This window comes from Corvus hawaiiensis, chromosome 2 (assembly GCF_020740725.1).
Source record: "Corvus hawaiiensis isolate bCorHaw1 chromosome 2, bCorHaw1.pri.cur, whole genome shotgun sequence".
Classification (NCBI taxonomy): Eukaryota; Metazoa; Chordata; class Aves; order Passeriformes; family Corvidae; genus Corvus; species Corvus hawaiiensis.
In genome coordinates, this window is record NC_063214.1 from 119092023 (window position 1) to 119235835 (window position 143813).

General features: G+C 43.9%; 2 protein-coding genes and 1 long non-coding RNA gene across 9 annotated transcripts; 1 reads left to right on the forward strand and 2 right to left on the reverse strand.

Annotated features, from left to right (window-relative positions):
• Positions 1-16205: 16205 nt before the first annotated feature.
• FAM3B (FAM3 metabolism regulating signaling molecule B) lies at positions 16206-31755 on the reverse strand. 4 transcript variants are annotated; one of them, XM_048290666.1, is made up of 9 exons: positions 31722-31755; positions 26981-27010; positions 22411-22548; positions 21508-21631; positions 20757-20815; positions 19205-19255; positions 18462-18549; positions 17607-17739; positions 16206-16337 (listed from the first exon to the last, which is right to left on the reverse strand). In XM_048290666.1, exons 2-9 carry the CDS (start codon positions 26997-26999, stop codon positions 16248-16250), a joined length of 702 nt encoding a protein of 233 aa, XP_048146623.1. In that variant the 5' UTR covers positions 27000-27010; positions 31722-31755; the 3' UTR covers positions 16206-16247. The 4 variants fall into 4 exon arrangements, with proteins under 4 accessions (XP_048146623.1, XP_048146633.1, XP_048146642.1 ...); XM_048290676.1 differs by having other exon boundaries at positions 26981-27019; positions 31722-31729; XM_048290685.1 differs by lacking the exon at positions 31722-31755 and adding an exon at positions 26269-26386 and having other exon boundaries at positions 26981-27005.
• A 129-nt stretch (positions 31756-31884) lies between these two features.
• Positions 31885-86428, reverse strand: BACE2 (beta-secretase 2). 2 transcript variants are annotated; one of them, XR_007200750.1, is made up of 10 exons: positions 86027-86428; positions 63665-63753; positions 54149-54365; positions 52515-52643; positions 51161-51295; positions 48344-48445; positions 44830-44979; positions 43433-43601; positions 37303-38307; positions 31885-36652 (listed from the first exon to the last, which is right to left on the reverse strand). XR_007200750.1 is itself a non-coding variant. In XM_048290699.1 (9 exons), the coding sequence occupies exons 1-9, from the start codon at positions 86336-86338 to the stop codon at positions 38054-38056; spliced, it is 1557 nt and encodes a 518-aa protein (XP_048146656.1). In that variant the 5' UTR covers positions 86339-86428; the 3' UTR covers positions 31885-38053. The 2 variants fall into 2 exon arrangements, 1 of the variants encoding a protein (XP_048146656.1); XM_048290699.1 differs by having other exon boundaries at positions 31885-38307.
• LOC125319487 lies at positions 85828-89162 on the forward strand. Of its 3 annotated transcripts, none has more exons than XR_007200756.1 (3): positions 85828-86059; positions 86968-87460; positions 88626-89162. It is a non-coding gene; the product is annotated as an uncharacterized LOC125319487 (long non-coding RNA). The 3 variants fall into 3 exon arrangements; XR_007200751.1 differs by lacking the exon at positions 85828-86059 and adding an exon at positions 86523-86840; XR_007200752.1 differs by lacking the exon at positions 85828-86059 and adding an exon at positions 86523-86679.
• Positions 89163-143813: the final 54651 nt, after the last annotated feature.

Here is a 143813-nt window from a genome sequence, read left to right on the forward strand (position 1 = left end):
TTGGAAATAACTGCCTTTGAGCAAAAACGTACCTTTCCTCCCCCACAAAAAGGCATCTCAGTGAGTCAGTTCACTCATGCCTGGGGCAGAACCTGCTGGTTCAAGCTGCTGTGCCCCACTCTCGCCTGCTGGGGATGCTGGTCCTGTGCCATCCAGGGGCCCTTTCAGCGTCCTCATCCCTCCATGCAAAAAGCACATGGGTGAGGGCCCCCTCCACACGAGAGGGATGTTTTTTCCACCTCCCAGTGAGACTTTCCAGCCCAGCCAGGGTGGGCAACCATGCCACCATTCACCTGGGCTGTGCCTTGGCTGCCAGAGGCTGCAGGGTATGGCTGAGGTTGTTGGATGTGGGTGACAAGAAAGCTGACACACAGTGTGATTTGTCTCTGTTATGCACTGCTTCAGGACAGTTCCAAGTTGTTTCTCATGACCTTGTGGTATTTCCTCAACATCACTGGGTCAGGATGCTTCCTCTTCTGCTGCCTTTGCTTTCCTGTCCTCATTTTTTTGTGTTTTGGGATTTTTTCTTTGTTGTTAATAGGCTCTAAGCTGTTAAGCAACATCAGTATTCTTTGTTCAGTCAGGGGTTTTGCAAGTTGGATGCAGGATCACCCCTTAGTTCTCACTTCCTCCGGTTTTGTCCATAACCTCGAGTGATCTGCTGTTCTTGATTCCTGGCTGTTTTGGTGGGTTTCAAACTGCCTTACTCAGGTCCATGGGTCTGACTGCACAGCCGTCACACTTGTCTAGACCCAGCCCTTTTCCCTCATTCCTCACCTGGCAGTGATTCAGACAGGGCCTGTTCCCAAGCTCTGGCTGTGGGTGGCAGGATGTGACACACAGCCAGGCTGGGCACAGGCTGCAGCAGGACACCACAGCTCTAAGCTCTCCTGGCCTCTTTCATCACCTTATACTTGCACTTAATTGTACAGGAGAGCACTCTGAATGACATTCTAAGTCGTACTCTTGTCCCGAAATGGCTTTTTTAGTCCTGTGTGCAGGAGGCTGATCCACACACAGAGTTGAGGTATTTGGTTTATTTACAGCTCTGCACAGAAGGAAGTGCTGGGTGGCAAATCCACAAAGCCAGCACAGCGACTACCAAAACTTTTCACTATTTATACACAAAGGCATTTATGTTCACTGGCTACAAGTCACAGAGTTCTCTTCTTAACTAGTATTTTATCTTCTACTGATTAAATGATTCTCTCACTTCTTTTGCTAATTAGTCCTCATGCTCAGTCTTTTTCCTCTTTTGAATCAGTGAGTTTTTTGGGTAGGTGGGTGGTGAGTCAGTGGTTGTGATCTCCCCTTGCCAAAATTACCCATTCCCGATTTAATGAGCTGGCCTTGCTTTGGTCCTTGCTATCTGGCATTATCTTAGTTTATTCACCAAATGTCCTTGGGTTTTGGTTCAGCAGTGAGCTCTGTCTGGCTGCAGTTGATACATTAGCTCAAGTTTCTTCTATTCTTTTTTTTCTACGGCTGCTGCAATTACTGAGACACACTAAACATAATTTATCTTTTAGGGAGTTGTTCATCATTTCCTCCAGTTGAGGTTATGAAGCCACAACAGCACTCAAAAGCCTCACTTTTTATGAACATCACACATTTTCCTGAAATTAATCACAGGGATGACTGGCAAGTTAATTGCTTCAGGATTTTTCAAATGCAAATATTCAGTGCTGCAATTAAGACAAAGCATAATAGGGTTAGCATTAAGAGAGCAACAACAGGGTGAAGCATCTTACTGAAAATCCCTGTAAGCAGTTGGTGACCATCCAAAAACAGTGTCCCACCATTGATGTTCTGCAGGAATAGCTGCACCTTTCTTTCTGTTGTCAGATTTCCCCCCTCAGCACAAAGTCTGGCTCTGCTCATCCTCCAGAATGCAAAAAAAAAGCATCTTTTAAATCCAAAGCAGTCAAATAATTATTTGTCCATGATTGTTTTACTGCTCTTAAATCCTGTACCAGCCTATACTGCTGAGAACGAGGCTTCTTTTCTGGGATCTGATTCAGACTGACCTTCTCCAAGCAGTATTCAGGATGCCATTCTCAGGTTCCTCTGAGCTCTGGTTCATTATTAAATGGATTCAAGCCTCCCGTGCCTTTTCTTGTGAAATACATAGAGGTTTTCTGAAAAAGGTTTTCAAGCATTTAACTTGCAGAGTACATCTTGTCCTAACAATTAGGGGACATCCTGGCATACAGAAACTCGTCAGTTAGTTTAGTGTCTCCAGCTGTGCATTCCATGGGTTGTAAGAATGGCTGTGAAGCTCATTTTCCCATTACCCTAACAACCAGAATTTTAACTCAGCAGGCCCTTGCAGAGAGTTATTACTGATTGTCTGGCTCTGCTATCCACCAGAAATGCCTGGTTTCAGCTGATGTATTATCTTAAATTTCTGTCTTCTACTCTTTGTTTTCTATAGCTGATGCAATTACTGAGACACGTTAAACATAATTGCTCTATTTGAGATCCGTACATCAATACAAGTGATTAACTTATGAATTTTCAGCAGTGCCTTTGTTATGTGATCAGTTTTGTTTAATCACAGGACTATGTTTCAAAAAAAGGAGGAACTCTGAGCAGTATCACTTGCTGTGAAGGGTGAAATCAGGGTTCTCCTTTCTCGACACATCAAGTACTTTGGTTCTCATATTTTGTCCTGAAACAGCAACATAAAAACTTGAGCCCCTTAGTGGGAAATGTTTTAGTGTAAGGCACTGAAAACAGTTTTCATGTTTATGTAATGATTTATAACAGCTTGTTTCACTGGCAATACAGTTCTACAGATTAACACAACACAACAGGGATGTTTAAAATAGACTAAGCAAAATTTAATTTCAAATCTGAGAGCAGAGAGTATGTTTTGAAATAATTTTAATGAACAGAAAAAATGGGGCATGATGCAAAAGATGAATGACCAAGCATTTTTCAAAGCCATTTCACACCATAATTTAAAAAGAAATCAAAATATAGTGTAAATGCAGTAGTTGGCAGGATCCTTATGTGACAGAAACAACTAGGCAAAATCCTTACCCATAAAATTATGCAGGTATTATACAGGATGTTGTCTAGTCAAACCTTATAAATCAAAGTGGTTCAGACCATGTTGCCTCAGGCTTTATCCCAGTGAGTCTTGAAAACCCTCAGGTATAGAAATTCCACAGCCTCACAGTGATATTCATTCAAATGACTGACTAATAACTTTTTTCCCTTCTTCAGATCCAGTTGGATGTACTCCCCATGTTCCTACCCCGTCTCTCATTCCCCCACTGAGCATCTCTGCACAGATCCCAGTGCCACCCCATCAGACAGGGGTGCTGGGGGGCTGCTACAGCCCCACCCCCAGAACCACCCCTTCCCCAGTGTCCTGAATATGGCTGGGACAGAGTTAATTTTCTTCCTGGTAGCTGGTGCAGAGCTGTGTTTGGAGAATAGTGTTGATACCACACAGATGTTTCATTGTTGCTAACTACTGTTTACCCTCAGTCAAAGACATTTCAGTTTCCAGTGCTCTGCCAGTGAGGAGAGGCACAAAAATCCAGGAGGGAGCAGAGCTGGAATGGCCAAAGGGATATTCCATACCATGGAATGCCATGCTCAGTGTTTAAATGGGTAGAGTTAGCAGAGGGGTCCTACTGCTGATCAGGGACAGGCTGGGCATCGATCATGGGTGGTGAACAACTCTACTGTGCATCACTTGGGCTTTATTTCTTTAAATTTCAATTAGTAATTATTACGATAATATTTTACTTGTTCCAATTATTCAAGTGTTCTGATCCCAACTCACAAGGGTTTTTTGTGATTCTCTTCCCCATCCCACTGTGGGGGGATAGATGAGGGAGTTACAGCTCCTGCAGAAGCTTTGCAGCTCCAGTGCAAAGCTGGTTCAGCGCAAGCAAAAAGCAGCATGTCCCACGTGGTGGGAAGGAGTGGGTGGGGATTTGAAAGGCTTTAAAATAAACAGAGGAATGGAAAGATCAGAGAGAAAATATAACTGGCAGAGGGTGCATTCTTGGGGGGGGGGTGTGTGCATGAAAGGGTCTGAAAAATACATCAGTGGGTAGAATGCTCTCCCTGGTTTGGAGCAGAGAGAAACACTTAAACCTGAGGCATTCTCTTTAGTTACGTGTTCCTGAGCCTTGTTCTTCTCTAGTAAGGGATGAGCTATAGGGAATTGGGTGATTTGCTGTGTATGAACTCTTCCACCTCTTCCTGCAAATGTCTCAAGTGTATTTGTCTGCTGTTTGACTTGGCTGAAGTTTGGGTCACAGTGTTTGACATGCAGGTTTCATCCTTACAATGAGAAGGACAATTCTGAAGAGTGTGAAGGGTGGGATGAAACCAGTCCTCATTCATGTGAGAATCCATCCCTGTGTGGCTTCCTGTTAGTCACAGAGAGGGAGCCAAGAGTGTCTTTGTCTGAGTGTGGTTTGGTGGGGCCTGATTGCCTTATGTAAATTGGATATTGTAATTAAGGGGATCTTTTTCCAGTACAAAAATACCTGAAATTTGAGAGATCCAAATTACTTGAAGCAGTCAGAGCTGCTGACATCACTAATACCAGGGTAATCCCATGTGCATTGGACTATCCAGGTAATGAGTTTTCTGCAGTCTCAGGTCCTTCCTACCATCGCCTTGTGGGCTGTGTTCTCTTCAGCTGCGTGCAGAGACTTACGGCTCCCATTACCTATTCACTGTCTGGGGGCTTTCCCTTCTTCCAGCTTTCCTGCACATTTGTTAGGCATTTCTGGGCAGAGGGGGTGGTTCAAACTGTGCAGGGCAGACAGGGGAAGTTCAGGTTAGACATCGAGAAGAATTTCTTCACTGAAAGGGTTGTTAAGCATTGGGAGGGACTGCCCAGGGAGGTGATAGTGGTGTTCAAGAGACAACTGGATGTGGCACTCAGTGCTGTGGTTTAGTTGATATTATGGTGTGTGGTCAAAGGTTGGACTTGATCTTGGAGGTCTTTTCCAACCTAATTGATTCTGTGATTCTGTGATTTGTTAGACTTCAAGCTTTCTGGGCAGAGGGGGTGGTTCAGACTGTGCAGGGCAGATAGTATCTCTCCTGTTTTTACTGCAGTGATCCTTCCTTCCACCTGCCCTCCCTTCTGCCCCCCTCCTCTCTTCCTCTTTCTCTTGTGTAATCCTTGCATGGCTCCCCCCACTTGGAACTTTCCACCCTGTGGCATGCTAGCTACTATCAAGGCAGACAAAGAATGCCACAACAACGAGTTTTGATGTAAAAAGTCGTTGTCTTCGTCTGGCTTTATTGCAGCATCAGCTACATTTATACTGGTTCAATATACATACTGTTCTAAAAATAGCATAGTCTTATTTCCAAACATGGCATAACAATAACTCATTAATTAATTTCAGCTTCTTACACAGTTGTCAGTTCTAACATCCTATCTTATCGTTTGCATCCTGTCCACAGCAACTATCCAACAGTCGACCTCCCTGCTTCTCTTGGCTTGCTTCTGCTTTCTAGTTCCTCCTCACGTCTCAGGGGTAGATGATGATTGGTTTGTGGTCAGAGGACAACTCTGCAAGGTCATCAAGCCAGCTGACGGCCTTCATACCACTCCACCATGGAGCCAGGCACATGGAGCTCATCATCCTGGAGACCCTGACCCGTGATCACCAGCGGGGATCTGCAGGGAGCAAAGGGACCAGACCCAGATGTCACCCCCAAGGTTGGTATATGAGGACTCCAGTGGCTTCTGTGGTGGACAGAAGTGATTCCTATGTTTGAGTGTTGAGCAGTGGTTTATTCTATATGAACAGGACAGTTTGAAGAACATGTGGATCTTCCTGGGGTCCTTTACTACAAATTCTGTGGTCATCGGAAGTGATTGTGGTAGTGGGTAAAGCAAAGTGAAATTCAGATGTTCTGCTTGAGAGGCATGGAAGAGACTGTGGTTTCAGTTGATGCTTTAGCAGAATGTTGAGTAAATATACAAATCTAATGATGTAGAAACTTGGGTTCAACTTTTAAACATAGAGATTTATGTTTCCTTTCTGCTTTAAACAAAATATTTCTTTATTTCTCATAAATATTTATGGAGAGTCCTGTAGCTAGTCCCAACTCCATGTGAATTCCCAGGCTGGTTACTCTCAGCCAGAGCTGGATTCATCAACCAGAGCAATGATTTCACCTGAAAATGCTGTAACTGTTGGCTCTGTTTACAAATTGTCTGTGCTGGTGCATTTGCCAAAGCCATTTTGCTTGCCAGGACACTGAATATTGACCTAGGGCTTTTCTTTTTTACACTATGAAAACCTCCACTCCTGGCCCAGAAGTAGCTTAAAAAGAGAGTCTGAAGTCAGTCCAGGAACTAACATCTGAACTCCCTCTTTGTTGTCCAGGCTCCTGAACTTGTTTTCAATTACATGTTGCATTTTTTTATCTCTTTCGAAAATGATGAAATTTCCTATTGTACAGGGAGTATATGGTACAAACTTCACTGAATAAAGGAGTAAAGATTTGCTGAGAAGCAACAAAGAGCCTAACCCACCAACAGCTGATAAGGTGATGTATTTTTCTGTCTTCAAATTGCAAGGTAATCAGAAGTAAAAACTGAACTAATGTATCAAAAAAGAAAGAAGAGCTTTAACTGTGCAGTGGATTGGACACTCCCCCAAAGCAAACTCTACACAGCAAGTCCCAAAATTAATTAAATAACCCCAATGAGTAGAAGCTATCAAAAATGGGGAAGAGGAAAAAATGAAGAAAAATATCCCCCCTCCAAGACAGGGACCATTTCTTCAATTTATATAGGACAGTGTGACTAAGAATTAAAACTTTGTTATCTAGAATATTAAACCTATTTGTTCAAGGGTTATTGAAATCTGTTAATGATCATTATGATGACGGTATTTAAACAGTTGCCACCGGGACATTTACAAGTGGTGATATTTTTCTCTAACCATTTTTCTACTTTCCTGGTTTCTGATAATAAAATAGGAATAGAAGAGTGCCATCTGTTACCGATAAGGCAAATAAAGGCAGTTCCTCACAGCTGTTTAGCATTAAAATATTACAATTTGGGTGGGGCAGGGAGAGTCTGAAACCTAAAACACAGCACGTGGTGTGTTTGATTGTCCGTGAACTGCTCAGGTGCAACTGGCTTTGCATCACCTTCCTCCTGCCGGTCCCTTTAATCTTGTTACATTAAAAATTACAGAGATGAGCTCCTCCATTCATGTAAAATACTACTGCTAACAGGAAATTAAATGGTAGCAAAGGATCCAGCAGAACAATGTTGGGAGACTTTTGTATCCCTCGAGGTGGATTAAGCATGTTTGTGCTTAAATGCAAAAACATTTAATGAACAATGTCCAGAGCAGAGTCCTACTGCCATAACTGGTTCTACAAGGACAGTGCAAAGATGTGGCATGGGCTGATTCCTTACATTTGCCCTGGAATCCATCGTGTCAGTGCTGGCACAGGGCACCTCATCCCTGTGGTCCAGTCCCCAGCACCAGCTCTGCTTCCCAAAAGTGGCTCCTGAGTGCCCCCATTGCACCACTGCTACCAAAATGCTGCAGCATTTCTTATCTCATCACCCAGTGGAAACTGCCTCCCTCCCTCACAGGGAGCAGCCCTGGCTCTGGCATCCCTGCCTCCAGCCAGGGTAACCCTTTCTTGCCCTCATTCTGTCCACGCCAGAACATTCCTTGGTCAGGAATGACCATTGCTAGGCAGTTACAATTTGAATTATCCCTTCTATGCCATACAAGAAAACATGTTATGGACTTAATTGATGCTCACTCTTTGCTATGAAATACGTCGGTATTTCACTGACATATTCACTTCACTGCAGTAAAACACAAATAGAGGTGCAGACACCAAGCAGTGGACTGTGAGAGAAGGAAAATGCTTTCCCCACACCACAGAGTTGAGGAATACAATCAGTGCAGGTGGCTCAGGATGCACCTGCAGGAGCTGCAGGTTGAGCTCTGGTGGGTGGGAGCCCCAGGCAAGAACTGGCACTGACCCTTTGCCCCTCAAAGGTCACAGGAACCTGTGGCACCAGCAAGGGGAATAAATTGCTTTAAGGATCCAGATGCCTGAGACTCTGCTATGGGAAACCTGGGCTTGAGCTGCCAAGTCCACAAGGAAGCCATGTTATCTCAGGAATAAACATGGGAAAACAGCATCATGAAATGTGCAGGGTCATATCTGAATTGCACCAGTTGTGCCTTATAAACGTTCAAGAACACCAGAAACAGTCTTTTTCCAAGGAACAACGTGATCCCTGACTGATCACATACACGTTCCACTGATGTTTTCTGGCTAAATTACATATATATGAAACAAACCCTGTAAAACTCTAAATGCAAATTTCTCTGTGGGAAATCCCTGGGATGTTAGACATCAATATCAGCAGCATTAGAAAATGATGATCATAGTGAAATATGCATAAACAAGGAGTATTTATGCTCTTCTGAGCAGGGTGAGGAAGCCTTCCTTTCATTAGTTTTACTGCATCCCTAATGGAGTTAGAGCCAGCCCAGATAGGTAAGGGATATGTTGCATTCCTGTTGAGGTGCTGTGCAACAAAAACTGTGGGAAATTATATCTTAGGAAACTCTTGAGCCCTCATTTCTAGTACAGTGCTATGAAAGTTTTAAGATAACAACAACAAAATAAAACCTCCCCTTTTTTGCCCATGGGATTGTTAGGCAAGGGATCAGAGGAGTGTACCATTGGACTGGGGTCCTATCTGACTGGAATGTTACATAATCCAGAAGGGAAGAGCTGGGAAATTTACTTTGTTGAAGTTCCCCGGGGTTTTTAGGAAAGTCCTTGGAGCTGTACATCGACATGGGGTTTGTGACAGGGAAGCCATGAACTTTCTGTGATCCTGGCCCATTTCCTGAAATGACACAAAAAAGCCCTCACAGTTCATCCATATGAGCTCTGAGAAGTGGGACTCAGTAAAGAAGAAGAGATTGCTCTAAATCAGTTGCTGGTTATGTGCAGAGCTGCTCTCAGGCCAGTGCTACAGTCGAAGTGAACAGGGATGCAGGGGCGTTCTGGTGAACCCTGAGCTCCACACATTTTACATATCACTAACAATCATCAGTTGTTTATTTGTGCAGGAGCTGTAGCTGTGTCCCCCAATCCTGTCTGTCAAGCTAAGCAAACAGTTCCTAAACCAGGTCTAACTATAATATACTTGGACATGCACATATATGATGAGTTGTAAGTGAAGGAAATGAAAAGCTTGATCAGGAGATTCTCCATGTCAGGAGAAAGCAAGCACCACAATAAATGTCAATTCCCTGTTCTTTAATATTGGGCAACTGCAGAACAATTATGGGGTGTGTCTTAAAAAGATGAAAGATTTGTGATGAGTCACACAGCAGTGATCTCTGAAGGGCAGGTGAACATTTGTTTTTCATTCATCTGTAAAAAGGGGTTGCTTTCATTTTCCTTTTAACACATCAGCTCCTGCAGCACAGTGAGGGAGAACTGATTTTCTGTTCTGATTTATTTTTGTAGCTCCTCTGAATAAATATTCCTGTAGATAGAGTGAGTATTTGGCCTCCTGTCTCTAGACCAGGATTTAATGGTTGCTAGTGGAAGGGCCTTAAAGATCATCTAGTCCCAACTGATTATCTTCTGCTCTGTCTCTGAGACCTCTTTCCTATTTCTTTCTATCTCTCTACCTCCCCTTTCTTGGTAAATAAAATCCATATTAAATAAAATCCCTATGTTGTCCTCATATGGTCTCCTTTGCACTTTCATTCGGGCAGAGGCATCTCTCCCTCATGGGATCCTAACACCTGCGCAGGGTCCCTTCCAGCCACAAGCATTCCCGGGTTCTGCCAGCTCCTCGCTTCCCTTTTCTTCTTCCCTCTGCTTCGAGCTGGGGCTGTGCTTGGGAATGTCCAGCAAAGAAGCCTTTGCTGTTTGCTCTGGGAGCCCACTCAGCTTCGGGACCTTGTCACCTGAACGTGTCTCTGTCACACCAGAACGCCTCTCCTGGCCTACTCTCCCTAAGGAAAGTGCCCCTTTTTGCCCATCCTTGGCAGCGCTCTTCTCGTCCCATTCTGCCCGTTCTGGATGGTGGGGCAGAGCCTGCCTTCAGCGAGTTTGCTGGTGACACAAAACTGGGAGGTGTGGCTGACACGCCAGAGGGTCGTGCTGCCATCCTGAGGGATGGGGACAGGCTGGAGAAATGGGCTGAACCTGGCAAAGTTCCACACGACAAAGTGCCAAGTCCTGCACCCGGGCAGGAACAACTGCAGGCACCGGCACATGCTGGGAGCAGCTGGCTGCAAAGGAGTTTTGTGGAAAGGACCTGGGGGTCTTGGTCCACAGCAAATTTCATACGAGCCAACAACATCTCCTTGCAGCAAAGAAGGCTAAGGGCAGCCTGGACTGTATTAGGAGCGTTGCTGGCAGGCTGAGGGAAGGAGCCCTTGCCCTCTTCTCAGCAATGGTGAGGCCACTCCTGAAGTGCTGTGTCTCCACTGGAGAGGGGCCACTGAAAGGCCATGAAGATGAATCATGAAGATGATTCACAGAAGATGATTCAGAGGAAGAAAGGCTGAGGGAACTGGGGAGGAGAGGCTACAGAAGTCCACGGGGGTGTAATAAATGAATTGGTTTCAGGGTGTTGGTTATTCTGTTTAGATGAGATATAAAAGAGGGGAGTTGAGGGTGGAATAGATGGACATGTTAATTGAAGGGAAGTTGCGAGACTGTACGGGTGTAATGCTGGAATGTAACCACTGGAAGGGGATATAACAAGGACCCAATGGGTTTAATGGAAGGAACTTTCTAGTACATTGCTTCGTAGGGTACAAGGGATGCGGACGATGCCCTGGACTGGGATTGGAGAACGAGCCAACCAATGAAGAGAACTCATTTGAAAATGATTGGTGAGGGATGCACGGAGGAATGGACCAACCAGCAAGCAGGAAAGGGACCAATCAGCACGAGGATTGAGAAATGCACCAATCCGGTGGCACCAAAGGCTTTAAAAGCTACCAGGTGCTCCGCGTCTGGTCCTCCTGCGGAACTTGGAGTCCAAGGCAGCACCTAGTGGATCTCACTGTCCTCTCTTTGTGTATTGTTTTACTCTGGTTTGTCATGTGGAGCCTGGGCTTATCCTGGGTTCCCGCTCTCAGCAGTTAATAAATAAACGAGTTGACTTTTCTTCTCAAAAGTCTCAGCCTTGTTTCACAACAGGGGGGCTTGATCAGGGTATAGAAATGCCTGAAGGGAGGGTGCCAAGAGGACAGAGCCAGGCTCTTGGCACTGGTGCCTAAGCGACAGAACAAGACACAAAGGGCACAAACTGAAACGCAGGAGGTTCCCTCTGAGCAGGAGGAAAAGTGTCAAGGCCCTGCAGGTGGCGGCCGGCCCGGAGCCTGCCCGGCGTCCTGAGGGAGCCACACGGGCTGCCTTTGATGTCCAGGTGTCAGGGACATCAGTTCCTTGTCGGGAGAATCTCCTGGCTGAGGCTTAGGGCTTGACAGGCACCAGTGGTGTCAGAGCTAAGGGCAGGTGCCCAAAGCCTGGGGAGAGGGAGCTCCTGCTCAGAGGGGACACCAAGGATGCAGGAGGGACAGGCCACAAGGACATTCGGCAGAACTTCCCAGATGAGGAAGAAACTCATAAAGCCAACTCAGCAGCTGTGCTGAAATCAGCTCTGACTGGGGATAAAAGTGCTTCAGGCACGGGGAGACGGCGACCACCGACCCCCAGCTCAGTGACCCCAGAAACCCAGCGAGAACAAAGGAAACTCTTCAAAAGAAGAGACAGACTGAGCACAGAGAAGGACTAGTTAGCATAAGAAGCGGGGAAACCTTCTAGCCAACAGAAAAATAGTAAGAAATTAATATTAAGATATTGATACTACTAAGGTATCAGTAAGTTATTGCAATTTGATATTAGTAAGAGAAAGCATTAATTTAATATTCAATAAACAGCAAAACTGGCTAAAGGGTCTATGTTCTCATCTTCTGAAGGAGCTGCTAGTGTAAAGCCTGTATTTTTGAGAAGCTACATTTCCTATGCTGCTAAAAACGTCTCCCAGAAAGAAAAACAAGACAAAAAACCAAACCAAAACAACCAAACAAAAAACCAAAGCAAAACAAAAAACCCAAATCTAAAGCAAAACAAAAACACAGCACAAAGAAAACCCCAAAAACAGAGCAGAGAATTGAAATCAAAACTTGAGTCCCCAGAAATGACGAACTGCTGTCACTCAAATGTTATTAAAACCACCCATCTCAATCCCCTGAATTCTAGTCATTGTTCAGCATTTCACTGCAGCTAAGAAGAGATCACATAAATCACAGTCATATATTACTTCCCTCCCTCCAGGCACTATGTTTAAGTAAAAGCATCAGCTTCTCTTTGCTTGTCTGGGTGGATTGCACTTGGTCAGAGTCTTCCTTTAAGCACAGCCTGCCTCAAAATGAGCATCTTTCACCTTTCTTTCCTTTCTTGTATTTTGCTTTTAAATATAGTGGAAACTTTCCACTTTGAGTTAGGTAACACTACACAAAGAACATGAAGAAATGATTGCCACTGAGAAACTGAAAATGTTACCTATTATTTGATCAATATTTCCTACGGCTGCCATTGAATTGGACCGCCAGGGATCCATGGAATTTTAAGAGACATGTCAGAACCCTGAAACTCTTCTCATGCTCTTAAATGGAGAAATAAAAAAGGAACTCTGTCCGGGTACTTTGTTCTTTATAGGACTGGTTGTTATGTTAACATAGGAGATAAAAATGGGAGCATCTAAATGTGTTTCTACATGGTCAGGGGGTACGAGGGACCTCTTCCTGTGGAATGCTCTGCTAGGGATATTTGAAATGGGAGCCTGCCCCTGGCAAAGTGTAGGAAAAGAAGGTCTGGCACATTAGGGACAAAGCTGCTGGTGTCCATCCAAGGTGACCACCACCCATGTCTGTGGCTTCCATTGTCTGCCCAGGACAGGAAAGCCCCTAAAGGTTGGGTATTTCTAGAGATGTAGACGATCTGGAAGCCACTGCTGCCACTTGCTGTGCCATCCCATCTTTAAATCCACAAACCCACGCCTTGAGTAGTGCCACAGCCTAAAGCTCATGGCTACCCATGGGATTTACCTACTGGGGTTAGAAAAAGATGGATTGCTGTGCAGGCTTTGTATGGTGGTGACCCCACGTGTGTAATAAGCACCCAGAGGTATTACTGCAGGCCTGGTTCCTACGGTATATCACCGTGTCCCGCAGCCATAGGGGAGGAGGAGGAGGAGAAGATCCAGCAGGCAGGAATTGTGCAGCAAGATTGATTTATTTAATTATTTTACAAACTCTTTATAGACTTTTTTCTTCATAGTCTAATTGGACAAAGGACCCGCCACCCCTTGGGGGTGATTGGCCAAAATCCTAAAACATCCATTGTCAAAATATTTTTCTACTATACCATAAACAAGACTTTTCAAGGTTGCAGGTGGCTTGGTTGTTTACATTCCCTGCTACCTCTTCTGTGAGAGAAAAATCTCTCATGGACTTAGAAAATAGCAAGAAAATCCTTGCTATAGCAGCATTTTTGTACCTACACAGAGGTGTTTCCCAGCCCTTTCCCAGCTCAGGAGAACACAGGAAATCACTTCCTACCTGCTGCCTGTGGTTGGAAGCGTCACCTGGCATGGAGAACATTGACCTCCACCACTGCAGCTGTTTTTTTCCCCCAGATTAGTTTTTCAGAATTAGGATTCCATGAAAAAGCTTTTCACTTCTTCCTAGGAGGCAGTTCCCTTGAAAGTGTTCAAGTTGTAGGTGCCAAGTCAAAATCCCACTTTCAAAGCAACTCTGCAAGATTGCTTCTAATCTGAAAAGTGACTGAAAAAGTGGCAAGTGGTCACTTTCCCATGATTTCTTCAGATCAGAGGGTTGCCAAAGTATTTGAGGGTCCTCTGCCTGCCATATTTAAGTACTGTGTCATGAACAAATGAAAACAAAGCTGATGATGGCTATTCAGCCCTGCAGATTATCAACACACTTCAGTCCAGTCCAGGCGACTCAGCTTCATCTCTGAAAAAGTGAAAACCCCATGGAGTTAAAGACCATTTTTCAGGAGTTTGTGCTGTGAAAGGTTCTCGGGGTGGTTCGATCTTTGATTCAGATGACTTGGATGATGATTGCTTTTACTGTTGCAAAGAGTGGAACACTTGCACAGAGCATGAAGAACAGAGCAAATGTAAAGCCATAAGAATGTTGTACTTCATGGTAACTGCTAAACAGAAAGTGAAGTAAAATTTAATTGTAATTGATGCGAGATTAATTGTGGCCTGGAGCAGAAGGCAGTGACTGCCAGACTGCACAAAGCTCGAGGGCTGTCTCAGAGCTTGGCACTCTGAGGACTGCCAGCCATTAGCACTGCAATTATGTTATTTTTACAATTCAGGCATGTAGCAGAGGGTGACTGTGATGAAAAGGAATAAACGTCCTGCCAGTAACACAATCACCACCAAAAGAATTATTATTATTAAGAAGAATTACTTAATGTGGAAAAACATTGAAACAGCTATTGAAGTGCTCAGTTTGTATCCACCTCATCAGCAGCAAGGTGCTAAGGAGCAACCACTGAGTCTGCCAAAGTCAAATTGAGTCAAACTAAGTGTTTTTTTGGTAGTGCCCCTGGGCTATGGAGCAGTTTGCCAACCAGTAGCAGGAAACTTCAGGGACTGGTGAGGGACACACCACCAGAAAGCTGCTGGGAACACAGCAGTGACCACAAGTGGCAGCCATGGTTGGAAACTTGAAGCTTTCAAGCTTCATTTGACGTTTCAAAGGCGGCTTCAAGCAGAAACCACAGAACTAATGTTTTAATGGTGAGAAAAATGTAAAGAAAGATTAAAACAGGTGGGTTCAGTCTAAGGAGGAGAGAGTAGATGAGGACAATCATCAGACACATAATGGACCGGTATAAAAAGAATAGTGATGAGTTATTCTCCTTGCAATTGGCTTGGTCCTTTTTGGCTAATTCCATATATGGAATGCTGCAGGAAGCAACTTAAGTTAGGGAATCAGCTATATGGGAGACTTCTGAACAACAGGGGGACACCACTTACAGCCAGTCCAGACACTTTCTGTGCTTCAAAAAAAGGGAAATTGAATAAATGGTCCTACAGCTTCCTTTCAGTCATGTGCTTGATTCTATAGTTAACATGAACAACACTTAAGCTTGCATGAAGTCACTGCAGTTTTTAAAGTAAGTTAAACTTACAGGAAGAAAAAATAATTACATCAAACTGTGTAGACTTGCAGCTTAAATTTGGCAAAATAATTCAGGTAACTGGATCTTTACATGTTAGCATTGCTGTTCTGTGTTGTCAGCGTCACTAAAATCAGCTCAACAGATATAACTGCTCTTGCCATACTTTCTCCAAAGAGATGTTATTAATAAACTGACATCAAAGTAATTTGCTGTATTGCTAGTGTTTTTATATTACAACTTACATTAAGTTCCATTTGCATATTAGTATTTAAAGGGAACCAAAAGAAAAGACATCCTAAAAAGAAACAAGTAAAACCAACCCCCTAAAAGTATTAATGATAATGTACACTCACTTTCAAAAATCCCACCATTTTATGACTAACTTCCTGAACATAGTAATTCCAAACCAGTCTATTCCAATTCCAGACTATTTTATTTCCACTTACCAAAATACCTATTTGTTTTCAGATTAGAATAAAACCACAGAGGGGAAAGAAAGGTTAAAAACTGTGCATTTGACCTGTTTTATAAAACTTTTATATACTAAAAAGCTAGGAGCAGAGGAATTTTCCAGCTGCTGCAGCATCCTGTGAAGTTCTTCTTTCTCATGCAAGCTAACTGAGAAACAGTTTGAGGTTTTTGTAAACCAAGGCTTTATCTCACAGGTGCTAACTTGTTATGCACAGTCTTGTTATGGTACACTGAAGAAAATATTTTGAAATGGGTGTCAGAGCGTTCCACCAATTACCCTGAGAGGTGGATGGTCAAGCAACCAATGGTGTTATGCCACCCTTGCAAACAAAGCTATATAAACTGATTTCTATAATTAAATATAGCCACTTATCCTGAAACTGGACTCACGTTGTCTTTTCACTGTTCTCGGTACAACAGCGACAGTTTTACCATTGGTGTTTGGATGCTTACTGAGTTCTGGAGGCAATTTAATAGAGCCATAGATATAAAAATATAGAATTGTCTTTATTAATGAGGTATGCATTTGTTCAGATCAGGTTTCTTGGGATACAGCCTTCTATTTGGATTTCGGCTGGCCAGCCATTGTATCTGTTCTTCTTCTGGTCAGAGTGGTTTATCTGTAAAAATAAAATAGTTTTTTTTAAAAAAAAAATCAATATTTAGTTTTTTCTATTTACATACCAGTTTGTCAAACCTCATACAAGAGGAGGGGGTACTGAAGGAGGACTGGGAAGCTGAGGAGAATGTTGCACATCTTGCTTAATATAATGGGTGAAGATTCTGCCAGTTTGTCTCTTACACAGAGTGCTTTATTTATTTCCCAGATGGCTGTCATGATATACACTAAAATGAATTATCTTTGTCCAGCAGAAGCTCTGGAATGTGAAGAATATTGCAACAATATTCTGCACCAGCACAAGCTGGGGGTGACCTGCTGGGGAAAAGCTCTGTGGAGAAGCACCTGGGGGTCCTGGTGGACAATGAGCTGTGCCTGACCAGCAGAGTGCAGAAGGCCAGTGGTGTCCTGGGGTGCAGTGGGAAGAGCATTCCCAGCAGGTCAGGGTTATCCTGCCCCTGTGCCCAGCCCTGGAGGCACCTCTGGGGCGCCGTGCCCAGCTCTGGCTCCTCAGCCCAGCAGGGCCAGGGAGCTCCTGGAGCGGGGCCGGCGGAGGCTGCGCAGCTGAGGAAGGGCCTGGAGCAGCTCCGTGCCCAGCACAGGCTGAGGGAGCCGGGGCTGCTCAGCCTCGAGAGGAGCCCCAGCTGAGAGGGGCCCTCAGCCCTGGCTGTCCCTGGCTGCAGGGAGGGCTCAGGGCAGGGCCCGGGCTCTGCTCCGGGGCCCGGCAGCGGCACCAGAGCCACGGGCAGGGCCTGAGCCCGGCAATTGCCCTGCACAGGAGGCAGAACTGCTGCCCTGGGCAGGGCCAGCCCTGAGCAGATTGGCCACAGAGGCTCTGGGGTCTCCTCCCTGGGGATATTCCAGAGCCATCTGGACACAGCCCTGTGCTCTGGAATGGCCGTGCTGGAGCCACCATGGGAGGTGGAACCAGAAGACCCAGCATGGTCCCTTCCAGCCTGACCCATTCTATGAGTCTGTGATATTCTGGGAAAAGAGCCCCATTGTGGAAGATTGACATGACTGTGGAGGGAATCAGCATCATCCGTGGACCTGACCTGTGTGTTGGGTTTTCTCGTTTGTGTCTGCCTCAGCCACACAGATGAACATGACCGGGCTTACAGAAAGTGAACACAACAAGGGCACAGATGGAAACAGAAATCTCTGTGAAAAACAGTATCTTTAGTCCTCCTGAAACCTGCAGGCAAGTTATTCCTAAAGTTTTTGTTTCTGTATGCACACAAATAGGAAGTGAAAATAAACCAAATCTGACCTTTTCTTTTTGGAGATTATCTGGCAGCTTGAAGCCTTTGGCAGCTATAAAAACCCAGCTTGACCTGAACTTTATATTCTTTATTTCTGTACTTCCCAGTTCTTCTACTAATTTTTTGGCGTCATCTTTCAACCTAGGAGAACATAGTGAAAAAAATAAGTGTTAAAAATTCAGGATGTGAAAAATGATGAAAAATATCATGGCTGATTCATGCTTTACATTCAGCATTAAGCCTGCAGAAGCAAAAATAAGATTTAAATAGTCCTGAGAGCTGTGGTAGTAGCATGACATTGAATTCAAAGAGAATAGAATTTATCAATGTTTTTCCTTCTCAATAAGTTCCTGATGTTAATACAACAGCATAGTAACAGCATAGCAGAAAGAAAAATGTATCTCAAAAACTATCTGATGTTTCAACAGAACAAAGGACAAGGGCATTAAACATGGATTAAGTCTTTTCCTGGACAATTATCATATCATGAGCTTAGCTAAAAACCCGTGAGATTCACAAGCACCTGAATAATCAGGTTAAATGTAATAAGGAACCTAAACTAGAGACATCATAATTGGGGGTGTGGATAAATAACATTTCAGAATAAAGAAGGTTATAACCCAGAGGTAACAGCAGTGCTCTTTGGGGTGCTTTTAAACAATGTAATTTCTACCCATCCTAGGGAGCACCAACACACAGATATGTGCAATCATGGGAAAAGACATGGAAGTAAAACTTTCAGAGAGGAAATGAGAGAACAACACTGAGTATAGAATGGAATTTACCATTCCTTTACACCAATTCACAACAGTAATTTCCCAGCTTTTAACTGCTCTGCACCTCAGCCTCCATAACCTCCTTACTTGGTGCTTCCATCATCGTGAGTGGCCATCAGAAGGAGGGTCTCTTCTGGTGCATTCCTGACAAAATCCGTCATCTCACTTGAGTGGTCTGTGGAATCAGTCACACAGCTGGTTATTCATGGCACACACACCACACTCCTGTCCATGCACCCATGGTCACGAGCATTTTTAGGGAGTCAGGGAATCAACTTCCAGTGCCTCGGAGCGTTCTGTTTCTCCTCACTAATAGGTGAGGAAACTTACTGTTCAAAGTTTAGAAAATGTGTTAAAAGCTATTCTTTAAGTAGATTATCTTTCCAGATATGTGGAAGGATGTTAAGAGACAGATTAGCAAATTTCCTATGATGATTTTATAGCTATGATGATTTTGTAACTAAACTAGTACAAGATACATCAGGAAAAGGAATTTTGCTGAGTGAAGTATCTGGATGTAGTATCTGGTTAAGTGCTATTCCTACCACAGTGAAATAAAGAAAAAGACAAAACAAAAAAAGGGAAAAGAACAAGATAGTTAATTTTTTAAAAATTATCTCAAACAGAGAGAAATTCAGCTTTTCAGGCAAAATTTGTCATCATAGCTGGCCAGAATATATTTTATGAAGACAGCAGCTGTTTGTTTCTAGCTGATCCCTATTGATAATACAATCAAAGTCAAGCAGGAAAGAGGAGGATAATGATGTGAATGTAAGTCTTTTATTAATACTGAAACACTGACAAAAGCTCTATTACCCTCTTTTCCTTACCTCCTGTCCACATTTCAAAAAATTTTGTCGATATAGCTTTTCCTGTTTTATCTGTAATTAAAAAAAAAAAGTCTAAATATGAGGAAACATTATTTTATTCAATCTGCAAACATAGCATTTTCAGCTAAAGCTAAGCATCTCTACTTTTGTGTATTATTTGGCTTCTTTTGTTTCAGTTCTTAAATTGGAAGAAATACGAAATAGCACAAGTTTAAGATTTGGGGAGAATATATTTTGTTTCATGTAGTCTCCAAATCATCAAATGCAACTACAAAATTTGTATTACTTTTATTTTAAAGAAAAATTCTTTTTTTGATGTGTGCTTCCATGTTTTTATATCTAAATGCACTATCCTAGGTCACAACCATAGACAGGAAAACTGGTTAAGCCAAAGACTATTTGAATGAGCTTAATTCTGTGCAGTGTTTGAGATGTCCAACCTTTCATCCCATTTGAATGCCATAAGACACTTATTGAGAACAGTCATTATCTTGCCTAATGAATTAGTGGACATGTGAAAAAATACGGTTTACTACAGACTGGTGCAGGATAGTGGACAGATTTACCTGCTCCTATTTGCCATCATTTTTCTTGTGCATTCAAGATGAGTATTTCTCCTCTTACTCTCATTTTTAACTCATTTTTATCTGTTATACCTACCCAGTAAAGATTTTATGATTATTGGAAAAAAAGGCAGTAGTTAACTGGGAAAAAATTTGGAACAGATTCTTGTCCATGGTTAATTTAACCTTCAACAAAATCATGCAAGTTTAGAGAAAGCCAAGAGCTTAGCAATAGTGAGACAAAAAAATTGGAATATAAGTATTTTGTAATCAAAGCCAACTTGACTGTGCCTGTGAACTCCCTTTCTTCCTCTTGCCCACAAAATTTAGGGATTCATTCTTCCCTGGATCTGTTGTTGAATACACTGCACTTCATCACCATTCCCATTCATCTAAATCAAAATTTAGGATTTAGGTGCCTCCAAACCTGGAATAAAGTGCACCTGCTGCTTTCCAGTGGCTTTTACTATAAGCAAAGACATGTAACGACAGTTTAATATTAATTAAACTTTGAGTTTGTCTTTCTGTACCCTGACCAAGTCTGGAAAAGGAATTTGTACCATGGCTACACCTTTAGGCAGTACTGCAACTCTCAGTTCCTGCTTCCTCCTTATCAGTGGAGCAGCAGATGTATTTTATCAAGGACTGAAGCTGAAAGTTGAGTTCTGCTGCTGGAGATCACAGATATTCTTGCTGTGCTACAATTCTTTTGTCTAATAAAATACACTTATACCACTTCTGTGGACACGTTTTCTGGTCTGTTTTCCTATACTGATTATGAACATGTTTCTTTTGTTTACCCAGAAGACTGTTTTTATCACACAGATTTGTTTTTCTTACATTAATGTGAATTAAGTTTGCAGTATTTTCCCTTCCATACTAGCTATTAAAAAACCCCACAAACCAAAATATCCAACCCCCCAAGAACATTGGTAATTTATTGCACTACAAAAGTATGTCTTTCTCTAACATTTTTTTCTCGTACTTACAATTCACAATGGCAATGTTTATACCACTTCCAGCATCATCATTCCCTTCACTTACAAGCCTGGAATTGAAATTAACACAATATCAGTAAAATACATCTGTTTGGCAGGGCTGGTGCAAAATTATGTTTACCAGTGCTAAGTAATTTTCTGATATTTATGTTTTCTTCAGTTATTTAATTCAAGAGTTTGTTGTAAACAAGAGCTTAAAAATCTTGCACAATGCATCAGTCAGTTTCCTTCAGTGACTCTTTCAAAATGAGCCATATAAAGAAAATATTCCATACAAGTGCAGCCAGAAAGATAAAGGAGAAAAAAAAACCCAAAACCAAGATAAAGTGGTTTTGTGGCTGTATGCTCTGTGGATTGTGTCTCCAGAAAAGGTCACTGCAAGGTTTTGAAGTTATTCCACCTGTCCAGTAAGAAAAGCCATGAAAGAACCTGACTTTCAGAAGGTGCTGAGCAATCAACCTTCTGTAAATCTGCTATCCTGCACCATGAAAATTAAAAATCCCACTGAAAGCTAACAGTTGTCTGCAGCTTATGTAGAGGAACAAAGAAAATCACTGGAGATTAGGTTAAAAAAAAAAAAGATAGAAGAAGAAGAGTTAAATGTTGTCAGATAAATTCTGATGTTTTCTACCAGAATAGGAGCCCCTGGATGGAGCTCAGTTGCTGCTACTGAACCAAACCCAAACACCTTTCCTCACAGTACAAAGCACTTGCTTAGATGCCAACTTGGAGTGGTACTCACTGCTCATCCTCAAAACAAATTTTAGCCCTCCTCTGTTTGCCACCGCCGCTGAGGATGCGATAGGCAAAGTTCCCAGGCGGGCAGGGAGACCAGTGGTCACACTTCTGCCTTTTGGGGGCTGGGGCTGCAACAGCAAAGATGAAAAAATGTTTTACTGGATCCTGCATGAACAATTTCTACATGGGATCAACCCCCAAAAGTCAAGGTGCTAAACTCAAACATCTAAACACAGAATCCTGACAGTTCTCTGGGATCATGGCAACATTATCACAGGTTTGTTTGGGCTGAAGGTGATCACTGATTATCAAATAGATGTTGGGTCCAAGTGCAAGCTTATCCAGGGAAAAACACCCCATATGGTAGGATTTGGTATGAATACAAGGTAATTATTATCTGTTATTCCATCCACAAGGGCTACAAGGATAAAGGTTTCCTACCCACAGCTTGAAGTGAATAGTTATCATTCTTATTTTAAGCCCTTTTTTTACACAGTAACTTAGTTGTAGAATGACAAAAATATACACATAAGTCACCTGAGCTAAAAAATAATGAGAATTTAATCACAAAGTTTAGTTAGTGGTTCAACTGCTTATCATAAATATAAACTACATGTGATGGAAGATACAGCTTTGCACTTCTATGCCAGCAAACAGATACAGTGTTCTTATATCAGTGTTCAATTAATTACATTTACACACTGTCAGATACAGGCTGACATTGTGTTTCTTCAAAAACAGTGTCTAAGAAAAAGTTTAGCTTTGCTTTAATTAACTTTACAGTCAAATTTTACTCTTACAATAGCACATAAGTAATTTCTTAGCTAACAAGCCATCTGTCATTTAGCACATAAATACACAATATCAGATATAAGAAAAAAAAGAGGAAATAAATACAGCTACACACCCCTCAACACTGGTTTCTTTCCCATCTCTTGAAGTACAGCAATAGATACTGTGTTTTGGGGTACATGAGCAGCAACAAAGTACCCCAAATACCAAGCAGCCAACGATGTCAACAGCAGTCCGAATAATCTCCAAACAGCTGTGAAGGCAAAAATAAAAAAAACAACACCCCACAGACATAAAAATGTTTTCATAGCAACAAAAAAAATCTTGTAATATTTTCTGGATTGCTACCCAAACTGGCTGTTTTCTGTCTGATTCACTGTGCTAACCACAGCCTTCAGAGATGTGGCAAATAGAGTATTTGTGGCATTCCTATCTAGGACAACCCCTTTCATTTCTAAAACTTGATCTTCAAGCAGAAAATTCCCCCCAACACTCCCTTTAATCCACATCTATAATACCCCAAAGAAACAAGAAATTCAACTTAATCCTAGTAGGATTTTGACTCTGAAAAGTAAGTACCAGCTATTACAGAGGTGTTTTGCAGTTACTATTGATTTTTTGAGACAGGCAAACACTCCAGGAATAGTTTTAAATGCTGACCACACAGGGAATTCCCTGCACCCACCCTTGCAACACGCTGGGTTAAAACAGCAGAAGGCCCAAACAACCCCTTTCACACCATGAGCTCTGACTGCATTCAAAGAATCACAGAATAATTTGGATTGGAAGGGACCCTCACAGTTAATCTATTTGACCTCCTTTCAATGAGCAGGGGAATCTTCAACTGCCTCAGGTTGCTCAGAGCCCTGTCCAGCCTGACCTTGGGTATTTCCAGTGATGGGGCAGCCACCACCTCCCTGGAGAACCTGTGGCAGTGTTTTACCACCCTTGTTGTGAAAAGCTCCCTCCTCATATTGAACATCTACTTTTCCTCAACACCAGAAGTGCTAACAGGCTTTCCTGATGAAATACACCACCTAATTTTATGATGCTAAACAAGGAAATATCACACTGCAGTAGTGGAACAGGCTGTTTGAGGCATGAGTCACTTCCTGATGTGTAAAGAAACATGTCCTTGAAAACAAGGGTCTGTTAAGTGGAGAAAAAGAAAATTATTAGTTTTATAGTCCAGAAAACTGAGTTCGACAGGACCAATGTCCAAAAATACCCAGTATGTTCACTTTGCTAGCCTTCTAGAAAATACTGTGTATTATCTAGTCTAAATCTTCCTTTTAACAGTTTACACTCGTAAGATACTTCTTTCCTTTCCTTCTTGGAACTGCCTTCTATAAACATTAAGATTTCTGCCCTACCCTTTCTTTAGAATAAGGCCAAATTTTTCACTTGTCCTTGTCAAGTCCTGTTTTGCTAGTTCTGCCACTTTCCTGTGAATTCTGCCCATCTGGTCTGCATCCAAATTCTGAAAAATTCTGCAGAATGAACACACTGCTCCAACACAGACATTCCTGAGCCTTTGCTTCTGGTTATTCATGCCAGAAGGAACTTTGATTTTTTTTTCCATAAGAGGAGACTTTACTGACTCAGGTTCTGTTGATAATCCACCGTAAAGATTGAATTTTCCCTCTTTAGCTACTCCCTATTTGTATTTGTCCACATGGTTATTCCTGCATTCTACCAGCTTTAAAAATAAAAAGCCCAGCAAAACACTGCAGAACCATTTGTGTGACTGCAGGGAAATATTATGAGAAACTTGCTGTGTTTTCATCAAAGGATTAAGATTGAGAAAGTAATATAATGCATCTTCAGATATTATAAATTTCCCTGAGTATTCCCCATGAGAAATCTCTCATTCCACCACGAGCAGTGGTGCAAACCCACTCTAAAATAATACTGAAGATTACTCTGACACTTCATTTGTGCAGTGATGTGAACACAAACACTGACAAAGCTCACATGCACAAATCAGGAAGCTGCTGGAACCAAGCAGAATGACACCAAACTTTGCTCTTTCCTGAATGTTCAAAAAAATTACCAGATTTATACACAAAATGTATTTAATTCATAAAGGAGGCCAAGTCACAAGTTTCAAAGACAAAATCCAGGAAGAATGACGTGAAAATGACAATTCTATTGAGAGATTTTAGTGACTGTTTTTGGGGAGGGGATGGGGCGTGGTACATTGCAAAGATCTATGAGAGCACGAGTCAGATTTTGTTTTGCTCATTCCATAGTTAGCTTGGCAGGTTTACCCTAACAGTGATTTTGCACTGTTTTTCATCCTTATTATGGAACAACCCTGTTGCAAAACGGGCTCAACAGTGCAGCATTTTACCTAAATAGACGAGAAAGTACAAATGTCTAACTGCTGTTATGCCTGATGTTATTATTCCCTGGTGGCTGGGAAAACCATGGAACAGATCATCCTGAGTGTGATCACATGGCACAAACAGGACAACCAAGGGATCAGCAGCATCCAGCATGGGTTTAGGAAAGGCAAGTCCTGCCTGACCAACCTGATTTCCTTTTATGATCAGATGACCACCCTGGAGGATACGGGGAAGGCTGTGGATGTGTGTACCTGGACTTCAGCAAAGCCTTGGCAGCATCTCCTGGAAAAGCTGCAGCTCAGGGCTTGGACAGGTGCCTGGGTTAAGAACTGTCTTAATGTCCAAGCCCAGAGAGTGCTGGCGAGCAGTGCCACACCCAGCTGGTGTCCAGTCACGAGTGGTGTCCCCCAGGATCACTTCTGGGGCCGTCAGGTTCAATGTCTTTATTGATGATCTGGGTGAGGGGTTTGAGGGCACATTCAGTCAGTTTGCAGACAACACGAAGTTGGGTGGGAGTGTTGATCTGCTATAGGGCAGGAAGGCTCTGCAGAGCCATCTGGGCAGGCTGGATCGATGGACTGAGGTTTGGATCAGGAATAGTGTGGCCACAGGACCAGGACCCACCTGTGCTGGGCACTGGTGGGGCCACACCTCGAATCCTGTGTCCAGTTCTGGGCCCCTTGCTACAAGAAAGACATTGAGGGGCTGGAGCGTGTCCAGAACGGAGCTGGGAATGGAGCACCAGGAGCAGCTGAGGGAGCTGGGAAAGGGGCTCAGGAACAGGAGGAAAGGGAACGGCCCCAGGCTGGGCCAGGGGAGGCTCAGGCTGGACACCAGGAAGAATTTCTTCATGGAAAGGGTGGTCAGACCTTGGAAAGAGCTGCCCAGGGAGGTGGTGGAGTCCCCATCCCTGGAGGAACTCAGGAAACAACTGGATATGGCACTCAGTGCTACTCTCTAGTTCACAGGGTGGTGATAAATCAAAGGTTGGACTCTATGAGCTTGGAGATTTTTTCCAACCTAAATCATTCTATATATATTCTGTATTTTACTTAAAACACAAGCTTCTTAAATATTTTTGAAATATGCCTTTTAAGGCTCATACATTTACCAGCCCTCCCGCACAGTTTGTACTTGGTTCTCAAAACTCATGGAGTATTTTCACTGTCGACCAACTTTTGGTTTTGCTTTTGCGGACTCAGAAGGCACTGAGGGACCTCACTGACCCAAACTGCTGGGTCCAGCTGGCTCTCTTAGGTTTAAATTTACTGCGGTTATTTATCCTGCACACGTACATCATTTTTGGGTTTCTCCATAGATACGTGCAAACCTCTACACAGTAACAGCAAAGCCATAAACTCAGACAAAGTTAACATAGCCAAGAGAGCTTGATATTTGTGATTAAGCAATTAAGAGTTATAAAGCACAAAGTCTAGCCAGCACGCAGGAAAGTCAGACTCTGCTTTTGCTGCTAGTAGAGGCTGTGGCTGCTCAGCAACAAGGAGCAGTGTGGGGACTGTGAGCTGCTTGCTGTGCCTCCCTCGCTCCATTTCTGCCACAGAGGAGCTCCCTGAGAGCTACTGCTCTGTTACTGTCATGAGGCAGAGATACCCAGCAATACTCACAGTACAGGCAGAGAAGGCGGCAGAGAGGAGCCGGGAGGAAGGACAGTCAGGACGGAGGTGTGGCAGGACACATAAAACAGCAGAGCGCAAGGAAAAGATGGCAGAATCACAGAATACCCTGAGTTTAAAGGGAACGACAAGGATCATCCAGTCCAGCTCCTGGCCCAATACAGGACACACCAACAATCCCACCCTGTGCATTCTTGAGAGCGTTGTCCAAACACTTCTTGGCGCTCTGTCAGGTTCGGTGCTCCCCACTTCCCTGGGGAGCCTGTTCCGTGCCCGACCACCCTCTGGGTGAGAAACCTTCCCCTAATACCCAACCTAAACCTCCCCTGAGAGAGCTTCCTGACATTCCCTCCGGGTCCTGTGTCGGCAATCCCACCTTTCAGCAGCTCCCAATTTCCCTTCTCGCTCAGGTGCCCCTTGGCAGCAACTAAATCACCAAATCTAAGCCCAGTATTGGGTTATTTTGTGTTTAGCTGATTCAAAAACCCCACGTAGCCACACCTCGCTAATACACACACCCACCCGCACGCAGCTGGGCTTGAACAGAGGAAAAAAAGCAAAAAAGAGAATATATTTAAGACTCGAGCATGAATTATTCCAGACTAAGAGCTGGGTTTTGAGGCGGGATCCGCCTTCTCGCCCCTTCCCCATGGCGAGGGGGTCTCAGCCCGCCCGGAGCGGCTCCGGGGCGCATCCTACTCACAGTGCCGGATCAACTTCATTATTCCTCGTCCTCGTCCCTCTCGCGGCCTTCCCGTGCCAGCACCGGGAAGGGAGCGGGAAGGGGAGCGGCCGCCTGTCAGCACCGCACCGCCCCGGTTAAAGTTAAATCACTTTAAATTATCTTCCGCAGAAAGCACGCAGCTGGCCGGCGGCACAGAAGGAGGGCTCATATGCCACTCACTCACATGCCCGTTCGGAAAGCTGGACTTTTTCTTTTTTCTTTCTCCCCCTCCCCCTCCCCCCAATGTTAAAATCATACAATCACAGAATGGCTGGGTTGGAAGGGACCTTAAAGATCATCTGGTCCCAGCCCCGCTGCCGTGGGCAGGGAACTTCTTCCCACTAATTACATCAGGTTACTCAGAGCCCCGTCCAACCTGGCTTTGGACACTTCCAGGAATGGGACAGCCACAGCCCCCACTGTTCCAGTGCCCCACCAAGCTCACAGGGGAGAATTCGTTCCTAATATCCGATCTAAACCTTCTCTCTTTGAGTTTGGGTCCATTCTCCAGATGAGCCAGTTATTTCTGAGTTGAACCCAACCCAGGACTTTTTTCCACTGGAGACCCCTCCTCCTTCTTCCACCCCTTGCCACAGCATTGGAATGACACCAGCCCACCCTTGGTTCATCTTTTCTTGTGTGCCAGGCGTTACACACCATCATCTGTAGGTTTCCTTCCTGCTGGGATGGCTGGAATTTTCATTTAGAAAATCGCTCCAACTACACTGTGATTCTGTAGTTGCCCTTAAAACATCTCAGATTTAGTTTCCATTTTCATCCCCTCTGCCTCTAACAATGCACAGGAATTATGTTTAGCTCTGCAAAGAGATGAATAAAATCCTACAGGAGGATCCATACAGGAACAGAGTGGGGCTTTTGCATTCCTCCCAGGACACCCCTTAAAGCTGTAAATGTTTGCAGTCCCTGGAGGAGAGCTGTTTCTTGTCCTTGTCTGTGAGTTGTATGTTATAATATCCCATCAATTGCAGATGAAACCTAAGGGAGTAATTGCTGCTGGTTATTTTCAAATGTACTGGAGCTTGCAAATGAAAAAGCAACGTCGCATAAAAACTGGGAGTGTGAATAATTAGAGAGGTAGCATGGGACAAATAAACTTAAGGAATGAAAAGCATAGGACAGAAAAGAAAAAGAGTTCTAAGAGGGCAGGAGGAAGTTAAGGACAACACTAGTCTGGCATACTTCCAACATATGCAATTATTTCTGCAGGAAGTGTTATCCTGCAAGCTGGCACATCAGAAAATTATGCCTCTGTTAATAAATGATTGAAACTGTTGAAGACTGCAATTCTAGCCCTTAAAGTAACAATAATCCATCTCTAAACCCAAAACCCTGTGTGATAACCAAATGAAAAATTCCTCTATTTTTATTTAAGCCAGGAATATTAACTAAGACTTGGAATAATTTAATTTTGAAATAAATTTCTTGTACGAGCACTGGTGGGTCACAGATTCCATAGAGAAAAATTTTAAGCCTTTAGGAACTTTGTCACCACCTCAATACGGTGAAAAAACCACTTCACTGGCAATCAGTGTCTATTGGAAAACTGCAATTTTACCTGCTTTTACCCACAAGAAAAGTGTAGCAGGTTACTTCCTTTTCATTACTGCCTAAACTACATGGAACTACACCCAGGCATTTGCTACAAATCCTGGTTTGCTGGCCTGCCAAATCCCAGGGATCCAGTGGCTGAGGGGATTTTAGGTGCCTAAGGATGAGGAAACTCTAAAATGTTTTACTTCAGATATCTCAGTTTTGCATCTGCAAAAAACCAAGCGATGCTGTCCTTTCTTTAGTGATTAATAGAAGATGTGGGGTGCAGAACCCTTCTGAAATACCAGTTCTGATTTTATCCTGCAAACATTCATTCTGTCATTTGAAATCTTAGGGGAAAACTTACAAAATATTAATCTTCACTCTCAATTCACGTGAGGCTGTAAGACCCTTTGGTGATAAGCAGGACAGGAAATCTATTCAGGAAACAAATGGCACTGAATGGAGCAGGTGAACGCATCTACAAGGTCTTAGTCTTGTCTTATCATCACAAAATCCAGTCAGCAGAGGAAGTTTATGGGCTAACACAGTTAAAACTACACCAGAGAGCAAGTTCCTGCTTTCCCTTTGAGTCATGGCACCAACAGAGAGCTTTTCTGCAAACACCCCACTTGAATAACAAATGAGCAGAAGTGTCATTGCAGCCCTCATAGGAATTTAATTTACATGTTTTCTGCTTGCCCACAAATGGCCAACAGTGCGTTTTCAATCCTGCTAGGACCAGTTCAAAGAATTTAATGATTTGAAATAGAGGCAGAGTTTGCAAGGCAGGGAGAAAATGCTGGACTAAATCTTTGCTTGTAGAGCTCACAAGAACTTAAAAAACCAGACCTCCTACATAAAGTGTGCAGCTGATGACTAAGTTATTTTACCAAGACTTGGGGCAGACAGGAACATGCACATGGACAGCAGGGGCAGCAATGTGGAAGAGCAGTTATTTAACTCACCCATAATTCGCCATGTGCCTGTGCCATAATTCAGGTAGAAACTCAGCATCCTGTGTGGTGGTGGCATGAAGAGGAATGTGGAGAAATAGAGATGTAAATGTGTATTGTAATACAATTACTGTTTTTTGATTGTTTTTTTTCTGTTCTGGTATACCTTGACTGTCTTTATGAAATCCAGGAGCAAATAATTAAAACAAGATGAGAGCTTTCAGATATTTCTTTTGTGGATATAAAAGATTAAAATCACCTTCCCCAAGATATGCAAAAATGGATCATTTAACAAAGGGAAAAAAGCAACCCTTGATTACTTTCAGCTGATAAGGTGGAAAACCTGTAATGCTTGTGAGCCTGGGACATTGCCGGCCTGCTAACAACACAAAGGTGGGGCTAATTTGTGTGTTTTTCTTCTGCTTTGTTAATTCAGAGGAACAGGTGGAAAATATATGGAATTGCACTTCATCCAGATAGAAGACAGTTACATCAGCAATCAAAAATAAATCAGCAGCTAAAAAATCAATATAAACTACCAGCCTAGAGAATGTTCAAGATGTCCAACAATAAAAAGAATCTCATACAGTAAGAATACAGAAAGTTGAAAGTAATGTTAAATTTACAATTAAAAAGCACTCAAGGGAAAAGTAAATAGTATTCCCACTCATAGTACTTCAGAACAATTCTGTGTGCATGAAAAGAAAGAATGTGAAGAATCACAATACCTTGTTTATTGAGAAAAAGTAGTCTTTTCTAGCTAACAGCTATAAAAATCCAACACTCTAACATTTGTGTAGGTACTGGCAGCACAGATCCTTGCATTCTTTACAACAACCTGCGTTTCTTGGGGTATGCTGTTGAATTCCCTAGACAAACAAATGATGAGTCAAGGTGCAACCAGATGGTATTTGTCAGCCTCTAGAACAAAAAAAAAAAAAGAAAAAAAAAAAAGAAAAAAAAGAACCCACAAGCCATTTATTTTTAAAGAGTTTCTTTTGGTGGAGAAAGGGAAGAATGGTTAACGTTTACTGTTTAAGTAACACATTGTCCTGAAAAATTACACTGAGCACTTGCATCGTCAGCCTTCACATATTTGTCTACACTCCACTGTCATTATCAAAAAAAGCCGTATTCTTGCAATAAATGCTTACTTTTGTGTTTCATACACAAAGTGAAAAGCTGTTTTGTTTAAACAATCCAGTTTTCATGGGCAAAGATGAGCAAGAGAAGTGTGAATCAACAGTTCTGCAGCTTTGGATTCCGTGAGCCTGAAGTCTGGAGGGTGCCCTGAAGATGATGGTAATTTCAAGAGCGTAAGAGAAGTTTAGGCACAAGTAAAAGAATGAAAAGTTGTGAGCAGAGCTGTGTAATAATAGAATCATGGAATGGTTTGGGTTGGAAGGAATTTCAGAGACCATCCACGTAGTCTCAGCTCCCATACCATGGGCAGGGAGGACACCTTCCACTATCCCAGGTTGCTCCAAGCCCCATCCAACCTGGCCTTGGACACTTTCAGGGATGGGGCAGCCACAGCTGCTCTGGGCACCCTGTGCCAGTAATGGAGAGGCTTCACTGAATATCAGGACAGAAATAAGCAAAACCTGCCAGCTTTGAAGGAAAAATATTAAACAGTTGGTGCCACTCCATCGTACTTGACCAACGCCCTTAATTTGCAACATACACAATAAATACACCCTGCTGCCTTTAAAAAGCTCAGGGCTTAAAATAAGCGACTTTCTAAGGAGGCGTTTAGGTGGAGGGAAGAGGGAGATGGTAAACGATCAGAAGACCCAAAGCTAAGGGCCTTTGAGGCCGGATATTTAGAAAAGAAAATGAAAGTACTTTTAATGGGATTCGGGCAAGGAACAGAAACTGCTGGGAGGGTCCCGGAGTTGGGAAACGCCCCTTGGGCTCCACCTGGCGGGGAAAGAGCGCGGAGCAGGGCGGGCTCTGCCATGGGGACAGGGACAGGGACAGGGATAGGGACAGGGACAGGGACAGGGACAGGGATTTGTGTCCCTTCCCCGCCCGCAGTACAGGGCAGCCACAGCCCAGCTATGAGCTGAATCCACCCCAAACCAGCAGCACCTTCTCAGCTTCATGCTTTCTCTGCTCGATGCTGTCCAACACTGACATGAAAAGCTGAAGCAGAAACATCTGTTATTCGGGAATAAGCAGGGAAAAATCACCTCGGAGCTAAACATGGCCACCTCCTCCTCCTCCTGCCAGGGTCAGATGGGACCTAAAGCAGCTCTGCTTTCCCCGCAGAGCTACAGCCAGAAGGTGGAATTGAGAGTCACAGGAGGAATCTGGACCGATAAAATTGATCAGCTTTGAAGTTCATCTTAACAGGATTTAAAAAGACACACAGAATAGGCTGAAAGAATTAATAATTTATTTTACGCAGCATAAAATTTGATTTTTTACATAGTGTTTATCTGAAAATGGCAAGACCTGAAAATACAAAGTATCAATTTTTGAAAAATTGAGTAATGAGGCTTGACAGTAAGTGGGATAGAGATCCTAACATAACCTGAAGATTGAATTAGAAAGACTATACCCCTGTTTTCAAAGTTTTGATCCCATTTTCTTTTCAGTCAATGTTAAAAACACTGTCTAATAAAAAACCAAAACAAAGCAACAGGTGAAGAAATGCCTCTCTAAGTTGGAATAATTTCCTTAAAGGTGAAATCCTTTCCACACTTCCTGAATAACTATCAAACAACAGTTAATGTAGTGTTAAAACCTTAAAAGATCTCTGCATCTCCATATAAAATTTGCAATAAAAAATGTGAACTGCCTGTTTCAGGTAAGTCTTAAACACTGAACTTTGTATAGTTTATGCACACACACAGAGTATTGGCTACCAAAGCGATTTTTTCCCCAGCACATATTGCACTAATCCATGCCTTTGTGCTGTCAAGAAATTGTTAGTTGTCTTTGTATTTCCTCTTCAACATTCTCAAGTCCATTTTTCTTTTACCACAGAATTTTCCAAAGGACAACCATGCTGCAAATAACCATTTAAACATTCAGCTCTATAATCCCTCTCTGAGAACACAGGGATAAACATGCCCTTTGCAGGTTTGACTTGGCCCTGTGAAAATTTCCCTCATCAGAGGGGGATACGATGAGAGCATTGTTACAAACAATGTCATTTGTTCAAGTGTTTTGCCTAAGTACACATTGCTGTAAAATCAGAGCAAACTCAGTTGCTCAGCTGGAGTTGTTTTTAGGACAAAAAATGTCACGGAAGGAGCTCTCACAGCTCCTTGTGGTCCTCCTCTCCACCCTCATATTTCCCAAGGGCAGAGAAAAAGGAGAATGTACAGGACCAGGGAGTTATTTCCACGTGGGAAGTGAAAGAAATCCAGGGAACGTAGTCAAATGCACAAAGGAGTTCTTGGCACACAGTAAAATTCAGGGAGCATTGGCACAGGTAAAGCTTTGGCTCCGATTCTTCTCCTAATGGCACTGCAAGTATTTTCAACCTGCAGCTAATTTTTCAAGTGCTAAGGAACTACTTTAAAACAGGTCTGTGAAATGGTAAACAAGAAAAATGTACCTTTTGTTAGAAGGCTGAATTTGGAATATGGAGGTCGTCAGCTTTTAGGAACTTTTGGTTTTCTGGGAAAGAGAAGGGGTGAGTGGGCCAGAAGACAAATTAGAAAAATCAGATTTACACCCAGAAAATAAGTAAGACAGCAAACATACTAAAATATATTTATTTTAAGTGATTGTTATAAATTAAAAAAAAAAAAAAGAACACTTATTGAGGGCTACTTCTTTTTAAATTCCGAAAATTACCTTTTGTGTTTTTCTCATTGCCTAGCTCAAAAGAAATTCTGTGTGTGCTTCCCTAGTCTAATCTAAAATTCCCAGTATTTCAAAGACTACCTGACCACAAAGATCCAGCCAAATGCAAACCATTTTTGTATCACTACTGCACAGTCACTGATGTCAGCATGTTTTATGAGATCCTGTCCTGTTGCTTACAAACTGGCCACTGCTGGGGTGAGAAACAGCTGTGTGTGCCCTGTTATATGGAGAGGGGAATATTCAGCAGGTGGGCAACGATCCTACCTAAAGATGATCGTTGCCCTTTGTTCACCTGGGAGTGGATAATTCCCAGTAGCACCAACAGGCACCTTGGAGTGCTGGTTTCCAAAACATCCAGGCAAGTGGACCCTTATCAAAGGAACTGGGGACTGGCTGATGTTGCACCTACAGCAGCTTCTCAGCAGCTGCTGTTGCTCTCTGGCTTTTGTGTTTTGGAGCCATCCCATCCAGAAGTTTGGCTGAAGCCAAGTATTTCTGCTAGCATTCCCAAAGCTATAAGCAGGATGCTGGACTGCTCACAAGCCTGGATTAGCATCTAATTAGGCCTCAAAAGCCAGCAAATCTAACTGGCTCAGAAGATTGCTTGTATCCCATTACCAATCTGTCTTCACTTCTCTCAACAGCAGCAAGGGCTTCAGCAGCCAGAAATGAACAATTTATCAATCAGAGAGTCAAGTCTGACAGCAACTAATGTCTTGGTAAAAAGTACAGTACTTCTGAAAAGGATCAACCTGTTATGCTCTTGCCATTTTTAATGAAACTAAAGGCATCCTATTTATTTTTCTTTCCATAATTTCCTTTACTTCTACCTCCATAGGTCACTGTACTAACACCTTTCATTACACAGCTCATATTGCTATTTATATTCAGGGCTGAGATGAGGATATGACAACCAACCAGCCCAGTTGTTGGAAACCCTACAGAAATCAAAGAAACTTCCAGCAGCACAATCATTTTGTAATATTGGAAAATTTAAAGACTTCTCTCTCTCTCTCTTTCTCTGGAAATGTGCTGTGTTAAGCAACTCTCACAAGCTTTTTAATATTTAAAAGGAAAAGGTTGGCAGACAAATGGCTCATCCTTCAGTGAAACAAAACCAGCATACACAACAAGGAACTGGGTGGGGTACTCACAGGTTAACTTTAGACGATAAATTTTACAGTTGTTGAGCACAAGAGATACCAAAACCCCTTATACGTTGCATTTAGGTTGATCCAACATGCACATCCTAAGCACAGTCCTTCACCTTAAAAACAGAACAATCCCCTCTACCTAACTTCTTTTACAGCACCTAAACAAAAGCCTTATTAAAATGCCTCATTTATTTCCCTCAGCATTTAAATTGCGCCAAAAAAACCCCCATGATAACTCTAAAACTTGCGAAGGCAGGGGGATAGGATTAACCTATTCCGAAGGCTGGGCTCAGGTTTAACCACTCGAACTCAAACCACACCCCCTCAAATTCCTGGCGATTGCACCGATGGCATCAAATTCCCTGCAGGGCTGCAGCCAGGGGCACACGGCTTTCTGACGCTTTCCGGGGACGTGGTGTTACATTCCCATCAGAGGAGAGCTGGGTCAGCAAGAAATATGGACACGTGTACAAGGGATGGTTTGGAGTGCTGTGATTTGGAGCACCTGCCTTCCATAATAAACAAAGGATATTTTCCAGTATCATCTTTACTCAATGCTCTGGTTTTTTTCACTCCTCTTCCCTCCTTTTTTTAGGGTTTTTTTTTTTCAAGGTGTGGTTTATTCTTACACCTGAAGTTGGTTAACAGGAGCATAAGATACCTCACAACATATGTATTTTTTGAAATATATCAGGGAAAGAGATCACTACAAGTTACCAAGTGATTACACTTGGTTATAGTGTAGTCTGTCACTGCGTTTCATCTTCTGTACAAAACTGCTAAAGAGCATTATTTTTCTTAATGTGTTGTAGGCTAAAAAGGAACCCTCAAGGGTTTCTATTGCTCTCTTTGTTGCCGGAGCAACAGAGCAATGCTCACCTGAATATCTGCCAGCGTAAGTATCAATTTACAAGCCCAGATGAAGTTTGTGCTGCTCACAGGTGTCACTCCCAGCATTTTTACTATAAGCCACATTTTAATTATGAAGGAATGGCAGGAAAACTCAAGAATATGTTAGTATTTCATATGTCCTACTTGATTATTGCTCCTCTTCATTCAAGTGTTTCTCTTAAAATACCTTGACCAATGATATTCTAAGGGAAAGAGTAACACTTGAATCTTTTAAATGAAATCCAGTGCACTAAGAAGACTTTGTTAACCAACTCAGAAGAAACCTCAGCTGTCATTAAAAACCCTCCTCAGAACCTTTCCCAATGAATTCCTTCAGAAAACTCATTGTGGTGAGGAGATAAGAGGTTGTGGGGTGAGGGGAGCAGTGATGAAACTTTTTAAGAGCATACAAGTTGTTTTTACTTTCTGAAATGAAAGAGGGTTTATTGTTTAACACTGCATCCACCCAAAATCCATACTGTGTTTCTGTTTGAAACAAGTGACAGAAGAATAACTTCTATTGCCATACTGTAGAAAAAGAAGGAATACAACTCTGAAGTTATTTGTTACGTGTAAAACCAAACCCAGGAGGACAACGTGGAACTCTTAATTAAAATATATTAAGAAAGAGATATGGAAGATAGAACACTGAGAAAACAGCTAAGCTCTATGGCTTATTTCATGTAATTCACAATTTTTCTCCTCCTAAAAACTAAGAGGCAGAGGAAGAAGGAGACAAACTCAAAATTCCCTCCTGTTTCCAACTCCGAATTCCAAGAGAAATCATTTTCAGATGTTGGATCACAGCATCAATTATTTTACTCTATTGAGCCAAGCAATCTGAAAGTGCAAGAATTGAAAAGAAAACCACAGGCACTTCCAGTTATGACGTGAAAGACACAAGTCAGTTAAAAAACCCCCCACAGTGTTTTTATTTTCGCACACATGACGTGCACCTCTGTAAATGCACCATTTCTGGAAAAAAAATTAAAAAATCTTTCCTTATTCCATGCAGAGTCAGATGCAGAGGCAGTGTGAATCAGAGCTATATGAAGGGATTTTGGGCAGAAAATCGTCTAGGCGAGGGATTGGGAAATTCAGAGCTAAGCTTTTTTCCTTCATTTCCCATACAGATATGCAAACTGCTCTGCTATCAAAATGCAAAGGAATACTTTTTCCTTTTTCTTTATAAAAAAAAATCCTCAATGTTGCATTGTTTATCTTTCCAATCCAAACACTTAGGCCGGTGTTACAGAGAAGCCACGGAGGTCCTGCAACTAGAGAAAAGAAAAGAAAAATTGTCCTATCTGCAAAGAAAACACCTCGTTCTGACCTCAGCATGACGATGTGCACTTGCAGAATGGAAGCCTGGTCAAATACATTCTGCCCTGCTCTCTCCCACTGTTGTTTCCCGTCCCACCTACATGTTTGTTTTCAGCCAGGCAGGACATACACTTTTCATTTGATTGACACCAAAATGAACACTTCCAACTGCTGCTCAAGCTGAAAAACAAGCCAGCATAAAGACTTTCACTTCACAGCCTGTCCATAAAGACAGGTACTTCTCCCTTGAATTTCTAGGTTGCTGAGCTCAGCCAAATTAAAACAAAAGAACGTGTCTTATTTAGTTTTCTTTTTGTTACATGCTCTCTAGAAATACAGCAGAACACAGACCTTGCTCTCTTGTCTGTCCATACATAAGCAGATCAGCCTTTTCTAAATATCAAACTCAACTCAGAAAAAAAACAACAAACCCCACATGAGGGGGGGGAAACTGAAAGGTTTCTTTTTTTTTTTGTGCACCGAAGTGGAAAGTCATGAAGTATTAACTTTTATAAAATCCAAAAAAATTTCAAAGCCAAGCAGTTCTGTTTGGTTCTATGGAGCATCTTTGTGCTTCAAGACCAGTTCTAATCCACACACTTACCAGTGGTAGCATCCTTGTAAATTAAGAGAGGTAGTCTTGTTTTACTCTAAGGCTGAACAAGTTTGTTTCCCAGTTTTCACCACCTTGGACTGTTTTGTTACAATTCTCAGGGAGGGTGACCCTCTCAAGTGGCAGCAGTGATCTTGAGGGCAAGAAACCACAAACCAACATTTCTTCTTGATCTCACTTGCTTTCCTCTGCTGCTTAAGTCTGACTTTCTCCCTCCCCCATACCATAAGCACAGTTTCAAAATAAACTGATGTAAACAGAAAGCAGTATTCATTTAATGCAATTAATAAGAAAGATTATTAATTTTTTTTCTCTTTTCCTACAGTCAGGGCTTGATTAGTTAGAAAATACTGACAGCTCCTTTTTCTTTGTGAAAGAGAGATGGACAATTTTGTTCAGACAGTGGAAGAACATCATGGTGTGGTTTTTTATCTTTTTTTTTTTAAACTTTTTTTAAAGTTTTTTTTTGTTAAACAAGGTACTGTAGAGACCATAAAGGCTCGTTGTACTGCAGTAGCAAATCCAGTACCGTAGCACTTCAGAGGTGGTTAACAGTGCTTTGGTTCAGAACTGGTGTTAGAAAATAAAGCTATAAAAGTCATGATGCAGGATATTTGGTGGGATTTTCAACAGCGTTTTGTAAGGAACGTAGAAAGGACTGAGGAGGCATTGGCTTCTTCCCCTTGGCAGAGCTCTTTGTCCTTGGTCTTGTTTTAAGTCTCAGTTTTCAGGATCCAGCCTCTCATTTCCACCGGTGGCGCACGAGGGAGGACTCGTCGTTGACCACGTCATTGTCCGTGTAGCGGTGCTGGCAGCGGGGTGGGATGAGCAGCAGGATGATCAGGACGAGCAGGATGATCCCACACAGGCTCATCAGGGCATAGGAGGCGATCCACAGCACCGGCTCGTGGAAGGAAAGGCTGGAAACGCAGTTGCTGGCGACGTCTGCTGTTGAGAAAGGGCCTTCGATCTCCGACACGGGAGAGCCGTCAACTTCTGAGGAGTTACAGACAGAAAAGGATCAGGTCTACAGACACCATTTAAAACCACTTGTATATCCCTCTCCCTCTGTCACCACACATCTCAGCCCATTCACGTTTTACTGCATTTCTCGTTGCAATAAAAATGCAAGAATCTCATGTTTATAAAAAGGAACTCTGAAGCATAAGGAGACCGTGACACTCCCTCATCTCCACAAGCTGTCTGGGAGAGAACAGACATTTCAATCAGTCAAAGCCCAAACCACTGGATCACTTTTTTCTCTCTGGACTAACCTTTCAGAAATGTCCTTTTAAATATCCTATGACAACCACCCTGGTGTAGGGCAGGGCCTGGGCAGTTTTTTGTTTGTTTCTGATATTTCCAACAACTGGAACAGCACCACAGGTGATATTGTGATCGTCTGTGTTTGCTGTCTTCTTAGGGAGCAGCAGGAAGGTTCATCAGTCCTTAAAGGACTTCATCCTAAACACAAGGTGCAGCGTGGAAAGCAGCACAGATACTCTTGGGGGTGAAAATCCAGAAGGAAGGGGAGGTGAGGCAGGAGAGCTGGGTGACAGCTGTCCATGAAAGGGGAGTGGAGGAGAGGAAGGTCAGTGTCAGGAGTGAGGAACAGGAACATGAAGGAGCAATGGTGCTGGGCAGGGAGAGCTAGCCCAGCTGCTCAAAAAATGATGACAAAGTTAAGGCAAGAAGCAGTCATAATTCACTTCTCTAGTCAGCCACTTCCAAGACACATCTGAGTATTTTTTTATAAAGGTCTCAGTTTTAACTGTCCTGCTCAATTTCTCACACATTTTATACATATATACACAGGCACACTCTTTCCTGATTGGAAGTGATCCCATCTACTGAAAACTGGATTTCTTATTTTCACATATCTTAGTCATGACTGCTGAAACCATGTTTGAAGAGATTACCATAAAATATCCCTTGGAAGGAAGAAGGGAGCCTGGATTTGCAAAGGCAGGAAGGTGGTCTTTAAGGTTCTTTGTGGACAAAAAAATGCAGAATAGGTTGGTTGCTTTATCTGCATAGATTTTAGTCATCATTCAGTCCCTGGCCTCATAAGACCTTGTATTATTTTAAGATTTATGTTTTGTTAGACTTAATTCAACTTAATTGTGGGCTGGTGTTGAAAGGGACAATCCTGCACCCTCACTCCTGTCTCTCAGAGCCTCTTTTGTGTTGGTGGAGGGAATGGGAGGCTGCAACTTGCAGATCAGATGGGAAACCAACCTTCACAACAAACAAAATGCCCAAACAAGGAATTTTCTGTGGAATCACTCATCTGAACCAATCCCTTCTCCACCCCTAAGTGTGGGAAGACTCCTTTAGCAGGAATATGCCATGAGAGCAAACCGGGGGAACCCGAGGCTGCACCCACGAGGACCCTGGCACTGGTGAATAACCAAACACCCACTCCCTAAATTCATTAGATGGTAAAATTCTGCCTAGAAGGTCTGTGGCAGAAATCCTTTTTGTCCAGAGTCCCAGGATTTCACTTTGTCTGCCATGCAATTATTTCTTCTGGACATCTCACCCCCACACACCGTTTGTTTGTCTCTATCAAGTTCTGCAACAACACCACTCAACCACATTTAACACCACTCTGAAATGCAAGGCCTAAGTATCATTACTTAGCAGTATTTTGAAAAAGTGGGGGGAAAGAAAAAACAGTGCAATTTCCCACCTTGGAAATAGCTTTGAAAATAAACAGTCTCTAATTACTCATTATTTGGCTTGAGCACAGTAATTACTCCTATTAAAGAAGAAAAGACAAAACTGTTTCCATAGTGGCTGACATTTTAAACTGCATTTTGAGAATGCTTGATAGCAGCACAGACTCTGCTTTCTCCCCTCCAAAAGGCAAAAAAGATTTCCCTCACACTCTTCCACCCCCAGAGAAATTGAGAGGAAATTTGCCTAAATTGTTCAAAGAAGCCCTTAACATAAACTAACAGTCACACTCAGCATATTACACATTAACTAAATTAGAGTATTTCGGTGTATTATTTTAGAGTATCTGGTGGTACCTAACTACAATACTTTTATAACCTTGAATAAATGAGATTTTCTTCTCTGTTGATGATTACAGGACAAAAAGGCGCCTCTTTTCTACTCAAAAGTGTAGAACTCAACACATGCTAGCTCACCCACTTGGGTGGTTACAAAGGAAAAAAACCTGGGATTAGATCAAATTCCTCATAAAATTGTAAAGTACAGCTTGAAAAGGGCCCCTGGAAGTTACCTAGACCAGGATCCTACTCAGAACAGGACTGTCAGGATCAACAGATCAGTTCTGCTGCAGATTTTATTTATCCAGCCAGGCCTTGAAAAACCCTGAGGATGGGGACCTGTTTCAGTGCTGTACCACCCTCCTGGTGAAGAAAAAACTCCTCATGTCCAGTTCCTGAATGTCCCTGGTGAATGTTGCTCTATGTTATGTAATTTCACCTTCACCTACCTTGGCTTGCATTCAACTTAGGGCCTACCGAAACTTTCCCACAGGGCTTTTTTTTTTCCTTCCTTACTTTTTTTTCCTTTGTTTGGGTTGGAAGGGACCTTAAACATTATCTAGTTTTAACCCCCCGCCATGGGCAGGGAACTTTCCATTAGACCAGGTTGTTCAAAGCCCCATCCAACCCGGCCTTGAACATTTCCAGGCTGCTTCAGTGAAACCAACTCGTTGATCTGAATATCCTGTCTCAAGAAGGGACCTGATCCAAAAACCTGTCCTAGTCATCCTGTAAACAGTAGGTTATCAATGGGCAACTTGAAATTATTTGTCCAAGTCTTAAAGGGTTTCATGTAATGAGGAAAAGGCATATTTCCTGCTACAATGGAGTATCTTCCTGCAGCAGTCTATCTAACTTTCCTCACTCTTGGTACATCCTGGAGAATTACAACAGTCCAAGGAATATTGTGGGATAAGCCAGTTCTCATCTCTAGCCAAATCTGAAAAGTAACCAGGAAGTTCAATGAAATAAAGGTTTTTAGTCCTGTTCCCTTAATTATTCTATTCATCAAGTACAGCTTTAACATCTTATAAAAGCACGGATTTAACTTAATGTTCACTCTAACAAAGCTAAGGTCATTGCAAAGCCACACCAAACTGTCTTTAACATTTCTCCATTTCTGAAGATTCAAGCCATCAGCAATTCAGTTTAATTTATGCCCACGAACAGCCTGGAAGGCTCCAAATAAATGGGATGAATGTAGTTGCTGTGGAGGGCATGGCTGGCCTCCACGGGAAGCCAGTTCGGCAGCTCAATCCCTCACCCTGCACCGAGGCGCTCCACTCGCAGCCGTGGCTCTCTGATGAAAGTGCTGTTAAATATGGAAACCACAAGCTGTGAAGAAGTGAGACTCAGCAGAACTGGCACATCCAGCGAAATGTCATCTGCCCCATGTGAGTGGAACCTGACAACTCCGTGCATCTTGTCCCGGCCAGTCAGATGATTCCTCAGGAAGCCAAGTTCCTGTGATGCTGGGTTAGACATATGCAGAAAACGTGGACGAAGAGACAAGGAGGAAATGTCTTGGAGCACCAGCTGGGTGTAATCACGTGTCCAAGCTCATGTAAATTCCAATGGCAGTTCTGTTCAGCAAGCTCAGTTCTTCGTCTCTGGCAGAGCTACGTGAAGTGGTCAAACTATGCTTGCAGGTAGCAATATTAACACCGAGGTGTTACTATGCTTCCCCGATTATTTTCCTCAACAAAGAAGGGCTGTCAGAGCAGTTCTTATGCACAGCAGCTGCCTCGTGTCCCCTGCTGACCACACGTGGTCAGTATGTTCTGTCAAATGCCCCCTCCTCCCCCCACTGATGGCTGCAGCGGGACAGGGACAGGAGGCAGCTCCACACTTGCTCCCGCTGCAGTCAGGAGGCACCAGGAAGAATGAAAGGCAGTGAAACCTGGCCTGCATTGTTTGTCCAGTTACACTCTCCTGCCAGACACATTCATGAAGTGTCTTTCATCACTGCATGGCACCTCACAGGGGTGTCCATTAAGCAACTCTCACCAATATCGAGATTTTCTTTGGGAACGAGCTAAAACCTGACAAGTCTGAGCCTGTTAACAATGTAGAGATCAAAAAAACAAGCTTTAAAATTGCCCTAGAGCTGCAACTCAGCCAGCCAGTTCTCTCTTCCTCCTCTCTATTACCTGATTGCATTAAGCACTCCAGTCCTAACTACCTTCACCCTCTCTAAGAGCTTAAAGAAGCACTGTCAGTTCCAGTCCTTTTCTCATGCAAACCTCAGGTGAGACAATGTTTTTCAGGGCACAGACCACTCCTGTTTGGGACAGAGACCTGCATATGGGTGCACATCCTTCCCCTCCTCTCCCACTTGGATGTTCTTGTCATGTTAAAGGAATGTCTGAACAACAAGGGGAAGAAACCCCAAAATTTTTGGGTTTAGCTACCCTTGGTAAGAAAAGAATAATCATGAAAGTTACCCAGCACAGTAAAATCAGCCAAAAATTACGAGCTCTTTTATATCTCCTCAGCAGCTAGTTAAAAAATTAATGGCTTTCTGCTTACACTGAGAAAAGTATTTGTTTAGAACTAACACAAACACTGCAAGTCTAAATGTGAGTCCAATTTTCACCTCAGCTCTTTCTTTGCAAATTTCTGAGGGGCTGAACAGGCTCAATTTACATGAAGAGAAAAGTGTGAGTAAGGCACTTCACTGCACACTGCAAGAGTTGGTTGAAGAATCCATTTATGCCCAGCTTTGAGCAGGAACTAGCCCAAAATGAAGCTGCATTATAAGCAGGGACTCATTTGATGTAACTGTTGGGGAAACTCCACACACAGACAGATGTTCCAGAAAGATCATCTCTGTGAGAGGGAAGAACTCAGCACAGATACCCAGAGCTGAGGCTGATTCACTTCATGCCAAAAGATGTTGCAATACAGTTGGGGTGGTTTTTTTTGTTGTTTTTGTTTTTTTTTTTTTTTTGTTTTTTTCCTTCCTTTGAAATGTGAATGGCTCGGAACTTCTTCAAAATACACCCTTCACACTGCGGGAGTCACCACGCTTTTCCCCAACAGATAAATGGCAAAGGTGTTTCTCTGAGTTTCCTCACTCAAGTCCTGAGATATGTTTCTCTTACCTGCACAGGGGCTCACTGCAAAGCCCACTCTCCTCTGGGCTCTGTCAAAGATGACATAGAATCCTTCCATGACTGTAGCACCAATGACCAGAGCGTTTGTGGAGGAGGAGATGCCAAATCGGTAGCACTGCAAATTATCTCCTATCACAAGGATGGGTTGAATATAAAGCTGTTAAAAAGAAAATTTAAAAAAAGAAAAATAAATTAAAAAAAGGAAGCCAGAGTGTAAAAAGCAACACCTCACAGCAGGTAGAAGTTCAGACTTCTTCGTTTTTATAGTTCAAGCACACAAATCCCACTGGAAATAGAGAATGGATTGGGGCAAACAGATTTCTGTACATGATTTAAAACCAGTCAAAACTGACAGGCAGGTAAGAGGTAAAGCTTGTGGATTCTAAGATAAAGTTGAACACAGTCAGTCACGGCATGCAGGTCAGCAGCAAATTCTCGAGATTCTCACTATTTACCATATTTTCCATAAGGGAAGGATGGCTGAGGAAGAACTTGGGATATGAACTCAAATTAGAGAATAATTTAGTTATTAAAAAAATTACTAGGATGGAGTTGATTCAGAGAGCATTCAGAGTCAGCTTCAAGGTTCTAGATCTTACAAATTCAAGTCACATTTCACCCCCTGTCTCCCCGAGGAAGATGAACGATTGCCAAGCTACATGATCAATACAGAAAAAGCTTATCATAAGGCTGTACTATATTTCAAGTTAAAATGTACTTAATAGGTTCGTTCTTTCCTTTGCTCCTGCCTGTCCCTTGAGGTAAAAGAATGTATTAATAATGTTGGAGGATACCAGCCTGTAGTGCACCTTATACTGGGAGGAGAAGACAGAGAAGAAAAACAAAAGTGGCACATTATATTCTAAAAGTTGGGATGGAATATTAATAAAAGATAAACCAAGTGAGTTACAGAAACTGGTGAAGAGCTCACAAAGGGTCATTGCCAAGATTTTCATATTCAGAAGAAGTGCTCCAACTCAAAATGCCTGGAGAAACAAATCAATTCCCTTTGCAAAACGAGAAGATCAAAACGAGCAGAGACATTCTGTATTGACATCTGATGTGGCCAAAGCTCATGAAAACAAAACAATAACTTGCCTATTTTTCCCAGAAAATTGAAAAAAAAAAATTCCCAACTAGATGGACTGCACTGAGAGGGAAATTGTGCTTTGTGCTTTTCCTTTTTGCTTTTAGGTTTGACAAGTTTGTTATTTTCCCTACTTAAGAATTGATTTTTAAAATTTGATTAAAAAAGGTTTCCCTGGCATACAATAAGCCAGTCCCCTATTACTGCTAAATATAGCTCCTGTTTTTTAAGAGCTGTATAATGTGCTTTACAATAGTAAAAATAAATGCACAGATGAATAAACAAAGAAGGTTGAGACCTGTGGTAGGATAGAGATCCGAAACGACCTACTGGAGTTTTCATCCCTCAGGTAAATGGAGAGTTTGGGAAATAAGGACCAGGGTTTTTCAGTTCTATCCCAGCATGCAAGCTGTGAACCAGTCCAGAAACCGGAAGAGAATTCTTGTATCTGTAAAACAAACCAAGCAAACAAAATTACACTTACAGATTACAGACATTTTGATAGATTTTTGTAAATGATCACTGCCACTTGGATACTTCTTTCACTCCCATGGAGAAATTCAAGCATGAACACAAATCTCAGCTGCTTCTTTAAGGACCAAAGCAAACACCCAAGCCCCAACACCCAAAGTGAGGTGTGTCATAACCCATCATGACTTGGGAGAAGGGGGAAGAGACAAAAGCCAGTTTAGCTCTCCCTTCCCCCTCTGTTTGTGTCTCACTGTTTCCACTGCTGCAGAGAACATGTGTGGTGCCACAGAGCCAAAGCATCACTGGGATTTCACTGCCTCCCTACCTCCTCTCTGACCAAACACCAACGTTTTGAAGCAGCATGTTACATTTTATAAAATACACAAACCAAAATACAAACCACGTGAATATGTAACGAGGTCATCCCTGCTCCTCATGCACCTACAGCTTCTTACTCAGCTTCAGAGTTTTGAAGCCAAGGGCTAAGCCAAAAATCTCCTGGCTTCTAAGGGAACCAAGGTTTGCTGGAATGGAAAAGAACACATCCCTCTGTCTCTTTTGCTGCCCTGTCACTCCCTACCAGTATAACCTGACATGCTTTTGAAATAAAATTGATTAACAGCACTTAATATATCCATGGAACTAACAAAACAAAAAGCAAACTCCTACAGAGCTTGTTTGGCTAAGACAAACATCTTGCTCAATGCTCCTGCTCCCTGAAGTTGACCTGCTGCCAGATCTGAGCAAAAACCTTCCTTGTTTCACTGCATTACTTTGGCTGCTGGTTCTTGTTCCCCCACAAAGCAGCATTCAAGGGAGGAGCTTGATCTGAGGCTGCCCAGCCAAAGCCTCCCATCTGGGTGAAGAAAAAGATGGAATCCAGCCTCTGCACTGTCCTCATTTGTATTTATCTGTGATATTGATTATTCTGTAAGCACCAGCTCATTCATTAATATATGGCATTTCACTGCTGACAGGCACTCGCCACACGCCTGCCTGTGAAGTGTTTGTTGGGGCTGCACAGAGACATTTTCCTATTTCCAAGTGCTCTGCTCTGTTCTTGGGCCAACAAGCACAGACTCATGTGAACAAGGAGATTTACCACCACAAACAGGCCTTTTACCCGTAACTCTCAGCACAGGCTGAAGTGCATCCCTTGGCAAGGGGCAGAACACTCTTCCCTCACAGCTAAGTCCCAGGCCAGACCTGCTGAGAAATACAGTTCTTCTCTCTTTCCATTTTGTCTTGAAAAGCAGATCTGAGAAAAATCACAAGATACCACCCAGACAGGTCAGGCCAAGCCTGTGAAGTGCTCTGTTTTAAGCGCCTGCTTTAATTTCCCACAAAGATTGCTTAATGCACTGCACTTCTTTCCCTTCCTTCTGCATGCTGCAGCAATGCACTGGGGAGATGTGAGTGCATGATACCCAAAAGGCTATTAAAACAAAGATTTTAGGATTATCTGAGCCTTCCTTTGTTCAACTTTTTAACTTAGCATTGTATTAATGCTGTCCTGACTTCAGCTCAGTGAGGTGTAGTAGCTGCCTGGCTCATCTCTGCTCATCTGCCAAAATCACCACCCTGCAACACCAAACTACATCTTAACAGCTGCTCCCTAAAAGACTTCAGTCCACAGAAGTAAGGTTTAAAAAACCGTCTGCACCACTAAAGAGCACAGAGCTCACAGCCTTGTTTTTTAACGGAGTTGAATACAGGGATGTGTCACACACAGTTAACCCAGCGTACCTGAGGGGGAAATAACTTCTGGCTGGGATGCTCATAACAAGCTATGAGGAGCAGGAACTTGTTAACCTGGCTCGCCTGTGGTCAGAAAAGTGTGTCTGACTACAGCAGATGATTTTTTTTTCAGTGGTACATCTCCTGCCAGAAGCACAGAGCCGCAGTACAATTGCTGAAAATACCCGTTTTCCTGACATTGCTCCTACACAGCTGGAATCCCATCCTTGCACCCTGTAACTACTTTCTTATTTAGCAGGCTATCTCCTTTGTTTAGAGCTGTCAAAGTAAATTTTGGGGTGTGTGGAGGGAAAGGGGTACAGCAGGCAGGTCCTTGAGATTAAAAAGAACTCCGAAAAAAAGCTACTGTATGCATTTTCTGTAGGAACAGAAGAAAAACCATTAAGCAGAGTGAATGGTTCCCCTCTAACACCTTAGTGATCTGTCCACTATTTCCTTGTCAGGTGGAAGGCCCCAGTTCAAATGTCCTGACCAACATCAGAGAGGAGTGTGGACCACTGTGACCCACTTCCCAGGAGGATTCCTTATCCACAGGGTGACGTTACAAGAGCCCTTGGGGTGGCTTCTTTCAATTCCACCCCCATGGACTGAACTTGTTCCAGTCAACACTTAAGGGTTGTGCAATAGAGAAGAGCTTGTACCTGGTACATTTATTTCAGATACTGGACATCTGCAGGCAGAGAAGAACACTTCATGCCACATCTCTGCTCTCAATCAAGTAAGGAAAAGGATCTCAATCTTGAATTGTCAGCACACAGGCAAATGCTCTGTCTTTGGGGCAGCTGCTTACTGTGTTTCCTGTGATTTGCATCAACAGCCACTGTCTGACTGTGAATCCATGACAAAAATACCAAGTTTGTTCACACTGAAATAGCTGGTATTTATTCTTCCTCTTTAACCTTCTTGGTGCTTTTCCTTGTATTGAACAAAAATTTATGAATAGTTTTTATTAACCAGAAAATGCTGCTTCAGCCACTCTACATACAGAGAACTCCACCATCCCCATGCCCTACTTCTAAAGCCCACTCTATTTCCAAAGAAAGATGCTTTTGAACATAAATAATTCAATAATGAAGGTCAAAAGCAGCTTTATTGATATGAATAATCCTAATGAATGACATTTATTCTAGACAGCAGTAAGAATTACACTTGGAAAGGAACTGCTTGCAGCAGCAGGTTCTCCTACTTTACAAACACTCTGTTTTGAATGAAATGACTGATTTTTGCACTCTTAATACTTTGACTCAGAGCAACAGGGGTTATGTCCTGTGTTTCTGAAATGCTTAGAATAAAATACTCCATCTCTGACCTATTTCTGATGCATTTCCATACACACACTTCTTGTCTGCACTTGGCGCCCCCTTTTCCCTCCTCCCTTTTTTTTTCACCTCTTCCTTTCCATCAAAGGCCATCAGTCATTTCTGCCTTATTAACAGGGCTAGACCAAGGAAGATTCTGTTCCCCTCGAGTGAAAAACCCATGACTTGCAAGGCAGGCAGCAGAGATGACACTCCTTTCAAAGACCCTGTGATCGTTTCCCAGGAATTTCACATTTTTGAGCAGGTTTCATGGCGTTATCTTACCAGGGACGTGCGAGCTATTGCCTGCACCACAGCACTGAAGACTTTCTCTGGCAGTCGAAGGAGAGTGGTTCCACTGTCTACTATGGCTTTATCAGCATTGTACTGGGGAGGGGAGAAGAAAAAAGGAGAGAAGTTGCACGCTGTAGTCACTGTAATGCACATCCCACTGTCTCCTAACCAGAACAAAGCTGCTCCTTTTTGGCAGCTGCCTTCCCAGAACTGCATGTCACACTTGTCAGCAGCTCTCTCCAGCTGATAGCTTCAATTCCAATGAAATCTGAGAGCAAAAAAAGCAAGATACTATCAGCCCAGACGCAAGAGTGGGTTTATCTGCACCAGTCAGGAAATTACTGTGTCACCACAGCTGGTGCAAATGGTCACACTGCTGTAAAAAAGTGAAGTCTGGCCCCTCTCAGGGGGGGCAAAAGCACTTTATTATTCAGTAGAGAGGTGCTGAACATCCTGATGCAGCTTCCTGAATCAAGGTCTATGCTAGCATGGGTACAACTCTAGTTTAAACACAGCAGCCTCTTTTAATGGCAGGCATATCTAATGTAAGAATAGTCAGAAAAAAATTAGGCCTTATTACATGTCTGTACTGGCTCAAGAGTACAAATGCTACACCTTCATCCCTTGACTCCTGAAAACTGCTAAAACACAAACAAAAGCAAGAAACTTGAAATTTCAGTCTTGCTGCCTTAAAATCTGCACCACTCCCCCCAGCAAACAATGCTCTTATTATTAAAACTTCAACCCTCAAATTAAGAGATTTCAGCAAACTTCAGATATGGTCCATGAAATAGAAACTTTTTAAAGGGTAAATCCTTTTTCATGAACTCTTTAAAAACTATGATTAATTGTGGGGAGAAAAAAAAAGGCAAGCAGCAGTGGCAGCTATTTGCATTAACTACTTTTGCTGCCAGCTTAGGCAGCAGGATTAATATAACTGAGCTGTGACATGTTTATGGCATAATCATAAGACACAGGATGATATACAGCCTAAGCTACTTAGGAAGAGGTCAAATAGCAAGTGAATTTAAAATACACTGATTTAGATGTTATCAAGTCACATGGAGTCCCTTTAGTGCAGTGATGAAAATAAAACACACCAAAAAAGTAAGAAAAAGTAACTCTGATGGTGATTTCTACATTTCTTTTTGAAAGAGCTGCTGTAGGGCTGCCATACAGAGCTGACAGAAAAGCAAACAGGAAACCATTTATTACACACTTGGAAATACTGTTAAAGAGTGGAGAGAAATACCATGGCAGTTTGCAGTTCATTTTAACAGATTTGTACCACAAAATACACAATCACTGGCATCCTGGAATGCCACCCTTGGAAAAAAATAGTTAAAGAAGGTCGACCATTAATATAAAACTGTGCAAAAATCTGGGTGTAGCGGGATTGTTCACACTGGGGCTAAGCACCTGGTTTTGCCTTCTTGGCTTTCCTGGTTAATATTTACCAGTGCAAAGTGAACTTTTGGCAGCTCAGGACTTCTCCCAGCCCTGGCTGCCAGGCTCAGGGCCACTGCTGTGGTGTAGCTCTGGACAGATTCCCAGCATTGAAGCAAGGGAACAAGTTTTCCCTGGCAAGGAAAGGAGCAGTCCCTGGTGAAGGCTGCAAAAAAATGTTCCATTTCCTAGAAAACAACGGAGAGGAGACAACAACATAGCTCCTCATCCTAGAGTGAATCATGCATCCTCTCCAAGCTCCTAACCAGCCAAAATTTAATTGTACTACTCCCATGTTACTGCTCTTCCTCTAAATTTCTGTGGGAAGGTCTCCTTTGATCCGGGAAGGTTTGATCCTTCTGCACCAGTGAAAGCAACCCCTGGCTCAGAAGAGAGCAACAATTACAGGAAACTTTCCTAACACACCACTAAATTTTTCAGTGAGTTGTTTTCTGGCAACAGCATGTATTAAACCACTGAAGGGCTCCCCTTCAAAAACATGTTGACTGTTTTTTAAGGCAAGAAAGAAAAGCAAACATTTGTTTTAAAGGACCAGTGGTTTTGCTTTCCTAACAGCACAATAGAGGCATTTAAATAGACCTTGTTTTGCTTATTGAGTTGAAAGATGCTGCGACTAATTTTAAATAATTTATATGGGATTATGATTTCAATATTTTGCATGGAAATATAATATTTATGCACATGTAATATTGTAATAATGAATTTCACTTAATTTATATGAACTGTAAAAACTTTAAACTTATCATGTCTCATTGATCTCCAACTAAGAGCATGAGCGTAAAATGAAATTGGGATGCCTAAAGAAATTGGGGCATAAAAATTACAGAACCAAAATCAAAACATGAATAGCAACAAGCAATAGTAAGAAAGAGATAAAACACACACATACACATATATACTCCACAAAAAAAAAAAAAAAAAAAGAAATGGCTTTGGAATAAAAATTGCAACAGCACGGTCTCATTAGACCGATCCAGATACAGCAGAACATTATTCCCAATAAAAACAGAAAGCTTATCCATCAGGAATAATAACTGCCAGCCACAGGAGAGCAAAAGTTGATTGCAAAAATATAAAATCGAAAAGGAGGCATAGGATGAGAACTTGATGAAGCAACCCAGGATGACACCTGTGCACTGCCACCGTGAACTGTGAGCTTAGACAGCTCTACAGGGGTCAGTCCAAAATCACCCACTGCCTTTGTTAGACCAGAATTGCTTTAATTTAATTCTCAGGAGACTGCGGTGCACATCTGCTTGCCAAGACAAAACTGATCAATCAGGGTTTTTTTCTCAGCCAAACTTGCATTTTATAGAGACAGGAACACAGAAGAGCCAATACCTCCCTGCAGTCCAGTTCGAGGTTCTGTCCCCCGACCTCCAGTTTGAGGATTTCAACCTGGTAATACCACTCCTCTTTGATGGGTGTGTACCAGATATCCCCCGTGTACAGACTTGGCTCAATTCCACCCAGGACCTAAGGGAGAGGAGAAAAGAAGTCACATACTTTAAATTCCCAAATGTTCACTTTTGGGGCAAGTACACGCAGAAAGGGGATACTTAATTGTGATACCCAGGGGCATCAAAATTTTAATTTAGCATCATTCGTAAGGATTTTACTGTCAAGTTCTCTGTCAGTAATAGAGCAGTATGAAACATCTAGACATTAAACAAACTGTCCTTCAAACAGAATTCCCATACTGGGCCAAATTAGCAGCATCTTCATCTACAACCTCACACTGATTCTGTTGTGAAAACTCCACTGTTGAAAATCAACACAGTGTCTTCAGTGGTTAAATCTAGGTAATGTATAAAAATGGGACAGAATATTGAACTTACACGTGGAAAACTTGCTTTATCAGATCAGAAAAGCTTTAACACTGTCCAAGAACATTTCATTTTTTCTTACACACAAAATGGAATCCCATCCTGTCACTGCTATCACTATTAGCTTCCATCAAAACCTAGGCTGAGGATGGCTGGGAGCATTTGTGGACCCTCAGACTCTGAACTGAACATAAGCAAATTCTCTCTTGGTCTTCAATTATATGAATAACATTTACAATATGCTAATTCTCTTGAAAATGAGTATTTGTGATCAGCTCCTGTGCTGAGATGCTTATTTCAGCATCATTTGCGAAAGTCATTCCATCTCCCAGTTCCAGATACATAATGGCCAATTCATGGTCCCACTACAGCTGATGGAAAGACTTTCCAGAATAACAACAAGCAGTAGATCTGATGTACAGATTTCTCCCCTTTAATATGTTGTCGACAAAAAAAGAAAAGCCCCTTGATTCCTCTCCCCCTTTTCACATCATGTACCAAAAAAAAAAATTACTGGAGCATTTTGATGAGATTGAACAAATTTATCAGCTGAATAAGGGACTACTCAGTTTGAGAAATATAGCAGAATCTGCCCTGAGGAAACACCACAACATTCATGTTTTCCTTTGTTGAAAGATGAAAAGTTTACTCAAACTTGAGAGGAAAAAAAGAATCGAGAATGAAAATAAATAACACTCGAATTTTGCCTAAGGGTTTAATTTTCTTTCAAAAAAAAAAGATAGAAAGCATATTTAAAATATGAAAATATATTTAAACACTAAATTTGGCAGAAGTAGGGGATAGTCAGAGAAAAGAGGGAGAGAGATGAACAAAGATACATCTTCCCTCTCCTATTGACAGATACCCACAAGACTACCTCCGTTGGTACCACTTCCAGAAACAGGGAGTCCAGCACCACACATCTGCAGGGAGAAAATGTTGGGGATCTTTGCCTGCCTCACAAGGGAATCAAAGAATGTCTCCACAGAACTCGAAGGCTTGAAGGTGTTGAAAAACAAAACAAACAAACAAAAAAGAATTGCAGGGTTCATTAGAAAGTTTCTCTGCAGAAATCAGCAAATCATTCAAACAAGACCACTTTTCATGAGTAAATTGAATTTCTGACAACCAACTGATGAAAATTCTAGACATAAGTCATTAAAACCTCAGTATCTGTCATTTTTCTGTTTCTGTTGTTTTTAAAACATTTTTACTCTTGACCACTGTCAGTGCTGCCGCCACTAAATCCCTAAAACACAAGGGTAATTTTCAATTGCAGTTTTCAAACTCAAACACCAGTTTCAGACAGAAGCTCTCACTGATAATTTCTGTCTGGAAGAAGCTTTGTGTTATTAGAACACTAAAATGTAACTTGTCTTTCACACCTTTCCATAGTTAAAAAGCAGAATTTTAAAGTCAGGATTTTCAGTTTTTCAACACTACTGAATTCTAATGAACTTTGAATTCAGTGGCCCTTATTTCCTCTCTTTTCTTTTGCAGAACTTCATGTCCAAGCACACTCTCTTCAGCTGGTTACTGGCCAACAGGCTCTTCCCTACGCTGCAGGTCCTGTTTTCCTTTGCTATCACTGGAGTGCTGCAACTTCCCTGTAATTCACATTTCTGTGCACGAAGGTCTCATGATGGGCAGAGCCCCTGGCTCCCTCCAAGGGGCCAGGTGCTCTCACTACACAAACCCAGAGCAGCCTCAGAAGCCAACAACCCCTAAGTCCTTGGAAGAAGAGAAGAACAAATGCCCTGAGTACTCTGTTTGCCCAAGCCAGGGTTTGAGAAGAAGCTCTTCTCTTCCTGCTGACAGTCCATGAAGTCAATAAATACAACGCTCACACAACTCTGGAGTAAAGCAGAGTCGTCAGGCGGAGTTGAATTGTTTGTTCTGTCTGCATAGAACTCACTTTGAAAATTGTAACTATGTAGCGTTCCAATCACGTTTTCAGTTTTCCATTTAAGGTTATGCATTTTGGACTAAAAATTTCAGGTTTTAATTGAATCTTCTACCTGAATTTCCTACCTCCAGAGGAGCAGGATGTGCTTGGTTCTATGTTCCTGAAAACACTGTAGCTGATATTCATTCTGAAATTATCCATCCACCTCAGCTTTTACTTGATGAATGGAAAATCTCCTAGAATGAACTGCCAAGGGCTTTGCCTTGGACCAGTCTTGAGAAATGTCATCAGAGCTCCAACACCTCCCTCCACACACATCCCAACACCACTCTGATACTACGAGCTCTGTAAAAATGTATTCATTCCAGAGGAGCTAAAATCAGCATTTTCAGCACCAGAAAAGCCAAAATCCTCATATGGGACTGTGGTACCATCACAACCCAATTTACTCTTTCTGGAACAAAGACAGAAGATCTGTAGGAAAGAGTGGCTGGAAGGGTGGAGTCTAATGCTGACAGATCATCTGCTGGCTTTATTTTAATAGATTTCTGTTTACTGTCCTTGTGGAAGACAATCAGTGGGGAAGGGATGGTTTACCTTGGCTAAGGCATCGTAGGCAAGACCAAGGATCCCGTGCCATTTAACCCCTGGCAGGAAGAAATTCTCTGACTCGAGGATAGTGGCAATGTTGATGGTGTAGCTGCCATAGAGTCCTTTGGGCATGGTAATGACATCTGTGCCCAGCACTCCAGTCCAGCTGCCTTGGCTGTACTTCACTGTGACTTCAATCCCTTCAGATCTGTATGTGCTTGACCTTTAAAAGGAAAGGATACACTCATGCACGAGCTGTTCATTTACAATGCAAGGCAACAGAATATATTTGAGCTCAATTTTTCCCAGAGAGGGGAAAAAAATAAAGTGTGTAAAATATATATTCATACTGTTTGTAAAAGCAGTAAAAAGCAGAAATTAAAAAAACCCAAAACTCAAGGCCCCATTTTTATGCAGAAGCCATCAATAACGCAAATCTTCACAATGCGTGTTTAAAAAAAATAAATGATCTAAGGTATTATGTCACCTAGCGCAGTGTCCCTGGCTCAGACTGGTCCATCACAATAGGAGCAACACTTTTAACTGGAGAAGGAATGCATTAGATGGCACTAGGAAATGAAAAGCTGCTGAATTCAAATCTAAAATTGAAATGCCAAGCTAACTAAATAGCTGTAGACTAATACCTCATTAATATTCTTAAAAGGTCCATTTTGGGTAAATTGGAATATTATTGTATCAACAGCAAGACAGAGGTTTCCTAAATCTGCAGGCTGGCCTATCTATGACCAAGTAATAGACTTGGATATTATTAACAAAAGATTCACTGACTTGGAGGAGGAAAGGAACTGATTTTTTCTAGACTAGGGAAGCAAAGGAAAAGAAGCAGTTAAGTATGGCAAGCAAAGGAAGGAACAGAATCCTGTTTAAAAGGCTTAACAAAAACATTAGTAAAAGCTTCAACAGATTTTTCATTTTAAAGACCTGTAATCTGTAAGTATTGTAATCATATTCCACCCACAGCTCTGCTGAAGAGCTACAAAATTTCTAGATCCCTTACAACTTATTTTGGAGCCACTCCTTGGCATACAGCTTCCCCTTTTGAACAGACCAGACTCAGTGCATCTGAAGAGACTTTTCACAGCAATCCAGCTTTAATCTAACAGCCACGTGAAGTGGCTTCACAGCCCCTGTGCCTGAGCTTGCCAGCATGAATTTGGTGTGATTTTCATTATTATGAGGAACAACCTTCAGATGGCAACATGGACAAGCCCCGTAATTCAAACACTTTATCCTGAGGGACACTTTGGCCATATGGATCATGCAACTGACTCCTCCTAGCTGAGGGAGGGAGGAAGGAATAAGGAAGGAATAAGAGGCCAGGTTCTAACCCTAAGAAGTTCTGGATACTCCCAAGACCTAACCCTTCAAGGGTTAACATCCAAGGCAGCAGAAATACATGAGATAATATTCAAAAAGGCAGGAGTTCCAGAGATATTACCTGTATCTGATAATTTCCACTGCTACTGTGTAATTCTGCATTTGTATGACACTTACACAAAGGGACATCTCAGCTCAGGCAGGGTCTTCAGAACACCGCTGTGACACTGGCAGTACATTTTATAAATCAAAATAGAGTCTGAATAATTAGTGGCATAAGAGAAACTGGGGGGCAGGAAATGAAAGGGAGAATACAGGGTTCTTCATGTAGAAAAGTGTCAGGCTGGGCAGCAGAAGAGGAAACATCTGAAATCAGAGAGAAAATTGAGTGCTGGGAGAATAAAGCGAAGCAAATCTGCAAATACAAGTAGTGCATGACTAGAACAGCAGCAGCACATGGCTCTTCTTCCATAAGCAGGAAGAGCCTGATGGATCAAGCTGTGGACCAGGACACAGAAAGACTGGATTCATTTTCCAGCACAGCTGGTGACCTTTCTTGTGGAAAGGCACGGCAAGTCCCTTCCTCACCATTTGTGCCTCAGCTTCCCCACCTGTAGAAATGGATATGAAGACACTCATCTTATTTGTAAAGCTCACAAATGTCATATTGAAGAGAAGACTTTATTATTTCCTTCAAGGAGTAAAATTGCTAACGTGGGAAGGGATCCCGCATAAACCTTGTAGCAGTAAATTATATTTTGTTCTGCAAAACCACCTCCTGCCCCATCTTCTTGCCTGTAATCAGCCACTCTGAGTTTTTTCACCTTTCCACCTCGCTGATCTAAAGCAAGAAAACTTTAGAGGTCAAAACTAGAGACTTGTTGTAATTCATGGGCAGAGGGTTTTAAAACAAACACACAGCACAGAAAAGAAAATTATAAACAAGCTGTTTTGGCTGTGATGAGAAAAGAAGAAATTCACATCTTCCAGCAGGACAAAGTGTATCTTAGCCAGAGGCAAAGAATAAGGTCTCCTAGATCGTGGTGCTGTAGTGACCCTACTCCCTCCTCCCTCTCCTTCCCATTTCTATCTTCTCTCCAAAGCACCCACCAGAAACCTGGTCCTCAAACCTCAAATGGATCTCAAGCCTCAGCTGAGCAAACTAGCAATGGGGTAATTTTCTCTTGCAGAGTTAATCCTCATTACCAGCACACAGCACAGAACAAAACACAACCAAAATGTTATTTCTTATGTCACGAACCCTTTGCAGCAAGCTCAACACGGCAACAGCAAATCCACCACCTGCAGTAACACCAACCTCACCAAACAACTTTAAGACAAAGCAAACATGAAAATACAGCAGAAATTATTGATTTCTAACCAAGAAGTCCCATTTAATCTGCAGGGTTCCCCCAACAAGTTTATAATTCACCCCAAACCACCAGCTGTACAGTGCACACAACCAACGCCACAGGATCACACTGCAAAAGCAGCAGGTTTTTTTGTTTGCTGGTATATAACTTATTGTATTACCTCAATTTATTGCCTATATTTCTCTTACCTCCCTATCTCTTGGAAAGATCAACACTTGAGCAGCTTGCTTTTGAACCTTCAGATGGTGAGGCAGTAGTACTCACACTGAAAAAAATGAATACTGTTCCTGAATAGTGAAAGCCCTGAGCATGTCATATTTACATATTGCTGCAGAGCCATTACTGATCACTTGGGTTCAAGTGTAAAAATCCCTCTATATGTCTGTTTAAGTAGCTCTTTTATCTTAAGTAGAGTACTCAACAAAACTACTTGTTATTTTGAACCGTGTGAGAAACAAACACTGTGATTTCTTTTCAGTTCAGGACAAATTTTGCAAAACCTTTTACATTGTGGTGACTTAGCGTGATTATCACAGCAAACTCAAAACTTTTCACAGCAAAGGTTTGTCAGAGCCACTCAAAAGCCAAGTTGTGAAAGAGTTCATGGCAACAGCTTTACTCGCCTTGTACAGAAAGAGCCAGGCAATTGAACAGCAGGATTATATCACATAGATTATATGATACACAACATCATTTAACAGGTTAGTTCTAGAATTGCTCCAGGAGAGCTCTTCCTGAAAAACACACTCTTCAGGTCCTTTGAAACAGAGATAATGCCTTTCCCATGCACCCCCCTCTATTTCAGTCAAAATAGAATCATGCATTCAATTTCTGATTTTGATCATCTGAATAAAATTAAACTAAGAGTGTGGCATCAGGAAATTAAGACCCATCACTCTCTCCAACACAACATGAATATTCTAATAAGCACACATCTATAACTCATAACCCATTAATTTAACAAATTACTAATCTTTCTTTCCCCTTGTCTTCAACTTGCAGTTTAAGACGTCGGAAGCACTCCATGACAATATAGGGAAAAACTGCAGGAGTGATTACCAGATGAGAGGAAACCTCTTTATCTAATCTTGAAGTGTTCCACCTAGGAAGGAAGAAAAGTGCCCATAGGTCATTTTTCTCATTTACACATGGGCAAAGGTCGCTCTTGGATAATTTTACAGATCCAGCTGATGTGATGTCAATGCCCCTGTTTACCATCTCTGCAAAATCATGACAACCAAGTGTGCTGGTTTGGGCTGGGGATAGAGTTAATTTTCTTCACAGTAGCTAGCACAGGCTGTGTTTTGGGTTTGTGCTGAAAACAGGGTTGAAATATAGAGATGTTTTTGTTATTACTGAGCAGCTCTTGCCCAGAGCTGAGGCTTTTTCTCCTTCTCACCCCACCCCACCCTTGCTAGGCTTGGTGTGCACAAGAATTTGGGAGGGGACACAGCCAGGACAGCTGACCCCAGCTGACCCCAGGGATATCCCACACCATGGTGTCATGCTCAGCATATAGAGCTGGGGAAAGAAGGGGAAAGGGAGGGATGTTTGGGGTTATGTTGTTTGTCTTCCCAAATCCCTACTACATGAGTTGGAGCCCTGCTTGATGGCTCAACACCTGCCTGCCATGGGAAGTGGTGAACCAATTCCTGGTTTTCCTCTGCTTGTGCACACATCTTGGGCGTTACCTGTTACACTGTCTTTATCTCAACCCAGGAGTTTTACCACTTCTACACTTCCGATTCTCCCTCTGACCCCACTGCTGAGGGAGGGAGTGGCTGTGTGGGGCAGAGCTGCCATTGAGGTTTAAACCACGACACCAGGGAAGGTGTTCCGACTGCTCGGAAAAGTCTGTCCTAGGGCCAGTCTCAAAAAGAGACAAGCAGCAGGACCCAAGGGACTGGAGCTGACTGGGCTTCACCTCAGTTCAGAAAAAGTCTCCAAGAACAACCTCCCAGAATTGTTTCCAAGCACCTGAAGGACAGTAGTGCAGTCACAGGCACTCAATGAGGAATTTCACAGGCACATCACACGTGACCAGTCTCACTGCCTTCTACAACAAGACTGGATGCACAGATGAGGAGAACAGTGGCTGTAGCACATCTTGGCTTCAGTCAGGCTTTGGACACCGCCTCTCATGGCATTCCCATGTGGAAGCTGAGGATGTGGGGCTGAACACATGAGCCACTGTGTGGGCTGAAGATGGGCTGCACCCCTGGGTCCAAAGGGTGGTGATCATTGACTCATGACAAGCAGAGAGCCCCACAGGTTGTGAGTGGAGGAAAAACTGTCCACAGCCTGAAGGAAAGGAGGCTCAGCAGAGACTTCCTCACTCTTTACAACTCCCTGGCAGGAGGGTGCAGGCAGCTGAGAGTCAGTCTCTTCTCCCAGGCAACAGCAACAGGACAAGAGGACATAGCATCAAGCTGTGCAGGAGAGGTTCAGGCTCGACATCAGGAGGAATTTCTTCATGGGAAGGGTTGTTAAACACTGGAACAGGCTGCCCAGGGAGGTGGTGGACTCATCCTGCGTGGAGGTGTACAAGGAAGGCCTGGATGTGGCACTCAGTGCTCTGGGCTGGGTGACAAGTGGGGATTTGTCACAGGTTGGACTCAATGACCTTGGAGGTCTTTTCCAACCTAAACGATTCTGTGACTCTGTGAATGTCTTCATCAAGAACCTACAAGAAGGACAGGCTGCACACTCAGATTTGCACAGGTCCTACATCGAAGGGACTAGTTGACATGCTGACTGCCAGAGCCATGAGTTACATTTTTTGAGGTTCAGGTTGGACAACAGGAAGTATTTCCTCCACAGGAGATTGTGGCACGGCACAGGAACACGCTGCCTGAATAGAGCATGGATTCTCAGAGGTTTATAGGACTTGGCTGGACACAGCCATGGCTCACCTGCTCTGGTGACAGCCCTGCCTCATTCAGGATGTGTGCTAGGTGACCTACAGAGCTTTCTTGCAACCAGTGTTTTTGAAACATCTCCCTGATTTCACTGGGACCAGGATGCCTCCGAGACGGCATTTATTTAAATGTAGTTAAAATATTTAAAATGGAAGCAGCATGGTGTACCCAGGAGTCTGCTGATGTTTGTATTCTGAGCACACTGCAGGACTCCATCAGTGCAACCCAAACCAGAAACTGTTGCTGCAATTGCTCTGGAGTGTAATGACTTGATTTGGAATTTTACAAAGCACTCTTAACTAACTAACTCTTCAGGGCGCAGACTCCAAGGTTTCATTATCAACCTTATATTAAACTTCTCAAAACACAGTATCCACTGAGAACACCGACCAGAGGCTGTAACCTTCACATGATTCCACAGTCTGTCCTTTTCCCCACACAAGCTCTGCTGTTGCTGTTTCTAATGGTTTATGTTTCTTATGAGAGAGGCCTTGTCCTTCCAGTCTCAATAACATCAATTAAGAGACAAGGGAGAAAGAATGCTTGTGCTTTTAATTCCTTGCAATTAAATTTTCTCTAGCCACTGCCTATGGAAGGGGTAACTGGCTGGCAAGGAATACTCTGCAGTAGCACAGAAATAGTTATCAAGTGCAAATTCTGGATTTTCCAGACCCGTATCATATCAGTGTGATGTGAAATATCTCTGTTAACATCTAAATATATGACAGGAGGTGAGGCTACTCTAGTAAGCAGTATGGAAATAATGGATTTCCCTCCATTACCAGTGCATCTTACTGGAAAAAGTGTAAAACCCCATGTTAAAATACATATGAGGTAGTGAGAAGGGTGATACTCTCCAGTTTCCCAGCCCTCTAAGTATTTTTATCCATATGCTTCAGCTAAAGATAGACACTGCATTTTGGAGAAGTTTACCTGAAATAATTGAAACTAGAGAAAGGCAGAAAGGGAGGAAGAAAAGAGGGAGAGTGATTCAGACAGACAAAGCTGTGCTTGGCTGTGATTAATGTCAGCTTATGTTAAACACAGCAAATTTACTGCATAACAAACACCAGAACCACCAAGCTGTATTTTATAAATAACAAGATTCATCAGGGTCTGTCCGGATCACTGACTGATTGAGGCCTGAGGCCTCAACTAAACAACAAATTAGGTTTTGACTAAGTAATTTTGCTTCTGGATGAAATGTCAAGTAACTGATACAATTACTGGGTTTTAATTTTTGTTTTCAAACCAAGGCAAAGCATATTGAAACTTTTAATTTCTTGCAAGTCTATTCAGGTAAGAAATTGGCTGAAATTGGTGTGATTTGCAAATGATTTTTTACCTTCTCTTTTCTCTAGCCCTAATTAGTGCTGCTGATGTTCAGCCAGAGCTCAGCTGCACTGCCATCAGTGGGGCTGTTCATGGTGTCAGGCAGGATTTTGCATCAGGCAAGGCCAAAATTCCCACCAGGCAACCAACATCCACGGGATGTCACAGGTGCCCCAGGAGCTGCCTTATCATCCTGTCTTGCACGGAGGAGCCAGAATCCAAAAGACGCGCTAATCTCCACCACGGGGTGTTGGGGTCCCTTCCCCCCTGCCATGTGGTCCTGGGAGAGGGGCCCTGAGGGGACAGACACGGGCTTTCCCTGCCCCTGCTCAGCCTTGTTCCCCGTTGGTTGGTTTGTGTTCCCCTGTGCGGGCAAAGACCCTCCGGTCCCGTGATTGAGCAGCTCCTCGGCAGAGGCCCGGCCATGCGGCTGGAGAAATAAACATCTCTGAAACAGCTATCAAGAGTCGGTCCATATATATTTCTTTTCCACAGGCCTTGTTGTCTGATACACGTGTTGCAATATCCACACTGTAACAAATGGTGGATAATGCAGGCAGAACAATCCCTGATCCCTAAGGACAGCGACTGATTTGTGAGTAAACTCTGGATTTCTCTTCTTGTTTTTGTTTTGCTGTTCCATCTCTAAACTATGGAGGAACCGTGGGAAGACTCTTGGCTCTCAGAGCCGCATATGGACATTTATCTTAAACTTGAAAAGATTCTTGAACAACGATTTATAAATTTTAGCTTAATTCAAGCTCAAAAGGAACTGAAACATTTCCTTTCATGGTTGTTTAAGAACTTTTTCTACATTTCTTGGGATTTGATTCTTACCGAAGACTTTTGGAAGACTGTTTGGACACAGTTAATTTCTGAGTCAAAATATATGCCGATGGAAAAATATTTTCGTGAATATTATTTAATTACCGAGACTATTGAGCCATGTCAGCTGTGTCCTGGTGAAGGCAAGCCTGACTCAGGGACTGTGTGACCCAGGCCACGTGCACCGAGCGCTCTGCGAGCAGCAGCGAGGCAGTTCCCGCGTGCAGGCGCAGTGGCGCGAGAGGCAGTGTCGGCGGCAGAGTGAGGCGCAGTGGGAGCAGCACGACCCGGCGGTGCCCGCCCGGCCCCACACAACATGTGGTGGAGCGAGCCCCGTGAGAGGAGTGGTGGCTGGTGGCGGTGGCAGCGGAGCAGAGCCGCACCCAGCCGAGATGTGCGCTGGAGCAGGGCACAGGGGGGTCAGCGCTCGGGGGCCTGGCCAAGACGTGGGCGTGGCCCCAGGCAGCGGCAGCGCAGCTGAGAGCAGAGGCGGCAGCGCACAGGGAGCTGAGCGGCACGGCCCGGCCCGGCCCGCGCGGCCCTGAATGCGACCCCGGGAAGAGCGCGCAGGCACGAGCAGCCCCGACGGCCCCAGCAGCCCTGGCAGTTCCAACACGGGAGTGAACGAAAGCGAAAGAGAAAGCAAAAACGCAGCGAGACAGAAAACAGCAGCCACTTAGAAAAAGGAAAAAATCACCGTAGCTAAGGTTTTAGGGATAGTAAAATGGTACAATGTTAAACAAAATTATGGTTTTATAACAAGATGTGACAACCAGGAAGACATACTTGTTCATAGACCTGCTATTAAAAAGAATAACCCTGAAAAATACATCCCAAGTTTAGGAGATGGAGAAGTAGTAGAGTTCAAAATTGTACAAGGTAGAAGAGGGTTACAAGCAGCAGAGGTCACTGGGCCTGATGGTGTTTTTGTGAAAGGCAGCATATATGCTAAAAATTGTAGTCATGTTAGACAGTATCCGCACTATAAACAGTCCCTACAGTCTCCCTTTCCTAATCCCACCTTTTACCCTATATCCTATTACCCCCAGTGTATTCCCAATCTGTTTTTTCACTCGTGATTTCCCTCACAAAACCATGCCTTTGCCAATTGTTTCCCCAAAAATCCCTTTCCAATGCCAAGTGGGGGATGAAGAGGGGGAGGGAAGAAATTAACTATTGTTGTTTAGAGTTCCAACAGGTACAAATGGAAGAAACCCTCTCCTGCCTCAGTTTCCCCACAAAGCATGCCTGGAGAGTCATGTCTCCCTTCTGTCAGCCTTAAGATGTTCCAGAGAATCTGTTTGGACATTTAAAGACTCAGGAGGGTGGCTAGTTTTGTTTTGAAACTGTTCTTGTCATGTTTATCCAGTTGTTTTCAATGTTAAGTTTTAAATCTCTTTTTGTTAAAAATAAACGGGTGAAATGTCAGGGTCTCCTCCCCCTGCCATGTAGCCCTGGGAGAGGGGCCCTGAGGGGAGACACAGGCTTTCCCTACCCCTGGTCAGCCTCATTCCCCGTTGGTTGTTTTGTGTTCCCCTGTGCGGGCAAGGACCCTCGGGTCCTGTGGCTGCCTCAGTTCCTCGGCAGAGCTCCAGCCATACGGCTGGAGAAATAAACATCTCTGAAACAGCTATCAAGAATCAGTCCATATAGATTTCTTTTCCACAGGCCTGGTTGTCTGATACACGTGTTGCAGTATCCGCACTGTAACAACGGGCAGCAGAACAGGTACTTACAGCTCGGGATTGAAGTAGGACGTGACATCAGGATCAGGCACACCTGCTACAGCAAAATTGCTGCTCCCAGTGTCAACCAGAATATTTAACTGCCAAAAAGAGAAGAAAGGAGAGGTGATTTGCATATCCAATTAAACAAACGAACCAAAAAGATAAAAAAACCCAATCATTGCAGTTTTTATCTAAACTCCCTTCAGTTTTAAAATCATGGTGAGCATTGCCCTGAGAAATAAATTTAGTGTCACTTTTGGGAAAGATATGCTGCTGCAGCCCCTCCAAAACAGCTGATCATGCTGAAATGCTTTAAAATAGTCCTGTTCCTGGAAGGGGGAAAACCCGCCAAGCCCACATTTGCACAGCAGATGAATTCTTGATCACCTCAAATTTTTTTGGCCCAACCCATGAGTCTTGGCAAGCTGTCCAGGAGATAGGCTGAATTATGGACTGCTTAAAGCACTGTTTGCCTTAGAGCTTATGAAGATTCCAAGGTAGGGGCTGAGGGCAGGTCTGGACAGAAATAAGCAGGAGCAGGAAGCTGCCTCGTGGCTTGGAAAACATGGGAGCGATGCCCAGTTCATCCCAAACAGCAGCAACCTTCCACAGCCTTCACCACCTTTAAAAATGAGGGTGGCAGATTTATTAACACCGTGATTGAAAGGTGGCCTAAGAGGGGGCCACTTGTTTGGTTAATTGGGAGGGTGATTTAGGCTGAAAACTGCCTCACAAAACCACATGGACAAAACAAGACACCTCCTTTCCCCATCTGGCTCAGGTAACCAGGCTGGTCCATCACAGCTGCACAGTGGCAAAGCTGAAGGAAAACGCAGCCACATGCAGGATCACTTCTTTCAGTGAGACCTGGAAACTACATTAGGTACAGAGCCATTAAATGCTAAGTTCAAATCAGTCAGGGACTCTGCTGCTACCAAAAGAATGGTCACACTTCTTCTCTGCTCTTGGCTGGATGCTTCCCAGGGCTCCCTGGCGCAGCCACGGGGCTGTGATGCAAATCAGATCAGGTTCCTCATCTACAGGTACCAAAAAAAAAAAAAAAAAAAAAAAAAAAATAGCAATCTGCCCTATCAGGCAGCTACTCAAATGGAGATGGTAGGAGCAGATACCAGAAAAAGGCAACCATGCCTCCTTTGGTGACAACACGGTCTCAGATTGGCTTAAAACACCTGTCCCCAGAAAAATATTAAGGAATTAAGAATTTTCCTGTAGGAGGGCGTGAGACACGAAGATTTGGTTGCCCATGCCTTAAAGCCAGCTCAAACCAGCCCCTTTGGTTGTCCTCATCACTCCTTAAGACGTGATGTAGCTTGGGATCTAGAACCGGAAGGGGATGTGGGAAGGGCAAGAGAGAACAATCAGGGAAACAGGTTTGGTATTGACACGGGAAGTGGAGAAACAGGGCTGAACTGAGAAATGAGTGTAAACACAAAGGAGAAAGCATTTGAAGAAGACGTGCTGAATCCTTCTCTAACAAGACTGAGCGTAGACAAAAAGTGTGAGTCAATGCTCAAAAACATCTTTGGTTTGCTCATGGAGGGGGAGGGAGGTGACAGTTACTCTCGTTTTACCCCCTTAAAGTTTTACCCCCTTAAGTATGGGAGTGAGGATCCCTGAAATTTAGACAAGAACACAAAACCAAGCAGTAGTTTCTGAGAATCTCTTCTCAACTGCACGCACACTCTGTCATTGGTATTCCCAGCTCCAATCTTGCAGAAATTTTAAGACTAAAAAGAAACAAACCTACAACCTTAGCCAAGCACCTCGCTGCATCCCAGATTTTAGATTAAGCAAAGACAATACATTAAAATTTATTTTGCACCCACACGAGTGAGACAGAGACATCTAAAAACAAAAGGACATCCTCAAGTTCACCTGGCTCCAGGAGCTGGGGCTTTAAAAGAAAATAAGAACCTCTGAGACACTGCAATAAAATCCAAAATTTGCTACATACTTCATTTCAATGATATCAAAACCCAAACATTTTTTCAACCACCTAACAAAGTACAAACTATTCATTTCCACCCCCCCCCTTCCCTGGCATAGAAACCATATGAAAAATAAATAACAAAGACCAGCTACAATGTGTGCATCTATCAGGACCGACAAAATTTGCCTCAAAGGGGTGCTGCAGGGCTTAAATTAATTAGCCTTTCCGAGGTAGTCCATGAAGCTTGAGTAATGGGCACTGTACATCAGCTGCATAAATACATGTAGGTGTTACCTTAGCCTCAGTGATATGCATGGCACCGTACACGGAGGAGAACTTGGGGAAAAAAAAACAACCAACCAAAACCAACCAAAAATCACTAAATATGACACATATGAAAGATATTTTATCCCCGCACCTTAAATACAATGTTATCGTCAAGGAATTCACAAACCATCGGAGGAAAGAGCAAATTTACTACCCACAAGACGGAGCAAAATCAAGATTTCCAGAAGAAAATAGATATCCCCCACAAAGAAGGAGGGAAAGCACAAAGCCGGCTAACCATGCAAGCTCCAGCCCACTCAGACACAGCAGAGCTCACATGACAGATGCTATTGAGGCTGACATTCTCTATCCACATGTTTGTGCATAATGAGATGCAGGCGGCCAGGGCAGACACTGATTTATTGTAGTCCTCACAATAGCGCCAGTGATTAGCAGCTCATTTTGGGGTGGGTATAACTTACTGAGTTCTCTTTCTCTCCTGGCTACCCTTCGGGTCTGAATTTTCTTTAGTGCCTTCACGTCTCATTAAGAGCCACTTTCATGTTGTGAAGGCTCCACTGGAGCCTACTTCATTCCACGGTGCCCGCCGGGCTCATGGTGCTGCTGGGGCAGCTTCAGACAAGCTCTGGAGAGTCACAAGGTGGCCACTGAAGGAGCCATGGTCCAGGGCTGTCCATCCTGTCCTGTCTTGATCAACCGTGGAGAGCAGCCCTACTGAGAAGGACTTGGGGGTGCTGGTGGCTGAGAGGTTGGAGATGTCCTAGGAAATGTCAACTTAAAGCCCGGAAACCAGCTGTGTCCTGGGCTGCATCCAAAGCAGTGTGGGCAGAGGTGAGGGGGGGATTGTGCCCCTGTGTCCCTGTGCTCAGGTGAGAGCCCACCTGCAGAGCTGCCCCAGCCCTGGGACCAGCACAGGGAGGACGTGGAGCTGCTGGAGAGAGGCCAGAGGAGGCACCAGGATGAGCAGAGGGATGGAGCAGCTCTGCTGGGAGGAAAGGCTGCGAGAGCTGGGATTGTTCAGCCTGGAGAGGAGAAGCTTTGGGGTGAGCTCAGTGTGGCCTTGCAGGGCCTGAAGGAACCACAGGAAAGCTGGAGAGAGACAATTCCCAAGGAATGGCTTCAAACTGACAAGAGTGGGTTAGATTAAATATTAGAAAATACTTCCTCCCTGCGAGGGTGATGAGGCACTGGAACAAGTCACCCAGAGCAGCTGTGGCTGCCCCATGATCCCTGGCAGTGTCCAAGGCCAGGCTGGACGGGGCTTGGAGCAGCCTGGGATAGTGGAAGGTGCCCTTGCCATGGCAGGAGGGTTGGATTTGGATGATCTCTAATTTCCCTTCCAACCCAAACCATTCTATGATTCTGTGATCTCCAGAGGACAGCCCTGCCCTCTCCTAAAACACGAAGCCACACTTTGTGCTCACTCCCCAGCTGCTGCACTTTGCTGCCTGGCTCACAAGCAAAAACTGAATTCCATGGCACCTCAGCCTGATTCCCTGAGCAATCTGCTGACAGCTGGAGGGTGACCACACCTCTCTGTGCTTTCACCGTTCTCCCACAGGGACAGAGGACCCTGACACCGAGGCAGAGCCAGCAGTGGTGGCACGGTTGGTAAATCGGAGCTCTCACGGGCAGGCAGAGCAGCTTCCTTGGGTTTATCATGGCCATCCCGAGTGGAACACTTCCAGTCACCCAGAGATGCTTGTTTAGTGATCCCCTTGTTCTGCCACAGATTGTCAGATGAAACCAGGTTTTGCACAGGCCACCTTCAGAGAGACTTGGCTGGATGAGGCTTTGGAGTAAAACTGCACAAAGACTGCTGACTGATCATGTGCCCAGCATTAAAACCAATGAAAAACTACTTTCCTTTTTCTTTTGGAAGAAGCAAAGCCTTGTCTGGGATTTTTTTTTTTTTTGTGGTTTCCAAGTGCAATTTCAGACCTAGACAGCAGACACTGAGAGCAAATGCGCTAAATTGTTTCTTCCCCTCAAAGGTCATCTTTACCACAGCTGTGGGGCATGAAACCTGCACCTAGTAAAGCACCTGGAGATTATTTTGCTGTCTGCATTTCCTATATGCAAATAGTGTTATTATTAACAGGAGGTTCACAAAGATCTCTACTTTACAGAAAGCAAGACAGGAACATCCACCTCTGCCATGACAAACTTACAGAGGGAATCTGGCACTATCTATATGCCATTAAGTTGTGGCTATAAAAACAAGCAAATCCAAACTTCTTTACTGAAAGTCACAAACACTGAAAGCAGAAGCCTCGGAGGTCATGCATTTTACATTTTTTCTACTCTGAAAGGGTAGAGACACTAAAAAAATCCCCAGTCCTAATGATTTCTTTCCACTAGAAGTCAAACACTTTGTCAATTCTTCAAGGATCCCTTAAACTTCCCACTGCTTGATTTAGCACCAGCATCAAATAGCACTTACTGTATGCTATGCTGCTTCAATAATTTAACTTACCAGTATGTTTTTAATATTTCTTAGCCTTCCATTGCTAAATATTGTTGTATTTTGCTATCAGAAAAAAAAAAAATTGCCTATTGATGTGTTATCTTTTTTTCATTCAGCAAAGCTTTGGCACTCTGTGCTTCAGGCACCTGCCCTGGAACAGCAGGTGATGTCAATATGATGACATCCACACTAGAATGGTTATTCTTCATGCCTCATTTAACTGCCTGGCATAAAACAATTTGCAGTTATCCACCATGCATTCAGAAAGTGACTTCCTTCACATTTTGAAGGAAAGTGAGAGCAGCAATCATTCATTTCTTGCTGCAGAGTGGCTGCTCATATCCCTTAGCTGGGACAGAAGTTGCCTCTGTTCTCATACACGGCCCGCTCAGACTTTGAAGAAGTTTCTCTTCCCTCTTTTAGTTTGAGGCTGGGAGGTTTTGGTAACTTCCAGAAAAATATACAAAACAAATCCCACAGGCTGAAAGTGCAAAATGCACTTCTTTGAAGCAGCTGTCTGCATGATTTAGCATCCACAGCCTTTTCCAGGTGTGGAATCCTAGGGCTTGCCATCAAACCTCCTGCTTTTGATGTGATTCCCCAGGTCACCCACACTGAGCTAGGGATACTCTTCATCCTCACTAAGAGACTGGTCCATAGAAAAAACCACTTTATTTTTTTTCCCCCAAGTTCACAGGTCTGATCAATCCCTTTAGGTCAAGCAGTAAAGTTCCACAACTGGACAGGCTGCAATTTCTACAACTGCTTGAAAGGAGGTTGTAGTGAGCTGGTGTCAGTCTTTTCTCCCAGGAAGCAAGTGACAGGATGAGGGGGAATGGCCTCAAGCTGCACCAGGGGAGGTTTAGACTGGATATTAGGGAAAAATTTTACTCGGAAATTGTTGTAAAGCACTGGACCAGACTGACCAGGGGAGTGGTAGAGTCACCATGCCTGGAAGTGTTCAACAAACATGTGGATGTGGCACTTGAGAACATGGTTAATTGATGAACATGGAAGGTGGTGCTGGGTTGATGGCTGGACTGAAAGGTCTTTCCCAGCCTTAACTATTCCATGATTCTGTAAAGAAACCAGATTGCAAAAATGTATTTGGCTCTTCATTCCTGCTTCAGCTGAAGCATAGGCAGTAGGAAGAAAAATAAAAAAAGGAATAGGATTTGCACAGAAAGGTCCATAAATGCAATAAACAATCTCATTCAGCCTTACATTTACTCTGGGATTCAGACAAAACCTTAATGATAATTGATAATTTTCCTTCACAAGGCAGCAGAGCAAAGAATCTGGCTCTGTAAGAATTCATAGAATCATTGAATGGTTTGGGTTGGAAAGAACCACAAAGATCATCCAGTCCCACCCCCAGGGACACCTTCCACTATCCCAGGTTGCTCCAAGCCCCAATGTCCAGCCTGGCCTTGGACAGTGCCAGGGATCCAGGGGCAGCCCCAGCTGCTTTGGGCACCCTGTGCCAGGGCCTCACCACCCTCCTCAAGGAAGAATTTTTTAAAATATCTAATCTAAATCTACTCTCTTTTAGCAATGATATCTCTTTTCCTGATGAAAACTACAAGCTATCATGCCTCCTCTGGGATTTTAACTCGACCCAAGGGCGCCCCTTTCTCTTGTCCTCAGTAAAGAGCAGCCATTCCACACCAGTAACGTTCATGTGCCACTCAAAATCTTGTCCTGCTGTGCTTTCATGATTTCTCCCAAAGCACACACAAAATAGGGCTTGTAATTCTACTCTGCTTGCTGGAGCATGTCACACAGTGAACTATGACAAAGTAAAAAAGTTTTTTTCCCCATGTAGAGACCAGAAATAGGAATCCTCTCATTACCTGCTCAGGAGCTGTTACCACACATCACAATGTACTGGCTTAGTAGAAGTCCACCCCATCTCACCCCTGAACTTGTACCATCTCTTAACTCTCTTTCTTATTTTGCCCTACACATAATAAACCCCCCAGAAAATAATCTGCTAGACAGTACTTAAAAAAAAAAGACTTCAAAGAAACGCTGTTTCTTGTTAGGGATTAGCAGCTAGAAATCATTTGGGTAACAGCTCTTCTTTTTCAAGCTGGTTAATAGATAGGAAAATTAGTTGGCAATTTAAATGCTGCCTCATTTAACACAATGATTCCTAATTACATTATCAGCCCATCTGGCAAGAATTGCTTACAACCATCACACAGAAAAGAAAACACCAGTAACTATGTGCTGTGTTTGCCCACAGTTATTACGCGTTATTATTGGCACTGACTGTCAGTCAGGTTATTTCAGCAATTTGTTTCTACAAATTAGTAATATTACAATATGCGGTGGCTTTTTAAGCACAGACACACTGTATGTTTTTTTTCCCCTCTGTGTTACTCAGAGTTAGCATTTACAGCCTACTTTCTAATAAAAAAAAAAAAATCAGAAGGCTAGGCTTTAATATAGGTTCTTCATCTGTTCCCCTAAAGATGCAGAAATAAAAGCAATTTAAAAGACAAGTTAGAGAAATCTTTGGAAGCATTTCTAGATGTAGAGGACTGCAAAGTCAGACATAAAACTTAAAAAGCCTCCACAGAAACACATTTCTGCTTGCAGAATAACATGTACTTTGTTTAAAAGGTAAGACTGAAAATAAAAATAGGTAAACTTGTTGGGCTGGCACACTGCCCATGAACATTGGGGCAGGGATGGACTCTCCCATTTCTCACTGCTCACAAGCAGTCCCTGCAGCAGAGGAACATCTCACCCCAAAGCCAAATGAGCCTCTGCACCTTGGATGGAATTATGCTTCACCTTGGAGAAGGAGGAAGAGGAGGAGGAAGGGCACAGACCCACATTTTACACCAAGTCCAGGAGGAGAAGTATTTCCAGTGTTGCCCTGAGTGAGGTCACCTCACCAGAGAAAACCTATCTGCTCCTACCTCCAAAAAAACCCCCTCCAGTGGTCATAAGAAGGGTTCACCCATGCACCCAAGATAAGAGAGGCATTGTGAGGAAGTAAAAAAAAGAATGGAGATAATTTTCTAATGACGTTTGTTCAGCAGGTGGTGCCCACACTTCGCTGCAGCTCCGGGGATGCAAAGGAAGGTGATTTATTGCTGCATGAAAACATGGGCAAACCAGAAGGTCAAGTTTATCACCACAGATAATTCCTGCTTTCACAACAGCAGAAGTTTGTCACAGAAACTGTGCTGTGTTTGTAGTCTGGGGAGTCAACAGGAGAACAAGCGGCAGCAGCAGGCCAAGCTCTCCAGAGTGTGTTGGCCTTTGCTGCCATTCCCCTCACTCCATTCCCAGCTGGTGCCAGGACCTGGGATTTACATTTGCTGCCTTTACATTTGCTACCTTCACATTTACCACCTTCACACTCACTGTCTTCCCCAGCCACTTAAAACATCTATTCCCAGAAACTCTGACACCCTCACTGGGCCCCACAGAAGATTTTTTCCCCTCGATCTCTTCATGATCTGCACTGCTAGACTGGGAGGAATACTTTCTTTTCCCTGCCTGAAAAGCAATAATCTCTTTGCCAGAAGATTACAAAGTACTATCTGGATTAGCCAATCTATCCGTGCTTAAGAGCACTGCATGCTTCTGTAGTGGAGATTTGTATAAAAAACACAAATGCTAAAATGACAGATTGCTCTGAAGTATAAACTTGCTAAACTAAATTGTGAGTTGAAATATGAGCATCTGACTGCAGGACTGATGAATAGTCATTTTGAAGAAAAATATTACAGGAAGTGCTTTATATATATTATCATTTTGACAATAAGGGAAGGCTATTATGGTTTAAAGACAAAAAAAATAGTCAGCCAATCAATCCTGGTAACAAAACAAAATATCTATTCTTCATTTCTATGCTCTCCTTCCTGCCAGTGCCCTCGGTTTCCTAAACATTAGCATTCTTTCTGCACATGCCATCTCATGTGCTATCTTATTTTTCAGGCTGAAATTTATTTGCTGTGTCTAGATTTATCATACAGCACATCCATCCTATTCATGCTATATGAACATGCTTTGCTGTTGAACATGAGCCATTACTTGCTTATCTTAGAGCTGTGTGAATCGTAGCAATTTTGTCTCATTGCCTTTTCAGAAAAGATTAACCTTTTTTTCCTCTTTTTTGTATTTTTCCCCCCAGACACAAGTCTCTCTCCCACCTCACAACCTAGAGCAGACAAAACCAGGTGTGTGAAGCGATCCTGTGGTTCACATAAACCAGCTGCAGCTGAAGTCCTGCTCTAGGCACTGGGTTTTGAGTAAAATCTGGACTTATTAGAGAGTAACAACAATGATCTAGAGAGCTAGAAAAAAAATCACCTGTAAATAAGCATTGACAGGCTTTAAATGGCTTGAGAAGACTAAGGGAAAAGTGGTAGTCTTTTAACAGATGTAGGGTGCCACAGAGACCCCCAGGGAGCCAAACCCTTCAGAAGGAAGGGGTTGCACAGAAGCCAAGAGGTGCCTTCATCAGCCTTCCTCAGTGCAGCCACCAACACTTAACCACAAGCAGAGTTAGTGCTTACTGAGAGCAGCAGGTTCCTTGAGGGCTCCCAAATCTGAGTGAGGAAAATCTGTAAATTCACTGTACTTATACCACACACGTTCTTGAATGGAAAGATAATGAGTGCCTAGATAAATGAGGGATTAAAAAAACCCCCACAAACACTCTGAAATTCAAGAATGAATGCATGAGACATCAGCTATTTGCGCTCAAGTGCACACAAAGCTCTTGTTAAATACAAAAGCCTGTTTCCACCTGTTAGTAGGTGTAAAGGAACTAAATTAATCAATTTCCTGGTAATTACAGCACAGCACTGACGAGACAGGGAGGCTGTAAGCCGAATGCCACTGGGAGCAACTCTCACATTTAACTGCAAGCCTCATGAGGAATCCCAGTGCCCACGCAGCCTCGGTTTAGAGACGGGCTACGTCTAAGCTCTGTGCCATGTCCTAAATTAGCAAGAGTCTCATCCAGAGCTCACCCCTCCCTCCCTGGAGAACAGGGTGACTTAAGGTGCAGGAGAGACAGCTACTGATTCAATAATTCCCCAGCTAGAAAGAGCCTAACTCTTGGAGATGTGCTTGTGAATGGCATCACTCATCTCACAGGCTCCTTCCCAGCATAAAACTTTCTCACTCGGAAACCCCAGACTGTACCCACCTCAGAGCAGACCTGCTGGGCACTGTCCAGCAGGATCTTGAGCTCTATGGGACAAGGGCCAGCCACATCAGATGGAGCTAAGGGTGCTGTAGGAGGACCTGAGGAGAGGGAGAGCTTCCAGCTCCACAGTAAACACGGCACTGTCTGACGTTAAGTGTCTGCTGTGGCTGTTCTGTTCACCAGCACTGCTTAGGGCATGCTCCTTCTAAAAAAGCAGAATCATGTCAAAGAATTTTAGAGGTTGGGTTTTCTTAAGGGAGTAAAAAAGAAAAACAAACAAAAAAGGAATTATGCTAATACGTTACCTTTCAGAATACAATATTAAGGAGGACTTTTTGCTCTGGTTTTTTTTTTTTTTTTTTTGGTTAAGGTAATGAAATCAGTAAGCCTACATTAATGTATTATATCCAGTGAATGATTACAGTTAGAAGCTGCAAACAGTTCAGAATTTCAATTTTCCGAGGCTTTTGCTCTCCAAAATTAGCTTCCAATTTATTTTGTCAGGTCATTCTTCTCTTTTCCTCTATCGCTCATTAGACTCAGAGAAACTGCTATGAAACTGAAAAAAAAAACCAAACAGGCATTTTTAACTCTTCTTCTCTACCTAGCCTCAGAAGTCCTACACTACAGGAAAAAAAAAAAAAAAAGCTTGTTTTGAAACTAAATCAACAGCTCTCCAACTGCAGTGAGACCAAAACAGTTTTATACATATGTACACAGCCAAGACATGCTAGGCAAACTCAAGAAGGCTTGAAGTGACTAATCTTTAAACCTTCCTCACCCTGTAGGTGAGTCACTGCCCATGTTTACTGTGCCATCTGGAAATAACAAAATTAATCAGGGGAATGAAGCCCACTCCTGATGTTCTTGAGCTTAGGCTAGGAGGCATCCCTAGCCTCATGAGCACTGCTATTTTTTTGGTAATCTCCCTTTTGCCAAAGACACCACAGTCCCTTTGTCCTTCAGCAGCAGGCAGAAACCCTTCAGGAGAAGTTCAGTCTCACTCCTTTATTTCTACCTCTATTTAAAGGTCTGCCTCACACCACAGATCTGAACGTCAAACTCAAATTTAAGTAAGATCCCAGCTTTCAAACTGCATTGGAGATGTGAAACCAAGTGCCAAAGCTGCTCCTTCAGTATTTAAGAAGGTGTTTTTTTGTTTTGTTTTTGAGAGAGACTATTTACAAGATCATGGGGAATGGCTTCAAGCTGACAGAGAGTAGGGTTAGGTGGGATATTAGGAAAAACTTCTTCCCTGTGAGGGTGGTGAGGCCCTGGCACAGGGTGCCCAGAGAAGTTTTGGATGGCCCATCCCTGGCAGTGTTCAAGGCCAGGCTGGATGGGGCTTGGAGCAACCTGGGATAGTGGAAGGTGTCCCTGCCCATGGCAGGGGGTGGGAATGGATGAGTTTTAAGTTCTCTTTCTACCCAGGCCATTCTATAATTCTGTGATTTGAAGGCAGCAAAAAACTTTGAGAAAAGGCTGTATTTCGGAGGCAAATAGAAAGAAAATGAAACTTGCACAGGACAGCAGTGAGAAAAATCAGATTTTTCAGAAGGCTGCATGCCAGGTCTGATCTCTCACCTCTCCTCCCCCCATCACCTCGCTTTTGTAGTGACACGATTCTTTCCAGGCTTTTTTTCCCCCTCCTCTGTCAAGATGTTAGGTTTGGAGATGAGGTTTTGTTAGCAAAGGTTTTTGAAAGCCTGGAGAGCTGTGAGGAGGAGAGGTGAAAGCAGGACACTCCTGACTCATCAAGTCTTATCTGTTCTCCCCAGAATGAGCTCTTCCCAACAGCACTTCCATACCCACACCGTGGGGCACCACTCATTAGAGAGAACATCCTCCTAGCTGCACTTACTGCCTGCTCTCAGGAAGTCCTCCTTATGTTTTTTTAGTGCTTCTCTTCAAGGGCACTGAATGCTTAGAGACATTTTCCAGTCTGTTCCCCTGAACGCTGTAACAAACTCAAAGTGGATAAGCACAGGTTTCCCTGGGTCCCCTCTATCCACACACCACAACAGTGAAGCAGCCAACCTCCCCTAAACATGAAAGTCAATGGATATGATTCCATGGGAACACTCACCTTGCTGCTTACGTGAAGTTCATGGCTCTGAAAGCAGCCTGTCCCTCCTGGAGGCCAGGAAAGAAAGTACAGACATGTTCACGCAGTGAGATCCCTGGATTAGCCGGGATAGTTGGGTATGGAGAGGTAAATAAAGAAGAACGCACCTTGGAAAACCAGCTGTGAACTCCCTGTACTTCAAGGCATGACCTCTGCTGTAAAAATGCCATGACTTGTTCTTCAGGACTGAACTGCAGCACTGCCAGATTTTATTTAACATGAGATCTGGGTTGTGTCAGCCTGAGGAGCTGAAAAGGCCGATCCCACCCTCTGAACTACCTTGAACCACCTCTTCCTCACCTGTCATAGCAGCTCCCACCTCTTTCCTCCCTTTCTGCCCAGAAACAGCCACCATCCCACACTTTCACACACCTACTGGGCTGGTAGGGTGGTAAAGGGACATGACTGGATCTGCCAGTGCAGGCGAGGGAGGGGAAGGAGGGAAAGATCAGGATAAAACCCCCAAGTTCAGCTATGTCAGTCACAAGGACTGGAATTTGGTTATTCTGATTGTGTTTCCTGTTAAAAACGTTGTGCCACCCCTCTGGGGAAAAGGTGTAGGGCCAGGCAGCTTCCCACTGCTCCGTGCCATCTTCGGTGGCCACAGGAATGTGCACAGGCAGTCCTAGGTCTCAGAGCACAAACAAGGTGATGCAACTCCAGTGGTTTTATTTCCCCGGCAATTAATAAAGGGAATACAGCAGATGGAAGGCTTTTGCTCCCCATTGCACCTGACCTATTTAGGATACTGCCAAGCAGAATTTGATTGTCATCATGGGTGTTCCTTGGAATTATACAAGGGAGTTCAAAGGCACAAACAGAAAACAGCTTTATGCTCCATATTATCAGGAAGGACTATTTGATTGAGAAAAGAAAAAAAAAAAGGAAAGGAAAAAAAAGCTGTTAAGCAATGTCATAATGATGTGTTCGATTAATTAAAAATAAGAATCATGTTTTATATTCATATTTGTTCTAACATTTTTACTTAAAAATTTGGCAGGACAATTTAAAAGGCAGTTTTGATTCTCACATGAAATAAGATATGCTTTTAAAAAAAAAATTCTCTTTTTTGAAAGCAGCACTGTTCCTCCCCCTGCTATTGGAGTCATTTATTTTGCTCTCTCCTTCTCAAACATTCATACTTTACTCTTTCTCCTGGCTAATACTGGAGAGGCAGCAGCTCTGGGAAATGAACCAGCTTTGCCCGTGGCTCATACATCATTACAATTGTTAACCAAGTTCCACTATAAAAATCTTGATTACACAGGAGAACACAGAGGCATGCAGGAACACAGCTTCATTTCCAGATACCAGATTGAGTTTGTAGGGCAGGAAGTTAAAAGACTTTGTTATGCTCTGGGGTTGGTAAAGCCTGCCAGGACACACCATAACAGCACACGCCAGACTACAGCTTCCTGCAACCCATTCCTCCACACAGCAACCTGCAGGTAGGACTGAGCTACCTTCTACCCTGGCCAGGGGTTACCTCCTGCTGTGAGATGGTGGATGTATGATGGGAGCTGGAATTGGATGATCCTGAAGGTCCTTTTCAACCCAAACCATTCTATCCATACCACTGGAGCTGATGGTGCTCAGGGCATTGGAATTGTGGAATTTCGCCCACTGGCAACAGCAAATGTTGTTGTGCACATCTGCCACGGAGAAAAGCTCCCAAACCTGGATTAAAAGCTGCAGGTAGTACCACTGGCATCTGGTCACTTGCCAGTGACCAAAAGTCATTCAAGGTTAACCTGAAGGCTCAGCAGAGTGCAAATGAAAGTTAATTTTAGCTGGAACATGTAGCACACACCAGCGTTCATAACCACAGCTCCTGAGCAATTTTGGGAATTTTCCCCATCCCCAACATTATTTATCACAGCAGTTCAAATGCAAAAAATCTGGCACTTTGGATCATGTGAAATGTTTGTGTTATTCCCTGAAGGACTTTGCTTCTGAGAAGTAATGAGAAGATTACTCTCTGAGAGTTAAACTGAAGGAAGCACTGTGACTGCATCAGATGTTATATTGCTCCAGCAGCTCCCAGACTTTTGGGAAGTGTGACCACCTTTGAACTCCTCTGTCTTATTCGCAACCCGAGAGTCACTGAGAAGAAAAATGAATGAATTAAATAAAAATATCTTTAGTCACAGAAAAGGTAGGATTGATGAATCATTCTTGGACACGCCTCACACCTCACTCTTTCCTGTAGCAGGCATCTACCAGGCAGCACAGCAAACAAAAGCACAGCCTTTCCAAACCATGCTTAAGCAGCACAGTAATACTGCCCTGAAGAGCTTCCAAGTTGGTGTACTGTGCTCTGGCTTGAATCAGAGAATCATGGAATGGTTTGGGTTGGGAGGGACCTTAAAGATCATCTCGTTCCAGCCCCCTTGCCGTGGGCAGGGAACCTTCCACTAGAGCAGGTTGCTAAAAACCCCATCCAATCTGGCCTTGAAAAGATGCCACAACTGTTAATTCCTTGTACTGCAAACACTGACAGTCAGGGTTTCTGTATCAGCACGTATCATAACGGAATTTTGGAAGTAAAGTTTCCATTTACATAGGAAAAAAAAATGTGAGGGAAAAAACCTCCCTCGAGATTTCACAAAGTCACAATTTTGAAAATAGATCCAAATCCCACAGTCGAAACGAGACACCCCAGTATTTTATTGTCTGTGTTAAAACTATTGCTGCCAATGGCATTCTTCAAATTCTTTTCTTCCCAAACAGCACAATAAAATTTTCAAGTTGGCATATGTAGGACCCAAAGCAGGTAAGCCTTTTGTTCCTGCAGAAGCCCCAAATCCTGATTTTCTCTGGTGTGAAGCTTCTTATGGCAGCAAAGTAGGAAACAGAAAGAGCCTGGGTGGTGAGAAAATGCTCACATCTGACCTTGACCTGAGCCTGAGCACCAGGTGGGCTCCAAGGTGCTCTTCTGAGAGCCACTCTCACAGGCAGATCCACTCACAAATACGAAGGAATTATCTGAGAGACGGCTGCCAAAAGTATCCAATTATTTTTCCCCTGTCAAATGGCAGGAGCTGGCCTTTAATCCTTCCCTCAAGTGGAAAGGTGACTCTCAGTTCTTGAGTTGTCAAGTCTTTTTCTTTGAAGAAAAAATGCCAGTTTTGGAGTTTTGGATCCCTAAGGATGGATTCTTCTCTGTATTTAGGGGGGAGGAGCTTACCAAGTGTTACTGCAGCATTAATACTTTTCCTCTTTTAAAATACGACCAGCCTAGGATGTGAGACCAGCATTTTCCCTGAAAGCATGCAATGTAGCTCAACAGCAGTTTTTGCTAGTAAATAGGTATAAAAATAAGCCAACCACAAACCTAAATAAAATCAACTAATTTTAGTACTTGCAAGCTGAGCAGAGAGGACAAAATCTACAAGTAATTTGTTTTTCACAATATCAAATTATTAGTAAGCAGCGGTGAGGGAAAAAAGGGATTGCAGAGTGCAATTACTGTCTTAACAGATTCCCTTCAAAAGGGCCTAATTATGACACATTAATTGTATTCAGTGAATTGTAATTTTCACTCGAATAAGATTTTTTTCCCCCATCTAGCTTGTTTTATTCAAGTTCCCTCCCCATGATACCCCACAGGTTTTATCTGTTTGAGAAGGACTCTTAAAAAAAAAACCAAAATAAAAGTCTAAAACATTTGTCCCCTGCTGCCCTCCCCAAAAAATACCCTTAGATATAAAAAGGCAGCGAGACCAGTAGGAAAGACAGGCAAAATGAAGAATGAGGGAAGAACTCTGAGGGAGGAGAGAGAACAGGGGAAAAAAGGTGCTATTTTATCAGCCTTTGGCAAAAGAGGAAGCAAACATTGATTCTGGCCCCGAGGCTTTCTGAAGGCTCCAGGGCTGACTTTGCTACGTGGCTGCTCTTGGACGTGCACGGCCAAAAGTCCATTGGACAGCCACGCCTGGAGCAAGGCTGCTGAACAGGCTGGGCATGTGGGCAGCAGCAGCTGCTATGGCCAAACTTTCATCCTAAGAGGGAGAAGTTTGCAGAGCTCCTTGGTGAGGCTCTCAGGTGATCCCAGGCTGCTGCATCTTTCACTGTGGAGAGCACGCAGGAGCTACTGCAGCAAAACCAAAACCATGGGGTTGGTGCAGACTCAAGCTCCCTCAGGTGCTGCCAGTGGTAGAGGAGCTCCCTGAGTGTTGCAAGTCAAGGGAAAAGCACAGAGGATTGCTCATGCTGAGGTCCTGGTCTCAACTAGGCTGTTACTAGCCCGAGTGAGCTGGGTCCTGCCAGCCCAGTTCCTTAATGCCACGATCCAGTCACACGGTGGGCTGTGATGGAGGCACATGCAGAAAGGAAAATAAGATCTATCAAGTTGTGGGCTACTTTAAGTGCTTTGAAAAGCACTGAGCTAATGGATACAAATTCAGGTGTAAAAGTGACCTTAGAACAAGCTCTGTGTTTGCTTCATGAGCTGGATCTGCAGAGCAAACCCAGGCTGGGAAGCACCAAGACATAGGACAGGCCCATCAATGGCAGGAAAAAACACTTCCTTTTTTAAGGCAGCTGAGCCTTACTTTTTACTGCCTCCTTTACTTTGAAGATTTGATCTCAAGCCTTAATCTATGCTGAAATAGAAGCAACAAGTTCCTTCACTTATTTACACAAGTTGTTTGTATGATTAAAACTGTATTTTACAGCCAGTAGGAAAAGGGAGAGAGGTCTGTCCATCTCGTACTGGAGAGGCACACGTGCAAGCCATTGTACCAGCTTCCTTCTTCAAACAGAGCTGTACTTGACAATGACCAGACAACATTTCAGGTCAGACTCGTCTCACTTACACTGAGTGAGAAAATTTCAAAGATAATAATATGTGGAGGCAATGTAATAGCTAATGTGTCCTCACATACTCAAAAGTCGTAACTGCTCTTCAAGAAAATGAAGACTCCTGAAAGGTGTAGTAGCTTTTAAATCTCTCTTGGCAGATGCTGTCCCTAGAGCTCACAGTCCTCTAGCTGGGGGGGGGAGAAGGAAGAAAAAACAAAACAAAAACCCAAAAACAACAAGAAGAGAAAGATTTCTTCCTTAATAATTCAAATGAACCAAACACATGGAAATTCCACATGGGCTTTCTTTCGTCCACTGGTTCATTTCCATCTCATTTCTACTCCAAATCTCAACTAATTTACACCTTAATCAGACAAAACAGTTATTTGCTCACCCTCTACTTTCCTCTTTCCAGATTTAACTGATGCTTTTTCCTTGATAGAGAATGAAATGCAAAGAGTGTAAAAAATGTGAGCCTGACACTTATTCCCACCACCCCTGCTCCTCACAACAGCTCTTCTGCACCAACCCACCAGGATCTGAATTCAGGATTGCCATGACCAGAGACCCTGGATAATAAAGCTTCCACTAATCCTCTGAAGAGGAGAAAGCACCTTTAAAGGAGCAGTTAGTGGGGCTCTAATCCCTAACTCTGGGAGAAGAGCACATCCTGAGGAATGACCACGGTGAGCATCTTCCATTTACTGTAATTAGCACTCGTATTTTGGGTTATTCCATAGTACAGGCTCTACTCCCTCCATGCAGTCCCTTTTGCCAGGGCTAATTTTGAATGGAAGGAGGTGCTGGAATGCTCATTTGTAAAGGCAGGGATTTTTCTGTCAACCCAAACCTGGTATGTTTGTTTGCTTTGTCTTGGGTCAAAAATACAACACAGCCCACTAGGCCGCAGCTGTTCACTGAATTAGTCCTGAATTACGACTGCCAGGTCTTTGTCCTTTTTATTTTACAGGTATCCAACAGCAACAACCACCAAAATCTACTCATCTCATCATTTAACAACAGGCATATTTTGCATTTCAATAGTGTTTCTGTGAGACAGATCTGGAGGGATTTTGATGCTGCCACCTCAAAACACTCCAGTGCACCACAGAACTCGTCGTTGCTTCTCAACTCTTTGTTTTTTCAGCTTTCATTAAGAAATCATAAATAAACACAAAAGACCCTAGTAATCACTGAACAAAATAAAATTAAAAAGACAGAAAGAAGGAGAGATTTGAGATGGAACCTGCCTTCTAATATTTGAACCAAGAAAGATCACATTTTAAAACTGCTATCTAGAAAGACAGTGCGCCCCTTTTCAGCAAAATTAAGAAAGTGGAGCTGAGGTTGTTGGGGAAGAGCACACCAGAAATCAGATTACAAGAGCAGCTGAATCCTTCCTCACATCTTCATTCCCTCCAACACTCAGGGAGTGAGAGCCACCAGCAATTAAGGAATAATGGCTGCAAGTTCAGAACTTGTTAATGTGTGTGTACATCACCTTCAGAACACGAAGCCATAAATTCTGAGTCCGTGACACACTAGAGGTATTTAATACATATCCTTCTTTATCATTCCTTTCTTTAATAGCTGGAAGAAATAGAAGGGAAAATAACCTCCCACCAATTATGTGGGAACTGAAGTTTGTGTTTTGCAGTGGAGGCCGTTAGACCCAACATCCACGCTGACCTTAAAACTTGGGAGCAAGTTTATAGAAGGGGTTTTTGCTCACCCCATGCACAGAACAAACTGCCATTAGGATAAACAGCAGATAGAAAAGCCTCTTCATGCACAGAATGAAAAACTGACACTGAAAGAAAGAAGCAGTGGCATTCAGAGTACAAGCTGGATCCTTCCGTCGTTAATCAGACCCGGAGCTCTCAGGGGCCACACACCCAGCCACTCTTTCACACAGAAGTTGCAGGAGTAACATTTACATGTTCTCAATAAAAACACAGCTCAGAAATGCAGTGGGACCAGCAGGACTACCACCACCTCATACAAGAGACAAGATGAGGCAGTGGTAGTGTCCCTGCAAACATTTAATGCAGTCCAGATGGACTTCAAGAAAGCTGTGAAAAGCATGAGTTTTTTTAAGAGTGACTATTCTTTTGGTCAAAAGCTTGTAGGAGAAACAAAATTAATATGAAGAGAACTGCAGCGAAGATAGCAAAAACCCCTAAATGATCTTTGATTCAATTTCTCACAGTGCCTATAATCTCAGGGTAGGCAAAATAATAAAAGATAGAGCAAAGGAATTCTATCGGATTATTTAAAGAAATAACTAAGAACACTGCATACAATTCATATTGGGCTCTTGCCACCTCTTATTTAAATCTGGAATTGGAAGAAGTGCACCTGTACAGACAGATATAAAGCACATCATCCATCAGAAGTAGGACATATAACACATCCATGAAATAAGGGACAAATACACCACACCTTTCAATTCAATAGACTGTTTTCACCTTTCACATAATCTTAAGTAGGTCTACATGTGAATGAGTAAGAATTAATGGGAGTAATAACATTTGACACCGACCTGGTAGCTGGGCTGGAGATCTGATAGGATTAGGAAGGATACTGTATCATAAAACTGGAAATGATCAGAAACACTTTGGCTGCAAACACTTTGCAAAACTGGATTGACTGCACTGAAGTTTCCTGTCTTGGAAATAAAATAAATTTTGACTTCACACAGCTGCTCTATTTTTGTACCGTCAGAACAAGTGTTTCAGAACTGCCATTGTGAATCGCAGTTCTGTGCTGTGTTTATCTGCTATATGACAAATCAGAATTGGAATGAAAGCCAAAAAGTATGCCTTAAATGACCTGAAAAACGAAATTCTGTCATCGTAGCTTCCTTCCAAGAACAGAAATTAAAAAAGGAAAAATTCTAAAAATGCAGCTGAGCAGTAAAGCAAGCCCTGCAGTGCTGAAGCCTTTCACAAATGTTCATTCCCCATTCTGGCACAGCAGCTTCCAACACTTGACGCACACGCTCCCGAAGTCACTGGGCACCAACACTGATGTGACCACGACATCAAACCTGGTGCCTCTTCTCACAGCCTGCTACTTGGTCATGGTCCCCCACTGCCCTGTGTGCATTTCCACATCCCCTCTCTCTCCCATCCAGAGCAGCAGCCGTGCCATCCACCTTTCAGTACAGAAGCGCAGCCGCGCTGCTCCTCCGCTCTTCCTTGCCAGCATCCTCCTTCCTCCTTGGCAAAATGTCAGGGCAGTGTTCCTGCTCTCTGGGCTGGCAGTCCTGGGGCAGGCCTGGCTGAGGCAGGGAGCTGGGAAGTCCCAAGCTGGAGGGGTGCAAGAGCAAAGGAAGGTGTCCAAGCATCACTTAACAGCGCAGCTTCTGACGTGAAGCGAAGTCAGGTTGGGAGGAGCATTTAAATCAGGAAAAGATTTTCCTTTTCTACATGATCATGCACAGCCCACTCCCAGCTCCAGCAACGACTTGCCCAAGGAGCTTAACACAATCCAACGCTTGGCACTATCCAGACACTTGCTTTTAGTAGCAGCATGTGAAGCATTCCAGCACCAACAGTAGCAGCTTTGTAGCTTTATACTACTCATTGCAAAGCAGAAAAACAGCAAGTACATTTGTGATCTTTAAGTCTTCTGGTTTTAGCCAGGGAACGAGAGAACAAATTCATCCTCATCAAAAGTAGCGAATAAATTCTAACTGCTCCACTGAGTCATTACACACCAAGATCTGATTTGGGAAATAGAAGCATTTATAACCTTACTTACAACCTCAGTGGGTCTACTTGTAAATAAAGCCTCACATGTGTCAAACCAGTGGTGGTCTTTAAAATAATTAACTTTGCAAGAAGTCTGAACTAGTTCAAAATAGTAAAAGCTTTGCAGCCAGATTCAAAGTATGTTTTTTTCATGTGGAAAAAATAAAAATCAGAGACAAGTTCAGCTGAAACCTTACATCACCCATCATACAAGTGATACGAGCTGTTAAGCATAAGTGAAGCCTCTGGGTGTACTGAGGGCAGCACATTTCTCCCTCTTAGACCTCCAGTCATATCATTAAAGGCCTGTCACATTTTTCCTTCTCCACTTCTTCCAATTTCAGAATCCCCCAAGACATGTAAGGAGATAATATGCTTGATAGCCACTTTTTCTACCTGAAATTTTTTTTTTTTTCATTTAACACATGCTGAATTGGGTGATTAGTCCAATCAAATCTGGTGCCTCGATTCTGGCAGAAGCCAATATTGAATGTTTGAATGTTCCCTGGAGTTATGAAGCACACACCACGCCACACTAACAGAACTACTCAAATATGCATCACTCAACATGGAGGAAAATTTATTTCATGGCCTCTGTGGCTACTGGGCCACACCTTGATATGTCAGACCTAGTTAGATTTTTTTTTTAAACCCTATTTATTGATTATAAAACAATGCCAGCCTTTCTCAATGCATGCATTGATCCTAGTGTGATACCTTTTGATTAGAGAGATGATGTGGTCAATCCTCATACATTCGAGGGTCAAAAAAAAGAAAGAGCTCACAGACGTCCAAAAAATGCAATGACGGCTGAACACTCCCTATTGGCTGCACATTTTGGCATTCATTGGCTTTTTATTACGTAGGGGAGTTAAGCAGAAGAATAAAGCATTTTTTTTTCCCTGTCTACACTGGGAACATAAGGACCTAAACTCCTGAAGCAAACAAAAAGTTCTGAAGGAAAGCCCCGAGGGCTCTCAGGAAATTAATCCCAACTCAGCTGACTAGTCATCCCCACCAGCAGCCCAGCACCGCTCCTCCTGGGATCTCATGACACAGATGGAAGAGCAACTACACGGCAAAAAAAAAAAAAACAAACAACAAACCCTGAAACAAACTTCAGCCACTCTGCTGGAGGCAGAGAGGGAAGATTCAAAGCAACACGCTCTATTTGAAAACAATATTCAGAACACACACATTCTTTGCCCTGTTAATGAGCAACACATGGATTCCCGACAGAAGGGGCTGGTTGTGCCCAGCCATCACTTAGTTTAGCAGGAAGATGCCGAGTGATTCTCCCGGGAGCACCGGGAAGATCTTCCAAAGCATCCAATCACGATGCAGAGCAGCTTAAAAAAGCAAAGAATAATAAAAAAAGCACCCTCTGTCTCTAGAACACGGTCAGTTCGACTGGCAGAACAACTCGCTTCGGATCCAAACGCCGTGACACAGCCTAAAAAAAAGCCTGGGGACCAGATCCGCAGATTTCCAGAGCAGTGCCCGGGCAGGGGCAGGACAGGGCAGCCGGGGGCTGCTTCTCTGCTTTCTTCCCTCCCTGCCGGCCGGCGGAAAGTCGCTGCCGCCGCCGCCGCTCCCCCGCGCCGGGCACCGGCCCCGTCTCCCGGGAAGGGGGAGAAAGGGGAAGGAGGAGGCGCCAGCGCCGAGCACGGCGACAAAGTTGCGTTGGAACCGGGGGAGCCCGGCAGAGTCGCTCCCACCCAGGACAAGTTTGGCCCTCTCCTTCCTTCCCTTCCCCTCCCCTCCCCTCCCCGCGCCCCCAGCCCGCAGCCCCCGGCCCGCTCCTACCGCCTGCGGCGGGGTCCCGATCAGCATCTCCAGGTAGTAGCCGCGGCCGGAGTCGCCCTGAAGGTTCTCCACCATGGCTAAAAAGTTGAGGGTGCCGCCGGGATCCGAGGCCAAGGCCAAGCCGTCGGCAGCCCCGGGGGCATCCTGCTGCCGGCTGCCGCTCGCCGGCCGCAGCACCACCGGGGCGGGCGGCGAGCCGGCGGGGGCGGCGGGGTGGGACACGCGGAGCGGGAGGGAGAAGAGCGCCCGGCAGAGCCCCGCGGTGCCGGCCAGGAGGAGCAGCAACCCGGGAGCCGCCAGCGGCGTCCCCATCCCGGCGGCAGCGCGGGGCCGGGAATCGCTTCCCAAGTGCGGCGGCTCCGGCCGGAGGCAGCGGCCGCCTGGCTGCCAGACTGGAGCAGCCGAGGGGGGAGGAGGAGGAGGAGGAGGAGGAGGAAGAAGAAGGGAGCGGCTTACCCACGCCCCGACTCCATCTCCCCCTCCCCCGAAGCGAGCTCCTCCTCGCGTTTCTCCCGCACGGCCCCCGGAGCTCCGAGCGCTCCGGTTGCCCGGGGGCCGTGCGGGAAAGTTGCTCCGACCCAGCGCCCACGGGAGAAACTTCCCGGCTCGGCTCAGCCCTGCCCGCAGCCCCGCTATCGGAGCGTGACGGCACGGTGGGGAGAAAAGTTTCCGAAAGCCTTAAAGGGAGAGCGGCGGAGCGGGGATGTGGTGGCGGGGGTGACCGGGGCTCCAGGCTCCTGCAGCCTCCGTGGGGAGCCGCTGCCATCACTTCCCCGCGGCAGCGGAGGCTGTGGTCGGGCAGGAGGAGGTGGAGGTGGGAATTCGGGGTCACTCGGGGATGCGGGAGCATGTCCCCGTGTGCCAGTTCACACGGTGGCGGCTGGTGTGAGGAGCGGGCGTGTGTGTGTGCGCGTGTGGAAATTCATCTGCTGCACCGGCAGGAGCGAGGCACGCAAGGCGTCTGCTTGAGAGAGCATGCGAGGCTTTAAATGTCTTCATCATGCACGGAATTAATAACGGCAGTCAAGTGTGGCCTTTTGAAAGATGGGAACACTTAGGATGGAATTAGTCTCGACATCTCTGGACTAATGACAGTGCCTGATGGATCGTTGGATGGAGCAGATAGTCCAAAAGCCTTGAAATGTAACACTGGGCAAGTCTAAGCAGAGTCACTCTGTGGTTGTTTCTGGCTCTTCCCCCAAGTCCTGGCTAGTAGATAAAAGTTGAAAAATATCCAGCTTAAGTCATGTGTTCTCTCGGTGTCCCCTGATCAATTTGCTGTCCTAGGCAACCACCTGGTCTCCCCCTGTGTGTGAATCTGTACCAAACTGCGTGGACTAAGATCCCTCCCCTGCCAGAGTAAACTGAAAGAGCTCCCTCCTTCCCTTCCTTGAGCTGGAGTAATCATCCGCAAGATTTCCAGGTGCTTCACAGGTATTAAATGAAGTTTCCCTAAGAGGTAGACAGTAGTGGTGTTCGTTCCTGGGAAGGCTGAGCAGCCTGTTTGGGGGAAGGATACTCGAGTGAGGCTGTTAATCGTAGCCATTTGTCAGAGTTGCTTGAAGATGGTAATTCTTACAAGGAAAGTGGGAGCCCACCTTCCCTTGCTGAAGGAAAATAGGTGTTTTCACATTTTTTCACTGATGTTTTCATTACTCTGGCTCTGCCACCTCAGATCTGGAGCCCTTGTGGTCACTTTGTAGGGCCTCCCTTGGATCATTTCAGTGCTTCTGGTGCAGCTGGATGCTTTTCCTCCTGCATCTACGGCAGGAGGGGGATGCAGACCCTGTCCTGGCCGGTGGAGCTCTCTGAAAGAAGGAAAGTGCTGCAAGGGATGTGGGAAAACCTGCAAGGACCTTGGCCTGGCTGGGGATGGAGGAGAGGATGTAAATGAAGCTTCCTCTCAGGAGGTTGTTGTGCTTGTGGGAAACCACACACCTCGCTAAGAGGTGAAATTGTGCAAAGTTCCCCTGCTGCACAAAGCTTTCTATTTGCCTGACAAGTAGGAATGTGAAATATCACAGCCCTGGTCTGTCTAGTCTCACCTGCTCCAGACAGAGGGAAAATGCTGCTGTGGGCTGATGGTAGCTGAACACCTGAGGGAGTGGCAGCCAGGCTCACACAAAGAGGTTATCTCCGGGGTGCTACAGTAATGGCTTTTCCTAACGTAGCTGGGATAGTGACAGGTTACATTGTGGGGTCTGTCTAGTCGCAGATGAAGCTGAAGGGGAATTAAAATGCTTGGGGCTCTTCATGGGTGAGCTGAACACTGGAGAAATGCCCCCGCCCCTTTGGAAAAGGGAATGTGAAAAGTAATCAGGAGTATAATTGAACACCCCCTCAGAGTGGTAGGGATGTATTTAGAACAGTCAGCAGCTATGTGCATTTTGTTTTAATTCTTTTACAGTACAGTAAGTCTTCCCCCTTGCCGCTGTTGCTAAGATACGTTACCACACTCCTGGCTAAAGCAATTCCAGTCCAAGGAGTGTATAGTTTTCAGAGCATAGAAGATATAGCATAGCCTTTAAGTGTTTAAGAGAAAACTTGTCCTTTTTTTCATGCTGTTTGGTAAAAGTTCTTCTCATCCTGTATTCCACAGCCCTGGATCGGTCTCGTAGTAAATACACATCAGGCAGCTGCTGCACAGGAGATGCTGTGTGTGAAACCTTCTGTGAACCATCCCAGCAGGGCCTGTTGTGGGGTTTCTGCCTTGCCTCCTCTGTTCCTTTTATTTATTTAAGCATCTGATAAGGATTAGGCTGTGCCACGTACAGGTGAGAAGTTCCAGTGCATTTCTGAATGCTGGCAGGAATGGGCCTTAGAAGAGCAATGTGAACAGCTGCTCAAGAAAGGAGATATAAAAAAAAGTCCTCCCAGAGAGCCAAATGTAACTACATCCAAGATGTTCCTTGGAGAGGAAGTCATCTGTATGCAATGAATGCCACAGTCAACATGCACATTTGGTTTTTTATGTATCACATACAGAAAATAAATGAAATGTCAGAAGTAGGCACAAGTTTACGTGTCTATATGCTTTGTATTCTACAATATTTGGTGAATCTTGTTTTTCTCTATTTTTGTGATTCCAAATATGTGTTCTTTGAGTAAATAACAATAAAAATAATTTAAAATATCAGCCTCTGTGAAAAGGTGTTTTTTTTTTTTTTAAAGTCAACTGTCCACATATAAATTTTCAGGTAAATCTTGACTTTAATCCAGCTCTGCATTAATTTTATTCATTGGTACCATGGTGCTTTAAACCGTGAGGCACTTGACAGTGAATTAACATCTGTCTCTATAACACGATCTTCCACCAATATTTACAGGATACAGAGCATCATAAAAATGCAACTGCTCTGTGCTGTGGGCAAGGTGTCTGAACTCAGTCAGAGGGGACAGTTGCTCTGTGGAGATGTTAGATCAGGCCTGCTGAGAAAACAAGCAGGAACAGAGAAGGCATCTGAAGATGCAGAGGAAGTGCTGGAGCTGATCTGAGCAGAGGAACTGTGTGTGGCTAAAAAGAGATCCTCTCCTTCCCGAAGAGGAAGCTATTAGGGGACTGCTCAGATCGAAGCGCCTTCTGCTGAGCTTCTGAAGGAGTCAGACTGACCTGTGCTATCGTTACACAATGATAAGGGCAGACGGACACAAAGACCTCTGTCCTAAAATTGCTTTGTCTACTTTCTGTGTTCTTGCTCTTAGCATAATCAATACTTTGGTTTTAAGAAGAGTGATTGTTCCTTGCTGCTAATTCCGCACTGTTCTGGAAGGAAGCCCAGCTGGACCTGCAGTGTGCAAAGGGTTAATTCACAGACTTCAGCAGCCCTGGGAGAGGGGAGGTTTTGTTCTTCCTGAACCTTACTGGGAAAAGGTCTTCTCTGTCTGTAGTTGTCTTGCAATCAGCTTTTTCATATTTTGGGCCTAATCCAGTGCAGTACTGCTTGTATGAGACAGAAGTGCAAACAATCAAGTGGCAGCAGAGGCCACAAGGTCTGGCTCTGTTTTGTGTCTGCCAAGGTTTGGCTCTGTCGTCAAAGGCCACGAATAAAACAGCTGCCCCATGGGATGAGAAATGTGCCACCCAGGAGAGCTGTTCCAGTCGTATTCCTGGGGCTCTAAAATGTCCCCTGTGCCAAAGGGAGGGCAGGGACACTTCTGGACTTTTATAAGGATGGAGTCTGTGCCCTGTGTGTAGAGCTCATGCAGAATGAATCTTGTGGCTGAAGACTCTGTGCTTGGGGATGTAGGTGCAAATCCTTATCACCATCCATCTCTTTATTTTGGGTAGAGGATCTGTGGGTGGGGGTGTCTTCTCTGGTCACTGTCTGTGCAATGAGTTGTCTGAATGATGATATCACCCTCTGGCTGCAGGTGAACACGTAAGGTGGTGTAGAGCCAAGGTGAGCAGAGGGATGGAGCTGCTCTCCTGTGAGGAAAGGCTGAGAGAATTGGGATTGCTCAGCCTGGAGAAGAGAAGCTTCGAGGTGACCTCATTGTGGCCTTCCAAGAAAGATGGGGAGAGGCTTTTTACAAGGGCATGCAGTGACAGGACAAGAGGGAATGGCTCCAAACTGACAGAGAATAGGTTTAAATTAGATGTTAGGAAGGAGCTCTTCTGTGAGGGTAGTGAGGCACTGGAAAAGGTTGCCTGGAGGAGCTGTGGTGGCCCCATCCCTGGAAGTGTCCAAGGCCAAGTTGGACGGGGCTTGGAGCAACCTGGGACAGTGGAAGGTGTCCCTGCCCATGGCAGGGGGGATGGAATGATCTTTAAGTTTCCATCCAACCTAAACCATTCCATGGTTTTATGATCCTTTTTTCTCTAACAGAGTGGTGTGTGACCAACCAAAGGGCAGAGATGCAAAATACACCTTGTTTTGTGCTTGTCCCAGTGCTAAAGCAGAGGGGCTGTGCAGAAGCCATGGTCCCTCTTTGTGGAAAGGAGTAGGAACCAAGGAAGGGGAGGCAGAAACAGCTGCAGGTCCAAGTGGCTCCAAGCAGGGCTTGCTCAGGCCCCACAGTCTCAAAGGGCAGCAGAGAGCTGAGGTTAAGGGAAGGGTCATGAACACCCTGGTGCTACAGCACCATCAATATATTTGGTATTATGTTTGTTCTGATGGTTTATCACCTTCTGTTTGAGTGTTTCTGGTCTGGTGTAACTCGCTGCTGTCTGGGGAGCTGCTGTTTGAGCTCCTGCTCCACATCTGAGGCAACCTGCAGAGCTCTAGATAAATGCATTGACCACTCTCACAAAAGTGTTATTTCTCCTCAGAAAGTTCTGCAGGCTTCCTCAACTCTGTTCTCTAGCTGGCACAGGGGAAGAAATAATTTGTGGGTTAGACCTTCAAATGATCCAATATCGACCTCCTGATTCCAGACCTTCCTACACCACAAACAGCAATGGTTATAAATTCATAAACTATGAAAAATTAAACATGCAGTGAACTATAACAGGGCTTTGAAAACAACACATTGAGAGCTGGCACTGCTGAGATTACCCAGACATAAATGTGGGGCTGCAGCCCACTTGGCCAGAACTGCTAGACTGTTCATTTATTGTTAATAGTAAGAGTAGTAGGAACAGCTTGTTACTGAATGTTCAGGATACCCCTCAGCTAGGTCAAGACTTTTCAGAAGTGCTTAGACTCCACAGTATTTACTTGGAAGTGGAGGACATGGGATAGAGAGTCCTCATGGAAGTCTAGGCAATAGTTGTTGAACTGCAAAGTTCAACAAATAAAGGAGCTCACACAGAGCAAAATTAGTTCCTGCAACCTGTCTTTATAACCTGCTGCTTTTTTTGGTTCACCTTTCTTTATGACCCTGGTGCTGACCCTGGCAGAGCCTCTGAAGACTGGTAAATTTTGTCATAATCTATGAAAACCTGCAGTTTCCTTAACTTGGGGGCCTCAACTCAGTGACTGCCAGCCGGGCAGAGAGCTTCCTTCCTTTCCTCCCTTCCTGGGCCAGTGCATCTCTGGATTCTGGTTTAGATATGCTGCTGTAGTAAATCAAGTCTGAAATGTTAAGGCTGAGCATGAACCACGTGCCTGAGTGATTCTGGGAGGAAGGAGAATTTAGAGGGGCAACCTAGGGACATGCAATTAGCAGCAATTTTTAAAAAGTTTGTTTTGATAGAAGATTATTTGCAACCTGACAATGAGCTCTTTATTTTTCGTTTTTGGCTTTTTGGTCTTGAAATGGTACTTTGTTTAAGAATTTTGCTTTTTTTTTAAGTTCGGGTTTTTTTTTTTAATCCAAAAAAGTAACAAACACTGGAAAAAAATTGTTACACTCTTCCCAGTGACCTTGATCAAAATAACTTATTTTGTATCCTATTTCTTTCTAATTAGAAAACCAAAACCATAAAAAAACCCAACAAAACAAACGAAATGAAACAAAACAAAAACAACAAAACAAAACCAAAAAACCCAAAAAAACAAAAACCAAAAAACCAACCAACCAACCAACCAAAAAAACAAAACAAACAAACAAAACCCCAAAAAACACCCCCCCCCCCACACACCAAAAACCAACCAAAAAGACCAAACAAAATTGAGCTCTGTTTTTCCAGAAGTCTTAGAAAGGTTGAAGTTGCTCAGTTCATGCATGTAAAGAAAAACATGTACATGACAAATGAAGATGTCACCAGCAAAGTAAGTCCACAGGCACTGAAATATTCTGGGCTTCTAAGCCATGGGGAAAATCTGATGCACCAAAGAGAGGTTTGCATCTATCAGCTTTGCAAAATAAGGTCGTCTTGTCATCCTTCTGGGCCTCTGGAGATCTCTGGAAATGCCAGAGAAAGGTGGAATGGAATTGTGTTCTACAGAATGAACTTTGAGTTCAGGATGTACCAGGGTATATTTAGACTTTTGAGTGTTTGTGCTAACGATAAACCCAAAATGCTACTTAAAACTCATGCATACTCTAAAAAAAAGTGATAATGAGCTCTTTTCAGCTCTGAATGTTGGACTTTCTGCAGGATAGAGCTGAAAAATTGTTTAGGTGCTTTAAGGTTAAGTAAGTCAATTAGTAAAAGGACTGTTATCCTACATTCACCTGGTAATGACAGTAATGAAATGGTCCAGAAAAAAATGTCCTAAGGCAAAAGACTCTGATCCCTTTCTAGAAAGATGAGTAAAAAATGGTCAACTTAAAAAGTTTGATTATGTTATTAATGTGTAGAATGTTACACAACTTTGCACTTCAATTTTTCGCTGTCTTTCCAGCAGTTCATTATTCCTTATCAGACACAGACTTAGAGGTCTTCTCATCAGTTATGTCTCCTGCCATTTGTTTCCAGAACCCAACAATGAGAATAATTATGCTTGCCTCTTGGAATTCTTTGTTTTCAGGAAACAGTGCATCAGGGAGGCTGTTTCAGAGATGCAGCCTCTGCCAGGCAGCCAGCCAAAAAGAGGCAGAAGGCTGAAAATAAAGCTTAAAAAACTTCAGGTGATTCTTCCCTCATTTGTAATGGTAGAGCCCACTGAAGTAAACCAGATTGATTTGCTGCTTGTAAGGGCAAGATCTGGTAACTTTACTTCAATTTGTCTTTCCTTCTTAAATAGTTTGCACTGTTTCTTATGTTGGGCATCAGAAATATATTTCTTGGAGTTGTTTGCATGATTTCTGATTAATAGTGCACAGAACCTCGCATTAGAGAAGCTTGTAACTGCTAAACTCAGAGGCTGAAGTCCTTTGGGCTGCAGGTCTGCCAGAGACTCACCCTATTTTCTGCAAGTTTGTTCCAGGCAGTTCTGAGGAATGCACTGGAGAAAAGCATATTGTGCTGCAGTTGTGTTTTTTTTTTTTTTTTAAATCAGTCCATTTGGGGTATTCATGTGTGAGAAGCAAATCTGGGATGTCCAGGTGCTAGAAAACAAAAAAAAAAGACTCAAAGGAAATTTGCCTTTGTATGAGGTATATATAATAAAACCAAATGTGACGTTATTTTCCTGCAAAAATCAGTTTACATGTGCTCAGTGGCAACCCATCTGGCAGCTCCTTTCTTCCCAGGGTCCCTTTTACACCACATTCCATTCCTCTGCTGGTCTGCACCCTCAGGCTGGAGGAAGCTCTTTGGTCCTGGTGTGGGGCTGGATCAGACTTTCCTTGGAGGTTCTGCTCTTGGGCACTGCAGTGCTGAACACAGGGACAGAAATCACAGAAGTGACAAGAGGCTCTCAGGAGAGTGCAGGGAGGGAGACAGCTTCCAGCTGAAGTGGCCTGGCGTGCTCAGGGGTGGACAGAAGAGCTGTGACAGCACAAAGAGAAAGGGACCTGTGCACTGACGTGACTTGGAGGAGGAAAAGGGCCCTGTTGGAGTGACAGGAACAGGCTGTGGACACAGAGCACAAGAGCTTTAGAGCACTTCTTACCCAGTGAGGGTGTGAGTGCAGGAATCCAATACGCCTCAGATGAAGTGGTTTGGTAACTAATTAAGATTTTCCATACAGGAATCTGTTCTGTCTTATTTTGAGAGCAACGAGACCTTCTGGATTCTCCCTTTTCCTTCTTAGTCTCTACTGGATGAGTTTATTGACTGCATTTTAACAGTTTCTGAAGGACCACAAAAAAACCCTTCAGGGTTTCACCTTCTACTCTGGTCCCCATGACAAAGGTTTGGCTGGTGTTGCTTTTGAATATGATTTTCAGGATTTAGTACTGATAATCCTATTAGTCTATTTAGGAAATGGAAAAAATAAGAAATAGAAGCTGACTCAATGTTGGAGGTGATCTCCTTTATTAGACTTGTATGAGAGAATACATGTTTCAAAGAGGAAAAGCACTCAGGATTTTCTGCTTCATCTTTCTAGGGTCTCAATAGAGGTAGGCTGAATATAATGTCTGTGCGAAAGTGCTGAATAAGTTTTTGGTTACCTCGTATTAGCAATACCCTTATCCATCTCCTGTACCCTATTAGCACTTGAGTAAATCTTACCCATTTACAACAAAAGAGGGCTGTAACACGTAGTTCGGGTTCACTCCACCTTGTATAAGCAAGTTCTGCTTTAAATGGTTCATAATAAGTATTTGGATTTGAAGGGAAGTTGGCAGGAATGCCTTCTGCTAGGTGACCTTTGCAAATGCTTCTGCTGCTGCTACATGTAGTACCTAAGGAGATGGTGTTTACTGCACTGGTTCTCTCCTGGGAGCTGGGAAAGAGGACAAAGCAGCTCTTTGAGGCTTGGCAGAAGATAACCAGAGGTGTCACTCCCCACTCCATTCCTGCCAAATGCAATTAGGACTTTTGCCGGGGAGAAAATCATTTAGGGGTTGCAGTTAACATCTTCGAAGGCACATGTGAAATGCTTCATTTTCGGCAGCTGATGCTGTTAACAGAATGTAGATACGAATAATGGAGTAGAATTTGTTTTTCTTGCAATGAATACAAGGTATAAAGTGTTTATTGACTTAAAAAGAAAAACTGAACAAACAGAATAAAGAAGAAAGTGTTCATGGCTGCTTTGAAGGAAAGAATGTTTTTATTTCATACTTTGAAGAAATTGTTCAAGTAGTTCAGCTGTGTAAAAATGTGACCCCCTCTAATGCTGCCAAGGGCAGTGAGATCAGGGATAATCTGCTGAGGAAATGCAGCTCACGCAAGCCAAAGGCAGAGTTTTAAACTTACAGCACCAATTTTTTCCAAGAGTGAAGCATGGGCAGAAGGGGTTTTTTTGCTTCCTGAAGAATCCCATTACCTGTTTTGATGAATGTTCTCTCTTTGCTGTAGATGCATGTGGATGTGAGGGATAGTCTGACACATCTTCTCCCTCCATGCTCTCTGTCTTCCCAGTTAAAAGCTCCACATAAGAGTAAAGGGACTTTAGGAAAACTATCTAAAAGTTACCTTTCATCTTGCATTATTCTTCTAAAAGAATTGCAGGGTAAGTGCCAGAAAAAGTAGACCAAACTGGTACTTTGCAGCACTTTTATATTAAGCAGGGACACTTTCCACTATCCCAGGTTGCACAAACCCTGTCCAACCTGGCCTTGGACACTTCCAGGGATCCAGGGGCAGCCACAGCTGCTCTGGGCACCCTGTGCCAGGGCCTCCCCACCCTCACAGGGAGGAATTTCTTCCCAGTACCCAATCTAAACCTATTCTCTTTCAGTTTGAAGCTGTTTCTGTGGCTATAGAGAGATGAATGCTGTTGTCACTGCTGTGGTGAGAGGTGATGTGCACATGCCAGGCTCATCACGGTTCTGGGTGTGTGCAATTTACTCTTCATATTTGTGTGGTGCTGTAGGGTGCCCTTGGACACTGCTGCCTGTGCCCTCTGGTTCCCAGTTTCCGCTGGAAAATTTTGGCAGTGCTTCCCCTCCACAGGAAGAATGGATGGAGAACTTTTCCTCCTTACCTCTCCCTTTGGGATCAGTGCTGCCAGGTCTGTGTGGTGCTGTGAGTACTGAAAGAGTGTTTGAAAGAAAGGTTCTGTGATACAGGTGGTCCTACAGTCCTTGCATTGACACGAGAGAGATGAAGTATCCTAGAGCAGGTCTTTATAATTAGAGAGAGAGATACCACCTCCAACACTCTGCTTCTCCTAAAATGTCACTGACTTCTTGTTCCTGGAATATTATAACATCTCTCTTTGCTATTCCTGTTGTGAGAAAACTCCAGTGCAATTGCTCAGTAGTCCCTCGCAGTTCCAAATATAAAGTCCTATTTAAAACAGGCTGCTTCAGAGGGCCAGAACCCCCAAGTAGTTTTCTGTGCAGTGAGGAGGCACCCTCTGGCCATGCCTGGGATTGGGCTTTCAGGATTTCTGTCTGGGTGGGCTGTGAACCTGACCTTCAGGATGGTGTTTCTTAGGACAGTGTGGGTGTACGTGTTAAGAGCACTGGTGAGGCCACACCTCGAGGGCTGTGCCCAGTTCTGGGCCATGCAGTACAAGAGAGCCCTGGAGGGGCTGGAGCGTGTCCAGGGCAGGGAAGGGAGCTGAGAAGGGGCTGGAGCCCCAGGAGCGGCTGAGGGAGCTGGGAAAGGGGCTCAGGCTGGAGCAAAGGAGGCTCAGGGGGGACCTTGTGGCTCTGCACAAGTCCCTGACAGGAGGGGGCAGCCGGGGGGGTTCAGGCTCTGCTGCCAGGGAACAGGGACAGGAGGAGAGGGAACGGCCTCAGGCTGGGCCAGGGGAGGCTCAGGGTGGACAGCAGCAGGAATTTCCTCATGGAAAAGGTGGTCAGGCCTTGGCAGGGGCTGCCCAGGGAGGTTTGGAGTGCCCATCCCTGGAGGTGTCCCAGGAAGGGCTGGAGGTGGCACTCAGTGCTCTGGGCTGGGGACAAGGTGGGCATCGGGCACAGCTGGGACTGGATGGGCTGGGAGGGCTTTTCCAACCTCAGGGATTCTGTGATTTCTCTTTCTCCATGTATTTCTTTGTAAGCTTAAAAGGTTCCCTACCATATGAGCAGCCATCAACACTTGCCTTAAAGCAATGGCATCACTTTCTGAAGCATCTTTCTGTCCCATGGACAACAGGCTGCTGGAGTCTTTACATCTTGTTCTCATCCTTGCCCTGTAATTTGTTTTGGCTGTTGTCACTGAGCACTTCCATTCTCTTGTTTTCAAAGTCTTCCCCAGTGCTGCTTATGCTGTAGCTGAAGTCTGTAAGGTCAAAATATCAATTTGCTTGAGTGGGCAGTGCTGCTGTAGCTGTTGTAACACAGACAAATGGTGGTGCTATACTTCCCTGCACATCAGACTTTGTTCCTTCACCCTCCCCTGTTTCTGCTTTTCCCCTTCTGGGAAGAGAACCCCAGACACAAGTCAGTGGAATTTACCAAGTTAGGAGCGTGCCGAGTTAGAAAGAAATGCTGCAGGATGTACAGAAGGGTACAGAAATGTACCCTTAATGATAATCCTCAAGCATTAAGGGAGGAGCTGCTTTGTAGCACTTTTCCCTTCAGTGCTCTTGCTCTGTGTCATCCTGCTACCAGACATCCTTGCTTTGCTCAGGAATCACATCTCCAGTGCTGTGTTTGACCCAACAGTTTGTTCCTCCTTCTTTATCGTGGTGCTGGGGTTTCACTTCACCTCATTTCCAGCTTGACTGCTCAAGTTCTTAGCAGTTTTGAGGTGCCTCTTTTAGCACTGTGCCCAAGGTAGTGTTTTGGCCTCTGTGTTGTCTCTTTATTTACGCTATCAGCAGCACTTTTGCTCCTGGCCAGTGATATTGGTATGCTCACAGCACCCAGGTATGTTCCTTCTTTCCTGTCTGCTCACGTACTCATCAATAATTCTGTTTCTGCCTCCCTTATCTCCCTTTTGGAGAGATACAACTGCTTTAAAGATAACAAAACCCAGAAATTCTATTCTTCCCATCTGATTCTCACCACTCATCTTTCTCCCCTCACTAGCAACGGTTGTGTCATTTTTGTTGTCACTGCCAAGAAAATACCTTTTTTAAAAACAGTGGTGCTCTGCTTTGGACCCGTCTCGCCCACACTATCAAAACATGCCATGTGTATTTTTAGGCACAGTTCATCACAATTCTTAATTTTGGTTCAGTGGATAAGCCCTTCCATGTGCCTTTGTTTTGTGCCTCAACATCACCCATATTATCTATGATTATTTCTTCATTTCCCTGCCCTGCACTCTCGTAAAGCTGATACAAACCAGACTGATTTTTTCACTTTTTTTCTGTTCCTCATATCCCCATCTTTTCTGAAGACTACCTTTTGTAGTCTGATATGCTCACCTTATGCTTATTGTGGCTGTTCTGTTCATTTTTCTCATCTCCCTCACCACCTGCCAATTCACTTTTTTTTTTTCATTTTAGCATACTTTTCTCAATCCTTGCTCTTTCTACATCAAGCTTTTCTCATTTTGTACTTTAGATTTTTTTTTTAATAACTCCTTTCACTTCTTGTCTGTTTCCAAAGTTTAAATCCCTTCTTAAAAGGACTTTCTGTGTTTTTCTCCTTAATCCCAAGCATATTGTCTCTTACAGATCAGCATTGGTTGTTTTCTTTACTAGGCTACATTGCCCTGGAAGATACTGAGCTTGCCTGATGTTTTTATGTTTTTGTTTTTGTTGGTTTCTTTATATAATCCTCCTCCAAGTGTCATATTAGAAACCTTTGCAAAGGGTATGGACCTTTTATTTCCAACTTCATCATTATTCTGTTTCTGCTCAAAACTAGCATAATTTTAAGACTATATTTTCCAGCAAGACAAAAACATAAGAGGGCTTCTTTTCAAAGGAATCAAAGATATAAGAACTCACAAACAACTTCTTCAGAGCCTGAAAAAATATTGCATTGGGCAATCCAACTGTGGAAGGGAAAGGGAAACTTTGGAGACGGTTCAAGGCCCAGCTAAATGTAACACCTTGGGCTGCAGACAGTTTCTTGGCCTTTTTTTATCTGGTGTGTTTTCATCCCAAATGCCAAGCACAGCTGGTCACAGATTTCTGAAGTGCTGAATGAGACACAAGGAGAAAGAAAAAGACTACAAAACTGTGCTTGATGGGTGGCTGTAAGCATGGAGGCAACACCCAACTCTGAAAGCCAGAGAAAAATACTTCTGGTTTGGTGATTCAATGCGTTGTTTAGGGTGCTGATTCCATCTCAAGTCTCTCTGTGTTTGAGACAACACTCAGTTCCTGAAGACAGATACTTTCCGTGCAATTCTCCTCTTTCACTGGAAAAAAACACCAAACATTATCTATCCTTTACATCTCTAGGGGAAAGAACATTTGATGTGACTGTGTCTGAAAGATTCATAAACCGGAATGTGTATGAAGTCTTTTAAGATTTAAAAAAAAATGATGCTACAATTTTTAAATCCATCTTCTTGATTCATGGGACAGGTGATTTGTCATTTGCCATCACAATCAGAATACAAATACCTCTCATTCCTACCAGAGGTGGGGAGATGTGGAAAGCCCAGTTCCTTCAGAAGGCCTTTGTAGGCAGATGGACAGTGGGGAAGAGGAGTATTTCTATGGGAAAATCAAGGAAGCTGCATTTATGTGGCACAACTACTGGGAAAAGCTCCATCAGGTACAAACTGAGGAAATTAGGAGAGAATTGTGAGATACTGTTCCACATGGTGGCATGCCTGGGAGGATTAAGGTCTCTTAAAATGCTCTTAGCTGTAGCTAAGCCTGGAGTGGGCTAACACCTCTATTTCAGGCTTGGAGGCTTGGAGATGTGTAAAAAAGCTCACAGGACCTTTAAGGACCTGGAAGGATGGTGATGTTCCCTGTGCAATCCAGTGATGCATAGCTGCAGGGATTTAGACCAGGCATTGGATTTCCTGTCTGGCTTATAGAAACCAGCAAGGGAAGAGGTGGGGGGAAGTGCTCCTGGGAAAGGGAAAGGTTATGCTTTGGGTAAGGGAAGATTGAGGGATCCTGGTCTTCACTGTACAGAGCTGCCCTGGGCTTTTTATGGGGGAGGACATGAGGTTTCTCATAAGGTTGTTGTGATCCTCCCTGTCCTGGAAGATGAAAGCAGCCTGTGGCCCCTTTCAATATGTTATCAAAACAGTGGGTCTGGCTCAGGGGCTCTGACAGTGGATTTGCTGCTGCCTCCTTGGCACCCCAGGGGTGTGCTGAGGTGCAGGAATGGTTCTGTCAGCTTAGAGGGATTCTCTGGAATGTCACACTGCACAACAGAGCTGTACTCCCTTTGGGCCTCAGCCAGGATGTGTAGGTGCTGCTGTGCTGAACAAGGCAGATTTGTTGGTCTGGGGAACATCTGCTTGGTGGTCTCCTGAAAAAGTAGAGACAAATCTGCAACTTCAGGATGGATGCAGATTGATGAAACTGGTCTGAATGCTGGACTCAACATGCGGACCCTTCTCTGTGTCCTGCACTGCAGAGTGTTGTATTGTCTGCACTCCTAAAATAGCTCTGGTAAGAATTGTTCTCCATCAGAAAACCCTCTGAAATGTATTTTCTTCCATGCCGTGGAAAAGCCTTCATGCAAACTCACACCTGGGCTGTATTTTATCAATAAAGTATAGAAATTGGCAGTAGTCCATATGGGCTGATTTAAGGGGTAGGAAGAAGAGATTTTCATGTGCTTCCCACCTGCCTGCAGTGGCACGGGAATATCTGTGTTGAAGGCAAAAGTCACAATGTGGCACTGTGGTGTCAGTCCTGGATTCTTATTTTCCTCATTGTTTTCTCACACAGACACATTCAAAAGCCATAAAATCCTTACGTGGATTTTAGGTCCCAACTATGATATTGAGGACCTTGTTACCATATTAACTTGTAGACTGCTGAGGGTTTTTTTTGTTTTCTCTTTTCCTTTTCCCTGGCATTTTGCTCCCCTGAAATATACCTGAATGAATGTCTCTGCATACATAGAGACACAATCATTTCAATATCACAGAATCATGGAAAGATCTGGTTGGAAAAGACTTCTGGAGGGTACAGCAATCAGATTTCTTTTCTTGCAGTGAACCCAAAGCCCAGCTCCTCTCAGCTTCTCCTCGCAGGTCCTGTGTTTGTGCACCCTGAGCTATCTGGTAGCCCTCTGCCTGTCTCTCTTGTGCCAGAACCCTGCTGAACTGGGTTCCCACAGCTGTCCTCAGTCTGTGATCTCACCCGTGCTGACCAGAGGGGAAGAGTCACTTCCTTGGATATGTTGTCCTGGCCTCCGGATGTGGCCTGGTGAGGAGCTTGCTGTGTGCACAGGGTGAGTTGCAGTGTTGGCTCTTTTTCAGCCTGGTGTCCACCATCCCCCCAAATCCTTTGGAGCTCTTTTCCGTTGTTTCCCAGTCTGTCCTGATGCATGGAGTTGTTTCCTCTCAGCTCCAAAACTTTGGGCTTCTCCTTGTTGAATGCCAGAAGGGTTTTAGTTGGCCCAATCCTTCTGTTTTACAGGACTCCTCTGAATTCAAGCTCTGACATTCAGCATGTGAATTACTCCCCTTTTCCTGGTAGCCAGGTCATTTTCCCTGATTGTCATGAATTTGCATAGATGGCAGACAGGGGCCTTGCTATCACATCAGCCAGCACTTTCAGCACTCCTGCAGGTCTGAGTGAGCTTTTCTGTATCATTTGCAACCAGTTGCTCTCCCACTGTTTGCTGTCCTCCTTCCCAGACTCCATCTCCATGGTAAAACACTGAGGAATTGAACAAGACTTTGAATTTGAATACTAAGGAAAAAAAAAAAGCATTGAGCACGCTGCCACTTTCTGCATTGCCCATCTCTGTGCCTTTTGCTGAGGTACACGCTGAGGTTCACGCTGTCTGTGCAGGCACTGTTGGGATGTGCTCAGAGAGTTTTTAGTGTAAACTTCCCGTAGTGATTGAGAAAATAATACCTTTGCATTGCAGCAAATTGGCCCTCTTTGTAGTACTCAAAACTGCCTTAGCTGAGGCACAGCGTGTTCCGTCTGAAAATGTCACTGGAAACGACTCAGGCAGCCTTCATTCTGATGAAACAATCGTGCTCTACAACTCCATCTAACGCAAAAGAATGTGCACCGGTGTTAAATCTTTTCCCTGAGGATTTATGAGGTTTCAGAACACAGGAATGCTGATGTAATGGCCATGGCTCAGCTGGTACATGTAATTTGTTAAGGTGCAATGTGATGGAATCCCCAGAGGGCTTTGGAGGGGGATGCACAAAAGTAATGGGGTGGGAGACAGGCTAGTCTTCATACTCAGGACATTTGCTGTGTTTAGGGTATTTGTATTCCCATGAGGACAAAGGCAGCAGAACTGTGTGAGACTGACATCCTTCTGTGTTTTGCTTCTACTGACAGGCAGTGATCCAAACAAGAGTTGGGCAGGCCAGTATTAGAATCACAGAATCCTAGAATGGTTTGGGTTGGAAGGGACCTCAAAGATTGTGCAGTTCCACTATCCCAGGTTGCTCCAAGCACTGTCCAACCTGGCCTTGAACACTTCTAGGGATGGGACAGCCACAGCTTCTCTGGGAAACCTGTGCCAGGGCCTCACCACCCTCACAGGGAAGAATTTCTTCCTAATATCTAAGCTAAATGTCCCTTCTTTCAGTTTGAACCTATTACTCCTTGTCCTATCACTACAGCTACTGATAAATGGTCCCTCTCTTCTATCATTTGAAACAAGAAAAAATCAAATTATCTGAGACATCAGACGCATTTGATGAAGGTGGACCAGAGCTGCCACGCTTCTGCACGAGAACCTTAAACACAGTGCTTGTATAACTTGCTAAAGAGTTCAGATTAAAAGATTATGAAACAAGCTTTTTTTTTTTTTTGTCCTCTGAAACTCTCTCCCACTTCAAAGAACGAGAAGTTTCCTTACAAGAATGAAAGGCGGTGCATTGATAACAAACAAGTCAAACCACAAGCGCTTTGTGTAGCAGCGACCTGCTGCAGGCAGCAGAGATGAAGGGCTCATTTCCTTGTAGGAGCTGAGGGTGGCTGGGGAGGTGCACTGGACCATGAACCTTCTGAGCTCAGAGCCTGGCAAACTTCCACCCAATGCCTGGCTGGAGCTGGAGCAGTTCTGGGGAAGCTTCAGTTACCTGGATCTACGAGCCATGCTTCTCCCTGTTGTGTCCACGTGCCAACATCATCTCACTGGACCCTCCCTCAGCAGGGAGTGGGAGAAATGCCAGGAAAAGGCCATTGTGTTAGCTCTTCCTGGTGGAAAAGGAGCCTTGTGTAAAGCCTCATGTTGCCTTGTGCTACTTCTTCCCTCCCGTAACATCAAAAAATAAAGTTTGTGTCCATGCTAAAAATACAGTGGGAAGCAGAGCTGACGTTTAACATGCAGAATTCAGCTCTCAGAGAGTGCTTCCAGTCACAGAACCAAACTAATGTTGAGCTTGTTCTGGGTTTCGTTTTTTCCTTGGGAATATCTGAAGTTTAGTGTTGTAACAAATGCTGCACCTTGAGTCACAACTCTTCTCCTTTTGTCTATGCAAGTCTGTGTAAGTGTGTGAAGGTTGAAAAACACTTCCATCTCTTTAATAATTAAAACTTCCCTGACTTAATAAATGTCCAGAAAATCCTCTGTGAGGCACTTAATGTGCTGGGGTATTCGCTTCAAGACAACATTGTGATGATTTGTAGTGCCAAACTATCTCATCTGAAGGTGAAAATGCAGCAGGCTCTCACTATTCTTTGTCATGAAAAACCCTGCACTTAAATACCTGGTAGTTTTCATATCTTTAAGTGAAATGTAATAAGGAATAATGGTCCAAAAGGTGAAAATATTCAGTACTCTGAAAATACTTTTTGCTATTCATGAACTGTTTATTAACTGTATCTGGACTCTGCAAATCTGTTCAGTGGATAATACAGATAAACAATTGTCAATTTACATGTGCAAACTATCTCGTTTGACTTTTTGCCCTCTCTGCTATGTTGCTGGTTGTGTGGCTTCGTAGTTATTCATGGACTGGAGGACAGATTTTTGCAGTGGAATACCAAATAGCAAATATTTGTGCTGCTGCATTGAAAAACTCAATTATGTGCAGGCATTTTGCAGGGAATAGGTATTTTTCAAGCATTCACATGAATCAAAAAGCTATTCACTGGAATGTTTATGAACTTCAAAGCGGTGGTACATGAACAGAAAAGAGCATAAGAGTGCTTCAGAATTCAAAGAGACATTCTTAAACATCGCTTGGCAGTGCCAGCCTTAGGCCAAGTGTCAATGCTATCTCCCTGCTTAGTATTTATTATTCTGCTGATATATGCACTGAGCAGTTGGGATGGCAAAGTATTCTAAGTTTCTGTTTTGCTTAAAATATTTGTGTCAGCGAGGGGTTGTAATCCAGGGAGCTGCTTGGAGCTGCAGGCAACCAGCAAGGGGAATCAAGACATTAAATCTCACTGCCACTCTTCATAAGAGACAACATTTTTTCCTTATCCTCTCTTCACAAAGGATACCTGGAAACTATTTGACTGGGTGAATGATCATGGGATTAGGGAAGAGCGTGAATAAATTTTCATCTGTTGATTTTTGAAGGACTCCAAAAGAAGTCTGGGAGGAGTATGGGCTGATTTTTGGCTTGTTTACATGGAATTTCCCAAGTTGCACCAGCCTGTCTTGGAGAGACAGAGGAGAATAGAAAGTAAGCTGGAGTTGGCCACTTATCAAAAGAGGTATTTTGGACTACAAATGTCATCCCTGCAGCATGGTGTAGCTGTTTGATTTATAAATTACCTGCAGACTTATCACTCACCTCATGATCCTTTGGTGAAGGATGCACTGGAATTGGGGAGGGATATCCCACACAGGAGAGTGGTTCAGTAGTGGAACAGGTGCTTGGAGATGGCTGTGATACCTGCGTCCTGGGAGATTTCCAAAACCCTTTTGGATGGGGCCTGGATCCACGTGATCTGACTGTGAAGATGGCCATGCCCTGAGGAGTGGGGTGGACCAGAAGTCTCATCTAACCCAAATTTTCTGTGGCTCTAGGTGCTGAGAGAGGTGTCCCCAGGGAAAAAGCAGAGGGAGAAAGGCATGAGATTAATATCTGTTTCCTATCTGGGCTGCAGGGCAGAATTCCTAAGAGCATAAATAGCTGGAGTCTCATCTCTGCGCAGTCAGCCTTGCACAGATTCTTTATTCAGCCTCGATTTTTCTCTTGCGGATTTTATCTCGTCTCTAAAGTCATGAGAACTGAAATTTCATGTTACAACTTTTCTCCTCTTATCAGAGATGCATTGCTTTGTGTTATGTTATCTGTCTTATCTACAACCATTTTACCCTGTTGTTTTTTTTTTTTTTTTAAACAGCATAAATATCAGACCAGGAAGAGAATTATTGTGTAATTAGATACTACGGTATGAAACGAAGAGCAAGCTTAAGGGCAGACAACAAGGAACCCTTTCACTGCAAGACTTCAAGGGATGTAGCAGCATTAAGTCATTTAAAACAAGTCTGAGCAACTTCTTGAGACTAATACTGTGGAGAAATACCCAAGATTTCTTGTCTGGAAACTACTGAGTTCTCTCAGTCCAGTTGTAGAGGATAGAGCATATATTCAACTCCAGTCTTTTTACAGCCCAACAATTTCCACAGTAACACACTACAATTACTTTATAAGTAACATTAAATTTTTTATGTGCTGGCCTAAACTCTCGGTTTTCTTATCAGAAAGTATTGAATGAGACCTTTGGTGGATTGATGCCGTGTTTGTCCCTGCTGGGTCCCTTGTGGACACGCTTAGGTGGCACTCTGCCAGCACCCACGTATGCACCCATCTCACCCTCACAGGTGGTTGTGAACAGCAGCTCACACACACAGTCTGTGCATGAACTGGAGACAGAGAGGGGTTCTCTGCACGCAGTTCCGAGGTGTTTAATGGAACCAACACACCCAAAGGGAACAGAGGCAAGAGGAACCCAGAACTGAACGCCTGTGCTGGTTTTATCCCGAAAACGCCCAAAGGCGGGCAGAGCATCCAAAACCAATGGTCTGAGGGCTAGGGGGCAGAGGCAAGGTTGAGTGGCATAACAGGGGCCAATGGGAAAAGGGATGGGAGGGGGAGAGGGCCTGTGACCAGCAGGATCTAGACAAGGGAGAACTTTCCAGCACAGTGTTGTAAGGAGAGACCACAACTTGAGGGGTGTAAAGCGGACTTAGCCACCACAACATCTCCCCCTAATTTACCTTAAAAGGAGGCCTCCCCCAATTACTCCAAACTAACCAAGGTGGGAACTGTTCTTCCCCTTTCTATGAATGAGGAAAGTGTATTTTAACAGTGAGGGTCCAGGGTTGTGGCAATACTTCAAACAATGAAAGGATGGCAGAACAACCAGAAACACCCGCAAAGCCTCTGGAGGGAGGCAACCCCTCCCCCAAATTCCCAATGTCCCAACAAGTCCCGAGTTCCTTTGACGGTGTTGGATGTGGTTTTGGGCTACTGAGGCTGCTGTTTCCATGCTCTTATCAGCCACAGCAGCGTCTCTGGGTGCTTGCTCAGGTTAGGGACATCTAGGAGACAGCAGGGTGATGGGTGCCAGGCTCCATGGGGGAGTTGGGGCCGGTGTCTCTGTAAGGGTCTCAAACAAAGTTGTTAAGGATCATGGCAAGATCATTGAAAGGTCGAATCATTTCATTCTCCCTTTGTCAACTTCCCTTTTCCATCCCCCCTTTTCAAAAAAAGAGGGCAGGTATGGGGTGTAGGAAGGGGAAGGGATCCAAACCCAATGGTCTGAGGGCTAGGGGGCAGAGGCAAGGGTGAGTGACATAACAGGGGCCAATGGGAGAAGGGATGGGAGGGGGGAGAGGCCCAGTGACCAGCAGGATCTAGACAAAGGGAGAACTTTCTAGTACAGTGTTGTAAGGAGAGACCATTTTTGGGGTAACTTGGGGGGTATAAAGTGGACTTAGCCACCGCAGCAAGAAAGGACTTGGGGATATCTAAAAGCTCAGCAGACTCTTTTATCTGCACACATGGGGGAGAAGTTTGGTAGTGTTTGTTTCTATTGGAATACAGAATAGAAAAATGAGTAAAAATCTTGCTTTTTGGGGGGCTAGATTGAAATGGCTTGATTGAAGCTAAAATATATTTAGGGTATTTAAAATACAGGGCAGGCTACGTTCTCATGGGAGTACAGGAAGTTTTGAGGTGGAAAGTCCAGGTGGGTTCCCTCAGCCAGGACTGGACAAATAAGGGTTGGACTTCATGTTGCTTCAGCTGCTGGAAAAGTGAAATTATGAGAGCAGAACTTTGGTGTGACCTCTAATCCCCCTGGGGCTGTGCAGAGGATGGTCAGCACCTCAACCATTGGGGTTTTCATTGGGGTGATGACAGTTCAGGACTGTCCTGATCCTGTGCTTGCTCACCATTATAAATTCTCTGCTGTGCCAGGCCAGATGTCACCAGGTCTCTCTGAAAGCTGAAAGGCTGATACTGAGAGTCCTGGGTGGGGCTAGCACATAAAGACATAACATTCCCTCATAAAGCTATTACCATTAAAAAATAAATTAAATTTGAGGTAGTGTTGTCTCTTACTTCAGCCTTGAATAATGCCATCAACATTTTAAAAAGAACAGCTTGGAACTTTGTTTTGCAAAATATATGCAACCAATGTTCTTGACCAAAGAAAGAAATTAATAAATAATTAACCACTTCCATAGATCACAACATGTTCAAAGCAAGGGGGCCTGCTTTGAGACGACAGTCATAAATTGCAGAGCTAAGGCAGCTGAAAGCTGATGAGGACTGGGCTTGAACTTAGGCAGGGGTAACTCTGTGATCTATGAGAGTCCTTCAGTGAGACAGTTTCTCCACGCTTGTGCCAAGTATGCTGATGAAGTTTGAAGGGGTTACCAGTCATGCATAGTCCACAGATATTTGTACTACTGAGCGAATCAGATGTGAAAGATAGCTGTTGTAGTCAGGGAAATGACTAATGAGGAAGGTTACCAGGAATTTTGCATTTTAAAGCCTTCTCAGTGAAAAATGGTGTAGGAGACAGAGGCTCCTTGCATGCTGATGTGTCGGGTCTCCCCCCTCAGCCTCTCATTCAAATCATGAAGCTTCCTACAACAGTGCTTTGTTTGATGAGCACGATGTTGTGTGCATGAGGCAAGATTTCCTACCTGGAAATGGAATGTTTTCCAGCATTTTAGTACATGCTGTGGTTTGTGAAGCAAGATTTTGTTGAAGCCCAGAGTGTTGATACAGAAGCTTGTGAAAATGGTGATTGTAGCAGAGGACAAGGCTAGACCACTGAATTTCTCGCTGATAAAAGCTCCAGACCAGCAGGAGTATGGCCTGATGTCAGGTTGAGGCAGGAATCTGATATTCTTGTTATGGTCTGAGGTGGTGAAGTGTCTGTGAGCCTGAAAATGGGAATCCCACTGTCAAACACCCTCAATACAAGAGCTGTCAGTCCCCAATAGTTACTGTGGTGATGTGCATGGAGGAGATTATAGCTCTGATCTCGACTTCAGTTGCATTCAGTTGCACAGGACTTTGCTCTGTGAATTCAGGCACCTTCCTTCTCCCTGGAATGTTGACTTCTCCAAGTTCTGGTCTTTCTGACCACTAATTATTTTTCTAATGGAACAATATCGTCCCAGGTCATGTAAATGAGATAACCAGTACAGCTGATAAAGAGCTCAGACACTCATCCCATAATCTTGTCCTTGCCACTTGAATGCTTTATCTTTTAGAAGATAAACAGAATCACAGAATCATGGAATGGTTTGAGTTGGAAAAGACCAAAAAGATCATCCAGCTCCACCCCCTGCCATGGGCAGGGACACCTTCCACTGTCCCAGGCTGCTCCCAGCCCCAATGTCCAGCCTGGCCTTGGACACTGCCAGGGATCCAGGGGCAGCCCCAGCTGCTCTGGGCACCCTGTGCCAGGGCCTGCCCACCCACCCTCACAGTAAATAAAATATTGCATTTTTTTTTGTGTTTATATTTTGCATACTATATGAAAGAAAAGCAATTTAGTTCTGGTTGTACCTCAGAGCAAGCTGACAAGGTAGGAATATATTTCCAGTTTGATTTTGCAAAGATGGGAGCATCAGCTTGTGTGGAAAAATGTTTGTGAATTGATTAATCATAAAAATAAGTAGTAAGCATCATAAAAAAATCTGTTTGACTAATAACCACATATCCTGTATGCATTTAGTTTTTAGCTGTGCCTATTTTATCACAAAAAGAAAAAGATAAAAAATCCTGTTTAGATTTCTCTAATGAAGATACATCTAATTTTTTTTTTTTTAGTTGTCAAAAAGAGTCTAATTATAAATAATTTTCACTTTCTGCTCACATGTTGACACTTCAGGATGCATTTTTGTCTGCAGTAAAGCAGGAGCAGCCAAGCTCTCTCACCGAGGTCCATTCATGCTCACGGCCACCGGGTGTCACTATGATATAGATAAAAAGAGGCTTCAGCAGAAGAAAAAACAAATTCCAGCTCTGCAAAGCTTTTCTGCCAGAATTGATTAGTCGTGGCAGTCTTGTAAAGCACATTCATCTCTTCAGGTCCAGGGTAATGGAGTCTATAAGGAACAGTTTTGACTCTGGTGGTGCTGGCACTCATTCAGGATTCCAAAATCATGCCAAGGTTGAGTCTCTGATTTTGAACTCGGGCCCGGGTCTGGAGTGTTGGGATGTTCAGTAATTAAGGCACGTGGCAGGAAGGAGCAGCATTTGTTTATGAGCATAGTGGGGTTTCTGGTTTTACTGTTTTTCATTATACATTCCTGTGGCCAAAATGTGAGGCAAAACAGCCTCGTGCTTCATCTCTCCAGCACCCCCTCGAATTTGTAACTCTGGAGCTGTAATGACAGTTAATTGGAACCTTTTGTCCTTGCAGTGCTCCCATTTCCCAGTTTTTCCTGTATTATTCCAACTTCTCTTCACCCTGCCTCATCTCTGAGATGGGCCTTGATCTGCAGATGAAGATACAGCCCTGGGAAAGGCATTCATTCCACATGGGAACTGTGCTGCTGGGAGAAGGAAGACATCTTGTGGAATCACTTACTTCTTTGTTTGTTTCTTTGATTTTTCTGTTTGTTTTTCAGCCACCTTGTCCGGTCCTTGGCAAATTGAGTCCCTGAAGACTCCTGAATTCTGCCTGTGTGGGTGACAGCAGTGCAATTAAAGGAAGGTGCTACTAAAAATAACAGGCTTGGGGTTTTTTTCTGCATGGGACAAGATTCCTGTTGGTTGTGCCTGGGCTTGGTGGGTGGACATTTACTGGTGGGACACGACAGAACTCTATTGCTCTCCTTGCCATTTGTTTTTCATGCTTTCTAGGAGAATGTGGATGCTGTTCTGCAGCCTCTGGCTTTTCCCACAACTTTAGGCTCCCCCTATGATAGGTCATGGTTAGAGGTGGAGATTCTTCACCTCCTTCACACCAAGCTCCCTTTGTCTCTGTTGTAGCAAGGTGGGGTTGGAAGGGACCAGGCAGGTCCATCTTAAACAACTGGCAAACAGCACATGATGCTTCAGACTTCACAAAAAAAGATCAAGGAGACAACTGCCTATCTCCTGATCCTAGTGAGGAGTTCAGGGTGTATCTTCCATCTGGATACTATTAAAGGAAACATTTCCATCTACTCTGCTTTGTGGGGAAGGAGAAAATCCGGAGGTGTGGAATGACTCCCTCCCGATCAGCCTTGGAGTTTGCATCTTCCATGATCCTAACAAGAGCTTGATCCAGCTTCCATAGCCAGACTGGGGGGCATGTCTTGTATTGTGCAAACTCTGACATTCATTTTTCAAAATTACCAAGGAGTGTTGTGCAGCAGGCTTTTTTTATATGCCTCATTATATTTTTTGGCTGGTGCATTGCTAGCTGCCATACAACTCAATATAAAAATCTTTATGGGTATCTGCTGTCTCTCATAATACATAAAGTTATGTTAATTAACACTAATTAAATCAATCTAAAACATATATGAAACATAGCCCCACAAATTAGATAATTGAAGTGAGCTGGCCAAGTCCGTAGATTTTTGCTAAGGGCTGTTGGTGCCTCACGAAAGCACTGATAGCACTCTCCTACTCAGCCTGTGCTGTGCAGACATTCCTGGGCAGATCCTGGTGCTCCTGAGTTTTCTTATTTGCTGGAGGTGCAGGACCAGGAAGGTAAATGCCTGTTGTCATTTTGAATACAGCTGGAAAACCTAAGTTGCAGCACAGTGGCATTTCTTGCTGTTGCTCTGAAATTTTCTCAAGTGTCCTGCTGACATCAGTGGGCAAAAGTGGCCTATGGTGTAGCAGATTCAGCAGGGCTGAATGTATAACCTGAGTTAGGAAGTAGGAAACAGAAGGCAGGTTTGTTTAGATGAAAGTATCTGGAAGTTTTTTTCAGAATAATGAGGAAACACGAAGTATCACAGGCAAAATGTCTCTACTCAAGGAATTTCACTTGATTTATTGTTATTTAATATAACCCCCTAATTACTGATTCAGACATTGAGAAAAGATGGAGAGAAATGATTAAGCACTTAGGGAAACACTTTTCCTCCCCTTTCTCAGGATAAGCTTCACCCCAGCACATCTCCTCCTTCGTGCCCCCCTCCACATCCCTTGTCCCTGTGTGCCACAGTGAGTCCCCACTGGCTCCTTTGGGCAGGTGATGGGCAGAGGGAAACTTCTTCTGGCAATTCTTGCCTTCCAGGAGTGCTTCTCCAGCTCTGTTCTCAGGAGCATCTTCCATGTGCCCCTTCCATTCCTCCAAATCTCTCTTTTTCCTTTCTCTTCACAGTTTTTTTGGCATCCAAAGAAGGTGCCTTTGTCTCCTTTGTCTCCTGCCCTCAGTGCTTGCCCCTGTTTCTTAAATATGTTTGAGCAGAGGAGCCAAGTACTCCTCTGGCTGGTTGAAATTTTGAGATTTAGGTTGTTTTCATGTTCCAGAGCTGTCTGGATGTGGCTGTAATCAGCTCAGGGCAGTTCATGGCCTCCTCCCACACAGGTCACCCCTGCAGTCCTCTGCTACCCAAATCCTGCCAGTGATGCCCAGTACAAGTATTCCCAGTGGGGTGTGAAGAATGTCCTCACTTGCCCTCCAGGTTCCTCTAAAGCACTGAAGCACAGCTCTGTTATCCAGAAAGAAATAGTGAATGCAGCAGTTACAAAATGGAAAAGAAAGTATAAAATAAGAAAGAATAAAGGTGGGTTTTTTGGTTGTTGTTTGTTTTTGGTTTTGTTTTTTTTTTTGTCTAAAAGATTTCTCCAGCTTGTTTATTTTCTTTCAGATTACTTATTTATTTTAAGGAATAAAGTGTTTGCTGACAGAGGCATAAGACCTTTTATAGGCTAAAATAACAGCAATCCATCTCCTCCTGTAACTCTGTGACAGCTACTAAATCAATGACAATAAAGCATCAATGGTTAACACTGTACAGTTTATTCTGGAAAAAAATAGCTGTGAGGGTGGTTATTGTGATCCCATAGTTATGGACAAAAGGGAACTCAGTCTAAAACTGGGCATTTGGTGTCTCCTTATGCAGAAAAACATAACCCTAACCCTAACTCAAACCAACAGGGTCAGAGCTGGACCCAGACAGAATGTTGGAGCTCAAGGGCAAAATTCCTGAGCTGGGCACTGCTTTCCTGTTTGACCTTGAGAAATGGCTTCAATCTTTGATGAAGGCAGGGCTGCTGGTATTTTACCACTGGTGAAATGAGAATAGCATCAGTTTTTGATCAGTTATTCGAGGGTGCCTGATGGAAGGCACTGAGCAGGTATTGATTATAGGAATTCAGTTCATACTTTTCCCACGGGAACAGGAGGGTCAGCATTGTGAAAGAACCTGCACATGATGTGAATAACTTGGTTTTCTGGTTTGATTGGGGTTGCTTACACATAAATCCTAGTTTGGAACGAAGTGAAACAGCATTTATTTGGCTGGGTTTTTTTGCTGATAACGTTACTTACTAGTAAATTTTAAACTTTGTTGTGTCTCTGAAAAGAACAGAAAGCACTAGTAAAATATTGCATCTGTTTAGATTGCATTTTAAACAGGATTAGCTATTAAAAGAGAGGCATGTATACATTTCCTGAAACAAGACTGGTTAAACACAAGATAGAATTTTGCCAACAGTGAAAGGAAAAGTCATTTTTAAAAGTCTCAGAATTAAAAACCAACCATGTTGCTTATGCAGAGGAAAGAGCTGGACTCAGAAAACACTTTGATCATGAGGTGTGGAGTGATGGGCAATAGGCAGCTTGGCTGGAGCTAGGTCACTCATTAAGATTAGGGTTCATTTGCTGTGGTCAGCTTATGAATAAGTGTTAAGTGTAGGGCAGAGAGGAAACTCCAGAGCTCAGGTGGTCCATTCCCCTGAAGAGGATCAAGCAGACCTTGATGATTTCTGACACGTTTCTCTAACGTACTCTTAGACCTCCAGAGATGGAGAGACAGCCCCAGCAGGAGTTCTGCTGTCCTCCTTCACCAGGCTTTCCAGTAAAATGTTTTTCCTAATGTTTTAATCTTTCTTGCTGTGAATTAAACCTTCTCTCTTAGCTATATTTCCACAAAGAACAGCTTATTCCCTGCCTTTATACGACAGCTTTCTATGTGAAGATGGCTACCTGGTACATTTTCCTCTGTTTTCAGCTACATATCCCAGTTCTTTCAACGTTTCCTCCCCTTTGGACTATTTTCTTTTACTGCAGACTTTCCTGGAGTGCAGTGCCCAGCTCAGCTGCGTTCTTGCCAGTGCTGGGCAGAACAGAAGGATTGATTCACGTCTCAGAAACCTTATTTTTGTTTCCGTATCTCAGCGTGACACTTGCCATTTTCACAACAGTGTGACACTGCTGACTCATGCTCGGTTTGTCATTGACTCTATCACCTACACCCATCTTTGCAGAGCTGTTACCTAACCTGCTTCTCCACATCCAGTATTTGCACTGTCAGTTGAGTGTAGGATATTGCAGTTGCATTTATTGAACTTTATTTTTTTCCCCCTATTTCGCTAGTTTGCAGACACAATTTTATGTTCTAGTCCCATGTGCCTCTAGTTTCTTCCAGCTTTATTCCATGGTCGTAGCTATGAATGAAAACACTGAACTGGACTGAATCTAGATTATATCTACATAGTTCCTCCTAGACTGGATTTTGCAACTTGCTTGTGTAAATGTTAGATCAGTTCATATAAAAATTCTTATTGAAGTCAAAACAGAGGACACAGAATCACAGAATGGTTTGGGTTGGAAGAGAGCTTAAAGATCATCCCATCCCACCCCCTGCCATGGGCAGGGACACCTTCCACTATCCCAGGTTGCTCCAAGCCCCATCCAACCTGGCCTTGGACACTTCCAGGGATGGGCCAGCCACAACTTCTCTAGGTAACCTGTGCCACGACTTTCCTACCCTCACAGGGAAGAATTTTTTCCTAATATCTAATCTAACCGTACTCCCTTTCAGCTTAAAGCTGTTCCCCCTTGTCCTGTCACTCCAGGCCCTTATAAATAGTCTCTCTCCATATTTCTTGTCTGTCTCTCCTAAATTCAAAAGATGTTTCATCATTTAAAATTAACTGACTTGAAGTAAAAACCTTTGTAGTTCCCATTTTTTTAGGGAAGACTTGATGCAAAAGGGGCATTTACCATTGTGGTCTTCTTGGTGTCACCTGACAGTCACTTTCCCTGCCTGTTAAATAGCAGAGTAACACTCTCCTTGTTTATAGTGAACAAAGCTTTTCTCACTCTCTATTAGTGTATTTATGGAATGTTACCCTCTGTGTCCCCTGATTATGGCTTTCTCCTTTATCCTTATGTGCTTATGTTTTTCTTTTCTACTTGACCTTGGCAATCTGATTTAGTTCCCATCTTTTGGGTTCCTCTGACTTCGGTCTGACATCAATGAGCAGCTTATGATATATCTTAATTGGTCCATTATGCATGGTGGCAGAATGAAGGATAAACAGTTTCAGCTCCTGATAATTTTTTGCCTAAATTGCTGCCGTGCAATAAGGGTCACTCACTGATAACCTTTATCATTCATCATTTTGGGAGCTTTGACAAGGTAAATGTTCAGAACTCGCTTTTCTTCCCCCACATTCCCTCTCACTGCAAAATCATAACAAATGCCTACCCAAAGGTTCCTAGGTGTGATTAGAAGTAGGGTGACCTATGGTTTATTCTGCTGTTCTGCAGAGATAGACCTCTGCTAGTGCTTTGTGTCCAAAGAGGTGCCAAATGTTCTCTTTGCTCCACTTAGTGGCTCATAATTAACAGGCACTGATCTCTTCTCTCTGTCACCAGGCACAGGACCTGAGGGAATGGCTGGAGCTGTGTCAGGGAAGGTTGAGGTTGGATATTAGGAAAAGATTCTTCCCCCAGAGGGTGTTTGGGCACTAGAACAGCTCCCCAGGGAATGGTCACAGCACCAAGCCTGGCAGAGTTCAAGAAGTGTTTGGACAACGCTCTCAGGCACAGGATGGGATTTTTGGGGATGACCCTGTGCAGGGCCAGGACTGTGATGATCCTTGTGGGCCTCTTCCAACTCAGCATATTCTATGATTCTATGATTAATAACAACGCTGAATCAACCCTAGAGCTGACTTCAGTCTGTGTTTTGGTTTTAGATCCATATTTGAACTTCCAGGGCTCAGTGTGGTGAGATGATGGCTGTGGTTTTACACTAATGATGATCGTCTGCAACTCCCACGGGGGTGAGCAGAATGGTTTATATTAAGTGCTGTAATTCAGCATCTCATTGTATATGAAAATGAAAGAGGATTGTGCATTTGTGCTGAACGTATTTCCACATCAGTGCAGTGAGGGTGCGGTGACAAGACAGCTCTCTAAACCCAATTAGCTGAATGAATCCCAGAGATCTGGTCCTATCTTGTCTGAGAAATGTCACCTAACACTGTAACGTGTTAGCAGGAAACACAGCTCCTGATCATGTCAGGAGCCTTCAAGGAACCAGTGTTCAGGTAACCTGCAGATCCTCTGTCAGCAGGTATGTGAAGGGAAACACGAGGCAACTTCAGAGAACTCCTTTGCAGGGCTTTAAATCAATGCAACTCATCAAAATCCTCCAACAAAAACCCATTTAAAATGAAAATAAAAAGAATACGACCTTAGATGATTAATTTCATTAGTTTGACTAATGCTGGTTGGGGATTTTGAAGATTTAAAGCACCATATGAAGCTCAGTATTCTTTTAGACTGCTGCAGGGTTGGATAAATGATCTCACATTTCTCACCTGCCTACACTCTGTGTTTCCACCCCCTCTGCTCACAATCTGGGTTTTGCTACTCTCTCTGGCCTAACGTCTCAGCGTGTTCTGACTCCTCCTTCTGGGTGCCAAGACGTTCTGAGGAACGGGCTAGAAATAAAGGCAGAGGCAGATTCATGTTTACTTTGTACCCGTACTCAGACATTATGTAATTTCTATGGATCCTAATAGATGCAGGAAAAGACACATTTGTGGGCCACTGGAAATACAGATTCATTTTTATGTTCAGTGTACTTGATATTGAGCTGGAACTCATGCTCGGATATTTTCTTAGAAGACAGTGCCCAAAGCAAGGACCAGAACAGTCCTTTGTACAGAAGGGGGGGTTTGTAGCAGGGGTTTCCTGCACATTGTTGTTAAACAAGCACGAGAGTGCTGCTTGATACCTCTTAAAGCCCTCATTTTGCAGAAAAAAATAATCCTGCAAGGCCCCATAATTTGGTTAACTACTCAGGCCTGACACTGAATCCTTGGAGACATCATGAAGAGGCCTTCATTCTGCAGCAAACAGATTGGCACTGCAGTGATGATAATTGTAATTATCATGAGCATAATAAATAAATGGCAATGCGTTTTGCTAGCTTTAGGAGACTGAGTAATCTGGCAAACAGCTTGCTGCACTCTATCACACAATAATGATATTCACTGCCAGCCCAGGAAGTTTACCTAGGGGCTGTGACTCATGTTTGTTTTGAAAGGCACAGCATTAAAGGCCTGTGAATTATGTCTGTTGTGAAGAACACTGCATTTAAGTAATTACAAATGCAAAACTAAAGCAAATCCACCAGGCAAAAAAAAAAAAAAAAAAAAAAAAGCTAATTGATCTCCCTGTTCCACACCCTTTCAGTCCTCGTTTTTCTTCATTAAATTTTTGCCGCTGGAGTGGTTTTCTTGGGATGGTTTGATTTCTGGTGCATCTTCTGGGGTCACTCTCTGGTCACTGGCTGACTTTCACTGTAGCATCAGGGTTGATGACTCTGGGAGCCAGCCCTGGATGAGCCTGAATTTGGGGAATGCAGAGGCTTCTTCCTGACCTTCTACTTGGGCAGATAATCTGTGACAGAAAAGGAAAGTGAATTCCTGGGGATGTAGCAGGGAGATGTTAGGGACACATTAAACATGTCTGAGAAACTGCAGATGTTTATGTTTTACTTTAAAGAGATTGGTTATTATAGGAGTGGTTTCTCCCGTTGTTTATCTCACCTGCAGGTAACCTCATCAGCAAATAAAAGGTCACCTTGGTGCTGAGAGGATTTCCAGTGCCAGTGTTCTGCTGTTTTTCCTGTGGTTAACAAGTACATGAAGAGTCCTTAAAAAAAGGTGCAAAACCTGAAACCACATTAAAATCACAGATGACTAGTTAGTCAAATAAGAATGGTAGAAGAGAAATGCTTTAGAATAGACTCTAATAACCAAGAGCAAAATACAATTCTGCGTCTTTTTTTTCTTTAAAAGTTGCTCCCTGGGACGTGTTGTATGCACACAACTGAAAAATTCACTTTTACTTCTGATCCTGCAAACAACTGGGCAGGCACTGAGCAGCTTTCCTGAACTGGGACCAGAGCAGGGAATAAATGGTAACTCCAGTCATTCCTTGTGTGCTGAACTGTAGGTTTTCCTGTTGTGGTCCCTGGGGCTGTGGCAGGTGAGCTGCCATGGCAGAGCGATGCCTGACCCATGGATTCGCTCCAGCAGCTTCTCCTCCCTGCTCTGTGCTCCTCCAGTTCATGCCTGGGATTTCACCAGGTGCATGACTTTGCAGATAAACTGGGAGATTTATTTTTTTTATCAGAAAACCCTGTTACCTCTGCCAGCCTTCTAATTTCTCACCCAAATGTTGTTTAGAGTTACTGTCAACCTTTGCTATTGCCGAGCTTTTAGTCAAGATGAGTCAGGCTAAAATAGGCATTGAAGAGTAATGCGTAAGACTTTGGAAAATAAGTTAGAAATCTTTCACATTTGCCTTCTAGCTTCTGAGTTATTCACAGCACATTTGTTTGGCTCTTCCCTGCAAACTTTGAGGCTGGAAATCGTTCTGGAAAAACAAGTGAGTTAAGGTAGCGTTATGGAATCATCGAATCCTGAAATGGTTTGGGTTGGAAGGAACCTGAAAGATCATCCAGTGCCACACCCTGCCATGGGCAGGGACACCTTCCACTAGACCAGGTTAAGCAGAGCTCTGTCCAACCTTACCTTGGACACTTCCAGGGATGGGGCAGCCACAGCTTCTCTGGGCAACCTGTGCCAGAGCCTCCCCACCCTCACAGTCAAGAATTTTTTCCTAATATCCCATCTAACCCTACTCTCTGTCAGTTTGAAGCCATTCCCACTTGTCCTGTCACCCTTGACCCTTGTAAAAAGTCTCTCTCCATCTTTCTTGCAGGGTCCCTTCAGGCCCTGCAAGGCCGCAATGAGGTCACCCCAAAGCTTCTCTTCTCCAGACTGAACAATCCCAATTCTCTCAGCCTTTCCTCCCTGCCTCCTAGACTTGAGGCATGATGGAAACCCCCAGGCTGACCGGCCCAAGCTGAAAACTGCTCTTGTACCCAGTACCTCTGGCATTGTCAACAACCCTCTATCAAAGAGGGAGCCTGTGGCCATGGCCCAGTGGCACCAGTTCAGCTCTGTGGCCTGTTCTTCTCCCAGGTCGTCGTGATTTCTCGGGGTCTGAGGTGGTGTGTTCCATTCCTGCAGGAAGAAAGATACTCAAATTCCCTGGAATTTTTTGTGCATTCATGCAATATGCTATTGGTTTTTTTTCTAGTGCATTTAGAACAATTAATTTGGTGTCACATCTTAGGTCAGCATTAATTAGAGATGCCCAGCGTTTGCTGTGTGCAGCCCTTTCATCTGTCAGACACTGACATGAATATATAGGAATGCTTTCAGGAGCACGACCTGCTATTGCTGTGTATCATTAATGTGTGATACTCATTCTGCATGTTGCATTATCTGTATAGGACATCTTACTCATTTTGATTGCATTCATTTAATATAAAACATTGAGAAAGTTTAGGAGTTGCACAGGTTAAGTGCTGCAGTAACCACGGAAAGTTCACCCAGGAGTAATGAATTATCTCCTGTAACCAAGGAGTGCTGTGTGCTTAACTGTAGTGAATGTGGAGTAATACGGACTAAAAGCAGTAGTTCAAAAATACATTTCCAGTTTGTTGGATGGTAGCTCAATAATAATCCCTCTCTGTGTGTTTTGATTCACAGTTCCATTATGGAAACTGCCAATTTCTCTGCCAAAGTCTTGGCTCAGAAGATTCACAGTTGATCCCCGTGAAAAACAGGTGATTGGATTTTACTCTCATTATCTTCCTTCTAGTTGTGTTGCTTTAAAAATATGATTCTGGAAAAGAAGAAAGGAGGAAGGATGGAGTTTAAAACTACCCTTAAGCATCAGAAATCAGAAAGAGACTACTTGGGCAGCAGAATGGCCAATGTCTGCCTCTGGAGCAGTTGATGTTGGCCAGTGTCAGAACCCAGAGGCTGAAACAGGAGGGCTTTGGATCTCATCAAGTTCCTTCTGGTAGAAGAATTATCAGAGGGATAAAAACCTAAACCCAACCCTAAGACATGTGGGTAAATAAAACTCAGAGTGGAAAGAGTGCAGACTGGAGGAGAAGCCAGAGAAGGAAAAAAAAGATTGGCGTGGAGAAGGGATTTAATGAGGACAACTTTTCATAACCTGCTCATGTGGAAAAAAAAAAAGGACAAATCAATGAAAAGAGAATGAAAACAGTTAAAAACTGCATGTGAGTATTTTTTTCTTTGTTGGCAAAGCAAGAACTGCCTGACACTTTTGATAACATTCACTGTAGACTTTTAGCAAAAAAGTTGCAATGTACTGGAAGAAGCTAATGATATGTTAATTTTTAGAAACTTTAATAGGTTTAATGCTAGAAACTTTAAACTGGCTCATTTGATATGAATTCCAGGAAGATTCCCAGAAAACCTTTTGCCTCACCTTGAGTGAGGCAAAAATTAAAATGTGGTGGTGTAATGCTGTCTCATCCAACAATCCCTCCAGGTAGAATAATATTCTCCAACTTCATAGTTTTTAATAAAGCCAGAAGTCACTGTTAACGTGATTTACTCGGATTTCTGAGAGGTATCTGAAAGGTCCTGTGGGCCCCTTTGATAAAAGAAAAACCAGTACAAAGGCAGCAAACACACAAAGGTTGGTTAAAGTTGTCCTTGTTTTTGGAAAATGGGAGTGATGCGGGTAATAAGGGTGTTAACGTCAGGTTTCTCCAGGAATCTGCTCTTGGTTCAGTCTGTTGAGCATCTTCAGAGCTAATAACAATAAATCCCAGGTGAGGACACAGACATGAATAAGCAGGAAAGACAACTGGTTACTGATACAGCCTTGCCTCGATCTCCTGAGGAGCTGCATTCATCTGAAGAACACGCATTTTACTAAGGTGACATGCCAGGGCACACATCCAGGGACAAAGGCAGGAGTTCTCACTTGTAGCATGGGGCAGCGCATTCCCAAGGCAGCGGCTCTGGAAAGGAGGCAGAGGCAGGAGCAGGTAATCAATCAAGCATGAGCTGTGGTGCAGAGGCATTGCTGAACAGCAATGAAAAAAGGAGGCAGGGGGCAGGACTTCTGATTATTAGCGAGATCACCCCGGGAATGCCATCTGCTCCAATGTCAACGCCTCGACAAAGGGATGCTGACAGCTTGGAGGTGATGAACCGTGTGAGGTCTGCGCAATTTGCCTCAGCAGAGGGGAAGGTGCAGCTCTCAAATATTAGTCCAGATAATAAAAAATACAGCATTTGAAGTAATAAATGCTTCAGTCTGTCAAAAGCTGGCGATGTCAAATGACTTGAAGTTTCAAAGGTGCAGAGTTCCTGCGGCTGCTGTGAGCATAAATCAGATTTGCAGGTGCTCCGTGCCTCTCGGAGCATTTCTACTTAGGAGCTTAGACATGAAGCCAGGAACATGAATTTTATTGACTGCTTCTGAAATTCTTGTCTGGAATCGGGGAATATCAAGAGCAAGCTGGTTTTGTCACACACACCTTGAAACCATCTCAGAAGAATCTGCCTGTTTTTCAGCTAAAGGCACGTGGGATCCTGCAAGCCTTCCTTGCCTTAGCTGTGTGTACCTTCACATAGAAGGACTGATTTGTTTGCTCAAAAAGCCAAGCAGCAGCTCCAGCGGAACAATCTGCTTCTGATGCCAGGCTTCCAAGCTAATCTGAATCCTGGTATTGCAGTCTTTCCTCTCTGCTCTGCTCAAATCTGGAGTTTTCATCCAAATTTTCCTAATTTTGGAGGAATTCTTATTTGGCTAGGGATCCTGAGTTACCATCTTTGAGATGTACTTTGTCAGGATGTTAACTTATAAATATGGCAGAATAACTGACTATGTTTCCTCCTCTCCAAGCACTAAGCAACCAGACAAAGGAAAATGTCGAGTTTTTGGCCGTATTTGACACAGGAGTTCAGCACAGCTTTCAATTTTTTTTCCTTCAGATACATTTAGCAGCATCTATTCAAGGAGCTGTGCAGAAATACTGTGAGTGCTTTGGCATGTTCTCTTGCAATCCCAACACTGCTCTTTGAGGGAAAGGCACCACAGAAATATTTCAGGTACCGTGCTGCCCATGAATCATGCAAAATGCTCCCGCTCCAGTGAGGGTTTCTTTTAACAGTGGTTTTTTTTTCCTGCAATCTTGGACTTTTAAGTGTTTTTCAGAGTTCCTGGTAATGGAGGCTCTGTTCTTAAAATAATATCTGGCAGCAGAAGTGCACACAGAGCTCTCCCTGCAGCTGGTGCACAGGTGAGCAGCAACACCAGTGCTGAAGCCGTCTGGGCTCAGTGGCAGGACAGAAAAGTGAGGACAGTGGCAGGGCTGGGACCATGTCTCGGGGTGAATTGAATTTCCTCACTTCACAGAGCAGGGGATACAAGAATGAGAAGCACCAAAGAAAGCAGAGAAGTGTTTTACTCGGCTGCTTTTTCAGAAGAGTGGCATCATGTCAGGGGTTCTCAGGCACAAGGGAGTTAAGCCACACGAAGCAGAAGAGGACGTGTCACCCACTGGGGCCCCTACAGTGCCACATCTGATACCTGAATGTCCCCCCCTTTGGAACACACTGAGGAAAACCAACAGAAATGTAGGGAGATTGCTAATGAACCACTTGAAAGGAATGAAGAGAATTGCTAATGAAAGGATGAGTCTTTGGTGGCAGATCTATAAAAAGAGGAATAGAAGTCTTAGCAGATCAAAAATAAGTGATGCTAGCTTAGACAGTCATTTTTTTTCTTCATAAAATGATTTTTTATGAGAAAACAACTCGTTTTCCTTCTGGTTTTAATTTCCTTCGAGGAGCTGTAGGTTTTTTCTAGAACTCAAATTACAGGCGAGTCTTTTCTGCAAATCTTTCCATTTTCAGCACTGAAACCTTTCCTTGTTGAGCGAGGAGAGAGAACATGGGATGAAAAGAAACTCAACTTGCCTAAAAGTTTATGGGTGTCAAATTGCATTCAGAACAACCACAAAACAACCATTTATTCTGGCCAATTTAAAAAAGAAAATCCTGTTCTCTTCCTTTGTGCTCTCCCAATTTCCAGGAGCAAACCAGTACCACCATGGGGTGAATTTTTGGGTGCCATGAATGTGACAAAGCTGCAGAAGGAGTGGACTTCATGGGCACTGTCCAGGAAAAGGGGCAGGGAGACCAGTGAGGGTGGAGGAAGCATCATCATCATCATCATCATTATCATCATCATCCCCGATTACTGAGGAGAGGGAAACAGCATTTTTTTTAGGAAGGCGGGCAGCAAGATGGGAGCTATACACTGGAAGGAGGTGGAAGTAGGACTTAAACAGGAAGAACTCAGGGGAAGGATGGGGGTTGTATCACAATGAGAGTGGATATTTCAGCTCTGGGTAGTTTTGTTTTTTTTTTTTTAAGATTAAGTAATGGAATTAAAGTGTTTCTTTGTGTTAGCTGAGCTCCACTAGGAGACACTTTGTAATTATTTTTATTTTGTTCGTGAATAAAAATATATTCGGAACTGATATTTTTAAATCTCCTTCAGATGCAGTTGTTGCTTTCCAAGCCCCCAGGAAATCCTGGACTCATCCTTAATGTCTGCTAACACAGAGCTGAACACAATTTTCAGGCGAGGAACCATCACCAGGATATAACCAGGTAAAGGTGAGCGGTTCAGGCAGTCACCGGGAAGACTTGTGAAAGTACTGATTCAGCACTGTAATGTTTAGGTAAATGCTACAACAGCTCTTTAAAAGAGAAAAGCGAGACACTTCTTATGTATGACTCACTAATCACTGTCTGTGCTGTAGAGCCTGGAGTACCAATTCCTTTTGTCATGAAAATGCTTGCTCCTTTGATCCCCACAACATCATTAAACAGTTCTAAAGAGTAAGTAAATCTTTTGGCACATTCTTTGCAAAATAAGCGTTTCAGGATTCAGACGCATGTGGGTGTGTTTGTGATGCTGAGGAGATTGATACCGATACAATTTTTAGCAGCGGGCGCAGACTGTGCGCGTTGCTTTGCTGAGGGAAAAAGGCAGAGAGGTTTTTCTACCTCCTTTTCCAAAGCAAATATGTCAAAAATTGAAAAGCGCAGGGCAGCCATGCAGGATTTCTGCACAGAGGCTGCTGGTGCAAATTAAACCTATTTTGCCTGGCTGTAGAGTGGCTGTGGATGTAGACCTTGCCTGTTGACACGTGGAATGTGCCTCCCAAAAGGTTTTGAAGACTTTTATCTTCGTTCTGCTAGTTCAGATAAAATACATAGGTGGTCTTTCTGGAGACCCTGATGCTGTTAAGGATATTACCAGCACTTTTCCATGAAAAATCAGGGCTACAGAGTGGTGGAACACACACTCTGGGTTGTCCCCTGTCTCTTTGAGGAGAACCTGGTGCAGGCTGAAGGCACATGGAGGTTATTTCCTTTATCAGAATTATGCATTATGGTCAATTTATCACTTTCTCAGCTGCTTTTATACCTGGCAATGGTGTTTTTTTCTGGTCCTGTGCACATCAGCCCAGTGCCTGGACCAGCTGCCCTGCTGATCCTTTGGAGCTCAGCATCTAGAAAACTTAAGGGGCAGGGGGGCAGATTAATTATCCATAAAAATTTCACCGAAGGTCCTCTGGTATTTATCTATTAACTTCACAAGGCTGTAGCTAAAATGGGAAGAGATTATGAGCTTACTGAAAGAATACTGGGGATCTAAACCATTCAAAGAAGCACGACTATTTAGAAGTGTAAGAACAGCATTCTCATGCCACATAGCACTCCGTGTGAAATAAGTTTGTACCCTTCCAACACGCCATCTGGCAGCAAACAGCACATTGGTTTGCATCCCAGCCTGTGATCTTGCAAGAAAAATGAAATCATATGTAATAAAATGTGCTTTTAAAAGTCAACATTTTCATAATGGTCAGTGAAACTAATGGACTTAAGAGTGTTTTCAGTTTTCTGTCAGAAAATGTTTGGGTAAACAAGTGTCTGCTCTCAGTTGCGATGTGCATATGAGTAAAGGGATTTGTGTCACACTCAGACACGTGTTCTTGGTGTGCATCTGCACCTTGGAGTGCTCAGAACATTCAAATCTGCACTCCTGCCTGAGCCATTGCAGTGGGAGGAATCAGATTATGGGCTTTCAACTGGCACCCAAAATATGGGTGGAAGGAGTTGGATGTTTGAGAGAAAATGGAGCAATTCTGTTGATTCAGGAAATGAGAAACTGACTGGAGTGAGATGCAATCTGTGGAAGTTCACATGCCTGAGTCCCCCTAGAACTACTTCCTCTCTCTTGTTTTGATGCCCTTAAATTTTAGGGAAGATGATTCATGTCTGTGTTGGGTAAGGCATCTCTCCAATTTAAAGCATCTTCCTTCCTAGCACTGTGATATTTCGAGGGAAGGCAAGTCTGGTGAAAGGAGGTAATAGCCACTTATTTAAAATTCTCAGCAAATCAGGCAAAAAGCTTTTATGTAGTTGGATAATGGACAAGTGTGTATCTTGGAAAATAAACAAGATAAAATACAGGCTGATAGATCTGTTCTTCTTAGGTTTTATATGGGGAAATTAGTCTGGCCACTCAATAGATGATGAAATGATTAGGTAGAACCTTCTATCTAGCTGCATACATAGGGTTGTAGAGATTTGATTATGTGAAAAATAACAATGGAGGCTCAGCTTTTTAGGGATGAGGATGGGTTAAAATAATTTACAGAGAAATTACTGTAATTAAAACCACTCTAGCTGGTATTCAGTCTGTTTGTCTCCTTCCATTAAGGGTGCATCCTCAAGTTTGCATTAATATTCTCTGTGCCTCATGGTGTTCTAGGAACTCTTTCATTTGCCACTCCATGTAAATTTAAATTCCAGCCTCCCAGTCAGTGTTTTGAATCACTGGGATATTGAGTAAGTATATAATTCTTAGCTTAGACTCTGAACATCTGTTGCCATTTGTGTCCAATATGTAATTACAGCAGGGGGAGCTGGACAATCGGAGATTAAAAAGATGCTGCTTAATCTTCCACCACATGTTTCTACTTAAAAAGAATAACAGACTGGAGAAATCTCATGGCAGCTTGTGGTGTATCTTCTTCTCCCCCTGTCCTTACTCAACAGATCAGGCTTCATTTGATCTCTGTCTGAGATTGCCACAGTCCTTCTGTTTGGATCTGGGAGTGTGTTCACTTAGACCTGGCATAGCCCAGGTTCTGGGGCATGTTCTGAAGGACTCCATTCCTGGTTTTCCTCGATTAAAATATTGTGCCTTGTGGTAGTTCTTTCTCCTCTAATAATATATTTATATAGAGTTATTTTTACCAGCCATTTGGAGAGAATGGGCACTAGGAGAGCCTGTTGAAATGGATAACACAATTCTCCCTCAAGAGTTCTGCCTGTGCCATGGAGTGTGCCAGACATCAGACCAGGAGGAGAGCCTGATGTGTTTTCTTCCTTTCTCAAGATCAAGCTGTTGATTTTCCAGTGGGAGTACTCAAAAGCTTTTACAGGAGAGTTAAAAGCAGCAGCTGTGGTGCAGTGGAGGCAAAGCATCAGGAAAAGGGCAGTAACCAGAGGTTGTAGGGTCATAAACCTGGCACAGTGTGATTTGTCTTACTGTAATGCAATGTGGCCGACATCCTTTGCAAAAGTTACTTACACAAATGTTTTTTACCTAAGAGCTGATTCCAGACAGTGACCTTTAGGAAGAGGCTGGAAGGACAAATTGAGTGCTCAAGACCAGGCTGGATGGGGCTCTGAGCAAACTGGTCTAGTGGAAGGTTCCCTGGTCGTGTCAGGGGGTTTTGAACCGGATGATCTTTAAGGTTCCTTCCAATCCAAACCATTCCATGATTCTGTCCGGATCAAGGGATGTTGCAGAAGCAGTGGGAGAGAGAAGCAGTGACGTCCTGCAGAGGAAGGAAGGAGGGAGGCTGTGGGTTTCTATCACTTCAGGACATGTGGAGACACATTAAAGGAGCCGCTCTCAGGGTGCTGCCCACGTGGACCGGCTGTGGGTCGGCTGCCAGTGTGTGTGTCCCTCCCACGGGAGCCTCGTGAGATGCTGCGGGGGTGTGTGTGATGCTGAGTAAAGAAGTTGTGCCTCTTCATTGACTGGGAGAACTTTCTGTCCTCTGCAAGTCTTTGAAAAAATGTGAGTGCAAAGTTGTAAGAGGTTGACAAAACAGTTGCTGTATTTCAGTGAAAAGCATTTCACTCATTTTGTACTCAAGAGGGGAAACTGATTTTACTGCTGGTTGGAATAGCAACAGCCAGTGAGATGTGCCCAGTATAGACAGATATCCATTCTAAACTAAAACAGTTTTCATATTTGTGCTGTTGGCTGGTGTGCTTTTCCAAGTACATCCTTCTAGTCTCTATTAAAACTCCAGAAGGTTGGGGTTTTTAGAGGTTTTTTTGCTTGTTTGTCGGGGGGGGGGGGGGTGGGTGGGTGGGTGGGTGGGTGTTTTGTTTGTTTGTTTGGTTTTGGGTTTTTTTAAGAGCTAATCTACTGAAAAATTCATTTCCCCTGATTTTCTTTAGGACAAAACTGAAATAATTTTTTTTTTTCCCCAAAAAGAAAATTAACTTGCATGTCACCTCAAGAGAATTGTGGTTTTCTTAGAAATGGTCTTTGGAACTTGAAAGGATTTATTGAGAGATATTTATGAGACACTGAATTTCAAAGTGTCAGATGTATTAGGTTCAGCCCTTAATATAATGACATGGTAAGGTGGTCTGCCAGACTTACCCCCTTAGAGAGGGTTTTGCTCAAGCACTGTGTTCTTTCAGCTGCATAGGGACAATTAAAGAATCACTATTTACTTGTTCACATTGAAATATAAACACAGCTATACCATAAACATCCTGAGAATTTCTTTAGATGGGAAATGAGTAACAGTGACATGGATGGAGGAGTGCACAATGTTGGGTGTTGGAAGGCAGTCACAAGTAATGCTTCCCCTTTCCAGTCTCACTGCATTTTATCCCCTCTCCTAGTGCATCTTTAATCCTGGAATAAGCAAATAAAGATAGAAGAGACCTGGGCCTGGACTCAAGGCTTGCTGGAAGCAGTTGGGAACAGTCTCTTTGGCTTTGGTGTGACCTGCAGCTGTCCCTGCCCTCCCGTGTGTGCATCCTCTCTGTGATTGAGATTTCTGTCCCTTCCCTCCTTCTCCAGGCATGGACATCATCTTTGCCTCAGCACCGAGGGCCTGCACAAACATCTCCTCGAGCTGCTTGCCCTGGATTAATCCACTTAGAGAATCCCAGAATCCCAGAATCCCTGAGGCTGGAAAAGCCCTCCCAGCCCATCCAGTCCCAGCTGTGCCCAATGCCCACCTTGTCCCCAGCCCAGAGCACTGAGTGCCACCTCCAGCCCTTCCTGGGACACTTCCAGGGATGGGCACTCCAAACCTCCCTGGGCAGCCCCTGCCAAGGCCTGAGCTCCCTTTCCATGGGGAAATTCCTGCTGTGTCCACCCTGAGCCTGCCCTGGCCCAGCCTGAGGCCGTTCCCTCTCCTCCTGTCCCTGTTCCCTGGCAGCAGAGCCCGACCCCCCCGGCTGCCCCCTCCTGTCAGGGACTTGTGCAGAGCCACAAGGTCCCCCCTGAGCCTCCTCTGCTCCAGCCTGAGCCCCTTTCCCAGCTCCCTCAGCCGCTCCTGGGGCTCCAGCCCCTTCCCAGCTCCCTTCCCTGCCCTGGACACGCTCCAGCCCCTCCAGGGCTCTCCTGCAGGAGCCAGAACTGGGCACAGCCCTCGAGGGGCCTCTCAGTGCCCAGCACAGAGGGACAATCCCTGCCCTGCTCCTGCTGGACACACAATTCCTGACCCAGCCCAGGGGCCAGTGGCCTCCTGCCCACCTGGGCACCCCTGGGCTCGTGTCCAGCCGCTGGCACCAGCACCCCCAGGGCCTTTCCCACTAAGCCACTTTCCAGCCATTCTGCCCCCAGCCTGTATCATGAAATTAGAGCAACTTCAAGGGGCTGAAATGGAAAAATAACAGCATACAGGGAGTTCAGATATGTGTCAGACCACTTTAGTGAGGGGCACATCAGGAAAGCTGTTCCACATAAGCTGAATTCTATGTTTCCTTCATCCAAGATAACCACCAGACCCTTTGACATCATGAACTTGAGGCCCTGGTCCTGGCCCTGGCCAGGTGAGTTTAAGCTTGTGGAGCATTTCTTGCCTGAATCAGTTCTCTGGTTCCAGTAAGACAGTGTGTGGAGCAGCAAAATGCAGACATTGAACTTGAAGCTGACAGATTATTTACAGAAAATGTGTGGGTGTGTGGCTGTGTGTGTTTGTCTGCAGTTTTTGTGCTGCCTAAATGCCAGTGGCCATTTCACTACATTTATAAACTTTGCAGAGTGTTTAAACCAGCCACAGGAAAATATGGGGAGGTTTAAGAGTCAGCAAATTCATGACCTGCATGGTTCTGGATGTAGCTGGCATGGCTCATTCTCAGCTATTGTTAAACTTGCTTTCACAGCCAATACTGAAAAAAATAGTCTTTTATTGCACCATTACTGTTTTCTAGTTATTCACTTTTCGCCTTCTTTGTTCTTTCTAGAGCCTGTTTTTCCCAAGAACCTCCAACCCACCTCAATTTCACAGAACTTTGATCGCCTCAAGAATATTTTAGAAGTTTTTGCTGTAAGCTTACATTTTTTAAGGGGTTGTATAAAGCATTTTTCCATCTTCTATGGCGTCTTCAGAAAAACATGTCAGGAGAAACATACTTAAGACAGTAGAATTTAATTATGCATTAAAGTGCATCAAAATCCATTTTACTCTGTGGACCAGAATAATGGTACAAGCATCTTCACAAAGATTTGTTGGATTTTGCCAATATATGTTTCTTAGAGTAGCCTGTGCTACTCCTTTGTTTTGGACATGCATGAAATCTTTATTTGTACGAGCTCTTAAGTCACTTTTACTCTGTCTGTATATAAACAAACGAGAGCATCTCAACAATGTGATTTCATGCATTTATCTCAAAGTTTATGATGAAAATGTGGTGACTGAAATGTACCTATGTACTTACAGAACAACAGACATTATTGGAGCCTGATTGCATTTCTTCCCCTTACTTTAAAGACCTACTTGTTTTAGTGATTTGTGATTTTTTGCTTCAGTGGTAGTGGTTTATATTACAGAATAATTTACTCCCAGTAATGGATATGTAGGTACTCACAATCCTTTTGATCATTCTAAGCTGAAGAAATCCTCCCAGTGGAAGATCATGAAGAAAAATCAAATTCTAATTTTCCATTGATACATCTGCCCTCACTAGGTGGTGGCCTGGGTTCAATTTATCTAATATTGTGCAGAAAATTTGTGACCAAAATTTTGGCCAAAATATCTAATATTGTGCAGAAAATTTTGGCCAAAAACTCAGGCTGGGACCCTGAATTTTGTTTTTTCAATTGCCCACAACAACATTGTCTTACGGAGAGGTCTGAGGGTTGTGTAGTTGTGTCATTTCACAAACAGAGCAGGCTGTTTCAACATGAAAATGTCCTTTATTTTCATGATTAAATGGGCCCAGTTTCTTAAATGCAGAATGAGTTGTCTGCCCTTCTTTCCTCCTAAACATGCTTATGTCAAATGACTGCACATTCTTGCAGAGCGATTAGAGTGACAGCTGCAGGAAACCTTCAGCTCTGCAAGAAAATGATTGATGGTCAGTGGTGGACACCTGCATATTTTGCCCCTCTTAAAATGCATTCACTTAATCCCAGGGGCATTAATTTAATCTAAACTGTGTTTTGCAAACTTGAGCACACTGCTGAAGCTGAAGGGGGGAATTTGTTTGTGGGGAATAGTGTGTAACACAGAGTGTGTAATACTAAACTTGTCTCAGAGTAGAAAGATCCGGACATTTGCTGAGGATGAGATGTACTTCCAAAGTCCTGTTCCTTAAAATGCAGGTAAAAATAGCCAAGCTCTTCCCTCACAGACACCACTTAATTTGTTCACTCCAGTGACAGTCATTTAGTATTTCAGGGGCTGCAGAAGCTGCAACTTGTATCTCTTTGGAGAAGAAAATTTTATCTTCTGTCTCATTAGCTTTCTTCCAAATTCATAATTTTTTCCCTGTGCCAGGCAATGTTTGCAAAGCTTCCAGTCTCAGAAATTCCTTATCACTTTCACAGTGCTGTCGCTGTTGCAGTGTGTTTTTCCATTGACTCCACCAGGCCAATAATGGCTATTTGTCAGTGTACCCAGGAGTTATATTGACCTGTATCATGCCAAATTTCATCAGTGTGTTTGCAATTCCCAAGCTTTTTGGCACAGTAAATGCGTTACATAGTTGGCGATGGTCAGAAATTGCAGTTTTGTGGTGCTAGGAAAATAATCAGAATAAAACTGTATTTCCTATCTGCTAATGGAAAGCATGAAGTTCTTTTAATGAATCCATAGGCTGATGTTCTTATGGGGGCATTCGTCTCTCCACCCCCTCCTGCCCCAACAAAATGGATTTTCTGACATTTCTGTGACCTCTTAGAGAAAGAATTAGGTGCACAGTTACCAAGCAACAGAAAGTCAGGCAACACACTTTCGAAGCCCTCTAATTGCCCATAATGGTAAGAGCAGCATCCATGTTCACAAAAGCTTCATCTCCTTGGTACTTTCTCTGCTTCAGGAACTCATTTACCTTTTATTGCCGGGGTGGTGTTAAGAAGCTCTAACCACCAAAGGAAGAGCGGGAAGTCTGAAGGCTCGGGAGCCTTGGAGCTGCTCTGCATATAGAGGGCCATAAGGATTGTCATTTTCACAATTCATGCCTCACATTTCACTTATCCAGAATATTTTAAGTGCTTAACTCGCAAGAGAGAAGGCACATTCATCTCTACAATATTAAAACCAAAGTGTATGCGAAAAAATAACTTACAAAGTCTTTCAAAGATTTAAATGAGAGACCAAAGAAAGGCTTTAAAGCACAATGTATTCTGACAAGTTATCCTCTAAGGATTTAAAATGACATGTTTCATGAGTCACACAATGAAGTCTCTATGGGGGGTGGGGGAGAAATACATGAATACATGTTTGAGACTTTGAAGGATTTCTTTTTTTTTTTTCTCCTCCAACTTGTACCCTGACTGCATGTGAGGAGTCAAACTGTCCCTTCCTTGCGTGTCATATCTGGGACACTGTGTGCAACTCCTTCCTGAAGCTTTTCCAAGCTTTTGCATTTTATCCAATGACTGTAGCAGTCGCCATCCACTTTTCACAACCCACTTTCCTCAAGGGGGATTTAGGAGTGTTTTTCTTCAGGCACTGCATGGCTCCTCATGGAGACCATCATGAAGGGACAGTCCTAATCTTTGCCACTGGGCATTTTGACTTCCCTGTGCAGGATGGTGCTGGGACAAGTGGCAGTCACTGACTTCACTCTGCTGCTGCAGTTCCTTAGGGAAACCCTTTCAGTCCTGGGTGGGAGAGGTGGTGTGTCTGTGCTCTGGGCATCAGTGATCTGCTTTCCCTCTCTCCAGCAAGGGGTAGTTTTTGTGTTCAAAAAGGGCTTATTGGTATTTCTGTATGTACTTTCATTTATTTTCAAGCATCCAGACATTGTTCATTAGAAACAAATAAAGCTCTGGAGCTTCCTTCTCGTGTCATTCGCACTGGGGTTAACTCTGGCAAAGTTAATAGACATTATATTGGCATAAATGAACACAGGGCCACAAACTAAAGTTTTTTGTCCCAAGACCTAAAGAAAACCACACTCTAAACTTGGCACTCTGAGCAAGAAAGCACCTTGCACATGAGCTGTCCCTCCAATATTTTTTTCCTTCTGCTTCTGTCCTCCAGCAGAAATGAGGTTTAATGGAGTGGTATCATATAGTGGAGGTGAAATGGCCACACAATATGTCACATGCTGTAGCTCCAGCCCAGCAAAGCCTGTAGGCATCTAAGAGCTTTCAGAGAGTCTCACAAAATGACACAATTCTTCAAAATGAGCCATGAATTGCCAAGAAATGTGCACACAGGGTAGGTGGGGGCTCAGAATTTTGAACTTAGAGAGAATAAAAAGAAGCTGAGGTTAAAGTATCTACATGTACACAGACATTTGAGCTGCATTTTCTATTTAGGGCCATTTTACTTCAGTGACTCTGCAATTACCACCTTTTCCAGTGGAGTTACTTCGAAAATACTATGTAGCTTCTTGTATCTGTCTAATTAACTTGTCTCATGACTGTGAGTGGAATGTACCATAATTTCCAATGTGGAAAGAACTTCCTTGGAACCATGTTCTGACAATTCAAGAATATTTCTGCTATTTTCAGTTCTACGGGTGGGTATTGTTTGGAGACACACAGTCTGGAGGTGTGAGAGGAAAGTGAGAGTTATTGTATTTGCCCATTGCCTAAAATGAAGCTATTTTTCCTGGGTTTGGCTAACCTGTTTTTAATAGGAATTGATCATACTGTGAATTAAAATTTTCATTAGGAATTACATGTTAGAAGAGCAGTAGTAGTTCTGGCTGAATTTGGATTTTTATTGCTATAGGGTCCCTTAGAGCATATTTCTGCTGAGTCTTGCTGTTAATGTGGAAATATGAGGGGTATCCTCTTACAATTGTACTAACCCCTTAAATCTCGCCCACCTTCCTGTTATTATAAAAATTTTAAATATTAACAATGTAATTAACTACTGTTGGTAGATACATCTGGAGAAATATGCTGTGGTTCTCTCTAATTAGGCATGTTTTTGTTGGTATAAAAATACTGACCAGCAAAACAATGGTTTTCTATTGGAAATGAAGAGAAGATGAAGAATGGGATTTTCATTGCTCATTCTTCTCCCCAATCCAAAAGGGACACACATCCATACGTGTAACCATCCATATGTGTTCTCTCCCAATGCTTTGTAAAAGCTTTGTAAGCCTGAACCACTACCTTCTCTCTTTCTCTAAACATGCTGCAAGGAGTAAGTCCAACATCCTTCTGGTTTTTTTCCTCTTGGTGGTTAGCATTATACTTCCCAGAAGAATATTAACCATCTGCCATGGATTTTATCTACTATTATTGCAACTTGGATAAAGTCCCTGAAAGATTTTTAGTGGAACTTTAATCCCCCCCAACTCACGTCCCTGAGCATTTCTACGTAGGTTACTTCAGAACACTGAAATGAGCAGTGTTGCAGCCATATCCTAATTGAAGGGTTCTACCTCTACACCACAACAAATTACACGGGCTGCCATCAGTCAACTGCCTTAGGGAGATGCCAGATCTCTAGGGAAAATTTCCCTTTTCTGGTGCATGGGGGGGGGGGGGGGGGGAAACGAAGTGCATCTTTTAGAAAGAACAAGTTCCTCCATATTGAAATGTCTCACAAAGCTGGGATCTGTGTGCAAATTAGCTGGATCTGCATGCAAAAATGTCCAGGGACTGAAAATGGGTTGAGGAGAATGGATCCCTTTTCCATTTCTGATATAATAACATACGTTTACTTTCATGAAGCTAAAAAAAGTCTCCTTATGGAGAAAAGAGGATGGGGGATCCTAACTTTTAGCCCCTTCCTCCACCTTCATTCAATTATCTGCAGAGTTAAACAATTCATTTCTGTGGGGAACAGTTCACTCTGTCCTCAAAGTATTTTCAAAGAGGAGCAGGTCAGACCCTCATCTCCTTTGCAGCACAAACTCATCTGGGAAGTTTTCTATCTCTGTCTCCCACCTCAAGGACCTTTGGCCCTGATCTAGAGACCCCATTTTTTTTCTGTATTCAGGGTGGAATCTAGAGCTGTCGGTAGAGAAAAATATGAAACCATCTGTCATTCTCAAATTCCAATCGTCTTTCTATTGATGGCACTTCTGGATTCTGGACTTGCAGCCCTCAGCATCTCACCCTCTGCAGACTTCTTCTCTAGCTCTCAAAAATAGAAACTTGCTCTGGGATTTTTCCTGGAAGGCACCATGAGTTTGCAAAAATGATTGCTGCGGAGAACCTCAACTGAATAGCAACCCTTTTGAGCGTGCTCAAGAAAAAACACTCCTGTATTGCTGTGGAGTGTAACTGTAACTGTATTTTATTTATTTCATGAACACCATGCACTATTACAGGCATAGATTAGTCAGTCAAGTCAGATGTAGGCGTCTGGGGCTTTTGGCTCTTGTTATGCAAATAGCAAACAGCAGTAGTAACTCACTCCTATAGGTAATGACAACATGTATCTGCTGCCTTATTTTGTGTGCTCATTCTGCTCCTTGGAGCTGTCTGCACCTTGGGGCAAGTGTCAGGGGAAGACTTACTAGCTCCAGCCATGCACACGTAATATTAAAAAGCCAGGGAGCTGTAGATGGCATCTCCCTGCTCACTGTCACACCCTCCTCCTGAATGCAGTGAGTACCATTTCACAGCGAGGAATGGCCTTGTTACCCAGCTTGGAGCGTGGCAGCAGTACAGCTGTGACTGATTGCTGCTTGTCTTCATCTGCTTGGCTCCAAAACTGTCACACTTTCACCCTCTGACGTCTGGGTCCTGCTACAGATCATCTTGTGTCTGGTTCTAGTTCTTGAGGGTGCAGATCATGAGTAGCTTCTGTGTCTGGCTTTCACAGACCCACTCCTGGAGGTGTGATCTTGGAAAGGGGGTTTGAGCAGGGATTCAGAGAGGCTGAGGCAGCAGGGAACTGGCTGAGGTCCTCGCAGCTGCTTCAGTCACTGCGGTGAGGAGCTGTCCCTGCAGCTGGTCCTGGTGGACTCTGCAGAGCTGGGGCGTGTGCTCAGCACAGTGCTGGCCTCTGGGTGCCTTTGTGGAGCTGTCTGGGACATCCACCTGGAAAAGGGAGCTTTAAAGTGCACTTTGGGTTTGATCACCCCAGGTGTCCCTGCTCCTGGTGGGGACACAGGGCCCGCAGTGATGGAGGACTGGCCTTTACAAGGGAACTGACACTATTTCCTGGGAGCAGTTTTGTTTTAAAAAATGAAAGCTGTCTCTTCAGCCAGGATGAATGAAGACGGAGGGAAAGATTTTTATATTGCAGAGCAACATTCTACAAAGTCTCTGTGCCCAAATTATTTTCAGCTTTGGCAACCAAGAGGCTGGGTCATCAGAGTCAGAGCAGAAATAAAATGGGAGAAAATCTCAAACTGAGGAGCCTTTCTTTTCTCTTCTGAATTTCCCCTACTCAGGCAGATGTGGTTCTGTTTAGCTTTTTATTTTTTTTTTTTCCCCCTGAAAAACTTTACATGAAAAGAGTTAAGCAGTCAGCTTTTTGGCTTTGACTTGGTTTGTCCTCATTGCCGTGGAGAAGCTTTCGTCTTCTCACCTCAGATCCTTACCAGCCATCCCTGTGTACTCCCTGCATGGGCTCAGCATCCCTGTCTGTGGACTGGATTTGCAGAGCATTTTCTGCAGACCAGGCTTCCAGCCTTTCAGGAACACTCCTCACTCACGGTTTCCATGCTCTGGTGGGGAGCAGAGTGCCCAGCCCTTTGAGTAGGGCAGCTTGGCCCCTTCTCACTATACTGTTTTTCCTGAGGAGAGCTGCTCCAAACCTTCATGGGTGACAGCTTTGCTGTTCCTCAGGGGTGACCTTCAATGCAGGTTTGGCTCAGGATGCACATTCTTGTGCACAAGCTCTTGGAGAGCGCAAGCTGTCACAGGGTGACCAGGTTGCAAGCTCCTGGGTGCCCCAAATTAGTTGTTAACACTTCACACAGAATCTTCAGGTGCTTCAGTCAGCTGTTAGCTCCATCTCTGAGTTTTTTCTGGAATGCTTTGCCAACAGAAGGCAAGATCCTCTAAATAACCTTTTCCTTGTCTCCTGGAAGGCCCTCTAAGTAAGACAAAATGAAAGTATCATTTTTGATGTAAACACGTTCACTTTCTGGGTCTGCTTTTACAGATTGGATACATCTTATTGTGCTATTTACCCACGAATGACAATGAGGCCAAATCTGATCCTTTTCAGAGGCAACACAGGTTTGATTTTCAGGCTCACAATGACCTCTGAATGCTCAGACTTGGTGGAAGCTGGGAATATTTTGTAGGAAAAAGGTTCTGTAGCAGCTCCTTCTCCTAAAGGCAGGGGTATGGTCTATTATGGTCTGTTCATGGTCTGTAGAAGAAATGAGTGGTTTGATCCAGCTTCGGATGAGTCATTTCATTTTAACCAAGAGAGATGCAATGTTTACTCCTCCTTGTTTTCCCCACAGCAGAGAAGGTTGGTGCACTGCCCACTTTGCAGTGGGTGGGAGAATGCAGGGTGCTGTGGGAACAGGGACAGGCACTGTCTTTGTCAGCAACCTCCAAACCTGCCCACAGTCCAGTGGACACGTAATATTTTACATCAAAGGAGAACCAAGGCTGCAAAACTCTGACTAAAGGCAGCTCTTGCAACCTGCTTTCCCAGGAGTGTGTGCTTAGTCCTGTCCTGTTCAGAGAGCTCATAGATCAGAGTATGTGATTGCATAATGAAAGCTATGCATGAATAGAGAACTAGATTTATAGCTTCACACGGTTCCCTTTTGTTTGGCTTTTTAAAAAAGCGTTTGGTTGAGCAATGCAACATTTTGAATGTAGTCCTTTAAAAAAGAATCCCGGAAGATTGAAATCAAATCACAAGAGACCTTAGTGAATCCTTTGTACCAGTTGTCATTAGATTCCCAGTTCAGGTCTCAACCACATAAGCCCCATGAATGTCAGGGAGCAGTGACTGCTTTTTCTTCTATCTATTATCCACAAAAAAAAGACTGGAAGACAGACATTGCTATGGGGTCATATAGTGTTTGCTAGCTACAAATGTTTGAAGGGTATTTCTTAGATTTTATTTGTGACTTTGGGGAGTTCGGTCACTTAGAGATGTCACTGATGGGGACATGAACTTCATACATTCATGCAGACAGACAGGATGAGTCATTGGTGGAGACCTGAATCTGCCACCTTGCAGCTGAAGTCATAATTTCACATCTGCAGGGAGTGAAATATTCAATTGGCAAATGATCCCATATCTAAGATGGGCAAAAGTTTACAATGGCCTGCTTCTCTCATGAAGGTTTGAAACACAGCCTTTGTCCCTTGACTGGAATCATACACAAGGAAGTAACAAGGAATTCCCCTGTTTGACTGGAATTTCTAGTCACTAGTACCCTTTTCTTTGAACAGGAGCCAGTATATCTGCATGTCCTGGACGCTGGCATGGCCAGTGAAGGGAGCCCACAAGAAAGGTGGAGAGAGGCTACTTATGAGGGCCTGGAGTGACAGGAAAAGGGGAATTATATAATAGAATCATGGAATCACAGAATGGTTTGTGTTGGAAGGGGTCTTAAAGATCATTCAGTTCCAACCCCCCAGCATGAATAGGGACAATTGCAATATCCCAGGTTGCTCAGAGCCTCATCCAATCTGGCCTTGAACATTTTCTGGGGTGGGGCACCCGCAGCTTCTCTGGGCAGCCTGTGCTAGGGCCTGCCCACCCTCACAGGGAGCAATTTCTTACTAATATCTAATCTAACCCTACTCCGTGGGAAGCCATTCCCTGGCTCCTGGCCCTCCAGCCCTTGGGAATTGTCTCTCTCCAGGTTTCCTGCAGCTCCTTCAGGCCCTGCAAGGCCACACTGAGCTCAGCCCAAAGCTTCTCCTCTCCAGGCTGAACAATCCCAGCTCTCGCAGCCTTTCCTCCCAGCAGAGCTGCTCCATCCCTCTGCTCATCCTGGTGCCTCCTCTGGCCTCTCTCCAGCAGCTCCACGTCCTCCCTGTGCTGGGACCTCAGAGCTCAAGAGCTGATATCTACTCGCTGTGTCATACTATAAATACAATAAATATCCGACCATGCATGTGTCATTTGTTCCTGCCCCTGACAAATGGATGCTACTTTTGGTGTCTATAACAGATTCCTGGATGATCATACACTAATAACAAGTGAATCAAGAGCAAGTAGGGGAATAGAAATTCAAGGCAATGCGAAAGAATTCCAAGCAATGCAATTCAAAGGTTGAGAATGAAACCTGTCTGTGAGGTCTGTGGGCAAATGGGGGGGGTGGGTGCTGCAAAGACTCCTGGCTGACCCACTGGCACTGACACTGATTTGGGACTAGTGGCATTTGGTCCCGTGCTTTAAAGGTCTAATGACATCTCTCGCTGTCCCAGCTAATAAACATGAGAGGTGTGGACTGGCTGCGTGCTGATTGCAGTTTATGAAATAAACAGCAGGTGGGAGAGAAGCAATAGGCATCCTCCTAGACCTCCAGCTAACAATGCCACATCTGACAGTATGTAGCCTGCTAGACCCGAAATCAAACCTTTTATACCATGCTCCTTGGAAACGGGGAGGGGTGGGAAGGAGTAGAGTGGTGAGGCAGAGGAAGGCGGAAGGTGGAATAATGGGATTTGTGTATGAGATTATTTTTCTTTTTGCTCTCTTTGGTCCTTCTTTTCCCATTTCATACTCATATATTTCTCTGTTGCCTGACAGTTTTGTCATCTGTTGGCCTTTCCCAAGCAGTCTGCCTCCAGATGATATCTGCCTACCTTGGTGGCAGGCACCTCCCTGACTATTCATCTGTCTCTTACCTCCTGCCTTTATGTTTTGTCAATCTGTTTATTTCAAATCCGTTTCTCTGGGCCCCATCTTGCTCCTGTCCTTACGCCTATCCATCTGTCTCCATTAAAATCTGAATATTGAATATCAATAAAAATAACACAGCCTGTTTGGGGAGGAGGTCATTTGCGTGATGCTTTATGACTGACTGTTGATTTGTGGTCAAACTCCACGGTCATAAAGGGGCTGTGCATCAGGCAAATGACATAAAATGCACACATCAGCAATTAAAATCAGCTGTATTATCTGGGCACCCAGCAGGGCTGCCTAGTTAAGGCCCTGCCAATGTTTTGATTATTACAACTCTGTACAAGAATTCACGCTGTTCCTCTCTCCTCACCCCCACCTCTGATACCCGACCCTTCCTCTCTTTCTGTGTGCCTCACGGCTGACCCTGCGCTTGGCTTCTCCCCTGCGCGATGGAGCTTCCTCGATCTTTCCTTCCCACCCTCCAAGTCATCGCAGTGCGATGCAAAATTCTCTCCCTCCTCCCTAAACACAGACTGCGTTTCTCCACTTCGGGATTCCTGCCAGCAGCGATGTTTTCCTACCTGCCGCGTCCATTCCAAACGCCTTGTCCCGGTGAACCCCACCTGCCTCTCGCTCTGTCCTTCCCTGTGCTCAGCCCCCCCGGCTCCCCCCTTGCAGGGCAAGGCGTTCTCATCACCTGAGCGCTGCAGGAGGGAGGATGCCAGGAATTGTGCGGAGCTGCTGGACCGCAGCAGGAGCCCCGGCTCTGCCTGCCCGCAGCTGCCTGGAGCGGGGCTGCACGGAGAGGGTGTCTTTCTCCATCACCTTCACGCTCGCTGCACGCTCTCACATCCCTCCTCTCAGTGTGCCTCACCTTTCTCCCTGCTGCATCTGACTCCCTCCCACAGGCTCTTCTCCCATCCCTTTTTAGTCTCCCTGGATATTGAGCTTCGCCATGGAAATGTTCCCTGACTGTGCCACCCTCTGTTCCCTCTGTGCCGCAGAGTATTTTTGGAGCCACTGGGCCATCTACCACTTGCAGCATATATTGGAAAGACCTTGTGGTGCACAGACTCTGTGGTTATATCTGAGCACTCACCTGTCTTCACATCCCTGGATATTCCTTAATTGTAAACGCTTAGGCTGCTTTTAATGAAATTATTTCAGAGTGGAAACTCCAAGGAAGTATTTAATTTTGTGCTGTGGGTTTTTTTGGTGTCTGGCCAGTAGACACTTTAAAGTAATTCTGTGCCTCTTATTTTTCACTGTGAGGGTGGTCAAACACTGACACAGGTTGCCCAGACAAGTTATGGATGCCCCATCCCTACAGGTATTCAAAGCCAGGCTGGATGGGGCTTTGAGTAACCCAGTCTAGTGGAAGATGTCCCTGCCCATGTCAGGGAGGCTGGAACAGGGTGATCTTTAAGGTCCCTTCCAACCCAAACTATTTTGTGATTCTATGATTTTGTGCTATAGATTTCCTTTTGGTCAAGAAGTTGCAAAAGGGGATGGAGAAAAGTACTTCCTGCACCCTCTTTGTGGTCATCTCTGGTCATGGAGTGAATCAGAGATGATATCATCTAACCACAGGCAGGAAACGCCATTTGAGACTCTCCAGGGTATCCAAAACATCAGTCAGCAGCTGGAAGATATGAGGCAGGCCCTAGAAGAGGCATCTGTGGGGACAGTGACTAAATGAACTCTCTCTTGCTGCTGAATCCTGCAGTGGGTGTCAAAATTAGGCTGTCCTGAGGACACACTCAGATTCCATGCTGCCTCCTTCCCGCCTGAAATTCTCCTGCAAGGTGCAGGAATGGGCAGGTTTAGATTTTTCAGCTCCTTTATTTCTCCATACTAATTAGTTGCCTTCTGTGTAGCCCTAGGAGATCAACTACTGGTCCAATAATTAAGGGAGCGAGGAGAAGGAAACCTTTGAGATGTTTTGACAATCTTTGGATGGATTAGGAGAAACTCCAGAAAAAAGCCACCTGCTTCCCAGAAAAACTTCTGCAGTCTTTGAGATTTGAGCCTACATAATAGTCAGTTAACTCCCACAGTCTTTGTTCCACGATGGTCATTCCCACTGGCAGACCAGGAGAAGGGAACAAACAATGCACCAGCTTATGCTGCCCACATGGTGCATAAGAAAGAGATTGTACTGGGTGTTTTGCATGAAATGCAGGTTTTTGCATGAAAGGGTACAAAATAATGTTTTTAAGTGGTAAATTCTGAACTTTCAACCCCTGATCTGTCTTGCTTAGACATATATCTTACATGATTGTAATTTTCTGGTAGAAGTTTTAGAACTATCAAAGGTAATTAAAGAGGAAAACCAAGGCAAAAAACCCCCTTTTAATTCTCCTTTTCCTACTGTCTAGCATGCAAAGAAATAAAATCACCCAGGCAGCTGCACACCCCTAACTTTGTAATTGCTGGAAATGAGTTCTATTTACCTAGATCGGTTCTTCTGTTCCCAAACACTTGTGTCTATCCTGGGTTTGCTGGAAGCAGTGACAAAATTCTAACTATCTACAGTGCTGTTGGATCCAATATTCATGGGAAATACTTATGCTCTGGATGGTTAGGAAGATTTCCATTTCCCATGTGCCTTACTTCCATGTTTTGTAGATTCACAAACTTTGCTTTAATCTGTGGTGTTCGTTTTATTGCGACAGTGAGCAGTAAATTACGCCTTAAAACGAATGCTTTCAAAGCTCTGAGACCAGCCTTAGAAATGTTTCATAAAGTTCTCTGTATGTTTACTTAATGTTTGGCTTTAAAACTGCTTCTATGTGCTCAGTATTGTGTGAGGTCAAGCCAGGATGCCAGGCTGCTTGCTGATTCACCATTAAGAAAACAGGGGTCTTCCTTAAATTCACAGGATCGGAGAATCACAGAATGGTTTGGTTTGGAAGGGAGATCATCTCATTCCAATGGAAGGCAAGGAACCTTCCATTAGCCCAGGTTGCTTAATGTCCCATCCAAACTGGCTTTGATTGACAGGAATTTACACCCCATCAAAACAGATTTCAGTAATTTATTTTGGTGTCTTTTTCTCCATTCCTTTATGATACAACAGGTCAAATGAGGTGCATTTCTCTGGAAGGAAAGAAAAAGTGGTTTTCCTGTGTGTGTGATACAAACCTGAACAAACATTTGTTCATATGCTGCTTGGAAAAGTGAAGTCAGCACCCAGCCACAAGGGGAACATGTTAAATAATATTAACTGAGGTGGAAAAGCAGGGGAAAGGCCCACCTGGCCAAAAGTGTTTCCCACTCCTTTGCAAGAGTGTGACACGAGCATGGCCTCACGCTCGAGTGTGTCAGCAGGGTGAGGCAACTGGAGCTGGAAGAAATTTTCCCTCCTCCAGAGCAAACAGCTCTGCTGCTGTAGAGTGAAATAGGAGGAGCTGGAGGGGGAGGATGAGGAGAGAGCACTGTCCCAGAGGGAGGGATGCCAGGCAATAACACGAAGAACAATTCCAGGGCTTAACTGAAGTCCAGGAAGAGGACAAGATGATGGCACAGGGGGCGTGTTGCTCTCAGCATGCAAGAGGCTGCATTCCATGAGCTGGAAGGGTACCTGCCTGAGGAGGCAGGCAAGGAAATGAACTTGGCATGGGGTGTCATCAGCATGCCAGGCACGAGGCAGGAGCCAGCAGCAGGGTGCCTCCAGGAAACTTGCCTCTCTCTGCAACCTTTAGCAGCCTCATCTCCCCTCCATGGAAGAACCTGGAGGGATGTGAGGGCTGGGCTGATGAGGTGATGGTTGTGCTGATTGGGAGCTTCAGAGGTGAGACTCTTTTCATCGGTGTGCAGGTGCCTGGTAATGCTCCTGGCTGCTGCTTGGGAAGAGGTGTTCTGCTCCCATTTTAGTTTAGAGAGGTGGCCAAACACAAAAGAAATTAAACATCAAAAATGCATGTTGGGAGGATCCGAGACAAGCTAACAAAAGCCTGGAAATTTGGGGCTACTTTCAGTTTAATGCTGTGATTTTTACCAGCCTTGGGAGAACAGGGAAAAGGGTAGTCCCAAGGTCACTTCAAATTACAGGGCTTTGTGGACCATTGCTACTGCTAACAGAAGAGTTGAGCTGGCAGGG

Coding starts and splice junctions, on each gene's coding strand:
- FAM3B (XM_048290666.1), bottom strand. Junction 18,550..19,204: donor TTTTGAAATGTGGACAGGAG/GTAAGGAAAAGA, acceptor CTGATTCCACAG/ACCACTCAAGTGAGATGACG. Junction 16,338..17,606: donor ATAATCTCCAAAAAGAAAAG/GTCAGATTTGGT, acceptor TTATTTTTACAG/ATAAACCACTCTGACCAGAA.
- BACE2 (XM_048290699.1), bottom strand. CDS start 86,338: ATGGGGACGCCGCTGGCGGCTCCCGGGTTGCTGCTCCTCCTGGCCGGC. Junction 48,446..51,160: donor TCGAACTGGACTGCAGGGAG/GTATTGGCTCTT, acceptor TCCCCTCCCCAG/TACAATGCTGATAAAGCCAT. Junction 44,980..48,343: donor CAATAGCTCGCACGTCCCTG/GTAAGATAACGC, acceptor TTTGTTTTACAG/ATACAAGAATTCTCTTCCGG.